Consider the following 144,179-nt stretch of genomic DNA (forward strand, 5'->3'; position numbering starts at 1 on the left):
GCAAGCGTGAGGGTTAATGGGATTTTGACAATGGATTTCTTAAGAGCTTTTTTTCCTAAATGCACAAAGGAAATGCAATAGCCTGAGCAATACCCTCCAGTGCCTTTTTTAAAAAAAAGAAAATGAATACCTTTGTTTATTGACATAATGTAAATAGTTTTATTTTTATATGACTGAATGTGTTCTGAATCAAAATATTATCTATAGCCACGTCTATAGATATCTTGAAGAAAGTATGGATACAAATTGTATTGTTTTCTAGAAATAATTTTTGTATAAATAAACATTTTTAAGAAATACCTGTGCAATTTCTCCTGCATTAGGAGACCCAGAGTCCCATCTGCACCCACGTCTCCCCACACACCCCAACACACACATGGACTCTGGTGCTGATTGTCAGTAGGAAAGCATGACAAGTGGTGGGTGGGATCTCTGTGTACAGGCTGGAGTCAGTGTTAACTAGGTCTGTAGGTCTTAATCTCTGTGGCTAAGGACTGATCAAAGAACAGTCTTCAAGACCCTGATAAAAATCCCATCTCTGAAGTTTAACAGAGTCACGCTAGTAACCAGTTGCACCTCTGGGTTTCCTGGAGAAAATGCAGTAAAATATGAAAATGCAGTAAACTATGTAAGTGTCATTCTTGAAATCCGTTCCTCATAATTGTAGCAAACTGATATGAAGTCCTTTGTTAGAAGCAACTAACCATTTTATCTTGATTACAAAACATATTGTGGCATAATTAAGGGTAAATAAAAGTATGCCATCTGACTGTACACTGGTCTCACTACACACCAAGCGGTCAAAGGATATATCAAGCCAATCTGATGGCTCCAAATGAACTGTGGATGTAAATGCACATCCAGAAGCACAATTGCATTGACTGATGTGCTCCTGCTTTCTACACTTGGGATTTCCCTTCCTATATCAAAGCTCACTGGCCCTGAAACTCATTTATTGCTGCAAATGCTTGATTTCACATTAATCAGCAACACCTCCAACCCTTTTTAAAAAGCTTATTTCAAAAATTTTAAGTGTTCTTTCCAAGCAATAAATGCGAAAATTTAAATCAAAATATGGTCGTTGTGAACATCGCTTTGTTAGGCACCTTCATGAAAGGGACAGTATTTTTATAGCCCAGTGTGCCTGAAATATGGCAAATAAGCCATTTAAGTGCAATGGATGCCCAGGAAGATGGAACTGCTCAGTTTCCCCACCAAATAATGCTGTTGTAGCAATGATGTAATCACATCTTTAGAGGTGATGACATCCCTCACATCTGCAGATATCTATAGGATCAGGGAGCATGATTACTTTGAATGCAGGTTCAGTCTGAAGATGATTGAAAGCACCCTCCTATAACTTGTACCTTCTATGCTTGAGACACTCCATGGCCATCAAAAGCATTCTGATTGTGACATGAACAATAATAACAATAATTCCCATTGTAGTGGCTGGCCTTCCAGATTAAATTATCAGAAAAAATGTAGTGTGGTTCAGCAAAAATAGAGGACCTTTTAAGTCTCGTTGATTTCAAGCCAAGAGATTTAAACATGTGTTTAATTCTCCCATTTTAACCATTAGGACTTTAACCTTAGACACTGTATTTCATTCCCTAGGTGCAAATACATGCATGTTTTCGGCAACCCTGAGATCCATATAACAACCCTGCATATCCCCATATTACATACAGAGAGCTGAGCCTGAAAGGTAACCAGATTGCCTGAGACCATGTAGATCTCAAAGTTGAACTGGGGACCATCCATCTCATACCTCATGCGCTTAGCAGCTCTGCTGTACCTCTGGTAGAGCTGCCATCATTTCCAGTCATTTCCAGGCCACAAGTTCCAGCAGGCACACAATACTAGCAGTGGCTCCTGCTACTTCAGCACAAGGAAGTGGGTGGCGGAACGTGCTCAAAGGTCCAAGGGGTTCCCAGGCTCAGTCTATGAGCTAGCATTTCATCAGAGAACTAGCCAGAGACACTAAACCACAAAGCAGTTGTAAACACTGGATTTTTTTATTAAAAAAAAATTAGTGGCTTGACTTATGTTTTCCAGGATTTGACTCTGTCATTGTGGCACGGTGAATGACACAAGCAAACCCTGTATCAGAAGTGTGAATAACGCTTTTACGTGCCCTGGATCAAATTACATAGGCATGAGTCAGGGCCGCAGCATCTGCTCTGCAGTCCTAAGAAGAGTTAAAAAGTAGGTCAGTAAAGAAAGCAGATGAGACTGAACACAAAGCATCTGGTTTCTTCCATGAGATGTCATTTCATTACCATTGCGTTTCAGATCGCATGGTCTTTGTAAGAGGACTCTGCAGCAGGCAATTGCAACACCCCCATCTGTTACTATGTACATTAGCAGGTAAGGACAGAAGCAGGATTTTAGTTTTGATCCACAACAAATAAGAATGCAGTACTTACCATTCCAAACAGTGCACCGTAGCTCCGAGAAATAGTGGTTGAAGCCCACAAGCCATTTTCATGGGTGTGTGAACCAATTTCATTCCACTGCTGTCGGTGAATCCATGACAGTTTAATATGGCTTCACTTGTCCCATAGCAATGCTTATTTTCATAAAAATTAATTTAAATATCCCACCAGCAGGAAAGTTGCAACTAGGGTATGGTCTGAGAGCACATGAATCCATTGCCTTGCTGAAGCTAAGCTGGTCTGGGCTGGTTAGTTACCTGGATGACAGACCACCTCTGAACCACATGTAAGTTGCCTTGGGTTTGATGATGAAAGAAAGGTAGGATATACAGTAAATGTAAGAAAATAAATAAAATCAATTAAATACTGTTTGGTATTTCTTGGAGAGCTTCGTCATATGATTTAAAATCCCACCCCACTACAAGAAGTAGTGTCCATGAGTGTTGTTGTTGTTGTTTAGTCGTTTAGTCATGTCTGACTCTTCGTGACCCCATGGACCAGAGCACGCCAGGCACTTCTGTCTTCCACTGCCTCCCGCAGTTTGGTCAAATGGATGCTGGTAGCTTCGAGAACACTGTCCAACCATCTCAACCTCTGTCATCCCCTTCTCCTTGTGCCCTCCATCTTTCCCAACATCAGGGTCTTTTCCAGGGAGTCTTCTCTTCTCATGAGGTGGCCAAAGTATTGGAGCCTCAACTTCACGATCTGTCCTTCCAGTGAGCACTCAGGGCTGATTTCCTTAAGAATGGATACATTTGATCTTCTTGCAGTCCATGGGACTCTCAAGAGTCTCCTCCAGCACCATAATTCAAAAGCATCAATTTTTGGCGATCAGCCTTCTTTATGGTCCAGCTCTCACTTCCATACATCACTACTGGGAAAACCATGGCTTTAACTATGGCTTTAACTATCCATGAGTGTAGAACGTCTATTTTCCTGAATTATTTTTAATATCATCTAAGTTTGCCTGGCACTTCGCAGCCAATCAATCATCCACATTAGTCGAGTCTTCCAATATTTAACATTGTTAAATGTGACGTGCAGTTAATAAATTACAAACTAAACAAACACTGGTGTTCTAGTTTTATTGTTTGTTAAATAAAATCCTCTCACTGGATTTTGGACAATGTTGTCATTCAGCCCAGCAAGGGTGGAATGAGGCAGCAGAATACTTACCATATTTTTCACTCTGTAAGACGCACCAGACCATAAGACGCACCTAGTTTTTGGAGGAGGAAAACAAGAAAAAAAATATTCTGAATCTCAGAAGCCAGAACAACAAGAGGGATCGCTGCGCAGCGAAAGCAGCGATCCCTCTTGCTGTTCTGGCTTCTGGGATAGCTGCGCAGCCTGCATTCGCTCCATAAGATGCACACACATTTCCCCTTACTTTTTAGGAGGGAAAAAGTGAGTCTTATACCCACGAGCAATATGAATTTAGAAGTGTTGCTAGCATTTGATCCCAAAGGTGAAGAACAGGGAATGCCTTTTATCAGGCCAGCTTCTGTTCTGAACTCTTCATTCATCAAGAAGAATGGAAAGCAATTAATTCTGAGCCATAAAGAGAACAAGTCTGCCTACAATTACCATTCTGTTAGGATTCTAATCAAAAAATACTGTTACCTCAAATGCACATAATATACATTGTTGGTTATTATTAAAATAAAAATCAGTGTGAAGCTACCCAAATTGCTTTAGAAATGTTAGATACTATGTTGAGCTGCTCTACATGTTGGAGCTAATCACTTTGAAGTTCTAAGGTTTCCAATCTTCTGTTTGTGTCAGCTTTTCCTTTCCATGACAGTTTCTAAACAGCAAACCTGTGTGAAAGTTACAGCATCGACAGATGCTCAATGTAGCATTGTTTCCTATCTGCTTTGGAGACATTTTGGTTTGCTTCAGTTCACCTGACTCTGCAAAGGCAATTTCCTGCTGCAGTTTGCGTGAACTTCCAATAAGTTTTTTCTGCCACAGAAAACAGGGGGAAAATGAATGGGCGTGAAGGGGTGGCAGAAAGGATGGTCCACTGTTTTAGCGACATTTCAGCTATGACAATAGAACCACATCCATTTAAAATTAGCCACTAACCTAAATTAGTTAACATACTCTTTAAAAAGTATGCCTACCAATTCCCATGTGGCCATTAGTTTCCTGTATTTTCAAAGGTGGGGTACATAACATTTTAAAAGAATACGTATGAATATAGCAGGTGTAGGGACTCCCCATGTCACACCCCATCTCTCTAGGCCACATTTATCCAGTCTGGCTTTCCACCCTCCTGAAGTACTTTTGCATCCATCTGGTGCTTTAGCACAGAACAGAGCCAAACTTGCTGCCACTTTGCCCCTCCCCACTTATCTTGTGGTAAGCATCAGCAATGCAACTGACCAGGGGTCAGGTGAGTGGCTGTGCCCCACCATGCCACCCGCTGCTGTGTTATGTGTCAAAACTGCCAGTACTAATCAGATGGAGTGTTATAGCAGGACAAGGTAGACAAGTGGTAGGCAGTTGTCCTTCTGCTCCTTGAAGCCCATGACCAAACTGAGAAAATGTTTGAATTGATCTTCAAGCCCCTTGAAAAAGCTTTCAGGAATAAGATGACATTAAGTTAATACAATGGCAGTGTTCTGTACACTTTGAAGAATATATTTCCCTGAATGTCAGTCAACTGGAGATCTTGTAAACCGAGTTCTGAGGCAAGAATCCTGGAAGATCAGCTCTGGCACAGAAGTTTCAGCAACCTGTTTAAAGTACTCATGACTTGAAGGATGCCAAGCTGCCCATATTCCTAAAAGCTGCAGTGCATGACAAGCTCTGCAGTAGCAAAAGACTATGATGCTGTCTGGATGCTTCCATAAAGTTGTGGCAAAAGAGGTCAGCAAGGTAGTTGCAGAAAGTGGCAGGAGCTGTTGAACAAATGTTTTCCTCCTCCACTCCAAGAACAATTACAGTGGTGCCTCGGGTTACAAACACCTCGGGTTACAGACTCCGCTAACCCAAGAAGTAGTACCTCAGGTTAAGAACTTTACCTCAGGATGAGAAAAGAAATTGCGGCACAGCTGTGCGGCGGCAGCGGTAGGCCCCATTAGCTAAAGTGGTACCTCAGGTTAAGAACAGTTTCGGCTTAAGAACAGACCTCCAGAACAAATTAAGTTCGTAACCAGAGGTACCACTGTACAGGGTCTTTCTGCTTAAGTTAGTCCCAAATAACAGAGATCAGCTGGAGCACAGGCTCCATGTGCGTTCATGTGTGCATGGGCTGGCCAGCACTGCTCTGGCTAATTCCTCTCAGACAGGGCTGGAGACATCAACATCTGAGACACGGCTTGGAATGAAGATCTAGTTTGGGCATGCTGAAAGTAAGACTTTGGTGAGTCATGCAGGCAAAAAATATTGAAGAGGCAGGTGGAAGCACGGATGTGGGTGAAAGGGGAAAGGTCATGAGGAAAAGAGATGAAGCTGTGTGTCACCACCAATGAACAGGTGGCAGTGAAGCATGCATGCAGCACAGGTCAATGTTGCAAATAAATTTGTGAGCAAATTGAACCATGCCTGTGAAAGCTTGCAGGGAAAGAGGCATGCTTAAGTGGAAGTGAGCTGTGGTGAAGAAAAAGACAAACGGCCAAAACGCCAAGGTTACCACCAACTGAACTTTATACGAAATGTTCATTTCATTGGTCAGAGTCTGAAAGAGTAAACCGTCTTCAAGAGAATTTGTCCCCTCTGCCACAATTACATCCCACCAATTTGTAGCTGTCTTGAATACATTCCCCTCAACTCCACTCAACAGACCTGGAGGGTGAAAGATGCCGTGCTATTACAGTAGTAACCATCTTCACTTTTCTCCATCTCATACAAAATATGAGAGATATTCTGGCCACAAAATGTTGTGCTTGCATTATTCTAGGAGTTCAGCAGGGAATCTGCTGTTGGCTTACCCTATGTCAGTACTACGCTTTAAAATATAAGTCAGTTCCTCCCCCAACCTCCACACCTTAAAAGAAAAAAATCTCTTTTTTGCACTGTAACAATTGCTCACAAATAGGAATGTGACATGATGGACGACAGCAGAGAAAGACAAATTTGTGGTGGAACACTAATGCACGAAATGACGAAAGAAGAAAATGTCTTTTTATCTGTCTGCAATTTTGTTTTCTTCATGACTGCTTTTAGTGAAGAGACCAACTATATGGCGTAACACCTCTGCAATAACTCATCATGACTGCTGTGACCTTTGCTGCTTCAGCCAGGCTGATTAGCTGCAGATTTCTCTTTCCTAACATCAGCTGACAAGTCAGCCCCTATGATTCTGCTTTGTTATTTTTTGTAAATATATCTGAATCATACAAGGATCTTTTGTGTTCCCCGTCCCCCTTTCGTGGAGAAAATAGTAAAGCGGGAATGGAAAATTAAAATAAAATATCTTTCACAATTAACCTTTCACATATTTCTTTCTTTTTTTTAAGCAAGAGATCTGTTGCAGCAGATCCTATTTCCTAGCTGTGATTTGTTTTTCTTAATAAAAAAAAATCTAATTTCTCAATAGTACTCTCTTTTTTGAAACTATACAAATACTTCTCTTGTAGGCTCTTTCACAGCATAAAGAACAAGCTATTCCTAAATACCAAGTTGTCAATAGGGTCACATTATCTGCCAGACAGTAAATAAAAAGTGGGGCCAGGTGGGGGGGGGGAGCTGCATTATGGCAGAGGCAGCAACATGGTGCCTGTGGACACAGTGGTGCACCTATGGTCTTTCCGTGGCACCTGTGAAGTCTCTGAGCCCCTCTCACTACCCTATTGTTCATGTGTGGTAGAGATGCCTACCTTTTTCTCCCTTGAAATGCACATACAGCTGAAAGAGGAAGTTGAAGCAGTAGCACTCTTCCCCATTTCCTCTTTCAACTATACAGTGGTACCTCAGTTTATGAACATAATCCGTTCTGGAAGCCCATTCTTAAACCAAAACCATTCTTAAACTGAGGTACGCTTTCCCTAATGAGGCCTCCCACCGCCGGTGCCCTTCCACTGTTCGGCTTCTGTTCGTAGACCAAGGTAAAGTTCTCAAACCAAGACACTATTTCCAGTTTTGCGGAGTTTGTAAACCAAATTGTTCTTAAACCGGACTGTTCTTAAACCACTGTATGTGCTTCTCAAGGCTCAGATTAATGCTACCTAATCCAGCTTTTACCCAGGTCACTTGGAAAAGTGAAGCGTATCGTATGTGTGCACTTTCTCTTTCTGTGTCCTAATGGGCAGAGGGCTGCTCCGGGAGAAAGGGGGGGGAATGGTGAGAGGGGGTGGAACCCACAGCACTCACTCAAAAATCTAAATGTGCTCACAGGCCTATAAAAGTTAGCAACCTCCTACAGTACTGAGTAAAGGGACGCGGGTGGCGCTGTGGGTAAAACCTCAGTGCCTAGGACTTGCCGATCACATGGTCGGCGGTTCGAATCCCCGCGGCGGGGTGAGCTCCCATCGTTCGGTCCCAGCTCCTGCCCACCTAGCAGTTCGAAAGCACTCTTAAGTGCAAGTAGATAAATAGGGACCGCTTTCTAGCAGGAAGGTAAACGGCGTTTCCGTGTGTGGCGCTGGTGCTGGCTCGCCAGAGCAGCTTCGTCACGCTGGCCACGTGACCCGGAAGTGTCTTTGGACGGCGCCGGCTCACGGCCTCTAGAGCGAGATGAGCAGGCAACCCTAGAGTCGGACACAACTGGCCCGTACGGGCAGGGGTACCTTTACCTTTACAGTACTGAGTGCTCCTGATCAGGGTTCCAGACACTCCACTCCATTGCCCCACCTTCAACCTGCCATTATTTCTTCACTGAGCATGCTCAGTCCTTTTTGGATTGTTTTGGGGATCGTCACCCCCTAAGGGTTTTTCTTAAAGTCTTTTAAACTTCTGCAACCTTGGGGCTCCCCTAATCATTGCAATATTTCTCTCTTGTGCTTGAGTGTTGCACTTATAAAGGTGACAAAAACACAAAGCAGAGGGGAACAGGCTCTGGTGATCACTGGTACAATGCTTTTTATTAGAGTTCTGTGCCTTTCAGAGCAGAAACTCCTCCTGCAAGAGATTGAAAAGCTTGCAAGTCCTCAGAATTTAGAGATGCCTCATTCTTAAAATCCAAACCACTCAAAAACTAGGGACTTGAAAAAGTGGTACAGCAAAGATTCTCTCTGAATTTTAAGAACTTGCACTAGTGAGCACTGGAGCCTGCTGTCTTTGTTGTTGTTTTTCCTTCATAGAATCATAGAATTGTCGAGTTGGAAGGTATCCTGAGGGTCATCTGGTCCAACCCCCTGCAAAGCAGCCATCTCAACACTCAGTCCACCATCCAGTTTGAAACCACACCAGACCCTGCTTAGCTTTGAAATGTGCTAACAGTTTTACTGCTACACCATATCCAGTATAAGGATTACAGTCAGAGCACTGAGATCACCATTAGTACAGTGGTACCTCGAGTTGCAAACACCTCAGGTTACAAATGCTTCAGGTTAAAAACTCCGCTAACCTGGAAGAGTTACAGGACATTCTAAGAGAAATCAAACTATATCAAACACAATATATGGAATTGATGAACCAAGAGATTGAATGGAAGATAAAGCAAATGAAGCAAAAGACCTTTGAATCAGCAAATAAATGTGGCAAACTTCTGGCATGGCAACTGAAGAAAAGGCAGAAACTAAATACAGTTACAAGCCTAGAGGTGGATGGAAAGAATATATCTAAACCTAATGAAATTAGAAACTGCTTTCTAAGTTACTTCAAAAAACTCTACACTCAAGGCCCGCAAAATGAAGAAGATATAGAAAATTCCTTGGAAAATATGGATTACAAAAATCTCTCATCAAAGCAAGATGGATTTGAACCAGAGAATCTCAGAACAAGAGATAGAGGCTGCCATTCAGAATATGCAATTGGGCAAATCTCCGGGACCAGATGGACTGACTTCTAGATACTACAAATCGCTGAAGGAATGGTTGACTCAACCATTAAGAGAAGTGTGTAATGAGATTCTTGAGGGAAAAAGGGCGCCTGAATCGTGGAAAGAGGCATATATTTCACTCATACCAAAGTCAGAGACTGAAAAGACCCAACTCTAGAACTACCGCCTAATATCACTCCTTAATGTGGATTACAAAATTTTTGCAGACATTTTGGCAAAATGATTTAAAAGAGTTTTGATGGAGAAGATTCATAAGGACCAAGCAGGCTTTCTCCCTAAAAGACACCTGGCAGACAATGTAAGGAATGTAATGGACATTCTGGAAAAGCTAGAGGTGAATATAAACACTAAAGCAGTATTGATTTTTGTGGATGCGGAGAAAGCCTTTGACAATATTTCTTGGAGTTTTATGAGAAAGAATCTTCATGGGATGGGGGTAGGCCAGGGTTTTGAGAATGGTATGGCTGCAATATATTCTGAACAAAAAGCTAAGCTGATTGTAAACAATGTTGTGACTGAGGAACTTAAGATAGAAAAAGGAACACGACAGGGGTGCCCGATTTCCCCATTACTTTTCATTTCAGTTCTGGAGGTGTTGCTGAACATGATAAGAAATGACCAGCAGGTCAAAGGTGTGCAGGTCGGAGCTAAACATTATAAGTTAAGAGCGTTTGCAGATGACTTAGTATTGACTTTGCAAGAGCCAAACACTAGTACGAAAAGGGTTTTAGAAATAATACAACAGTTTGGCCAGGTAGCTGGATTTAAGTTGAACAAGCAAAAAACTAAAGTTTTAGGGAAAAACTTAACAGATATGGAAAAGGAGAAATTTCAAGAGGAAACAGGTTTGACTGTGGTAAAGAAGGTGAAATACCTAGGGGTTTACTTAACATCTAAGAATGTGAATTTGTATAAGGATAACTATGAAAAATGTTGGTCAGAAATTAAAAAAGATCTAGAAATATGGTCAAATTTGAAATTGTCAATGTTAGGCCGAATTGCAGTAATTAAAATGAACGTATTGCCTAGAATGTTATTTTTGTTTCAGACCTTGCAGATTCTCGACAAGATGGAATGTTTTAAGAGGTGGCACAAAGACATTTCGAAATTTGTCTGGCAGGGCAAAAAGCCCCGAATTAAATTTAAGATATTGGCAGATGCTAAAGAAAGAGGGGGTTTTGCCCTGCCGGACCTAAAATTGTACTATGAGGCTGCAGCTTTTTGCTGGCTGAAAGAATGGATGCTCCTCGAGAACACGGACATTTTGGATCTGGAAGGTTTCAATAATGCCTTTGGTTGGCATGCATATCTTTGGTATGACAAAGTCAATAGTGCCTTTAAAAACCACATTGTCAGGAAAGCATTGATTAATGTTTGGATAAGATACAAAGATCTATTGGAAAATAAAACCCCTAGATGGGTGTCACCAGTGGAGGCTAAAGCAGTGAAGAAACTCAATATGGAGGTCGGATGGCCGAAGTATTGGGAAATCTTAGAACAGGATGGAGATAAGTTCAAACTACAAAGTCAGGAGAAATTGAAGCATAAAGTAGAAAATTGGTTCCAATATCGCCAAATAATGGAATTTTTTAAACAGGACAGGAAAATTGGCTTCCAGGGGGAAAAATCAAAATTAGAAACCGAACTGTTAGAACCCAATACTAAGAACTTATCTAGAATGTACAACTTGCTGTTGAAATGGAACACACAGGAAGAAACAGTTAAATCGGCTATGATTAAGTGGGCTCAGGATGTTGGACATAATGTCAACTGACTGGGAGTGGTTATGGAACACCGGTATTAAATTTACGGCATGCAATGCCTTAAAGGAAAACATTATGAAAATGGTATACAGGTGGTACATGACCCCAGTCAAGCTGGCAAAAATCTATCATTTGCCTGATAATAAATGTTGGAAGTGTAAAGAGACTGAAGGTACCTTTTATCACCTTTGGTGGACATGCCCGAAGATTAAGGCCTTCTGGGAAATGATCTATAATGAAATGAAAAAGGTACTTAAATGTACCTTCCCTAAAAAGCCAGAGGCCTTCCTTTTGGGCATTGTCGGCCAATTGGTGACAAAGAAGGATAGAACTTTCTATATGTATGCTACAACAGCAGCAAGAATACTGGAAGACACAAGATTTACCCACTCTGGAAGAATGGCAGATGAAAGTGATGGACTATATGACATTGGCCGAGATGACAGGCAGAATCCGTGATCAACGAAAAGAGACGGTGGAAGAAGACTGGAGAAAATTTAAAAGTTACCTTAAGGACCACTATAAACTTAATGAATGTTAAAAATGTTGTGGTTTTCAGAAACAAAGGGGTACAGGGATATAAGGTTAGAATATAAAAAAAAGGACTAAGATGATAGAGATTTGAAAGCAACAATTGGGAGTTGCTAGTTGAAGTATGGACATTGGGATGCAGAGAGGGGGGGTATGGGGAAGTCCAAGAAAAGAGGTTTACATGAAAATATGTTTGAAACTATGCGTGTTTGTTTGTCTCTTTTAGTGTTTGTTTGTCTTTTTAAAATTTTGTAAAACCAATAAAAATTTTATAAAAAAAAATAATAACCTGGAAGAGTTACCTCGAGTTGAGAACTTTGCCTCAGGATGAGAACGGAAATCGTGCGCCGGCGGCGCAGCAGTAGCAAGAGGCCCCCATTAGCAAAAGCACGCCTAGGGTTAAGTTTCAGGTTAAGAATGGGTTAAGAATGGACCTCCAGAACAAATTAAGTTCATAACTAGAGGTACCACTGTATGTACAAGTAGTGACCCACAACAAAATGTTGCAGGATATCCCTGTGTGATACCTAAGCCTGTGGCTAAGGGAGTTGAAAAATCAAGTTAGTATCAAAGACCAGAAAGTAAGAGGATTAGGTTGTGTGTGTGATACTACACATAGTGGAGGATTGTCTACACATAGATGCCACAGATGCACAGGACACCAATGGGCAGTTTTCACCCCAAAACAAATACTAATTTTAGAAAATGAATTTTCCTCAGGACCACAGCAAGGAAGCAGGGTTTGCCTTACCCCTCCCCATGCTACCAGTTTCGGAGCTTCATACTCCGGCACCAGGGGGCGGAGAGCAGGTGGCGGCACCCAGCGCAGGCAAGGGGACAGCCACGATGGCACTCACTGAGATCGCGCTGCCGCGGGCGGTGCACTCCCCCTGCACTCCTCTTCCTTAGCCAGTGAATGCTACTCTGTTCTGCATTTGGATCATTAGTTGGATCCACCATCTGGCTCATGGTGACAATGCTGTGCTTCCATGGGTGAAGGCAGCAGTCCTTCTGAATACCAGCTGCTGGAAATCACAGGAGGGGGGTGCACTCTTGTGCCTTGTGGGTTTCCCAGTCACCTGGTTGGCCCCTGGGAGAACAGGATGCTGGACCTAGGTGGGCTAGTAGCCTATTCCAGCAGGCTCTTCTTATGATGACATACTCCCCAACATTTATCCAATGGAAATAGGGAAATCCTATTCCTTAATGATAATTTTACTATTTATCCCACACACATCTTATTGGGTTGCCCCAGCACTCTGGGCAGCTTCCAACATATATAAAAACATAAGAAAACATTAAACATTTTTTAAAAAGTGCCCTATACAGGATTGCATTCAGACGGCTCAGGGGTTGGATAACTGTATACCCTCCAACATTTATCCGATGAAAATAGGGACATCCTAAGGAAAAGTGGGATATTCCAGGATCAAATCAGCAACTGGAACAGTTTCTCTAAATCAGAGAAGTCCCTGGAAAATAGGGACACTTGGAGGGTCGTGATTATTAAGTCCCACTCAAGATGCAATTTGGATTTAAAATAAATATAAAAATTAGATGCAAAGAGACATTTGACATCACATGCAGTTTCACATTAGTGCACCACTGAACTTACTCTTTAGGCATAAAATCCACCAGGAAGGCCTTGTGCGTAAGACCATCTGAACTGAATGGAAGCTGTGCAACAGCTGCTTCTTGCTCTTTGCAGCTCCCATTTGTTGCAATGAGTGTTTGTTTGTTTGTTTGTTTGTTTGTTTGTTTGTTGGCATTTAGAGCCTGCCATTCATCATCCCTGTTTTTTGTTTTGGTTTAGGTTGTGAGCTGGTATGGGACCCAGAGGGTGAAAAGAAAATTTAAGAAAATTTGATCCCAGGTAGGTTCTATACAACTCAATACCATTACACCATGTAATATATGCAAATTAAAGTTTTCTTCAGCACACCAATACAGATCCTCATTATCTGGGATAATCCAGCAATGGTGTAACACAAATGAGTATTCTAACATTCATCATCTTGTAAGCATCCCCACTAGGTTCATGTGGGGCCTGGCTTTGAAATGTTTCCATCTTGCAAGAGCACAGAATACTGCTTATCATTTCTTTGTTCCCAAGATTCTGTCTTGACTTAATGGCAGTGCTATTCATCTTCATAATCTATGTATATCCTGTTCCTAAAACTCTGTGAACATTATCCAGGAACCACAAACAGGCATAATATTGGTTAGAAACTTTATAACTCAGGCCTTGGCCTTCCTTCTCCTTTGCATATTCCAGATAATGAAACACTCTCACATTGCAGCTTTTGACAGGAAGTATGTGCTGTACATGCATTAGGGTTGGAATGTCACACACACAGTGAATTTTAAAAGATAGGCTGAGAACAACTTCCTCTGTTCCAAAATTACAACAGCAAGTAATTAAAACATCCCATTTCCTTTCCTGCCTGTGCCCTTTCCCAAGTCTGTGTATGAATTTCATCAGTGGGGAAACTCAAAGGAATAGTTTCAGCTATCTCCACATTACTTCTCAAAGTCTCTGGATGTTTGGATTTCGTATCTCCTCCTCTGCACAGTTGTCTCATGGGCAAGCCTGGAGCTAATGAAAATACGTGTGTGTGTGTGTGTGTGTGTGTGCCCATTCCTCTATATCTATACATAGATATAGGTAGAAACACACTTTATTTCAAGTTTGTTTGTTTTGTTTGTTTGGTTGGTTTTTTGCAATTACAAAAGAGCAATACATTTCATTCACCAACATTACACTAAGGACTTGTTTCAAACTTAACACCAATTTTCACTTACATATTCTCTTTTCAGAGATACCAGAGATTAAACCCAGTGTACCTGTGTTTGTGTGTGTTTATCTCAACATTTACCCCCCAAAAATGAAAACCATTTCCCCAAGAAATCATCCATGCAATTAGGGTGCAAAGCAAACCACACCTTAATAGGAGATACGTAGCTGGGGACGTTTTCATAGGCACTGTTAATAAAAGGCCTTTTAATTCACACTGTGTACTTGGGAAATTCACTTTCTCTAAGTAAATCAGCAGAATGGTAAGTGGTTTCAACTGATTGTGGAACCTGTAATGGACCATATAAAGTCCATTTATATAGTTGAGGATATGCAAACATGTCCCTCTGTTACCACACCTTTCCCGATGTTTATTAGGATATTTACTAGAGTGTGGTACTATCTTATTACTTCAACAGTGCAATCCTGTTCATTTCTACTTAGATGTACATCCTAATGAGTTCACTGGGGTTTTCTCCTAGTTAAGTGGGTATAGGATTGCGGTCTAAAAGTGATTTCATTAATACTGATTGATGGTGGGGAAAAGGAGTCATGAAAATTCCACATCCTTATCATTTGTATATAATTTTCTGCCCCCCAGAGACATTAACGAAGAAGTAACTATAGAATGCGTGCCCTTGTTAAAATAAATATGAGAATATTGCAAAAGTTCCAGCCACTTTCAAACCTCAGCATTTGCCTGGAATGATCCGAGTTTTCAATTAAACAAAACCAAGAGTTTACAAGATTTAATTTTCTTCGGGTGTCACTGTCTACCTCCTTCATTAACACTTTTGCCTTTATTTGCTGGTGGTGTTTCAACATTTGCCACACTTAAGCTGTCTGCATCCAAGAGATGTGCCTATTGTATTTCATATATGCCTTGGCTGCAGAGATCGCAGGAAGCCTCCAAGGGAGAAGATGCCTAGTGTCTCCTAGCTTGAACATTTTTCATTCTGGCCTAGCTACTTTGCCTGCAGTGTTGCAATCCACAGGGAGGCCTTAACCTCTGAAACCTGCTGACTTAAGAATAATTGGCTAGCATGATGCCACTGTGACCAACAAGTGGAACAAATAAAATTACCCACTATTTCAGTACTGTGATTGTTCTGTCTCACTGCATGACTCCATGAGTCTCTTAGAGGAACTGACCTGCTTATAATAAACAAATTGTTTTCTGGGCTCCATTTCCAGTGCCTGTAGGGTAACTACCAAAAGACAGTACCAGTCTGTGTTGACTATATTTAATGCTGTTTTCATTGGATGATTCCAGTGGTAGGTCAAATCTTAAGATGAAGCATAAAGTTGTTCAGTGTTCAGAGCTCAGATCTACAACATCTTATGAAAAACTGTAAGCAAAACCTTTACTAAACCACAGCTTCAATTATAGAAATTTGAACTAGCTAGTGAATAGTTGTTAAAAAGCCACTGGGGCTTGAACCAGATGCCTTTGGATCTGCAATCAGCTGGCCATGCAGTGGGCTAGAGGTTCATAAGCAGAAGCTTCCCTGGTTATACTGATACATATGTATAGCTATCCTCTGCTTATACCAGGAATGGGAAACATTTGGCCTACCATTTATTGCTGAACTACAACTCCCATCAGCCCCAGAAAGCAAAGCCAATGGCCCACCATTATGGTAGTTGTAGCTCAGCAACATCTGGAGGGCCAAAGGTTTCTCACACCTGGCTTATACCTACTTAACAAGCACAGTACTCTTTTCCCCCCCTCACTGTGTGCACAGGTTTTTAGTGTCTACCAAATTTGTTCCTAATATTGTAGTTCTCTTGCCATCCAAAACTATTGGACTGGCTTCATGCTGTCCATCTTAACAATTAGCATTATACTGTGTACTACTTTTGAAATGGTCCCTCATTAACAATGCCAAAAAAATTAAAACTTACAACTGTTAAAATCACAAATTGATGGCATATAAATACAAACACGTGCTTTCTGGATTGTAGATAAATGTATATTTTGAACTTTTCAAAATGTCTTTGGTGGCAGCATCTCAACAAAGATCCAAGGAAGCAGAACATTCATTTGAGTTGCTCACTGTCGGATTGTGAACTCTCTGTCCATTTAACATAAACAAGTGTACCTGTTTTCCTCTGCCAAATGTTGGAGGGCGTGATAAATTCAGAGTAACTTCAGTAGACCTGGTTTAAATACACATTAGGGTAACTCAAAGCAAAACATAAGTGTGCAGGCCAAGTATTCATTTATTGGGAGGGGACAGATACTTTCCATGTTTCGCACAACTTTTGACACACTATGTTACTAGGCAATAAATTAGGTGCTCCCCTAATGAATGCATTGCTTGTTGCAAAGCTCCATTAATTGAAACATGATTCAGCAAGGCATTTAATTGGGTGCTCTTTCTGAACACCAACACATGGGTGACTACAAGCTTCTCACACAGTGAAGTCTTAAAAGAGAGAGAAAAAGTATGTACAGTATATAAGAATATATGCTGATATGGGGAAAGGTATTCAGGTTTTACATACCGGTATGTCTGCAAGCTGCAGATATGAGACCAACAATTCATTTTCTGTGACTTTATTTAATTATTATGTGACAAAGCAATGCACAACTTATGCACATTTACCTTGAGTTTCAAACTGTTTTGCTGGTGTACACTCAGCTGAGACAAATAATGATTGCATTGGTTCCTTAATCGTAGAAACAGAGAATGATGTTTTTCCAGAAGTAAGCAGATGCAAAGCATTGATAGAGATGCCTTTACATTGAAAGGGAAAATAAATAGCTACTTTTAAACAGTTTAATTATGGTTATTCCAGAGGTGCGACCACATGGCAATTCCCACGAAGGATTCTGCTTTCAGAATATTTGTGCACAAATATTTCAAAAAAGAAATGGTGGGTGTTTCATTATGGGAAAGTCTTCCTATTGTATCTCATCTCTCCACTTCCTGTGCAAATGGCGTGGAATACACTTTGTGGTTGACACAAAGATATATACATCAGAGGTCTGTGTAAACACTGAAAAGCAACATAAGCACATTTTGAAGAGGCAAACAAACAATTTCTGTTTCTAAAATTCTAAATGTTGGCTGCTTACTCGTCAGTCAATGCTGCATAACAACCAATAAAATTTTGAAAGAATCAGCAATACTAAATAGCATAATTTTTGTCTGCTCCCTCTTCTTCCTCTGACCACTCATTGTCAACCCACCACCGATCCCCTGGCTCAGAGCCTTCTTGCCCTGGGGCTTCCTTTGGCGGTTCCCCAGCTGGTGCCTCCCACCACTCCTCTGTATCCTGCCAGTCTGTGGCAACTACTCTCTGAAATCCTGGAAGGCTGCTGCCAGTCAATGTAGATGATACTGAACAACAGATCTTCTGGATGATCCTGTTTGTTGAGCTTTCATTTGCTTGCACAAAGCTTATGCGGATGGTAAAGGTAAAGGGACCCCTGACCGTTAGGTCCAGTAGTGGACGACTCTGGGGCTGCAGCGCTCATCTCATTTTATTGGCCAAGGGAGCCGGCGTACAGCTTCCGGGTCATGTGGCCAGCATGACTAAGCCACTTCTGGCGAACCAGAGCAGCACACGGAAATGTAATTTACCTTCCCGCCGGAGCAATACCTATTTATCTACTTGTACTTCGTGCTTTCAAACTGCTAGTTTGGTAGGAGCAGGGACTGAGCAATGGGAGCTCACCCCGTCGCGGGGTTTTGAACCACCAACCTTCTGATCGGCAAGTCCTAGGCTCTGTGCTTTAACCCACAGTGCCACCCGCGTCCCTTATGCAGAGGGTAAGGCCCTCAAAAAAATTATTTTTCTTGCACAGTCATGGTTATTTTTGCTCATGACACTATCGGGATGGTAATAGGTGACCTTGCTTTCGGCACCATCTGTGCCTGCAAAGGTTTTGGGATGGCCATACTGCTTCCTTTCCAATCAATAACTTGCTGCTGAAATCCTGTAGCTTTCATATACCACAAACATTGTGCAAGTGTTTTGTCCCACTTCTGTTGCACTATAGCCCCTCCAGATAGCAATAACATGATAGCATTTGGGAAACATCACAGAACAATTAATAGAGCAGAATAAATCCACCACTAATGCACTATTGTGTCAAGAACATGTTACAGAATACACCTGCAATAAAACACCAATCCAGAGGGGCCCCTGTGTCTGCTTCAAGGCTTTACTGATCAATCCTTGTGGGGAGAGTGTATAACAATGAGCAATCATTCTGATTTGACTGCAGTCTTCCCATTAATATTTTGTTTGTCCTATACATTTCAGAGCATTTTTCTGTCACTTTCCAAATCACAAAAAGTCCACCTTTTGCTGCACTAGGACAACAGGTAGCATTTAATTGCCTCTTTAATTGCACAAACCTAAATTTCTGATATATGCTTCCACAAAATATTGAATGTCTGAAGGCAATTCTGGATGGACTAATTGTGTGACTTAGCATCCGGCAGTGCCCTATGTTCATGTATTTACTATCTTTCTTCAGTAGGGCTTCTTCTTGCAGCAAGTACCTGCTGCATCGTCTATAGAGGAAAGAAGTATTCTATCTGCCTTTGTAACTGGTGTCAGGGAGCTTTAACATGTCTGAGTATGTGGCTGGTGTTGTGTTTTGCTTGGCAAGGTGACCTGGAGCCTCAGATAGCATTTCATACAGAAACGGAGAGCTTAGTGCCCACTTTAAGACAGTTGGACAAACGGCCCACCCTCACCTAAGCTGCTTGACACCTGGCTCTCCAGCTAAGCTGAAAAGCATCTCATGACACTTACATGATTGGATGAGATCATAATCATATGCTAGAAGCCATTAGCCCAGAACTGGAAAGCAAAACAGAGTGCATTATGTTGCCTGCAGAATGTACCCATTTAATAGAACTAACACAGCAGACCAGGTTCAAACACCAGGGAACATCTGGCTAGTATTTACATCTCCTGTTTAATTTGGATGCTGGAGTTTAGTTTTCAAGATGGCAGTAGAGAAACAAATTGAGCCCATCACTCTGTTGCAGTTTAGAAAAGCAAGCTTTGTTTATACTTTCTCATATTAATACCTCATCCACTTAGCCAGGAGGCCCCCTGAAAAATATACCTCAATCACACAACTCCCCTTCAGTAACAAAGCTGTAATTCAGCGTAATGCTTTGTTGATGAGAAGAGAAAGGGATTCAAGTAAACTGCAAGTATTGGAATCATGGGACAAAGTCGGTCCATGGGAAACTGAACTGTAATGTTGCACAGTTTTATTGGCGCCTGTTGAGAAAGCCAGTGGAAGACGTCAGGGGTCCAGCCCTGCTTCCGTGTGTTACAAATGTCAAAGGCATCAATGGAATACATTTTCACTTTTTAAAAATGATGTCCAATTTGGGGAAGGTGAGGGCTTTGTACTGAAACTGCCGTTTTGAGACGCTTTTGAAGCTAGGAAAAGCATGTCTAGATAGAATTTCATTAAAATCTAGCATCTGAAAGCAAAGTTGGCCATGTGACAGTACAATGAGCTAAGATCCAGGATGCTCGTGTTTATAAACAAATGGCAGCAGACTCAAAACATTACACAAGATTTCCATTCCTGATGCTACAACCCATTACAAATTCAAGAACCTGGGCAGGGGGAGTGCAAAATTGGGGGAAGACGTAGAATACAGAGAAAAATAATAATTCTATGCAATCCCTGAAACTGCTTATGTCGAGGCAAAGGACCAAGCACAAAGACAGAGCACTTCTCTCACGTAAATAACTACAGAACATATGAAACTTATATTTGGCCAAAGGTCCTGGGTCAGTGGTCATGGCCGTCTAGGTCTGCCATCAGGTTTGCTTTAAATCAGGGATGTGGGGCATCAGACTGAGGGCTGATGCAGCCCTCTAGGTCTCTCCATCTGGCCTCCAGAACTCTCTCCGGTCACACCCCTCGCTATCCCTGCTTCAACCCCAAATAGGTTTGCCCTTCCTGGATGTGTCCCTGTGCTCTGACAATGCCTCCTGCTTACCTGGTGTGAGACTGTGTGCAGAAACCAGCCTATTACTGTATATACACAGCTGACATTTACTTTTGTTGCCCACCATATTGCCCTCGGAAGAAGGGAAGGTGTCTCTCAGGCTGGAAGGGATTCCCTGGCTCTGCTTTAAAATGTTCAAAACCCACGTCTGCCTGCCTTCATTCTGCTATCAGATATTATAGACGTGTCACTGCTAAAGCGTACATGCAATTTATGCAAAGCAGATAGTGATGTGGGGCATATATGCTCCAGCAGGGCAAAACTCCAGGCACTCAAGCTCCAGGTGACCTGGTGCGTGGAAACGGCTTGACTCATCATTGGCTGCCTTCTGGAATCCTGGGCTAGACTCCCACTGGGGCTGCCTTTGATACTGCTGCCTGTGCTGCTGCTGCTGTCACTAGCACAGCCCAAGGGATGGGGACTTGGAGAAGAAGAACTGCCTCTGGCCACGTTGCTCCCATTCTTCCATTTTATGTCCTGCCAGGCATTATTGGCATAATGGAGCTACTATGCAACCAGTGTGTTGGTTTATTTAAGATATTTACATATATCCTACCAATTAATGCTAGTTGTCAAGATGGCATACAAATATGTGTGTGCATGAGTGCATGCACAACAATGCACGTAGCTGCCATGTTCTGTGCATTAGTGACATTGTGTTCTTTCTGAAATGAGCTGGGAGGAACTCGTCCATCACTTTAGGGAACTTGGAGAGACACTGAAGTATAGCTCCGTACTAGAGTGGCTAATCTGTGATCCTTCAAAGGTTGTTGAACTCCCATTAACCCCAGTCTGCATCATCCATGGTGAGGACTGATGGAATTCAGCAAAATCTATAAGGCCAAAGCTTAGCCACTCTTAAGAACATAAGAATATAAGAAGAGCCTGCAGGATCAGGCAATGGTCCATCTAGTCCAGGGTCCTGTTCTCACAGTGGCCAAACAGATGCTTTTATGAAACCCAAAATTGGATCCGAGCACAAGAGCCTCGTCCCCTCCTGTGGTTTCCAGAAACTGGTATTCCAAAGCATTATTGCCTTCAAATGGGAAGGCAGAGCATAGCCATCATGATGAGTAGCTTTTGATAGCCATCTAGTCCATAAATCTGTCTAATCCTCTTTAATATGTCTCTATTGGTTAGCCTCACCACAAATCACACAAACCAGCATACATGACTTTTTCAATATCTTCTACACTGATTGAGTGCAGTTCTCATGGCAAAATGCTGGGATGCTAATGGGTCCCAAAAAAGCCCATCTTGGGATAAAAACAGATTTGGTCTTCACAAACTTTCTCTGCCATTGACCAGAATGCACGTGGAAAATCTATCTTTCCAGCAGTTGCCTAAAATAGTGTTGAGGTTACGCTTTTCTAGTATCCCCCCCACATGAATACAGATAATAGTGAAATGAGAAATTTGATGAGAAATGTTATTAAACATATTCTCCCCATCCCCAATAATTTGAAATAAATATTAGGACAAATAATATAGGCTATATTATAATATGCAAGCTGGCCTTTACAAATCAGCATGCCAACTCATGCTCTTTCTTGTGCATTCATGTTAATGTGGGCTCATGATGGTATTGAGATGGTTATATGTGGTCCCACATTCAACACAATTTGCACCAGGAAATTTTTTGGGCTGGACATACTGCTTCATTTCCAGTCAGTGCATGTCTCATACTGTAGTTTCCTGTTGAAATTCCAAAACGTTTTAAGCTGCAAATGTTCTCAAAGGTGGTGGTGTCTCACTTTTGTTGCACTATCATGTCCCCTCACAACTGCAAAAAGGTGATACCATGGAGGATGCATTGTAGAACAATGAATAAAGTAAAATGATGTGTGTGGACAGTCCAGTACAAACCCACCCCTAATGTCCCTTTAGTGTGCCAGTGACATGTTTCAAAAAACACCTGCAAAAAAACCTCCATCAGTCTGGTGTGGCCTTTAGGCTTCTGTATGTTCCTTTCAAGGCTGTACTGTGATTTTACTATAAAAGATAGAAGTGACAGTTTTAAAAAAGGTACTTAACCGGTACTTTCTTTTAATTTCTGGGCCTCATGAGCGCGAGAGGAGGAATATATCTTTACAGGCTCTTCCTTCTTAACTAAAATGGCACTGGGATTACCTAGACATCCTGCCTATAAGGTTTGACACTTACTGTGCTCAACTGATGGGAGGAAAATCATTAATGGCGAACCTGGTGGATGTATTTGTTTTGGACTGAGTCTTGGGGTTGATGCAGCCAGGCTCTAACTGTTTACCTGCTGCACACTCTTGACAAAGAGGCAAGGTGCTGCATGCTCTGTGTCGGAGTGACTAACAAGCCCTCTTGTCTAGGCTTGAGTCTTCATACCTGTTTGCAGCTCCTTACATACTTTTGGCTCCCCACCTCACCAGCCTTCCATTAGAGCCTTCTGACAGAGGTTCTCGGAGAAACAGGATGCCAATTGGATAATCAGCAGGAAACAAAGCCTCCTCAGAGAAGATAGCAGCCTCAGGGCCGTCTAATTACAAGTCCCTGCACTGCTTGAAGTTACTCAGCTGACATGCCTGAACTGTGCAAAGACCTTCAAGTGAACTGTTATACAAAGCTCAATGTATCACATGGTTGTGAAGCAGCTGCTAAGTCTCATTGTAAATGAGGCACAGAGATGATAAGTCACATACCCTCCTGCTCGAGGGGAGGGGAGGAGCCTTCCTTAGGCTGTGGTTCTGGAGACTGGGATGGAGCTTGGGAGGTGGAGAGGAAGTCAGAATTGGGACACGAGGAAAGAGCTAGGAAAGATGTTCTAGACTAGAAGCCTACTTTCATTATGTCCCCGTCTGTTTGTGCCAAGGGATTTATTTGATGCATTTAAGTTCTTTCAGTGACATCCCCAAAGCTTGGCCTTTAAATAAAAACAGAAAGAGGGCTTTGCATGCAAGCTAATGGAGAGCAAAATAATGAGTTAGGTATGTTCCCCCCCCCCCTTCTCTTTTTCACCAAGCTAGTTGATAAACAAATATTCTTAGAGAGAGCATGTTGGGAAATCGGCCTTAATGCAAACAACACTCGAAAGCAGGAAGCTTAGCCAGAAAATGCAGCATGATTAGAGAATGAACTCCTCTTATCATGGGGTAAACAGAGTGGCACAAAGGAACAATATGCTATTGAATATCATTTTCAAAACACACTGAAGTGATGCTTTTTACCCAACTCTGGCTGCTTTGTGGACTTTCGTACTTCTGTAAAGGATGCATGTGTGATGCACAATTCTCTTTGCATACTTCTGAGATGCCTTTAAAAAATGGAAGTCAGGTTCCTCCACTGCAGGATGTTGTAAGATCCCCATCATCACCATAGCAAGTATTATTAAAATAAATAAATAACATTAGAGTGCAATGGGTGCACATAGGGTCAGATATAATCAGAAACACCCCCATCTCAGCATGCCCGTTTCTCCAAAATAAACTTAAAAATAGTGGATCATCTCAAAATTTATAGCCTAATCTGATGTATGTTTTACTGGAATAAAGTTTAATAGGGCTTGCAGCATTCACCAAATATTTTCAAAGTGATTTAGCACTGCATGCATTCAGGGGGGACCACACTGCTTTTGAAAAATCTAGTTCCAGGACTCTTTAAACCTCTCCCTTTACAAGAGAGCAGCTACCAAGAAGCCATCAACTGGCTCACATTCCTAACAGGTGGATTGGGTGACTTCCCCTTTCATGAGTTTGGCTTTGGGAATATATTTTAGCAGGAGGTGGAGAGGAAACAGAAAAATGATCTATCCTGAAGACTCTGGAAATATAAGCTGTCCTTGCACATGTGCAGCATTGGGATATCTCACGCCAACATTGCAGCAATTTTATGGTAACAGTTAAACTGAATAAATCTTTAGGTTGAAAGAATATGGAAAATTGTTCAGAGAATATGAGATCTGTGCTAAGAAAATACAGCTATCCTCTCCTGTATTCCCTTGCAAGACCTAAGATTAGCCCACAACATTTCCTTACTAGTATCATCCATGTACCGTATTTCAGCATCAATTTATAGAGATCTTCGGAGTGGCTTCCCCGCAATTATGGTCAGACCACTTTTCCTTTGGAAGCTCATGAAAGCCAGAGCTTGAACATCTTTCTGAAGCCACATGAAGTCTTTTTTTAACTCCTGGAGTTGGCTTCAGGCAGGAGCAGCTCTACTATGAAACCAATGAAGCTTAAGCTTCAGGGCCCCAAATCCTGGAGGGATCCCAATAGTGATTTTAGTCCACTTAAAATTTTGGGGTCTATTAGACCCAACAGGATCCACAGAACTCAAAATGATTAATTATTTGTTGTATATATCAACAACCCCAAAGTTTGAGAGGCAGCAGCACAGATGTTGTAAAGGTGCGGTGATCTGCCATGGAATAACCTCACTGAAAAAGATAACAGTGGTCACCCAGACCTCATTGCTGGTTGCGAGGGGGGCCCCATGACAGTTCAAGCTTCAGGGGCCCCAAAATGTAGGTTTGCCACTGGCTTCAGAAGATTGGTATTAGGATCACCAAGACTCAGCAGTATATATATGTATGTGTATATATATATATATATATATATATATATATATATATATATATATGGCCAACTAAAGCTTTCTTTATTTGCCCGGGCCTTCGTAGGATGCTGTGCTGCTTTCCAGCTGTACTACTTTACTTCTACTGGTCATAAATCTAGATAAACTCCCATCAGCCACAGCCAGCATAGCTAATGGTAAGGGACTTGTAGGTCAACAGCATCTGGAAGGCTGTCAGTTAGCGACTCCTGGTTTAAGATGTTGTATTGCTAATACAGCCATGCAAATCTATGCTTTTGCTTATATTCAAGAAGATCACACCTAAACCAGACTTGACTCTATTCATTGTGGTTAAAAACCAGAGTAAGTCAAAGTGGATTTAATTCTTTGTTCCATAGGGTTCTTGACCTGCTACAATACCTCAGAATATCACGCAAACGAGTGTTAGCCAACACTAGAACACTCTGTCTGGGTCACGTAGCCTCATCACATCCTTATGCAAAATAAATTTTGTCTTCCACTGGAGAAGATCCCTGTGTTTAATTATCTCACTCTTGCCTTGTGTTTATTTTACAGTGCTTGTTTTAATCTTAAGGATGCCATGGAACAAAGCTTTGGTTCTGATAGTAGCACCATATGGGAGCAGCTGCTTGGGGTTAGATGGTGTGCTGATCACGAAATGAGTTACATCTTCCTTTAAATGGAACAGCTTTTATGCTTTGCTCTTAAACCTGAAGTCAAGTCAGTACAAAATGATAATAAACATGTCTGGAGAGATGTCTCCAGCTCAAAGCTGTCCGTGAACTCTGCTCCTATTCCGTTTCCATTTCCTAAGACAGAATGTTGGCATCTTCCAAAGAATGGCTTTAATGCAAAAGAACTACTGTTAGTTTTCAACAGTCTTTTCCTTTTGCAAATGTTGAGGAGTTTCAAATACATCCAAAAAATTGTTAAATTAACTGGAAAATTACATGTATCTGCCCATGTATTTCACTAAAAACCTAAATATGAAACAAAAGTGAATGTCAAGGCCATGATCTGTCCTCATTGCAAGCATAGCACAGACTGGGTTCCCTTCAGTCTGAATAATGCATATAATGCTCAGTGGGGCATTATGGAGAATGAGATGTCTGTGTGCTCTTCCAGCAACCTCCTTCAGCTCTGGAAGAAAATGGAACAGGGTTTTACTGTATGGAACAACATGCACATCCTGCACCTACAGAGGGGTTGGATCAGGTTCCAGTTCTTTGTAGAGTTGGTGTCATTCTACTTGTCACATAAATTCTTGTTTTAAGAAATTGAATATGTATTTTATTTTTTGCTATGGCAGCCACTGGTGCTGATTTTGGACATACTCTGTGAGATCAGGTTGTTTCACATGATAAGAAGTAGACAAATGCTACTACAACTAACTCCCATGAAGAGCAACTCCATAAACATGCAGCAGTCAGCACCCTACATGTTAGCATGGTAACACAAAAAGAAGCCAGGAAAGTGTGTTGAGTAAAGTTACAATAATAGCCCAAGGGTTACGCAGTAAAACAAAATGGAAAATCAGCAGACACACAAGCTCTTCACCACATCTTCAGAAAGGGGGGGGGGTCAAAAGCACACCCTAATATCTCAAAATTTTCATGTGAATTGGACCTCACTTGCACCAGTGCAGATAAAGGATGGCTACAGGAAACAGCTTTCAAAAATCAGGCACCAAAGGAGGATTAGGTACATTTTCACAACATTATTTTAAGCCTGTCAGTGGCATAAACAGGAAACTGGATGTTAGTCGCAAATTCATTTCTCCTTTGTGGAATCATACAGTGTGCCAGATGGTAAAAGCAAGGGAAAGTTTACATACGCTACATTACCATAACCATGTTGCTTCGTATCATTCAAATAGAAATAAACTTTAGATGGAATGCAAACTAACCTACTGCATCAAGAAGTTACCACTGTTCTTTGTAACACAGTAACATAATTTGCTAATGCACCAAACTAGCATTTTTAAAAGTGATTTAGTAGTTAGGAACAAATGAAAGTAGCTGGAAGTCATCCAAGCTGGCGAGGGTCTGGAAAACCAAGCACGACAAGGAAAGCTGAAAAGAGTTGGGCTTCTTTAGCCCAGATTAAAGTGGGGACATTATGATGGTCTATCTGAAGGGTTGCTATACAGGTGATGGAGTGGACTTTGCTGTCTGTTGCTCCCTGGTTGGAGGCAGATATGCTTCTGAGTACCAGTTGCTGGAAAGAGCAGGAGGGGAGAGGACTCTTGTGCTCAGGTCCCTGCTTGAGGATTTCCCATAAGCATCTGGTTGGCCACGGTGAGAACAGGACACTGGACTAGATGGGCCATTGGCCCAATCCAGCAGGCTCTTATGTTCTTAGATGAACTCCGATGGGTGGGAAATTACAAGGCAGGAGACCTGCTAAGTTTAAGGAGAAACTTGCTAATAGTAACTTGCTACCTGGGGAAATGGTTCATTTGCTAGAAATATTTAGGCATATCCTGGGAAATAGTATGTCAGAGTTGCTCCTCTAGAGATGCATCCTGCTTTGCAGATCTGTATTAAATAATAAGTTCGAAAGCACGTCAAAGTGCAAGTAGATAAATAGGCAGGAAGGTAAATGGCATTTCCGTGTGCTGCTCTGGTTCGCCAGAAGCGGCTTAGTCATGCTGGCCACATGATCCGGAAGCTGTACGCCAGCTCCCTCAGCCAATAAAGCGAGATGAGCACCGCAACCCCAGAGTCAGCCACAACTGGACCTAATGGTCAGGGGTCCCTTTACCTTTACCTTTTACCCCGCCCATCTGGCTTGGCTTCCCCAGCCACTCTGGGCGGCTTTCAATAGAACATTAAAAACACAATAAAACTTAAAACATTAAAAACTTCCCTAAACAGGGCTGCCTTCAGATGTCTTTTAAAAGTAAGATGGTTATTTCCTTGAAATCTGATGGAAGGGCATTCCACAGGGTGGGCACCACTACCAAGATAGCCCTCTGCCTGGTTCCCTGTAACCTCACTTCTCACAGAGAGGGAACCACCAGAAGGCCCTCTGTACTGGACCTCAGTGTCCAGGCTGAACGATGGGGGTGGAGACGCTCCTTCAGGTATACAGGACCGAGGCTGTTTAGGGCTTTAAAGGCCAGCACCAACACCTGAATCTATTGCACAGTAGATTCAGATTAGATAAAATGCAAAGACCCTTCCAACTCCAAAATTCTGAATTATGTGGTTGCTCTTCTTGTTGTTTGAATTTCCATCCCACCCTTCCCCCCAAATAAATCCAGGTCCAGAGCAGTAAAAATCAAAAACTTAAAATAACCTTTAAAATAAAATAAAGCCATATTGAAAGCATTTAAAAATCAACTAAGAACATTTCAAAACATTTGGAATATTGAAAAGCAACCACATAGCCTCGCAGGTGCTAATTTCAACATTGCAATGGTCAGTATCTTGCAGCCATCAAATGCCTGGGTAAACTGGAATGGTTTTTTTTTTTAATTCCTGAAAGTCAATAACGATTGAGACAGACACACCAAATGTGAAATTCCTATTTCAGCAAAAGATTTGTGCATTTCCACCTAGCAGATAGAAAATCGAACATTTTTCCAGCCCAGGTCAGTGAGTACAGGATTGCATTCTAACAGTTTTGCATCGTGTTGCTTAATATTCTCATTGGGTCCTTTTTGAATACTATTTGCTATAAAGCATGAAGATGCTTGTGGTGCCTTGCAGTCCTATGGCTTGCAAAGAACCACCACTATGATTCTGGATTGCTGAAGTAGCGCAATACTGAAATGTGTGGAGAATCTTCAACTGATCCTAAATTAGGATGCAATGCTAACAAAACAAAACAAAAAGCAACAAAAGCCACCATTTCCTCCTAACAAGTCACAAAATAACAATTCCTGGGTCCTTTGGAAGGACAGGCAAAACTGATAGCGTCTTGGAACCTCTTTCCAGCTTTTTTGTTCCTTCCTCCCTGAGGATTATTCTCAGAGGAAGGACACTTTTCCTGTAAAGTGGCTTGGCATCTTAATGTTAAACATCAGAAAGAGTCTCTAGAAAAGCAATTGTTATGACCCAAGCTGTTAGTTCACGGGGGAAAATAGGTATAAAAAGGAGAATTTCTGAATGCCAAGATTCAAGTTTGGGGCAAGTAGTCTTTGGTGAGAGAACTCCAGCAGAGACTTAAAATCACAAAATATGCAGCAAAGTATGGAAATGAATTATTATTATTTATTTAATCTGTGCTCTTTCAAGTTCCTTCCAAAGTTCCTCTCTTCCCCCAGCATGGGGGGGGGGGGGCACACCTTTAGTATGTTTAAAAAAATGATTTACTTACAAACTCTCCAAAGGTCAGATTCATGTGCTTCTGAAAACGTTGCACAAGCAACTTGGCCTAGTTATAAAGTTCTTTATAACTTTATAAAATTCTTTAACTATTGGTATAGGAAATCAAGAGAGGCTTGTTAGATCCATGTGGGTGGGGGAATTATCTCAGGATTTAAAATTACAAATCACTTTATAGGAAAAATTCTGCTATCTAATGCTATCCTTCTTAGTTGCTGCCTGCCCAGCATTCAAAAGCTCTTCCCTTGTTTCATCTCTTCTGCCCTGATAATAATATATGATTCCCACAAATTCAAGCAGTTTACTACAATGAGCCTAGAACTGCTTGAATGTCCAAGAACTCTCTGCTAACTTAGACAATTCACTCATGTTACCTAATACATTGCACAATGTGATATAATGTAGGATTGCATTGCATAATTACAAACAAAAATGCATTCGTTACAATAAGCTGTCACAGGTGTTCCTTTTTGCAGGAAAAGTGTCCCTTCCTCTGAGAATAATCCTCAGGGAGGGAGGAACAAAAAAGCTGAAGGCAGCCCTGTTTAGGGAAGCTTTTAATATTTGATTAATTATTGTCTTTTAAAAATTTGTTGGAAGCTGCCCAGAGTGGCTGGGGAAACCCAGCCAGATGGACGGGGTATAAATAATAAATTATTGTTGTTGTTGTTATTATTATTATTATTAAATATTTTGCCAGAAGGAAGATATGTGCTATTGAACTTCTTCTAATTCTCAATAGGGAGAAAAATGTTTGCACATTTGCATCAAAAATTCCTTCTCAGTCAGAGACCACCAATATTTCAAAACATCCCTTGCAAGTATATTGCTTTGTAGCAGTTATTTTCTTGATCTGTTTCAGCATTTCTTGTTTTATGTTGCATTTCTGGTATGGGTGAATAGTTGAATCTTTTTCCAGACAAAATTCTGCATTTAAACAAACATTCCTAAACATATTTTCTCTTGAAATACACATTTTTAAATATTTTATGAGCCGAGAATTGTGCCAGAACATTATTGAAGTGTGAAATGCAGTGTACAATTTAATTCTGATCCACACACTTGTCTGGGAGTCCCTTCATGTTGGAAATCACAAATATCACGCTTACATAATTTCAAGTATTCTTTTGGAATCTCTGGAAGCCAGGCCAATATTTTTAATGCGCAGAAGTTTCAGTTTTCTTCTTATGTAAAATGGGCTCTGAAAGAATAATGCATGGAAGTTTAGAAGCTCCAAACATCACCATTTCATTAGTTTGCCTGGACATTTTCTAGATTCCCCCCCCCCCAAATGCATTATTTCCTTGGCAAATCTCTCATTTCAGTGATGGATTTTAGTTGCCAGTTTTTAAAAGTGGAGACACAATTATCTATCAAAAAACCATGATGAAAGGAACAATAAGGGTCAATTCACATGACTCTTTTTGCACATGGACAACTGTGATTTCACTAATCAGTGTGCAAAGCGAATACAAAGAATTAAGCTGTGATCCCACACTGAGTTGTTAATGCATAACTTCAGCAGAAGGAAGTGAACATATTGCTGGAAGAGAGCATTTGGGGAACTTCTGGAGTAGTTTAACATTAGCATATATGCATGGCCAAAGGCAGCCATTGTTCCGTCTCCCCAGTTTGGTTCAGTGGGTAGAAAATTAAACCTGGATCTGGGAAACCTGGATTCCAAAGTTCCACGTGTGCCTTATGTAGCCTTTGGGCTAGTAAGCAAACTGGCTTTAATTTTTCAGCACGAACAAAATTAAACAACGCTATATATGTGATGAAGGGATGCGGGTGGCGCTCCACAGAGCCTAGGACTTGCCAATCAGAAGGTCGGCGGTTCGAATCCCCGAGACGGGGTGAGCTCCCGTTGCTCGGTCCCTGCTCCTGCCAACCTAGCAGTTCAAAAGCACGTCAAAGTGCAAGTAGATAAATAGGTACCGCTCCGGTGGGAAGGTAAACGGCATTTCCGTGCGCTGCTCTGGTTCACCAGAAGCGGCTTAGTCATGCTGGCCACATGACCTGGAAGCTGTACGCCGGCTCCCTCAGCCAATAAAGTGAGATGAGCGCCGCAACCCCAGAGTCGGCCACGACTGGACCTAATGGTCAGGGGTCCCTTTACCTTTACCTTTATATATGTGATAAAGAATCAAAGTTGGTGTATTTTACATTCCTGTAAGCAATTTTGCTGTAATTCTTGCTTTTCCTTCTTCAACTATTAATAAGTGGAAGCAAACATTGTTCTCTGCAATTGAATGTAGTGCAAAAGAGAAGGAAGAGCTTTCCAAGGCTTAGGGCAAAATTAGACATGGCATTGCTCATGCCCTTGGTGCTTTTTTTCTTTAAAAAAATGTTTAGGGGTACTGTCATTTTGACTCAAGAAAATCACAATTTTATAGTTCAAATCAGGAAAAATAAATACAGTAAATGAACAAAAATCCAAAGATTCACAAAATGTTTAGGGGTATGTGTACCCCTGAGTACCCCCAGAAAAAAACACTGCCCTTAGTCCTTGCATGGCTGATTTTACTTTCACTAAGTAGCCAATGTTGGGAGGCACAACTTCAATCAGGACCATGGTGTACAGAGAGGAGGAATTTTAACCATTTGCACCCAACAGAGTTCTGATCCATATCAGTACACACTATTTGCAGTGGGAGGGAAATGTCATTTGGAAAGCCAATCTTCCATGTCTTCCCCCTAAAATTGCTATACCAAGTCTGCCCCACTACAAGTTGCTCTGATGCAATAGAAGGCCAAAAATTAGCCTGGAGGATACAGTAGCAAATATCAGATAATCAGTTGTTTGTTGAAACATCATCAGTAATGAAGCGCATCATGCTTTCCGGGTGCGGTCATCTACTAGCCTGAATACCATTTGCTAAGAACAAACCTCTATTATTCAGTTTTGCATCCCGTGGTTCTCATAAATAGCCATTTTGGGCAGGGTTTCTAACTGCCAAACCTACACGGAGTCAGATTGTTTGTTTAAAGTAGTTGGTCCAAAAAGCTTCCTTTTTGATAGAAAAGTGCCATTGCAACTCATAAAGGAATGACGTGATGGCCTTCTGTCTAAATACCAGAGATTATCTAGATTTCTTTATCTTCATTCTGTTTCTGTAAGCTGGTTAACAGATCACCTGCCTGTCTCAGAGTGTAAACTTGAACAAGTAAATGCAACATGTGACTTGGGTGCTGGCGGTCATTGACTGGCAGCACTTTCTGTGGTCTTGGAGATTGGGGAAAGTATATTCAAGACTACAGAAGTTGCTACTAAAACTAACCAATAATTGTGGCCTCCCAACTTACAATGCAGTTCTTGCTTTGACAGAATGAGTGACTTTGTTAGATTCTGCCCACAAGCAGTAATAGTGGTGCTGGCAATAATAGTAGTAAATATATAATAATTTCATTTTTGCATCGCTTCCCATGAGGAAACTGTTTATGTGTAGTTGGTGTAGTGCTCATTTGGGACATCCAGGGCTACTCACATTAGCAAGGTATTGCATAAACATCACTGGGTCCAGTTGCAGGTCAGCCCACAAGAAGCAAAGTCAGTGCAGTGCTGTCAAGAAAACAGCATACAGTTCAACAACATTTCCTAGCAGGTCTTGCCTTTATAGAGCAGTTGCCAGGACTGAGTCTCCCTTCCTTCTACCTCCACTATGGTAGATGTCTCCCAAGTAGCCTCAAACTGCATCTGGGCACCTGTGTTCTCTGTTCTGTTCTACACATCAGCCTGCATGTCCTTGGAGACAAGTGGGGAGGAAAGCGTGTTGCAGTAGGAGAAGCAAACTCCTGAGATTCTTCTGCAGCCTCTTGCCCCTTCCTCCTCTTCTTCAGTATCTGAGTATAAACTCCTCCATTTCACAGGCTCTCCTTGCTCACTAAATTCTGTTGCCTCTTCAGCATCCAACAACTCCCCCTACTCTTCTTCCTCTGACCTCTCCTCACTGTCCCACCACCAATCTCCTGGCTCTGAGCCTTTCTCCTTTGGGGTTTGCTTGGCTGGTGCCTCCCACCATTCCTGGTCATCCAGCCAGTCCCTTACACTTGGGGCAAAGACTATGTTCAAGTGATGACCATTTGAGACAACCTCGTGGTTTTCATAGAAGCCATGAAGTTGGCCCAATAGCAGCCACCACATGAACATTAAAGCGACACAGGACTACTGTTCTGGGGTTCCAACACCCAGGAAGGCACTGGGCACCAGGGTGGTCAGTGCACCAGCAGCATCCCCATTCTGGCCCAACACCAGATACAAATCCTCTAAGCCTGTCTCAAGATCAAGAAGTTTTCCAGTAGATGCAACTCCTATGGACAATGGTGACACTCCATCTGACCTTCTGGTGTGGGCTGGTGTTTCAGCAAGTACCTGGGTGGGCCAAGTACCTAAGTTAGGTCAGGTCTCAGCAGCGCATGCCAGGCTTGTCCCTACATCAGTGTTCAAGTTGTTGATTAAAGGTCCATTAGGACCATTAGGTCCAGTTGCGGCGCTCATCTCGCTTTGCTGGCCGAGGGAGCCGACGTACAGCTTCCGGGTCATGTGGCCAGCATGACTAAGCCACTTCTGGAGAACCAGAGCAGTGCACGGAAACACCGTTTACCTTCCCGCTGGAGCGGTACCTATTTATCTACTTGCACTTTGACATGCTTTCAAACTGCTAGGTTGGCAGGAGCAGGGACTGAGCAACGGGAGCTCACCCAGTCGCAGGGATTCAAACCACCGACCTTCTGATCGGCAAGTCCTAGGCTCTGTGGTTTAACCCACAGCGCCACCCACTTCCCAGTTGTTGATTAGCATGGTGTTATTGCAGACCAATCTGGCATTAGCACTGCCAGACCAGAGGGCTCAGCTGATAAACAACCAGATACTTCTGGAGGAGTGGATTAAGATGGTGGCTGTTTCACTGGTGTCGTGTCTATCTCTCACCCACCAAACAGAACTACTGTAGTGTGTAAGATCATTCAGTAAACCGTTTTAGCCATCTGTAAAACACAACACTCTAAAGAGAGCAGGAAACTTCCTCAATACTCTGTGGAACCTGGTCCTCCTTACAGTGACTGACTTAGCTGCCAAGGTTTTGCATGGGAAACTAATTACAGCCTCCTATCATAGGAGGAAGCAGCTGAGTATAATAAGTGAAGTTTTTTTTTCTTCTATCTAAAGAAAAGTGATTGTCTAGTTTAACAGCCTTTTTCAGGCTGGGTCAAACATTTAAATTCTTCTTTCACTAGCAAATGTTTTGTGATACATTATGCTAATTAAGACTTCCTCCTCTACAGAAGCTTGCTCCTTGGCTGCCAATCAATTATGCAGATAGGGTGGTACATCCACTCTTGCAAATCAATGCAATATTTTGAACCTTGTCAAAGTCTTCTACCAACAGCAGTGAAAGCCTGAATGTTCAAGATGTGGGGTGGAGTCTGAAACAGGTGGAGGGTACCAGTTTGGTGCACAATTGTATAAAATATGTGAGCCGCAATCCAACAGAGAGGTAAGCTTCCCAAGGCCACTGAAATCAAGGCTCTTGCACATGTGAGGACCAACTAAGGAGAAATGGCTTCAAAAGTTAATGGACTATGTGAAACTGAGAGCAAAAAAAAGAGACAAAGTGTTTAAGGAAGAGTGGAGACCCTTTTTTGAACTATTTGAAGAACTGTTATAGTCAAATGAGAAGGCAGCAGGGATCAAATTATGAGCAGCAGAATGAAAACAATGATAAGTGAAACAGAATATAAGTGTATTAGATTAAAGTATGTCATATAAAGCCGGAGGTATAAGGTGGGAATATAAAGATCATGGAAGTAAGGGTGGGAAGTCAATTTTTTAAGAAAAACGTTTATTGAAATATAAGTAAAACTTGTGAAAATCCATAAATTATGTCTTAAAAAAGACTCTTACACATGTGAATGTATTGTGTTAGATTTTGCCCATGCAGGAGCAATCCATGCACTTACCCCAGCTCCAGTCAACATGCATATTAGAAGCCAGTGCAACGCAGCCCCCAAATTAAGTGGAGATTTTCTTTCTAAATGGGTGGCTCTTTGGAGAGGCTGATTCCAGGAAGTCATCTCTGTTGATCCTACTCTTCTAAGGTGGCTTTTCCTCTATCTGGGTTATAAAAACAAAAGGTAGATGAGATAGAGCCTTTCCATATGGGCCAATAAATGCCAGCTAAGGTGAGCTAGCAGCAGGTTAAGACTCCCGTTTGGATTTTGCAACTCAGCAGAGCATTTTTATATCTCCCTTGGCGTTTTGGTTCATTTCTAATTTACTCATTCATGCCCTTCTGTTGAAAATTATATGAATTAAAACTACTACGGAGGATATTAAAAAAACAGCTTGGCAAGGCTTCCACTCTGCAAACCCCATGGCAGCAGTGCATCATCATTACAAATGTTCCTGCAAAACTTGCCACAAGATACATGCCTAGCAGTTGAATTCAGGCTCTTTCATGTTGTGACTTAACAGTTTAATTACACTGAAGAGTTCCATACATGAAAGAAAATGCCACGTGAAGTGTACCAGGTAGGCTAGTAAAAAGAAAGAGAAAAATAATTTTGATCATAGGAATATTCACTGGCTTTGCAATGTATCTGACAGATTGAGAAAACTGAGGAGTAGAAGTAACTCTCAAGGATTGTTCCACATTCAAGTAACAACAACAAAAAGAAAATCTTGCTGTAATTTATCTCTCCAGAACTAGAGGTTGAATTCGCATATAGCTTCTTCTTCCTCCGCTTTCATTTTATATTTGTAAGATTTATGAAATCCACAGTGATTTCACCTCCGTACAGAATTCAGCACAGGTCCTGAATAATTTATGATGGATCACGGAGGAAGAATTGTGGCCCTGACCTACGATGAGCCACCAACCAGAACCAAAACAAGTGACAAGATGCCGGTGCTTGCTCTTCAGACGATAATGCATATTATTGTGTATCAAAATCTGTCAAATCAGTCATGCTTCATTTGGGAGCCCTCCTGCTCATTCTGTTGAGTGGGGTCTAGACTTCAGCCCTCAGAGTCATCCTCCCCCAATGGCACAGAAGAAAGAGAAATCTGCACTGTTTCTATGCAATTGCTGGCACTGAACATTATTCTCAACAACGGTGCAAGAGTCAACCATTAAAATAGTGTTTCCCCAATCACATTGCAGGAGCTAATTCTGCTTAGTGCAAGACACAGGGTGCATGGTTTAAAAAAGGCAGGACCATCACTGACATTGTGTGCAGAGATGAGCAACATTCCTACACCTACACACACACACACACAGAGAGAGAGAGAGAGAGAGAGAGAGAGAGAGAGAGAGAGAGAGAGCTCAATTCATGTTAGAAATTTGCTAAGTTATTTCTGATCCTAATGGTGAACATGTTTAGATTCCACTGTGGTCCAGTGATGATGCCAACAAGTATGTAATGGGGTCTGCATCCTTTGCTCAAACACACCTGCATCCCTCCTTCAATCTACCTGCAAGTACCCATCTCTTTCCCCAATCCCCTCAAATATGGACTATTGTTATAGAGTGACCCATGTGCAACCCTGGTATGTGCAACTTTCTCAAGCTGCCTAATGTGCACATCAAAGGAGGGAGCAGCCAGATAAATGGAAAGTGGGAGTAAAGTGGCTGGCTGGCTGAGTGAGTCAGGGCAGAAGAGAGTTAAGAATCCTTGCCTGAGTTAGCTCACTGTAATAGCCACCTTCATACTGAAGGTGAGCATTATGGGATACATACTCCAAGTAATCTAATACTAATCCAAGTAGTTCAGCATCTCCAGTGTGGTTGTTAAAGATGTACCCAGAATTATTAGCCACAGTTCGCCTCTAACTGTAACTAGTCGCTTACCACTAGTCACTATGGCTAGTAATGTGTAAATCCATAAAGATCATAGAATCAAAGAATTGTAGAGTTGGAAGGGACCTCCAAGTGTCATCTAGTGCAGGAGCCATGGCTAAAGAATCCCTGACAGGTGGCCACCTAACCTCTCCAATGAAGGAGAGTCTGCCACCTTCTGAGATCATCCATTCTGCCGTCAAAAGGCTCTTTCCCCTTAGAAAGTTCTTCCTAATGTTCAGTTCAAATCTCTTTTCAAGAAAGCTTCCAATATATTGAGTCAGTCCATTTTTTGCAACCTAGATGAGCTCCTGTTTGCACAGGAGTTGACTTCTGGGCACAAATCTGCTTCACTGAATTGGGGCAACAGCCACTAAACAAAAGTCAACACTATTAAACAGAAACTGGAGCAGGAATAGACTGCTGGTTGGGGACCAACCGATTCTTCTACTACAAAAGGACACATTATATAAACACTAGAAAAGTCTTCAATGCTACCCATGTGCACATATAAAACAAATTTACCTCTCTCTTTAACACATCACAATCACGCCTAGAACCTCTACCCATTGCTTTGGACTGGACAGTTCAAGAAGAATGGGCTTAGGTTGTTTTGCTGTTTTTAAATCATTCATTGTACATTGCTTCTCAAAATACAATGCAGCACAGTATTTTAGAAGTTATGATCCATGTGCAGCCCTTGATCTGGAAGAAGAACTGCTCTTGATCTCAGTGAGAAATATGAGCACCAGCAGGAAACTGACTAGAGGGCTGAACAGGCCTTTTCCATCTCTAATTTCCATGATTAAAGTGTAGGATCAAAGGCACTATAAGGCTCTAAGTATAACCACATTCATAGAATGAACCAGGTTCAAGGACTAACACATTTTAGGAAGTGAGAGGGAAATGCCATTATAAATTTATTCAGATACTAGCTGCTTTCCCCAGGATTTTTTCAGTCTTTTTGTTCTTCTGACCAGGTCGCCTATGAGCTGCTGAGCTGGCAAAACAGTTTATAGGATCTGGTGAAAATACTTCTGTGATTGTGATTCATAATTCTGTAGCACAGGGAATGTGAGCTGACCAAGGCCAAAGTACCAGAACAGAAATGTGTGTTGATTCTGCATTACAACCATTTCCAGATAAAGTGTAGGAGACCAATTTCAGGTTTGAAACTGAGAGAAAGGTTCATATATACACATGCTTTTAGAGGTGTTAAAAATTAGACATGGCTTTCTGAAATATTTCTTTAAAAAAATGATTTAACTACTTCATGCTGTTGAAGATAGAAGTAACAAAACGCAGGTTTGAAAAGTATCTTGTGGTCATGATCACAAAGAATGGCCTTCTGGAAACACATTGTAAATGCTATCAAAGATATACCAGAAGAAACAATATATTTCAAAACTGAAGCTTTGTTGCTGGGACTGTTTGAACAACCTATTAAAAACGGAATACCAACTTTGGTTATTACAGCAGGGATAATTGCAAAAATAAAATAAAATAAAATAAAATTAAGATGGAAAAAACAGAACTTAATAAAAACAGGCTTTGAAATGCTTGACAGACTTTGGTAATGATAAAAAAATTCCTCACTTCAAGAGCATTGGTCCACACTAATGGGGCAGTTGGAAGCTTCTTTTGACATATTGGAATAGAACTCTAATTTATGAAGGACAACATCAGGAAATATTGAATGTTGGCATGTCAAGACAGATGTATATTGTAGGATTGGTGCTCCAACTCATGCACACTTTTCACAGCATCCACATAACATCATGAACAATAGAAATGCCAACCCATCTCCCCCCCCACACACACTAATTTAATCCAGATTTACCCGTTCTATAGAAAATCTGATTAAAAAACTGCTCCGAATGACCCGTTTGTGATAGCTGAGTGACATGTTTGTGGTATTAAGCCCCCATCTGGAAGCACCCCAACTATTTTTATTCATATAAAATGTAACATATTTTCTGGCAAAAGTAACCACAGATGTCCTTCCTTTTTGTTTATTATTTCTTCTGTTATTTGTTGTATTTTACCAAACTAAAAATTGTTAAGGGAAAATAACTGAAATAAGTAGAGTGTTTCTAGCACACTTGTTGAATAATTTTGAGGAATAATCATGTGTGGCTCCCCTGAAGAACATTGTGAGGTTCAAGCCTATTATGTAGCACTGAAGTGGGGGGAAGGGAGCATAGGCCTTACACCAAATCAGATCATTAGTTCATGTAGTTCACTGCACTACTGGCAGTGGCTCTCCAGGACTTCCCAAGCCCTACCTGGAGACAGCAGAAATTGAACCTGGGACCTTCTGCAAGCAAAGCCGTGGCCCTTCCCCAAGATGGCAACAGACAGCAGAAAAGGGAAGCGATACTTAGCTCCTTTTGTATGTGCCACCGCTATCCTACATACCTCTTCCCATTTCTGACCCCTGACACATCAAGCAGCTGCTTTCTCCTATTTTATCCTCACAATAATCATGTGAGGTAGGTTAGGCGGGAGGCGGGGGGAGAGAGATTTATGACTGCATTGAAATTTGAAGCCAGATTTCTCCCGTCAGTCAATCACTGAAGGCACACTGGTTCTGATAACTGCAATTTCCCCTCTGCTTTCTATACTCCCTTAGGCTATGTACACACCACACATTTAAAGCACAAGGCATCCCCTAAATAAACCTGGGAACTGTAGTTCGTTAAGGCTTCTGGGAACTGCACCTCTGAGCAGGGTAAACTATAGTTCCCCTGATTCTTTGGGGAAGATATGTGCTTTATTTGTGCTTCAAATGTATGGTGTGTATTCAGCCTTAGTATAAATGCAAGAGAATATGAAGTGGCATCCAGTCACATTAGCTGAAAAGGTTCCTGCTCTCTCATATAACTGTTGTGCAGAAGGAAGAATTGCAGCAGGTGCAGCTTTCCTTGTCTCTTTCACAAGCTGCTCTTGCCCTGCAAATCTGTGCCACCTTTGCATCCGGGTTGCTCTGCTGTCCAACTCCATGTTAAATAGTGGACCTGTGTACAGTGCAACAAGCATAGTACTTCATTGCTGGAGATAACACAGTTGCAAACTACTGCTGCAGGCAATATGAATGCACATCTACATATAGGCGTAATTATCTACAGCCTTCTGGATTATGAAATGCTATAATTAGTCTCCCTATTAGTCTGAGCTGCTGTAATGCTGTGATTAAATCTATGAGCTGGAAATCTAGAGCTCAAACCTCGCCCTTTCTTCAGTTCACTTGTAGCTTTAGAAAGCCCCTATGATTCAACCTCATAAGAATGTTAGATGAGCCCTGCAGGATCAGGCCAACGACCCACCTTGTCCTGCATCCTGTTGTCACAGTGGCCAGCCAGAAGCCTATGGGAAGCCTATATAGCAAGACATGATTGCAACAGGACCCTCCTCACTTGGGTTTTCCAGTGTTTGGTATTCTGAGGCATCCCACCTCTGGTACTGCATGCAGTATATACAGGCATCATTGTCAGTAGCCTTTTGTACTCTTATGGGCACAATAATATTGGTCTGTGTTGTACAGGTGTTGAAAGAATTGCTAAAATAATATTGGAGAGACACTGTGGGATGGTGTATAAGACTTCTGCACTACATCTGGAATGAAGACCCAAGACAGGGATCATGGTAAGAGCTTATAGTCATTAAATGCTTACACCAAACCAAACCACACCAAATAGAAATGTGGGCAGGCATAGCCTGTGCTAGCAGAAAGTCTCAACCCTACCGCTAAGGGCCAAACCACCCTAGAACAACTTCCTCACCCCAGCTGTCATGAAGGGAGGCAAAAACAATATTCCCTTAAAGATAAGCCATAGGTGTGTGGCCCGGCAGGTCCCAGGTGTCTCTCACTGCTCAGCATTCAGCAGGTGGCACTTGCCAGGCCCTGAGAGCCCCAAGCTGGTTGACAATAGGAGGTGGTTCATGGCATGCCCTCCACCCAGCTATCAAAGGCAAACTCCCACCACTCTACCCTGTTGTTCCAAATAGACCACATGCAGAAGAGTGGTTTCAAACCCTTGTTTATCACTGAAGCTCATTGGGTGATCCAAGAGAAGCCAACCTCATTGAGTTGTTGTGAAGATAAAATGGGCAAACTGTGTGTACCTTGGATGAATGGCAGGGTATTCATTTGATACATAAACCAGATAGTGAGAAGTGTTGAGCACTTTTTAGATGGACTATATCAATGCTAACTTTTTTATGACGCTCTCGGTGCCAAAATACAAGCAAATATATGCATAAACCTTATGTATTTAGATGCTCATTAACGTCCCACAAAACTTGTCCACAAGCTGTACTGCATACACTCTTGGAGTTTTAGATACAAGGTGCTGATTCATATTATATTTGCATTGGATCAAAGTGCTAATTTAAGGTTTCTGTGAAATACTGTCTTGTTTTAGTGATACATTCCCTGGACTTTTGGGGTAAACCCTAGGCACACTGGCATAAACAAAATGTAAAAAGATAAATTAAATTATGAAAAAGGCAACTAAACTTCAGCTGCAACCACACCATAAAACATATAAACAGAGAACCTGAACTCTTTTTTCTCTTTTTTTTTTTTGCTTTCTTCAGCAATGCATATTAATTTGACTTGCAATCTTCCATAATTTTTCATTACTTTCAGTTAAAGTATTGCTTGAGAGACAAGACATTATTGAGACTTTCTGCCACTTGACGAATTGCAGATGAATACAGATGCTAAAAAGTCAGATAACTAATTTTAAAACATAGAATCTTGAAACCAAATAGATCAGCCTGACAGAATATATGGGGGAGCTTTGACACTAAATATCAGCAGAATCAGGAAAAATATGGGAGCTTTAGTAGACTTTTGAATAAAGCCTACTAAAAATTATACATGAGAGTTTGTGCAGCTTTTAAAAACCATTAGAAAACAATTCTTGGGACCAATGGAGAAAACACTGGGTGTTTATTGCTATTTACAATCTTTGAGGTTTTCTACAATCAAATGGTAATAAACTTTTAGGAAATAAAAATAAATTAGACCTGCCAGCTTTTTCACTATATTCCTGATGTAGATATTCACTCATCCCTTCTTCTCTGGCAGGGGGGGGTGGGGGGATTGCCATTTTGCGGTTTGCCTCAGGTGTCAAAATGTATTGGGCTGGCCTTGCTTATTGTCCTAGTATTTTTCCAATCTCTTCCCCCCACCCCTCACCCCCAGTCTCCACAAGTATTTTATTTCCCTTGCAGTACTATGTAAATTGCCTGGACCCTCTGCTTAAAGCAATGGAAATACACTGCTCTAAAAATGTAAAGGGGAAGAGAAGAATCAACCCCTTAGTCTGTTTAACTAGGTCAATGAAACCATTTGTAAATACCGAGATCTGCAGTCCATGCCAGGACTTGTGCAGCCAAAAAAACACAACCAGTCAGTGATACCACAAAGCAGCATGGAACCACTCTGGAAAAGAAACAATAAGGAATCAACTAGACCCACATGGAGGAAATAAACATTTAGATCTCAGGACATGACTCACAACAATTTTTTGGCCATTAGGATACTATACTATACTATACTATACTATACTATACTATACTATACTATACTATACTATACTATACTATACTCCTCACTCTCTTAAATTTCCATTACCCTATGTTCCCTGCAGGTTGCAAAAGAAAACAGAAACCCAACATCTTGGCACATCAGGTGAAGAAACAGAGAATATTCAGCCCAGAGGGGCTGGAATTTTGGATTTTGGTTTCCTTCTGTAGCACTAGTGTACAAGAAAAATAAAATAATGGTAATCTAACTCCATTGAGTGAATAAATGAGTTTGGAAAGCATAATCTAATTTGCTTTTGGAGTGCCTAAAGTTATGAATGGTTATTAACTAGTTTTTGAAAAGGAATGAGATGAGAATCCCTAGGGCAGCCTGACTCAAACAGATTTATCAGTGAAAAAACAAACTAAGTATAAATAGTAGCAAACTTTAAGTGCTGTTGTTAATTCAAGAAAGACAGGACTTATTCTGCAAATCCTCAGTCCTATAAATAATGGCTACTCTAGATTCTTTCACAAAGAAGAGAAAGGCAGGTAGTCAGACTCCAGCAGGCTCAGAACAAGAATCAGTTAAGCTTGATGAATCATGGATAGTTGAACAGAGGACAGCAAAGGATTGCAGCAGATCACTGCCTAAGAACTACACAGGCATGCACAGAGAGCACTTTGGAGAAATGGGCTTGTGTAGGGTCTGAGCACAGTTTGCAATGCACGCAACAATTACTATGGTATAAAATATAGCAAATCCATTGGCCAACTTTGCCACCTAAGATTTTAGTACCAGGGTCTGGGTTCACCATACAAGTTCAGAACCTGAAGCATAAATGTTTGAAATATGAAAAATGAGCAACAAAAGAATTAGGTAATACAGTATTGATGTGTTGATATAAGAAATAGAAATTATTGTGGAGGGAGGAAATTAAAACACCATGGAAAATGGGGCAGGAAGGCAGGAAAAGACAAATTTATCATGTGTTGAAGTATATATGTAAAACTTTTGAAAATTCAATAAAATTTTATTCTAAAACAAACAAACAATGCACTGAAATGAAATCATGGAGGGGGAGGACAGGAATGCGGAGACCTCACACAGACCAAAGATCTCCAGAAATTCACAAGGGCCCTGAAAAAGAGGGAGAGAAAGAATGGAAGCCTGTTTTGCAGAAGAAGAAAATGCTCATTGTACTAGGGGATAGATTTTGGCACAGTACTGGAATAAATGGCCAATGAGAGGACCTTTATTGTCATGAAAGAAGCGACCAGTGACCTTTCACAGGCTAAATATGATTGATGGGTCTGCCTGAATAATATTGTAAGAGCCACTGATTTAAATCGTAGAAGTAGCCATATAATTTCCATAAGACTTTTCCCCCCTCTACTCACTTTTTACTGGATAGGAGCCCATGAAGAGAAGAGAATCAAAAGATTTCCAGTGACTCTTGATGTCTTCAGGACTATCCGACCTGGCAGGTTAAGACACTCACATTTTCCTAAAGGGTGGATTCATGATCTGTTCTATTGTTTTAAGATTATATCATGGAAAATGCTTTGCCTTCACATTTGCAATAAAACTGTGCAATAAAACAAATTTAAGAATAAAGGCTTTTTGACACACAGATGGACAAATAAAAATATATTTCTTTCTGGGCTGACATCATAATGTATATAATAATAGAATATGGTAGGGCAAAATTTGGGAGGAAATAAACTAGCTGCAGAGATAGTAGTCTGTGTGTGTGTGTGTGTGTGTGTGTGTGTGTGTGTGTGTGTGTAACTTGAATATAATAATACACTGATGGTTGGATGGTCATCTGTCATGGTTGCTTTAACTGAGATTTCTGCATTGCAGGGGGTTGGACTAGATCAGGGGTCTGCAACCCGTGGCTCCGGAGCTGCATGTGGCTCTTTTACACCTTTGCCGTGGCTCCGGGGCGGATACTAGCGAGGGGAGGAGGCGCATTGTGTGCCCCGACACTCCCCACTGTGGCGGGCGCTGTACTGGCTGTGACGTCGCATGGGGGTGGTGCGTGCGTTAGTCACGCACCGTCCCGACGTCACCTTCCCGCCCATCCGCCTGCCCGCTACATTGTAACGGGCATGTACGCTGGTCACTGTTTTGAAGGGGAGTGAAGAACACACACACACACAAAAAGGTAACTTGTTAATTTAATGTTTATTTCTATGAGGAGGAGTAATTCTGAGGGGTCAAACAAAGAAATAATAAGAAAAAGTGACAAAAAGGTTATTTTTATAATGACGAGTTTTGCGGCTCCCAGTTTTTTTTTCTTCAGAAATGGGTCCAAGTGGCTCTTTTTGTCTTAAAGGTTGCAGACCCCTGGGCTAGATGATCCTTGGGATCCCTTCCAACTCTACAGTTCTATGATTCTGTGAAACCTTCATGACTATATGAAGGTATATGTATAACCTAGCTTTTCCTAGCCTGTTGTTCTCCCAGATGTTTTGGACTACAACGTCTATCATCCCTGACCACTGACCTGGCAGGCTGAGGGCACCTCATTGGGGAGGCAGACTAAGCCTCGGTCATACATGTCTTACATTGTAATCCTATATAGGTCTACTCAGAAAAGAGACCCACTGAGTTCAATGAAACTTACTGCTATATAGATATAGATATAGATATAGATATAGATATAGATATAGATATAGATATAGATATAGATATAGATATAGATATAGATATAGATACCTGGGGTGATGGAACTGAAGCCCTCCAGATGTTACTGGACTACAACTCCCATCATCCTCCACCATTGTCCATGCTAGCTGGGGGTTAGAGTCCAACAATGTCTGAGGGTACACAGGTTCCCCATTCCTGATGTATGAGTTTGCAGCCTGCATCACTTCCACATTGGATTTGCTCTGTGTGTGGTTGCCTTGGAAGATATTGTGAAAGCTTCAGTTGGTTCAAAAGCCAGCTGCCAATATTTTACCTGCAATTTGCAAATTATATCACATCAGTACATTTCCGAGCACAATTCAAAGTGTTGGTGCTGACCTTTAAAGCTCTAAACAGCCTTGGCCCAGTATACCTGAAGGAGCGTCTCCACCCCCATCGTTCAGCCTAGACACTGAGATCCAGCACCGAGGGCCTTCTGGTGGTTCCCTCTCTGCAAGAAGTGAGATTACAGGGAACCAGGCAGAGGGCCTTCTTGGTAGTGGCGCCCACCCTGTGGAATGCCCTCCCATCAGATGTCAAGGAAATAAACAATTACCTGACTTCTGACATCTGAAGGCAGCCCTGTTTAGGGAAGTTTTTAATGTTTGATGTATTTATTGAGTTTTTAATATTCTACTGGGAGCCTCCCAGAGTGGTTGGGGAATCCCAGCCAGATGGGCAGGGTATAAATAATAAACGATAATATTATTATTATTATATTATTATTATTCCATTCTCTATGCTGGCTGCCAATTCATTCCTGGGTTCAATTCAAAGTGCTGATTTTTACCTTTTCAGCACAATCCTATACATGTCTAAGCAAGTTCTCACTGAGCTCAGTGGTGTTTACTGTTCGGGAAGTGAGTAAAACCTTACTGGCCAGAGTGTCTCAAGAATTCCCTCCTGATTCCACCTCTAAGGAGCTTTAGCCCCCTGCCGTCAAACACTTAGTAGTTAGGTCCAACAGAAAGGTTTCAGGTGGAGTAACCAGAGCTATACGCAGCATTCCAAGTCTGGTTGCACTATATATGGCATTATCATATTGGGAGTTTTATGTTCCATTTCCTAATGATCCCAAGCATAGACTTTGCATTTTTCACAGTTGATGCACACTGACCCCATAGATTCATGTCTCCATTTAATAGTAGCCCTAACTCAGATCTTTCCAGTTTGGCAACAGCCGCCCTCCTTGCTTTATGAAATAAGAGCTTGTCCTCTGTCTCTTTTTTAGTCTCTTCCCTTTTAGTCACTTCATGTATACCACATGGTCCACCCAATCTCCCCCAATAGCACAATCCTGAATTGATATCCATTTTGATAAATATGGTCTTACTGTCAAGAAATACCTATCTAGGGACATTATGGAGATACAGTTGCATATATCTTCAGATGCCAACATTGAATTATATCTGATATATTATACAACTTCATTTCTTGAATAAAGTCACAAGCATATACTCTCTGCATTCTAAAAAGCAAATGTCTGGCAGCCAAAGCTTATTCTTTATATTTCTGGATGCAACAGAGCAAACATAAATTTCATGTCCCATGACTCTTGTTTTGCTCCAGAAACATGATGAGTCCTCTTAGCTAAAGATGAAGCATAATCTGGCAAAATCCCAGTTTCAGAGCTAGCAGACAGCAAGGATGTATCCTCCTCCCGTTGCTATTAAATTTTGGCTCCTAGGGATTAGTAAGTGATGTGGACTTTCCTAGGGAGTACAAAATCAGAATGCTTTTCCTTTTTTTAAAAAAAGTCTTACTTAAGGATACTAAAAAACAAACATGTTTGGTCCACATTTGAATTGTCCTGATCTGCACTTCCTGAACTAATATGCAGATCCGAATACATTTATCCTTTGGTTCTTGTACTTCTCTAAATTGAGTGAAACAATTCTCAACTAAGCATATAAAATAGGCATTTTAGGTTACAAAGTGTTCAAAAATTGCATATTTTAAAGGAAAATGTTAACCAGAACTGTGAATGTTCATGGGTTTTTTTTTAAATCACAGAATGATGCAGAAATGGAATGGAGGGGGTTCTATGAATAAACCAAGGTTAAGCAAACATTGACCACCCCTACACCCAATAGGAATGTCTATGTCAACCTGGACTGATAACACGCAAGTGAACAGAATTCTATGAAGACTGAGCTAACCAGGGCTTACATTTAGACAATTATGGCTAGGAATGGGCTGCAAAGCTGCTAATGATTTCAATTAAAACAGATTTATAGCCACAGTATCCAAGAAAGTCTGTAGTTCCTGGCACTGGAAAGAGCAAAAGACAACCCTCCATTTTGACAATTAACAAAATATGCTAGCATTCCTATCCTCTGTCTTCTGCTGGAAAAGGAAAAACAATGTGAAGGATTTATTCCTTAGTTATCACTTTCCATGAGAAGGATAATTCCAACAAGCAGATCTACTCAACCAAGTGACCTCAGCATTGCCATAAGTTATTGAAACCCCCTGGCTTCAGGTTTGGATCACTTGGTTAAATGTAACTGTTACGAGCGAATTTGGTTGTGTGGAACAGTTACTGTTTCCTTTCACGCAAATATAGTATGTCTTAATAGGAAGCACATTTTTCATCTGATGACTCTATCACTATAAAACTATGATCCCAGCTGGTCAAGGATGTGCTAGAATCAAATTTTCTGCATATTAATGATTTTTTCATTAAAACGAACTGGCTGTGCAATCAACACAATCAGGTCTCCTGCAGAAATCTATTCCTTTCCATAGAGAACCCCATTTTAATAAGTGTAGGCAAAACACAAAGACTGCTTGGTGCGTTTGTGCCTAGTATACATAAAAAAAAAATGTTAAGAGGTCAAACCTTAGCAAATTTACTCTGATCAAGTTTCTCCAAAGTAAATGTGCATGGAATTGTAGAGTTGGAAGGGACCCCAGGGGTCATCAAGTTCTACCCCCTACAATACAGGGATATTTTTTGCAACATGGAGCTTGAACCCATGCCCTGACATTAAGAGCTGCATGCTCTACTGACTGAGCTATTCTACGACTGCAGCCATACAGCACAGCTGTATGCATCTTAACTCAGAGTTAAGCCTTATTGTGATCCATTCCCAGGCAAATGAGTTTAGGATTGCAGCCTTAGGTATTGTCACTTGTTAAAAACAGTGGGTATGAAGAACATGCCCAATGATCATCTAATACCAGTGGACCCTAAAGCATCATTATGGCTAGGTTAAAACTGTGGTACCTTAAAGAAAGCAATTTAAAAATGTCAAGTTGCTCTCACTGAGGGTGGGGGAGGATCAAAAGTCAAACTAAAGTAACAAAGCTAAAATGCTGAAATTGCTAAGATCTGTCCGTCTATCTGGGATTTAACCTAGAGATGTAATGGGTTTGCATTAACACCTTCCATGTGAGCATTGGAAGATTTTGTGAAATTCAAGATTTAAAAGCCTGCAATCCTCTCTAGATAAGAATGGACTGCAGTTCATAATGTATAATATTTCAAGAGCACTAAAACCAGAAGAATTTGAAATAAATAAGAGTTTTTTCTGTGATTTAATGATAATGTGTGGCTGTGACACCTTTTTTAAAATATATAGATAGATAGGTTTATAGAAAGCTTCTGAGAACTTTCCCAGGACTCTAACCTTTATTTTCTTGTGTCACTTCTCTTGATGCTTTTCCTGGCAAGCTGTGACATGACATCATGGGACCTGATCATCTGAGACCTTGTTGTGATGGGTTCAGTCCTTTTGTCTGAGAAATGCCTGTGTGAACCTATGCAGTTCTCACAGCAAAAGACATCTGAACTGGGCCACTGAACAAGCCAAATTACAATGAATCTGAGTTCTGTGGATTTTTCAGTCTAGCTCTACAATAATTGAGAAATGTCATTGTGTAGGCATGTATGTGTGGTGCCCACAAGCTTAAAAAGGTTGGTGACCCCTGGTGCAGTGGCTAGAGTAATGGATTAAGGGCAGAATTCCTGGCTTAAAATTTCCAATCAGCTACAAGGCTCACCCCACCTTGGCAGTTAAAGGTGCAAAAAGGGCTCCATTCACATACAATGTTATGCATGTAAGCTCTTTCCCACCATCCTATTTGGGGTCCCTGGTTGTGTGCACCAGGCCTATGTACATAAAATACATTTAATGCACAGAGCCCCTTTTGCATCTTCCTCTGCAACCGTTGAGGTCCAGGTCTGGGGATGTGGTCCCACTTCCCAAGTGTACATGGAGAGAAGCTGAAAACAAGACTTGGATGACCATGGGCCAATCATTACCTCTCCCCCCCCCCCGCCTTCCTCCATCTCTTTGCAAAGATAATGTTGTGGGTCGAGGGAGAATCCTCCTGAGCACCTTAGAGGGAGGCTGGGATAAATGAAAAAATAAAATAAAGTCCACAAGATCCATATTAAGGCTTCAATCTAAGAAGCTCAGGGGCACCCAAGGGCTTTGGACATTTGGTATGTGGGGGTGGGGGGAGGCAAGCATTCAAGAAAAAATAACCTCAAAGGGCTCCATGGGTGCAGAGTGCTACCCGCATAGTTCTTTCAATCAGTCCCATCCAAGAATAATCAACGCCAGTTTTGCCACTGCCCATCAGATGCAGACAGCAGGGTTGCGACACCTTCCACAGGCACTTAGGCAGACAGAACACTGCTTTTCCTAAAAGGCATCCTGCATCTATATCCACACTGAATCAGCATCTGCTGCTATCATACGATACAGGCACAGACCCCCTCAGAAAAAGACTGATCTCCATCACATCATCTGGCCTCACATTTGTCTGCCATGCTGTGGCAGGGAATGTGATACTGAGCTGACAAAAAGCAGCACACATTATGCCTGCAGAGACCTTTTGTTCTTCTGCATCTCCCCTGCTGGTTTTCAAATTCCAAATGGATTCCCCCTTTTCTCTGAGTCTCTCTCTGTCTCTCATTCATACAGACATATTCTCTCTCTCTCTCTCTCTCTCTCTCTCTCTCTCTCTCTCAGCCTTTCAAGCCAAATGGCCTGGTCAGATCACAAGCCAGCAGGTGCTCTTCTGCTCCACATTTGCATCTCCCAATCCAAACACACACCTCTCTCTCTCAGCCTTAAAAATAAATCAAGGGAGACTTATCAGTTTGTTTAAGGCTTTGAAGTTTAGCTGGGCTCTGTTTATATATTAGCCTGTTTCTGGGAGGATATACTTGACATGTTCAGGTTGGTAGTAATTAGAGGCAAGAAGAAATTGCTTGAATAAGGTGCAAAAAGGAGAAGTGGAAAGTGGATGGCCTGTGCCTGGGAGAACCAAGTTTTTTGCTCATTGCAGTATTGTTGCTTGGGTGGAAAAGATAACCGCAAAGAGGAATTGCAATAGCTTTAAAGCCAAAAGTACATATTGTGGGGGGTGCAATTTACTCCTAGACTTTTGGATGCACCTTTTTGCAATTATGTGAACTTATTTTTCCACAGAGAATTCAGCTCTGCAACGTTTCAGCAATCCCTGCAAGGTGGCCAGTTTCCTCATCAGTCAAATGCTCAATAGCATATAAAAACACATCTATAACCTGGAGACACATTAGGCCTGGCCCAGCAGTAAGGGCAAATTTCCAATATGGTGATTTCAATAGGACTGGGGATGCGTTAGAGAATCACACATAGGACTGAGTCCAAAGAGCATAATAACAAGATGAAGTAATGCTTTGCCGAATTGACTGCGAAAGCTTCATTGTCCATTCATTCCTCTCTTGACTATCATTGACCTTGCATCTCCAAAATACCTACTAAAGATCTTCCACCTACCTGAGAGTTTGACACATTTAAAAACATCATATTTGAGGAAACTCTGTTTCTGACAAATGTTGTATCCCTGACTCCCGTCTAATGTATTCAGTCTACACTTCCTTTTTCTGTAGGGCAGGAGAGCAGAACCCCCATTAGCACCAGCCAGCACACCCAGATGGTTAGGGGTGATGGGAGCTGAAGTCCAACAACATCTGGAGGGCTGCACAGATTCCCCATTGCAGATGTAGGATGCCAAGTCGTTAAGCTAGGCCTGCCTACTTTTTCAGGCCTTGCTTCTGTGCCTGTAACAGCAGCATGAAATGCAGAAATGAACTTTCCTCACTTTATTTCCCTGCTGGGAAAAACTTCTTCTGCAAAATGTCAGTGCATTGCTATTGTTAAAAACACAGGAGCAAGGTCAGAGAAAAATGATAGTTAATTCTAAACAATTAATACATCTCTATTTCTCATATGTAAACCTATATACTTCTATTTAGAAGATAGCTGAAGGAGACATTGGCCAGTGAACTAAGGCAGTTCTTTAGCTATCGAGACCAGCGCTATTTAGAGCTTTAAAGAGATTACAAAAACAGCACACTAGTTAGTCAGTGAAGCTCCTTGAGTACTGGGGCGATGTGCTCTTTGTTCAACCCCCGTTAATAATTTGGCCACCACGTCCTGAACCAGTTGAAGTTCTGAATATAATGCAGTGAAGTAATCTAGCCTTTGCCCTAAGGAAAAATAGAATTACCACCACCACGCTAACATTTTCATGTGCTTCCATACATTACAGCTCCATGAGAAAGAGGTACAGATGATACAAGAACCCTCCACCTTCCAAAAGCATCTTCTGAGTTCATCTTCACATTCCTTAAAACACACAGAGAAAGTTTGCCAAAAAGGATTTGTATCCTGTTGTTCTAAACTTCCTTACACATTAAACACCAAGTCACTTAAGAAGTAACTGAGCTCCAAGACTATATAATGAGCTCTGTGCCTACATAATACCTCTCCCACAACCTACACATACAGTTGGAATCCTTCCCTTCCTTCCACTTTAGTGACAACCCAGTTTGACCACAAATCTGGATTACAACCTGCTTCAACACTGGGTTGCAATCTTGGTCTGTGGACAAGGTAACCCCCAAAATTATTCATATAGCAGCTAGCACTGACATTATATTGGAACCAACGTACTGCACACTTCACACTTTCACACTTTGGCTATAAACATCTCTGGATTCTAGCTCAGGAGTAGCCAAGGTGCCCTCCAGAGGTTGTTGAACTCCAACTTCTGTCAGACCCACCCAGCAAGGTCAATGATGAGGAATGATGGAACATCTGGAGGGCATCCCATTGGTTGCCATTGTTCTACCTGATAGCAATAGGTCTCAGAATTATTGTAATTCTTCAAAACATGCCATCATTTTTCATGTCCCTTTTTTAAGGATGGCAAGTTGCTGTGCTGGTTCAACTCAAAGAGAAACACAGGATATGTTTTTAAAAATATCACTTCATTAGAATACAGTAAGCCCACAAACAATGCACATTTAACTTCTGCGCGTTCAGCTGTACACACTTGACAAAATTGTTTAATTTGTTATTTTTAAGGGAGTGGGAAGGGGCCGGGCATCGGGGGAAAAGACCTTTGCAATGCCACCTGCCATTGAACCCTGTGTATTTTGACTATACAAAATTTTGGCTTTAGGCACAATCTCTGGAACATAATCCCCACATAAGTTGCAGCCTATTTTCAGCAACTATTGTTGGCCCATTAAGGCTGCAATCCTGTGCACAGTTCCTAGGAAGTAAGACACATTGAACTCAGTAGGACCTACTTCCATGTAAACATACACAGGGTGGAGCCAAGTAGGATATCTTCCTTACCTTTTCTCTTCTTCTAACTTTAATTATTCAATACCTACGTAGCAAAAGGATTAAAGCTCTGAAACAGGATGTTGTGAGTCACCCAGTTGGAGAAATGAATCAAGGAGGAAATTGCCTGATTTCTGATGACATTGTTTAGTAGTACCTGTTGTGACCATGTCTGCTTGTCATACCATACTCTGCCTTTTCTTGGAAATTAGACAAGTAAACATGCCAGGCACACTTCAGCTATAAACCACTACAAAGGGACTTAGCACTGTTTGTTCTTTTGCTCTGCCTTTCACTGCTGACAGCTCCCAAACTAGATGTGTGATGCCAACTATGCCAAGATACTTGAAATAAATTGATTGAGAAGAATTCTGCAGGAGAAAAAAATATGAAGACAGAAAAGAAACAATTGCCTGGAATGATTGATCTCTTCTCCAGATATTTATTCCTTTACGCATTCATGAGTCATCTACTACAAATGAAGTTTGCTTTCTTTGACAGAAGGATGTGCCTATTGGGGCAACCAGACCTGTTGTAACTCTAACCTCAATCAGGAAAAGGAGTGGGCCTGTAGGAATTCATGCAACCCTGATTCTCATTCCAGATGTGCCGCTTCCTTCCTGTGTGTCCTTGTGCCAGTTTCTTTAGTTCTCTGCCTCAATATCCTCTCATGGGGATTCTGCTAATAGCATCACTGAGACTTTGTGGGATAAACGAGCTTCACTAAAACTACTTAAACCTTTTATACCAACAGCAGTGGTGCAAAAAAAAAACCCTCCTCCCCCTTTCAACAATTTTTGGCAATCATGGGGGATGGACTGTCTACTTCTTCATCTACATTGCCTCCATACTTCTTTACCAGCAATTGCAGCTGTGATGTCACAAGTGTCAGAATCTGATTGGATGTGTAGCACTGTGGCATCATCCCATTCACTCCTTGATTTGGTGGAATCGGGTATATGACTATTCTGGGAAAGAAAAAACAATATGGGGGGGGTGGATAATGGTGCCAAAACAGCAACAACTAAGGAATGCCTCGTTGCCAAACAGGCAGTAGTGGATGGTGTGGTGGGAAAGAGGTGTTTACCTGATCTCCCAGCAAGTAAGTCCCTTCTGCTTACCAGGACGGGAGATGAAGGGGTGAGGCCTGCACAGTGCAGATGTACCAGCAGAACCAATCCAGTGCTCCTGCAGGTGTCTTTACACTGTGACATCTCCTGCCACTTCACCCCTCCACCTCTCCTTCCTGTTAAGCAGGAGCAACAACTGATGGGAGGTCAGCTAAGTGCCTCCCCACTGCCTGCTATTGAAAAAAGGATTGAGGAAAGCCAATAATTATATAATCTATGTGTTTTTTGATGGGGGATTTTTATCATCCTCAAATGCCACATTTCTACCCTGCCCCCAAATCAAAATGGTAGAATATTTGGGGAAGCTCTAGAGCATGTACAGTGGTACCTCGGGTTAAGAACTTAATTCGTTCTGGAGGTCCGTTCTTAACCTGAAACTGTTCTTAACCTGAGGTATCACGTTAGCTAATGGGGCCTCCCGCTGCCACTGTGCTGCCACCGCACGATTTCTGTTCTTATCCTGAAGCAAAGTTCTTAACCCGAGGTACTATTTCTGGGTTAGCGGAGTCTGTAACCTGAAGCGTCTGTAACCCGAGGTACCACTGTATATTTAAAGATGTTTAACGTAACTTTGATGCCCATTTGCTTCAATAACCAGCTTGTTCATTTGATGTAGCTAATGCTGAAAAGTTGACTTGCGTGGCAAGGTCCTGAACCCTCCCCCATTGTAGAATAAAGATACAGTGGTACCTCGCAAGACGAAAAACGCGCAAGACGAAAAACGCGCAAGACAAAAGAGTTTTCCGTTTTTTGAGTCGTTCCGCAAGACGAATTTCCCTATGGGCTTCCTTCGCAAGACGAAACATCTTGCGAGTTCTTGCGAGTTTGTTTCCTTTTTCTTAAAGCCGCTAAGCCGTTAATAGCCGCTAAGCCACTAAGCCATTAAGCCGTTAATAGCCGCTAAGCCGCTAAGCTGCTAATAGCCATGCTTCGCAAGACGAAAAAACCGCAAGACGAAGAGACTCGCGGAGCGGATTAATTTCGTCTTGCGAGGCACCACTGTATCTGACACCAGAATTAAGGTTAATGGGCTGAAAAAAGGCCACTACTTTATTGATTACAGAATGTGAGTGGTATTGGCTTAGATATTGGAACCAATGACTATATCTGACTCCTGCCTGCCTGCTGGGAGTCTAATAAGGGTTAACCACCGATAGGGGGAGCCCTGTTGATGCACATCAACTAGGAATTCCCCCAGGGTCACCGATAGGGGTCGTTTTATGGCCCTGGCCCTTGTCTGGGCTTTGGACAGAGGACCCCCCCCCCCGTATTCCTTTAACAGAATACCCTTGAAATAGGAGGGGTAGGTGCTGGCTGCCACCTCCCCTCCCCGCCAACCAAATACTCCATTGCCTAACTGCCACCCGAGCCAAACAAGTGGGGCTGCAACTTGTATTTCTTATTCTTTTATTGGGGGGGGTCAAAATTTGCCCACTTCCACAAACAGTGATGGAGCTGCTATTGGTGGCTCGGTAAGCCACCACACACACACACCATGGTTGGCATGGAGTGATACAACATCTCAGCATGGTATCATTTCAGAAGAAAAGACAGTGGGAAAACAGAGGTGGAAGTCGATCCAACTGGCCCCCAACAGCGGGCAGGGACCTTACGGTAAGCACTAGATGCTAAGCTCAGTCCACAGCAATGGGGTAACATCAAGCTCTAAGTGACAATAGTTTAGTGAAGGATGCAGTCTTCAGCATACTAGGGCTGCATGCCCAATTTGAATTTAGTAGTGCTTTTGAGTAAACATACATAGATTTGTGCTGTGGAAGTTTCACTGAGCTCCATGGGAGTTGCTAGCAAGTGTCTGGGCACAGGATCCAGATTCAAATGCTGAAAACAGGAAAACATCTTCATGATGTTTGATATAGAATTGGTGCTTTGTTACATTTTGGGACATGTAGTCCCAGTTAGAACTGGAACAAACTGTTTAAAAACTGGCTGTCCACTCAAAAGAAAGCATCAGAAACCAACAGAAACCAGAAATGTGTCCTGTTGCTAACAGATTTCTTGCCTAGAGAGAGTCTGCCACTCCAAGGGCCCGTGTGATGCTATGCATGCCTTACGAGACGTTTACAAAATCTTTGAAGAAATATGCCTTGTCAATGGAAGAGAAGATCATCATGAGCATGAAAATCTTGCCAATCCCATGATTTGGAGTTCTTTACACAGTGTTTGCTGCATTCCAACATTTAAAGGGCTGATGTAATGTGACATTTGGCCTCCTCGTGGGATTTCAGTTCTCAAATGGTGAAAATACCACAAGAGGACCAGATGAGATTTTATTTGACATTATAAAGTGTTCCTTGGGGCTTTAAAGGAACCAGTAACAAAAGTCATAATACAAAGTACTAAAATGCTGCACATCATTCTACTCTCCCTCTCTCCCTCTCTCATAACTTTGATCTAATTCTATTGGACTTCTTCTCATGGCCTTTATTAATTCCTGTTTCATTTCAATGATGCTGGATTTCCCCTTCTGCCATACACAACCAAATGCGTACCATCCATTAGTTCTTTTAATGGTCCAGTTTTTGCTAAATGTAAACAAACACCTTTACATCTGGTAATTCTCAGATGATCCCATCAGCTCTCTTTGGGTTTATGAGTGTGCTGTGTCTGCCAGCAAGTCAATGGGCACAATCAAATATCACTTATACTGTTATATTACTCTGGGACCTTAGGGAATACATTCATCATCATCATGAAGTTAACCAACTATATTAATCCTAGAATGCAGTTATGGCAGGACTTCATTCTACAAGCATATTCCCATAGTGCAGCCTCAAGTCCATGAACACAACCTCTTGGGGGGTAAAATCAGATTACCAGTTGCTGTGTGGTTACTAAGGATGAGGGAGGAAATTTATTTGCATTTAAAGGCAAACCTATCTAATTCACACTTTCTGAAACAATATGCAAACTGAATCACAGTTATTCTGTGAAATTTGCACTTCTCCAACTCTTACAATGCCGTTTTCCAACCAGTGATGTGTACAATATACTACTGTGCATGAAAAACACAAAAATTACATACAGAAATGTGTTATGTTATGGGAAATCGCTTTGCAAAAATCTGTGTATTAATATGATGCATATGAAAAGCGCAAAATGCACTTACTAGGAGAAACTAACATGCAGGTGAATTCTCATGGAGTTAAGCATAGTGAAATGGTTATGGCACAATGTATCCCAAACAAGTTAGTTAGTAGAAGTTTGCTTCACGTAGTTACAATCTAGGGGAATCAGATAATAACCTCCCCCTGCAGTTACAGATACCATGTGGCAAGACTGTAACGTAGCTGCTGATCATCTGCTGCTCCTGTGAGTGTGGAGGAAAGACCATGCACTGCTGCAAGGCCTTTTTCCATCTGACGTAGAAAGCAGGGTCCACACGTGCCTAAACAGCCAAAAGGCTCCGGGAGGCAATCGGGACACTGCTGCTGCCATTGTGGGTGTGGAGGGAGGACCACTCCCTGCTCCAAGGCCCAGCCCCTGAGAGGCAGCAGCAATCAAAAATGTTTTAAAATAGTCTTAAATGTTGGTTGTTATTTTTTGTTTGGTTTTGTTTTTTGCTATGTTGAGGGTAGGTTAAATGTTTAGTTGGGGCTGCAAATTAGTTTCATTTTAGGGTTTTTTGTTTGTTTGTTTAGTTTCTACTGTTTTATTGGTGTAGTACATAATTTATATTTTGTTCTTAAGGGGAGAGAGTTAGGGCTGCCTGGGAGTGGGCCGCAACAACAGAATGGCTGGGGCAGGTTCCACGGGGGGCGAGGTGCACTGGGATGCCCGATCTCAGTGATCATGGGTAGGAGGAGGAGTTAGGCTAAGGTCAGACCATGTCATTACCGAGGAGGCAGGTTTAGTCATTGTTTGAAGACCATCTCTGCCTCCAGGTCTGGTCTTGACCGGAGGGATACCAGAATCAGCAAGGGAGACCCATATGACCTTAAGGTGCTGCTGTGCAATGCCAGGTCAATGATTAATAAGACCACTGCCATCCATGACTTAATTGTGGATAGAGGACTCGACCTGGCATGTGTGACAGAGACTTGGTTGGATGAAGCAGAAGGGCCTGTTCTTGCTGTTGCTTGTCCACCAGGTTTCTCTTACGCACAGCAACCCAGGTCATATGGGTGGGGAGGAGGGGTTGCAGTGATTTTTAGGAAGTCATTAGTTTACACCAGGCGTACTATTGGGAAGACCCAGTTCTCTGAACGCATGTTCTGGAAGCTGGGCAATAGGGGCAGTACAGGATTCCTTTTGGTGTACCGACCTCCCTGCTGCACCAAGGATTCCCTGGCTGAGCTGCTTCAGGTCATGGCGGATGTGCTCCTGGAGACACCTAGTTTGGTTGTCCTAGGGGATATTAACATCCATGCTAACACAACCTTACAAGGGGCCACTCGGGACTTCATGGAAAGCATGGCCTCCATGGGGCTGTCCCTGAATAAGTTTGGTCCAACTCAGTCGTGGACATGCCTTAGACCTGGTGTTTACCTCTATGGATGTGGGTGATCTGACACTAAGTAAAAGCGAAATAAATCCCTGGGCTCTCAATTGTGGGGTGCCTCAGGGTTCCGTCCTCTCCCCCATGCTTTTTAACATCTATATGAAGCCGCTAGGAGAGATCATCAGGGAATTTGGGCTGGGTGTTCATCAATATGCAGACACCCAGCTCTACCTCTCTTTCAAATCAGTACCAGTGAAAGCAGTGAAGGTACTGTGTGGGTGCCTGGAAGTGGTTGGAGGATAGATGGTGGCTAACAGATTGACGCTGAATCCTGACAAGACAGAAGTACTGTTTCTGGGGGACAGGGGGCAAACAGGTGGGGGCCCACTGGTCTTGAATGGGGTAACTGTGCCCCTGAAAAACAGGTGTGCAGCCTGGGAGTCATTTTGGACTCACAGCTGTCCATAGAGGTGCAGGTCAATTCTGTGTCCAGGGCAGCTGTCTATCAGCTCCATCTGGTACACAGGCTGAGACCCTACCTGCCCACAGATTGTCTCGCCAGAGTGGTGCATGCTCTAGTTATCTCCCGCTTGGATTACTGCAATGAGCTCTATGTGGGGCTACCTTTGAAGGTGACCCGGAAACTACAACCAATCCAGAATGTGGCAGCCAGACTGGTGACTGGGAGTGGCCACTGAGACCACATAACACCAGTCTTGAGAGACCTGCATTGGCTCCCAGTATGTTTCTGAGCACAATTCAAAGTGTTGGTGCTGGCCTTTAAAGCCCTAAACAGCCTTGGCCCAGTATACCTGAAGGAGCATCTCCACCCACATCGTTCAGCCCAGACACTGAGGTCCAGCACTAAGAGCCTTCTGGCAGTTCCCTCCCTGCGAGAAGTGAGGTTACAGGAAACGAGGCAGAGCGCCTTCTTGGTAGTGGTGCCCTCCCTGTGGAATGCTCTACCATCAGATGTCAAGGAAATAAAAAACTATCTGACTTTTAGAAGACATCTGAAAGCAGCTCTGTTTTAGGTAAGGCTTAATTTTGGCCATTTCTTTTGCTGGTGACTCATTGTACTGCTTAACCATGAAAATGTCAGCCAGGTCCAGGCTGCAATTTTATGTGTTGGCCTCTGCTTTGGGCAAATGCAAGAACAGTGCCTTAATAATAAATCTTTGAGATTCTGAATATTTTTTCCCCTCCGAAGCAACACAAACCTGGAAGGGGGCCTTTTGCTTCCTAAGCAGATTTTCTCTGGCTCTCAAGCAAAATCCCAGGACAAGAAATGCTTTGTGGGTACATTGTTTTCTGCATACACATCCAAGGGCTAAGCAAAAATTGGTTTTCAGCAACTGCCCTTTGTCCATCCCCCCCCCCCCCCGCCCACCAGGCTACACACACCTCCAAAGTGAGGATATTATGCACTCGCCTGTTTTGGATATATGGCTGTAATCATACAAAATATGAAGCAAGGATTGTTTGGAGATCAGACCAAATTCTAAGCCAAGTGTTATTCCATACCAACCAAAATATTCCTGAAACTGTACACTGTAATTGTGATGCAATCTTCTTCATGCCATGCCACAGTAAATTAATAGCGAGGAAGAAATGTACTTAACACAGCATAATGCGTTCTAGAAAGAAGGAGTTCTTGGTTTAACCTCAGGGTTTCCTAGGACTGAGTGAAACAGTCTTGTAGCCTTGTTTATGGAAATGAGAAAGTGAATGCTGAAAAGCCTGAGGAGACCATAGGATATGCTGATTACATTATGGAGGAACAAGGTTTCTTTGTCTGTTAATGTGTCACATGTTGAATACAGAGTCCTTTAAGCAAAATATCTTCTTGTGTATGCTTGATTTATACTCCTCCATCCTAATCTTAAGCATAGTAGGGGGAGATTTCAATGCTTTCATTGGAACCAATTTCCAAACAATTTTCCAAATAAGTGTCCTTAGGAGTTTAAGCTTAAATGTTCACTTTGCAACCTTCATATGGGTTTACACTGTCTGTGTGTGTGTGTGTGTGTGTGTGTGTGTGTGTGTGTGAGAGAGAGAGAGAGAGAGAGAGAGAGAGAGAGATTTTTTATGTCAACAAACAATTAATTTGGCATCTCTGGACAAATGATGATAAAACAGGCACAAAACTGCATTCATGATAAAAATCTGCACACCCACACTCATAAAGCAACAGGAAACTAAAATATTAAGTGGAGCAATCTAATAGTCCCACTTCACTGGCAAGCAACATACACTGGTGTAATTTCAGCATCGCTTTCTTGGGATGCTAAGGCTTTCCAGTAAATGTAAAAAGAGTGAAGGATTGAGCTCTTGTACTAACTAATTGCATAATATCACAGAAGATATATTATAGTATTTTGTTCGAGCACTTGGTCCTGTCTTCAGTCAAGTACCCAGCTCACAACCATTCTTGATATTCCACCTACTTTTAACATATAGCTTCCTGTAAGCTGCTCATTTTATCAGTTCAGTTGTTTCCCATACTTTTAACTGCTCTTTCAGATTCTGTTTGATCTTGCTAGTATCTGGCATATGTTATTCTAGCCACTATTAATAGATTTAATACCAACCAAAGCTCATGGCTTGGTGATCCGGGTTTCCTTTTTAGAGGAGGGGGAATTTAAAAAATACACCAGCCTATCACAATGTAAATGTTCATTTATCATTTCTTTAATTACTTTCAGAAATCTTTCCCAGTATTTCTGGGCCTCAGCAGTTGCTGTTGCCAATTAGGGCTCATAAGACAAAAAAAAAGAGGAGGTCATCAGTGGGCAATGCCAGAGCCAGTGACAAGAACAGCCACAGCCAATGACAGGCAACTAATTCCTGTTTGTCCCCATCCTCCTCTCTGCTGAGCAGGGGTGCCAACTTGAATAAAATATTGTGGGTGCCCAGGTAAGCTCCCCCCCACATGACATAGTGCACACACACACCATTTGAATGGGAATGCCCATCAACTTTGTGGGGGCCCAGCCCCCTCAAATATTTTATTGTGGGGCTGAAGCCCCCACAGCCCCCAGGAGTTGGCTCCTACAAGGGCAATGCTGAAACGAAGCAGAGAAGTACTGCCACCCCCTGGACTGGTCCTAAGGAAAAAGGCAGGTGAGCTTGGAGGAATCAAGACTTGGGTGGGTGGGCAGTGCCCCGTTTCCCATTGGTTTAATTTGTTGACCAATATTTTCAAGAATACTTTCAAGATCTAACTTCTGTCATCCTCATAAAAGCTTTGGCTGCACTTTGTTCCCAAAGAATGCCTTCAGACTATTTGGAGGGAAAGCATAAAGGGATTCCCTGTGCCCAGCAAACATGTGTTTGTGGTACTGCCGAGGTGAAAGATAATAGTGCATTACTTTTTGCTTTGTCCCTTTGCCAACATATCAGAAGCAATATCAGTCCGGCCACCTCTTGCTGTCAGAAGGTCTCTCAAAGCACAAGCTCTGAAATCTCTGTACAGGGGACAATGCACAAAGTAATGCACTTTATCTTCCACCTCCCCATCGCTTCTATGATCAGCTTAGCTTGCTTAACAAAAAGTTTGGTGGTTTCCTAAAATAGCCATTAAAAGTGGTATGGTTCACAGGCTTGATACAGGGGGTATATTGTATATTCACAAAGTGAAGAGAAATCCTTCTGGACAGAATATAAAACCTGCTAAAAGATAAACCTAGGAGTTCCATCAGAAATTCACATCAGACAAAAATAAAAAAATGAATTCCCTGCCTAACCGTAGAGCAGCTGTGTGCTGCATTTGTTATTACCCTTGATAATGTAAGTATCCAATAATACTTGCTTAGTCTGAAGGAATAAAAATCACTTGAACCTGATGTCATTACCAAAGGATCCTGAAGGAGTTAGCTAGGCCACCTGTTAGCATATCAGAGAAATAGTGGGAAACCTGTGTGGGCCCAGGCAAGTGGAAAATACCTAATATAGACTCATTAGTTTGACTTACGGACATGGAAATATACTAGAGCAAGATGAGTAAATTTCAAGCTTTTAGAAGAAAGCAGAGTGATTGCTAGCTGTCAACATAATTCCATAATGAGATTATGTCAGACCCACCAAGTCCCACTCTGATAAAGATACATTCATAGCGGCCAATTTTTTATGATGACAACTGCTGTTTAGCTTACTTTTAAAAATGTATGTCCTGCCTTTCTTCCAAAAGGAAATTAAGAGTTAGCAAATAAAACCACCAAATAGGACCTGGAATATGTATTTTTTTTTCAATGTGAGTACTCCGAAGTTCTAGCTAGTCCACCATGCTCTCTCCCAGGATACTCTGTTCCTGTCAAAAATGGGATATATTGGCTGTTACTCAGCTAAAGTATAGTCAGAGTAGAGCCAATGAAATGGAGGAGCATGAATTTCAGTAGGTCTACCTTGAGTAAAGCTTAGTTGAACACCACCCTATGTATTCATGACTATTTTATTTTATTTTTTACATCATGAAAGTGTTGCTGTGCAGGTGAAAACTACTCATTACCGATGACAAAAATGGCTGATAATTTTACCAGGTTCAAAGGCTTTATTTTTTTTAAAAAAAAAGGCCATCATGTTTATTTCCATCCAGAAGGAAGTGACCACCACTTCTGGCCCACAGACTTTTATCTACTGATTGTCAACTGGTTCTAACTGTTCAAATATTTGCAGGGATGTTTTCAATTAATTTAGCTATCATTTCCCCCCACATATTTTCACATTTGCATCCAATGAATTTGTCACTGAAAAATTAATTATATGGCAGCTAGTTTATTCAATTATACATTGCAGAACTAGTTCACTATGTCCTATTTAAAATTTGTAGTCAGGATCTAATTTTTGACACTATAGCAATGTCTCTGAGTACCACACTGATCCCTGAGGAGATAACTATGAAACTCCAAAAGTGTTTTCAAGATAGCCACACAAACTCCCTCTCACAGCCATAAGTATCATCAAGAATTCAAGACACTTTCCATTAAGGCAAGTATGTTTGTGAAACAAACATTTTCTCGTCCCAGTATTTGGCAAAAGGGAATAAAAGGGTCTGTGGGTACCAGGTAAGCAAATTGTGGTGTTTATTTGAGCAAATGTTTATGAACATATTCCCCCCCCCCCCGTGTTTGCTCAGCTCTAGATGAGAACGAGCAGTGGAGATAGTGGGTCATATAAGACATTTGGCCAGAGAATTTAGGATGACTTCCAGAAGGCAGACGAGGAATAGAAAAGGTGGGTACAGCCAACTCTAATCAACCTAGCCAAAACATCAACCAATACTCTGAATTGTACCCCAAGATAGTCAGCCTCTCATTATTATATGCATGTTAACAGGAAAACCCAGCCAGATAGGTGGGGTATAAATAAATTATAATTATAATTATAATTATAATTATAATTATAATTATAATTATAATTATAATTATAATTATAATTATAATTATAATTATAATTATAATTATTATTATTATTATTATTATTATTATTAACTGTAGTTATTGTTATTGTTGTTGTTGTTGTTTAGTCGTTTAGTCGTGTCTGACTCTTCATGACCCCATGGACCAGAGCACGCCAGGCACTTCTGTCTTCCACTGCCTCCTGCAGTTTGGTCAAACTCATGCTGGTAGCTTCAAGAACACTGTCCAACCATCTCGTCCTCTGTCGTCCCCTTCTCCTTGTGCCCTCCATCTTTCCCAACATCAGGGTCTTTTCCAGGGAGTCTTCTCTTCTCATGAGGTGGCCAAAGTATTGGGGCCTCAGCTTCAGGATCTGTCCTTCCAGTGAGCACTCAGGGCTAATTTCCTTCAGAATGGATAAGTTTGATCTTCTTGCAGTCCATGGGACTCTCAAGAGTCTATAACTGTAGTTATAGGAGAAAGCAACTTTGGAAGATGGTAAATTTGGGCAGGTGCTGAGTCCCTCAAACAGCAAAAGGCCCACTGCCCCAACTTCATCACAGTGCCCACATTGTACTGAATTCTCAGGGCTAGGGTGATGGGGCCCATTGAGAGTACATTGCCAGTCTACAAACACACACATGCAAAAAGAAATCCAGATATCCAGATTGTGAGCAACACAGACTAATCTTGAATTCTGTTAAGCCTGGGGAAAAGACATTGAAAATACAGAAGGGATTGTTTTTATTTAACTGGAAGGGGGAGTATTCTGTCTGAATACTTGTGTTGAATATTTGTGTCTGAATTTTTCTAGTCAACACACAAAGAGTTCATTTAGCTATGTACCTTCCAGCCAGGATATTAGTTATTCTGTACAAAATGTATAAAGATAATTAATTAACCAAAATAGTAAAAGGCCTGTACATATCTCACAGTTTGGGGTGGAGGGGGAAGAGAAGAGTGAGCTGAACTGGAAGCGGGGTGGGGGTGGGGACACAAAAACTCTAACCTGTCACCTTAGGTCTTTTGGTGAGAGCCTACCCCATCCATCAAAGCTTCAATAATAATGCTAGTCAAGGAGCCTACAAATAATATACATATCATGGAGATTACACCATTTATTTGGAAATGTTTTCTTATGGTAAAGTAAACTTCAGAAAACTACAGTGGAGCCTTCTTATAAATTAGCTCTAATGCTGAAAATCCCATGAGCTATGAAATGTTATATAAAAAAAAAGTTAAACACATCAGTTGCTGAGCAACACGGCTTCAACTCAAACAACATCTCCTTATATAAAGTCTTTTCAGAAAGAGGCTACTGTGGAGCTAGTGTGAGTCCTCAGCTTATGGGTAGTGTTATTTCATTACAATCCTTTGAGAAATAATTTACATATATAAAGTTGCCAGCATTTGATCTTTGGGAGCTTACAGAATCATGACACTGCTGATTTCTTTTCATAGGGTAACGTCAACTCCACTCCCAGAACCATTCCGCATATGCTTAACGTCTAAATCTCTCTTTGGACCTTGTGTTCCCCACATAGGGCTAACCATATGGAGCAGGTTGGTGCTTCTTGACCTGTCCCTTAACATCACACATGACATCAACCCCCACCATGTGGGCATCGGTGCATTGAAGTGTATACTTGGAGAAGCCTACATATGCATAGACTTCCACACAACTGGATGCCCTGAAAGGTTATAGGCATGCACATGCTTAAGCTTTCCCTCTGCAGACATCATGCTCAATGTGTTGTGTTCTAAGGAGTGCAGCTAAGGGGATTTTCAGCATTAGGCGTAGCCGGCTCCCTTGGCCAATAAAGCGAGATGAGCGCCACAACCCCAGAGTCGGCCACGACTGGACCTAATGTTCAGGGGTCCCTTTACCTTTTAAGGAGGCACAGCTTCCTTCCACATGATTAGCCAACATGTGGTAGGCAGCTTCTGAGGAAGGCTTAACTTTGTTGTTATCTGGAAAATGCTCACATACAACACAGTTGTAATATAAAATTATTATAAAAATGTACATAAAAGGGCCATAGTTCAGTGACAGAGCATCTGCTTTGCATGCGGAAGGTCTCAGGTGTGGACCCTTAGGTGCTGAAGATGCATTTAGATTTGTGGCATACCCAATCCCACAATTTGAAAGTAGGCACCAAAAGTAACAAAATATTTTAAAACAATATGCAAAAGGAATTCAAAATAAACTTAATAAAGCCTAACAAATATTAAACATAAAGATGTTCCTTATTCGGTTTTCCAAGCCCCAGGCAACAGATTCCCACAGTGTCAAAACCAAACTGTAGCTGATTCTCACACAACGATTTCAATCAAGAATGCACTGCATCATGGGGATTGTAGTCTTAAAGATGCACAAAGTTCCAGAATCTTCTTCATCTACAATTATGCCACCAAATATGCATGCAATCAGCTGATAATGCCTCCAACTTGCTGCAGTGGCAAGTTATACATTAGAATCATAGAATTGTAGAGTTGGAAGGGACCCTGAGGGTTCATTTGTATCCTTACTCTTGACTACAACAAGAAAAGCTGGTAAATGACAAACACAACAATAAAGTTCTGACATATGCAAAATCACCATTGTTCACCATGTGAAAGGGTCTTATGTATGAAGGGGACCAATATAGACACCTAGGGCTCTTCACTATGTGAGTGAATCCTGGAAAGAACTTAACACACACCCCTTTGAAGATGTAACTGAAGGTCATGTGAACTACCTCACAGTTGACACCTTTTCTACAGAGACAGACTCTGTGGTTAAGACAACCCCTCCAGATTAAGGCTGGATGGTTACTGTGCCCTGCCTTGTTCATTCCTTCACTCAGTAGATAATGCTGTGTGAAGAAGGGAGAGGCATGGTAATTTCCTATTATAAAATTACAACCCTTTCTGGAACAATGAAAAGATAGGTGAGGAAATGTGACTCTCTAGAGGTGTGCCTCTGACTCACAATGACTCCTGACTCAACTCATACTAGTGGGCTGCATTCATTTGTAGACATCACTGAGCATCACTGATCCCTTGAAACCACATTTCAGATATTAAGTCCCTATGTTTAGGTTCAACAATGATAGTTTCTAAAGAAAAGAAAAAAAGCTTGGTGAAGCAGAATACCTGTTCTGGGCAATGTGTCTGGTGCACTTCAGGGAATGGCTATGAACATCAATAGAATGACTAAGCTTAGGATATAAGCTACTTTTTGAGGTTCAAGGCCAAACAGAGAAGTCTTGGCAAAATGAAATACTGACAAAGCAACAGGCATTAGAGGTTGTCTTGACCTCAAGGTCAGGTGATGCAGAGGTCAACTCCTCCAAAATATTCTGGAGCATTCAGAAGACTCAATGCTTGCAGAAAGCAATGCACATATTCTAGAAAACTGGTTAAGATCCAAGTTCTTCTAAGGAGATGGATGAGTCAAGAATGGAAATGGGATCAGCAAGCAGCTTAGACATAGCACAGAGAAAAGTAACAGGATGTGAGGACTTAGGTGCAGTTCCAGATTGTAGCAGAAGCTTTATAAATGCAATTTATTGCAGTGTCTACACTAGCAATCCCAAACACAATATTCTGAATTTTCATTAAGAAATGTTTTTATTAGACGTTAGAGAGACTGAGGAACCACCATAATTACAATTAGAAGGACCAGTGGGAGCAATGATTAAAACTGTTTAATACAATATGGCGCTTTACTATACTAAAGAGTGGGAAAGAAATTAAGAGAATGTCCAGTAGCTTCGCTAGCATAGTTCTGGTTTAGCCCTACCATTAGGCCAGAGCAAGATGATTGCCTCAGGAAGCAGACGCTAGGGGTAGCAAAGGCAGCTCCCTGGCTGCTCCTCCTGAACCTCCAGCCATTCCCTTATGGTGAAGGACAGATTTGTGTATGCCACATACTCTGGCACCCCAAACAAGCATTGGAGGACACTATCCTCTTGCCCGTCAAATTGAACTGCCAGTCCAGTTGGCTTCTACAGTGGGACCTCGGGTTAATAACTTATTTCGTTCTGGAGGTCCGTTCGTAACCTGAAAATGTTCTTAACCTGAGGTACCACTTTAGCTAATGGGGCCTCTCGCTGCCTCTGCCGCCGCACGATTTCTGTTCTCATCCTGAAGCAAAGTTCTTAACCCGAGGTACCACTGTATATATGGAATGGTAAGAGGTGCCATCTTGTCCTTCACTTCTGGCAGTAAGCTATATTGGGACAGCCCTGCTGATCCATGCATGGAACCATGTACCCCAGCAGAAGTTACCTGTCATATAACCAGTTAAAAGGATCTCAGGGAGATGATTTTGGAAGAACCCTTGTCTAAGACTCCTCCCAGGAGCTACAATAAGGCAGAGTAGATAGATCAATGGTCCAACTCAGTGGAAGGCGGCTTCATACTGTATGTTCATCATCTGATATCACTCATAGAAGCAGAGGGGTTATCTCATAGAATCATAGAGTTGGAAGGGATCCTGAGGATCATCTAGTCCAACCTCCTGCAGTGCAGGAATATGCAGCTGTCCTTTAAGGGAATCGAACCTGCAACATGGGCGTTGTCAGCAGCATGCTCCTGTTTAGCACATGCCTTGCCAATTACAGAATTCTCTGCCTTCAGTTGGACTTACAGCCAGTCATTGCTGCTGTAGGTCCGGGTCTTTGCAGTATTGTTCTGAGTGGGCCAAACAGCTTTCTGAGCTTCTGCAACAGACCAATCAAACTAAATCCTTCTCTGGTTGCTCATATTGCACCAAATATGCAGCTCTTCTTCCAGTGAGCTCAGTAGCAAAGCCCCCTTTGATTTTAACAGGGGCAGATTGCAATCCACAACCCCTTCCCCACCAAAACACCCCCCCCCCAATTTCTTCACTCTAATTCGTCACTCACTACTCCTACTTGCAGCTTTTGCAGATTGTGTTATCAGGAAGAAGCATATAGCATGAGTGCTTGGGGTGCACACAGATACATTACTACGTGCAGAGTGCTAAAGAGCCAAGTACAGGAAATTACCACCCTGAATATGCATTCACACAGAATGACGCATGTGTGCACACACACAAACATGCAGAGCCAAGGCCTTCGGCAAGCCATCTGATTACAATCAGCATTTTGTGGAGTGATAGCTCATCAGACAGCCGGCTTCATGTTCTGTTATAGCAGAAGATATTTCTAACTAGCAACATTAGCAAAACAAACACAAAAGGACAGAGCAACTCCTCCTGCTGCAAAAGGGCTAGAATGTTTCTGGCACCTTAAGCTGATGATGAGGAGCGAGAATCAAAAGGGCCTGATTTATAAATATGAAATAATTCAGTTCCGCCACTACTCTTCCAGGTTAGCAAATCTTGGCAGCACAGTTGCAGTACTGGACCTGTCTGCTGTTTGAATGTTTCAGCTCAGAAACAGAGGAGATTGCTCAGAACAAGAACGTTATGGGAGAAAAGTAAAAACACTTTCAACCTGCTGCAGTGGAATAGGGCAGAGGTTCACATCAAATCTTCAAGAGCAGTAAGACCTGGCCCTACAATTAGACAAAGTGAAGAGACTGCCTCAGGCGGCAGATACTGAGAGGCAAGGGCAAAAGCGGCAGCCTTTGGTCATTCTGCTCTGGTGGAAAGATACGTGTGCCATTATCTTACTTTACATGTAAAGTAAGTCACCACCAATGAGATTAAATACAATAAGCCAATTTCACACTTTGTGTGTGTCTTTCGGCATTCTTTATAAAGCAAAAGGTTCAAAAAATGTTGAAGGCTTATTTGACTTTCTACCAGCCAAGCTTGAACATAGTGTGTCATTGAGATGCAGGGACTAACAACAACTGTACACAGCTCTCAAATTATTTACAGCCTTATGGTCAGGCAGAAAGGTTTAGATGGGGACATGTGAGACCGAGGTTCATGTCCTTGGTCAGCCATGCTGCTTGCTGGGTGGCCTTGGACAAGTTAAAATCCCTCAAAGGAGAACTGCACATTACACAAGGCAAATGTGGACAGAGAAGAGAAACAGCAGTTGGGAAGGCAAACTTATTTCTGCCTTACCCACTGATTCCCCCCAGGGGAAATGCCCCCATTTTAAAATCCTTTCCAATCTCTGAAACCAGAAGTATGACTGGCAAGAGAGAAAATGGCCATAGGAGTCATTTCTGGGAAGAATTGATGGGCATGGAATGAACGAAGCAACCCTGACCACCAGCTCTTCACTTCTTTCTGATTGCAATGGTATTAATTGTGGGTTGGGAGCACACATTTGCTCAGCAGGAATGGAAGAAAATTTTATTTGGTCTGTATTTTTAAGTGACGTGATCTAATTCAAACCTTCTGCACTAATATATGAATCGGAACATAATTATCCTTCAGATTTTGCACATTTCCAAATTTTGTGAAACACTTCTTGGTTCAAAAAATGTACCAAAGTGGATTTTAAAATGTGGATTTTGGGATCAAATGTATGTAGAATTGTTATTGATTGATTGATTAAATTTGTATACTCTTAATCCATAGATCCCAGGGCGGTTCACAATATAAAAATACAACATAAAAACACAAAACACATTGAGATAAGGTACTTATTTAAATACTTATTCTGTGATAAAATGCATACCTAAGTATGTTTGTAAATATATATTTCAATATAATCATGGTGGAGAGGGGAGAGTAGGGCGTCCTGGTATGCAAATGAAAGTCATATTAGTGCAGTTATTTAGCTGAAAACTAACCATGATTTTTAATTATTTTTCAGCACTTGTGAATAGTAACAATGAGCTGAAGAGAAACTCAAAAGAAATGGTTTTGACATTATATCCTATCATGCTTCATGTACTGGATTCTTTGATACTATTCCATTAATTGTGAAGATAAATCATTGGCTTTAGATTTGGGCATCCAATGCAAGAAAAATGTGATTGTGGCTCTCCCTAAAGCTACGCCAAAACTCTAAAAACCTGCGGATATTTCCTGAACTACTGACTAACTGGGGTGCATTTAAGGATACAATTGATTTTTATGAAAGCACCTGCATTCCTCTGACAACATAAAACAAATAACTCTAAAATACAGTGCTTGAGTGTTTTGACTGAAGTATACATAAGCCACGCTCTCTGCCAGCATCGTCTTCTTTCAGTAAGGAATTATAAAACAAAGTACAGAGAAAGGTCTGAAATCAGTTTTGGAATCCAACTGCTTCTATCAGAAGCAGTAAAATGATGCAAGGTTTCGACACATGATTTGGCTCAATAGAAATGTAGCTATCACAATTTGGCATGCATTTTTATTGAATAAAGAGAGTTTAGTTTAAAAAGCAACTCCACCTTCCATTCAAGGAGGCAATGGCTCTGTTTGTATGTGTGTGCATTTTTGCACGTGCGTGCACACACTTGTTATGTGTATGTTTCATTACCATATGTCTCAGGAGCACAGATCGGCTATCAGCAGCAGGAGAAGAGTGTATGTGTGAGATGCCTGACCTCGTCCTTCAGTGCCGAGGGCCTGTGGGTTTGGTCGAGGAACAGGAATTCCCTGTACAGACACTGAGTCTGCTGAAGGAGACAGGAGAGGAGCCGCCACAGAAGAGGACTTTGTTCATTGCCACCAAGGAAAATGTACACAACAGACACACACACCATGGAGAAATGAAAATTTTCTAAAGTACCCTCCCCTGGCATAAAACATAAGGACTTTATTTCCTTAAAAGGGAGAAGCGGATGTGTGTGCAATACAAATTAGCTGAGACTAAGGGTATTTTGTGAAACAAAATGTATCTGAGAGCCAGATCGGATATTAGTCTCTACAAACTTGATATCCATAGCCAGGTCACTGAAACAAGATCAGAGTGGATTGACAATGTATAATGAACCCTTAAAAAAATATCAGAACATGTATTAGCCATCACATCTGGGAATGGGAATTTGGATTTTTCTTTCATCTCATCAAGGAAGGTAGCTGCTATCTCACAGCTTTACGGAGCATAAAGTTAGTTGCAAAAGAAAATGCATGTTGTTCATCTGAGGTTGTATTTACCTAGTTTTAAAAAGTAGAGACATCACCTTGCCAACAAAGGTCCGTATAGTAAAAGCTATGGTTTTCCCAGTAGTGATGTATGGAAGTGAGAGCTGGACCATAAAGAAGGCAGATCGCCAAAGAATTGATGCTTTTGAATTATGGTGCTGGAGGAGACTCTTGAGAGGCCCATGGACTGCAAGAAGATCAAACCTATCCATTCTTAAGGAAATCAGCCCTGAGTGCTCACTGGAAGGACAGATCGTGAAGCTGAGGCTCCAATACTTTGGCCACCTCATGAGAAGAGAAGACTCCCTGGAAAAGACCCTGATGTTGGGAAAGATGGAGGGCACAAGGAGAAGGGGACGACAGAGGACGAGATGGTTGGATAGTGTCTTCGAAGCTACCAGCATGAGTTTGACCAAACTGCAGGAGGCAGTGGAAGACAGAAGTGCCTGGCGTGCTCTGGTCCATGGGGTCACGAAGAGTCGAACACGACTAAACGACTAAACAACAACAACAACAACAACAACAACAACAACAACAACAACAACAACAACAACAAAGACCTGCTAAGGAACAGATGATTGTTATTATGTGCTCAAATGTAGAACTATGTGCTCAAAGAGGGTGTACTTCCACTCTTACTTTTCAAAATCCCAGCATCTCTCATTGAGTATTAAGGGTGGTGGATAAATTTATTTCAGTTCTTATTTAAAGGAGAACCTACAAAATTTGCATTTCCTAAAACAAACAAAAATGCAGCCAATCTTCAGAATTCACAGTACTCTGAAATTTGCAATGCAGTTCCACAGCCAAGTAATGTGTACAAAAATGCACACATTGGGGGTAAAGTGTGACTAAAAATGTATTTATGTTTACAAAAATAGCATAAAAATGCATTGTTTTAGTGAAAAATGCTTACAATAATAATGTATATATTAAACAAAATCTGCTGATGAATTTTCATGAGAACTTCTGTAAAAAAACAAAAATCACAAGCTGATGTAGAAATGTGCACAACTTGTTTTTCAGATTGGGAAAATGAGAAATTGAGTGAAACCGCAAATGACAGATCTGAGTTATTCAACATTTCTTAAGGTACAGAAAGCACAACCCAGGAAATGCTAATTGGCTGCAAGTCCCATTGAATCAATGGGATTTAGGTTACATGTTATTTACAGCCTGATACTATGAATATTTACTTAAAAGTAAATCCCACTTAGATTAATCAGGCACAAGGATACAACCCCATGAATTCTCTCAAGGGGGCTTACTCCTGAGTGAGGTTAGAACAGCAGCAACAGTGAGTTTTTCGTGCACAAGAAAATTTATTGGAAGAATCAGGCAGAGCATAGTCTGTACAATAATAAGATTGTGCTCATACCAAAATAAAACAATTCTTCTTCTGCAAAAAAAGAAATGGATGCAGCAACTAGCACTGACAATTGTTGGCTCTCTGACATGCAAACACTGTAATGATATTTGCAGCCTTTTTGTAATGGCAGTACCCACAGAAAATCCAACTGGCCTGGAACAGATATATCCTTTATGGAAAAAACTGTGGCTTATATTTCCCTTTGGAGACTTTCCTTATTAAATAACAATTTTCAAGAGATGTTAAGAGAGTATGGTCAAGTGACAAATCCTTTACTATGTATTTCCATTTAGCGTGAAGTGTGTTCCTATTCAGGATCACCAGAGCAGACGTCTTTTTTTGATCTAGTGCCTATGGTAACCCCTGAAAGAATTGGTGCTGTTATAATGGCTAGGAGTTGATTTTTTTGATTTTTTTTTTAGGCAGCTAAGCCTTAAAAAAAGAAAATAAAACTTGCTTCCCTTCCATGCTGAGCTTGTCAGTTCTCCAGAGCAATGCTGTGAAGTGTATTATTCCACCTCCTCCAAAAGCAAAACACATGAACTAGTTCCATTGCATGAAGAGTAGTTTTGATTCAAACAAGTGAATCTTTATCTGGTTACAATTATACATATATAAGGAAGGTTATAAATCTAAGACGGCAGTCCAGTGCCATTAAAATCAATGTAAAATTTGATCTGACTTGTGTCCTATGTTCCTAAACTATTCATAACAATGATGTAGAAAAGGCTGCCTTAGGCAGTAATCCCATACACACCTATCTAGAAGGAAGCCCCATTGATCTCAGTGAGACTCATTTCTGAGCACAACTTTGCTATGGGACTGTGCCCAGGCTGCATGGAACATCACCCAAGCAAATCATTTTGGGTTGCCTATCACCACATGAAAATATAGACCCAGTAATCCGTTGTCACATAAAGCTAAGAAACATACTGTTGTACAGATAAGATGTTCTTCATCTCACTCTGCATTTGCCTTGCCCAAAGGGCAGCTATGATTTCTTCAGCAACCAAATATACCCTCAAGTATTCTTCAGGGCAAACTAACCATGATAGGCTCTATGACAATTACCATAGATTTTGTGTAACTCACATATAACTGATTGCCCAATAACTAACCAGTGTAAGCTTTTATGTAATACTGATGTCATAATTCTGGGGTTCCACAGAGAGCTCCCCCTCTGACCAATAAGAGTAAATGTCTATACAAGTCACCTCACTGGCTTTTAGGGATGCTTCAAACTTGATCCACTTCCTACATGCATAAGAAGCAACAAGCATGCCATGTGTAGATTATCACGCATAGTCATATTTCACTGAAAACCTAGGCTGGAAACTGCTATTGGTGGCAGCTACTGGAGGTGGCTACCACATTTACAACAACTAATTACAGTACATAGCAAAATTGACCCTCCTGATGTTGTGGAATGTAACCGCCTGTATGCCTGTATGCTTTTTCCAACACAGAAGTGTAGGCAATCCAGCATGTTTGATACATGCATTCATTTATTTATAGTATTTGCACCCTGCTTTTCATCTGGCAAAGCTGTGCATTTTTATGAATGGTCGTAACTGATTCACAGTTGAATCACAGAATCCTTTAACAAGAACAATGACAAAGAGTTATGAAATGTGTAAAAGGAAAATTGTCCACAGATTCAGACAAATGTCAGACTTGTCCGATGACAAAGGCTGACAAAATTTTATAGATTCATCTTATGACAGTTCTTTTGTGTAAGGCATGGTATCTAAGAACAGCACTGGAGGTGATGAAATTTAAGAAGGGGCGAGAGAGGAAACAGTAAAATGTTGAGTGTGTCTGATGGAGGTTCGATAGGTAGCTCTGAACAAGAATGTATCTGATTTCTACTGCCATTTAAGCTCCGCTGAGCCCTCGCTGCCTGTCTCTTAACAACAAATATTAGGCATTACTATTTACAGACATCTCTCAAGGAGCCTCAGATAACACATTGATGGTGCGAGGACAGTGTGTACTTTCAGCAGCTGAGAATTATTCATTTTAATGAAAGACTAGGTTATACATCTGCAGTATTTTATGGCTGATGCTTTAATGGCTATGCAAAATATTTCCTCAGGAAACTACGTTAGGAAATGGCATAGCCTGGCAGAGTTGCAGTAGATGCCTTGGTTTTGAAACGTAGCAAAGCAGAACAAGGGAAACAAGGAAAAAAGACCATGTCCACTTCTAGACAACCTGTTCATTGAGCACTGATCCTGAGTGGCTTGCATAGCGGTTATGGGTAGATTAGACAACACCAGTTATTTATTGAGCCTTCATTCTGATTTATGGGGCAGTTATAGGAAGCGGCACCAAGCACTATTTAACACTTTGCAGTATATTATTGCCCCATTGCTTTCCGTATCGCAAAGAGTCCATTTTGAATGGAGGGCGGGGGTGGAAGAAGTGAGCTTGATGCACAAGAGCTTTTTAATTGTGCAAGCTGAATTTGCTGATATGTGATTGGATCCTACCCAAAAATAGTGACAATCTCGAAGCACACAATAGATCTACAGGTAAAACTCGCCCATCTGCCCTCTATGCTGTGGTTATTTGTATGCTGACCTTTTTTCTTCCTTGCACCACTAATTGTCCTTGCTGTGGTTCATTAATGTTTGCCGTATTCAGAGCCGGAAAGGAATTTTCCTGCAAACAGATTGGCCCCATTTGGATGTTTTGCCTTCCTCATATCAAATATTCACAACTTTTGGTAGATAAGGCATTGGGTGCAATCCTTAGTCTAATATCGGGTTGGGGTGAAGTGGTGCATCACCCCTATGCAACCAGCTGCGATGACACGGTACCCCATTAAAGGGGCCTAGTGGGAAGACTCTGTCCAGAAGCCAAGCATGGGGGCGGACAGGCCATAGAGCTTCTGGCAGTGGCCTCAGGGGGCCAACTAGGTAGACCCACATTTTGAGGAGGTCCCCTAATCACAAGCACAACCTGGCTTATGCATCAGCCATTCAACTAGAGGCTGACAATGGATATACACCCAATGCCTGAGCCAAAGCTTACCTACAACTGTAATCAATAAAACTTGTGTCCAATTTTAAATCCCAGAATGTTGTATTGTGCAGTTTGTTACCCTATCATTGTCTAGGCCTTTGTGGGGGTCATTGCAAGTTGGTCCGCAACAGAATAAATATCTACTGTGCTTGCTTCTGTTCTTGCATGAGCATTGTAGAGGTTGATACATGAATGTCCATGGTCCAATGCGCCTCTTGTACAAAGCTAAAGTCCATCTCAACTTTCCTCCTCTTCCATTTTATTTTGCTGAACTAATTGGACCCACCTGCTAACGTGATTCAGGAATAATTACACTGTCTCTTAATTGAGGGGGTTTAGTACCTGAATCAAGGGTGACTCAACAGAAAACCTCTGTCATTACTGCCATGTAATTCTACACCAAAGCCAAACTTTCCTTTGCCCTGTAGAGCAATGTTTTAAAATATTTAAATAGTGTGCTCACTTAGGCTGCTAATTGCCTTTCTGTAGATTCATCCCAAACAATTCCATATCAAGAGAGTAAAATTAATCCAATGTCACTCTCATAGATACACAGAATAAAGAGAAAGGGGAACTCTGGATTTCTAAACAAAATTAATTCTCTTCATATGGAAAAAAAATTAGCAGCTTGATTTCTCTTGCTATTTAGCTGCTGTTACTTGATGAAAACATTTTGATTCTTCTTTTTCTTTCTTTGGGTACCTTAATAAGAACTAGCTTATACTGAGTCAGGCCATTGGTCCCTTTAGTTCAGTAGTGTCTACACCAGAGTTAGCCAATGTGGTGCTCTCCAGATGTTTTGAACTCCAACTCCCATTATCCCTGATCATTGGCCATGCTGGCTGGAGCTGATGGGTCTTGGAGTTCACAACATCTGGAGGGCACTGAGTTGGCTACCTCTGGTCTGCGCTGACTAGTAGCAGCTCTACTCTATCTGGAGACCTTGAACCTCAGACCTTCTGAATTCAAAGTAGATTGTTTACCACTGAGCTGTGGCAGAAAGATGCAGCTTTGTTTCTACATCACACCCTGAACTATGGCGTCTTTCACCAGGGAACAATGGACCAGCCTGGGTTTCCTATTATGTTAATTAAGTAACATGAATAAGTGGGCCATTTTTGTAGGCGCACCCGGTGCAGCTGTACTAATTGAAAATAATGAAATATATGGGTTAATGCATGAATAGACTTATATGCCCCAATCTGGCATATACCTAAATGCTCAGAGTCTGCACAACTTTTCCATTCATTTACTTGGGAATTGCTGGAGGTTGATGTTGTTGAGAGGATGCACAATTGTGGATTGAGGCCTGGAGAAAATGCTATACATAGATACATTAATTTTAACAAAAATAACAGGAGGTAGAAAATTGAAAGAGTTAAAATGTGTGTTTTCGTGTAATAGAATATTGGGGTGTTAATTAGCAAAGCTTATCCAGAATTCCAATAACTTGATTAAAACCCTTTTTTATTATTTATTGCATTTATAATCCCACCTTTTTCTCCAAGTGGCCCAAGGTAGCATCCATGCATCTTCCCCTCTCAATTAATCCCAACAACAATCCTGCGAGATAGGTTAGACTGAGAGGCAATGACTGGCCCAAGGTCACCCAGTGAGTTTCATGGCTGAGTCAGGATTCAAACTCTGGCCTCCCAGGTCCAACACTCTAACAACTACAGCACAATCCCTCTTTTTTCAAGTAAGAGTAATAAACATTAATTTGGAAGAAGGAAAACAAAGCTATGAGTTCACTGGTAGGATAATATAGCCATGAACACTGCTATAATGAAGGAAAGTAAATGATTGCAAAATGCTATTTTTGCTCTATAACTGCAGCAAAAGGTAGTGAAGAACATGATTCCCTCCCACATTCATTTTCTGAAGAAATATTATTCTGAGCTTGCTTTACCTCTGTTATCTCAGATGAGTGAATTTATCCAGATCTGTGTGTAGCTGTCTAGTATATCCTTTCTGTATCGTAGTTTCTATTTCTTGGAGGTGCATCTGATTGGCCCTCCATTTTCAGCTTGTAAAATGAGAACACATTACATCATATGATGCGTATGTGCCTGAGCAAACTTACAGAAAGATGCCTATGGACCATCCTTGCTCAGAGCTGTTGACTCTTCTTATAAACTTGCTGCTAACTGCTAGTGCAGGCTTGCATGCTCCTTCTCCTAATACTAGGGCTTGACAGTAATATATACTCAGCATGCTGGAAAAGGTGGTACTTAAATAAATTGGCACGAACAAAGCATGTAAAGCCTGGAAGGGGTTTCCATCTGCACCAACAGCTGCCCATATTTTTACATACAGTCGTTACAAGATTTCCCACTCCCCACCCTGGTGAAATGATTTAAGTTGCATTCAAGATTCCAGTGAGTTTGTGTTTCATCCCATTCTCCTCCTCCTTTAAAAAAAGAACTGGTCATTTGCAGTTCAGAGGCTAATCTATTTCTATTGTTGTATGCATATTCAAATGCCCCATTCAACCAAAATAAACTATCAATTTGAATTGGGGTGTTAGTGTGAAAAACTAACATGAACCATCCAGGTTTATTTATGACATTCTCTGCCAGAATGTGGGACATCACACCTAGTAACTTCTGTGACTTGTTTGTTCATTTCAACAGAACTAGCACAGGAGTAGATTATTTATCTATTATTTTTATTTGTTCTCCTTCCTTTCAGCCAAAAATGACTCCCAAAGAAGCTTGTAAGGTTACATATCCATTAAAAAAAAAAAGTAGTTCCTACCCAGAGACATATAATCTAAAATGGGAAGGAGGAGGAAATAAGCAAGCTTAGGTTCAAATTCTGAGTTACAAGTTGTTTTCTTGACCAGCTGAGACGGGAAAGTTCAAGGAGATGAGGCACCAAAAGTTTCTGGTCTGTTGGCTGCATCAGCAGAGTAGTCCCGCATCCCTTTTCCCTTTTCCTGTGCTGCAGCTTTGTGCAATGAATGCTTCCAAGTGACACTTGGAGGCGGATCCTGGCTTCTTAGTGGAGAGGAAAGTGGCCCTGCATCACTTCTCTCCCCTCCTCTATTACAGCCTGATACAGTGACAGTGGCTTTCCAGGGGGTACTTGATGCACAGAGCAGCCTGGTTTATGTCATGGATGATTCTGGCACTGGGGCTGTATTTCTGGCACTGGTGCCGAGTTTACTTATGCAACTGCCTTATAACTGAATCAGACCAATGGAACCATGGAGCCACTGAACTGTGAAGTCTCTGCTACACATTAACAGAAATCTGTCCCATTCATCCTTTTCATGTTAATCAGGAGCACTTTTCTAACCACGCTTTGAGGATATATTTTTTGTAGCTAACATGTAATTTGGCTACCGCAAACATGGCTTCTGATACTGAAATAATACTACTGCTTTGGGGCACTTTTCTCGCAAGGAAAACAATTTAAGTGATCTAATAACCCGTCTGCTGATCCTGTTTGCACATTAAAGGAAAGCGCTCACACTGTACTCAGAGAGCAATGGCTTTTTTTTAAAAAAAGAAAAACTTCAGAAACCCAACAATGCAGGACCATAAATTGTGTAAAAGTAGTGATACACGCCACCTCAATCTCCATGAGCAAGGTTTGCAGGCGTGCTTACCATGGTCTGTTTTCCCTTTGGGGACAATGTGGCACAAAGGAGACTGTGGTGTCTTAATGAAATATGGTTTTATTTACACATATATACAGCCTGCACCTAGACGGAGGGATTGCAGAGCATTCACACCTTACAAGGGTCTGGCTTCGCTCTTAAGGGCAGCACTGGATTCAGAGGACAGCAAAAAACCATCCTCTGTGTCTCTCAGTTCCAGCCTGGCACCCTCAGCTCACATGGAGTTCTGTCCCTCTCGCTCAATCTCGCTGCTGACTCCAAGGACCTTCCCCTAGCCTACGCCTAAACCTGGCCTTTGGCTCTGCCTGCTAGCACCCAGCAAAGAAGGGGCCCTGCTCCCCCTTGCCTAGCAGTCTTGCCCTCTGATGGTTTCCTTGATGGTCCATCATTGGCCTTTGTCCCGTGCTAATGACCCATCCAGCTAGCTCTGCTGAGCTGCTTTTAGTATAACTAAATCCAGGGGGTTTAATCAAACCTTGGTTAATTTTAACTTTTACTAAATCCAGGAATTATGGGGAATCTGCCCTGCCTTCATAAAAGCAGATTGTTGCCCTGATTATGACATATCAAATTGCTCTGCTAAATTGCCCATTTCTGCTGCTGTTTGTCTCTCCTTCTATAATCATGCCTCATTTTTTAAATCAGGGTCCCCTTTCTTTTGGGGGTAAAATTACTGCTACTCTGTGCTCTGACAACCATTTGAATCTTTCTTTCTACCTTTTTTTCCTTCTTCTGTTCTTACATATTTATATTTATTTACATTTTACTTCTGAATTAGCTGCATCTACATTATCAGGAGAGAGAAAAAGCATGCTCTGCTAAATTTTAATGCTAGATAGTTGGGTACCATTAAGATATACTTCCTTTGTACAAATTGTGTGTGTGTGTGTGTGTGTGCGCGCGCGCGCACGCACGCGCGCATGTACTCATGAAGATATTGAGAATGTAGGGATATGAATGTTGTACAGTTTCTTATTTTATAGAACCTAAAGTTTGTCAACAGTTGTGAAGGACAATACAATGGATTCACAAGGAGGATGTCTAGACAAGGAGATATGATCAACCTTAAAACAGAATCACCTGGAGCCAAATTGTACCAGACACAGATGGAGCACAATAATATGGGACGTTCTCCCAGGCAAGCTGCATCCAAATGAATGGGAAATATGCAACCATTTCAAAAAGCCCATTCACAAGTTCCCAAGGGTATGGTGTAGTGGTTAGAGTGTTGAACTAGGACCTGGGAAATCAGGGTCCGAATCCCCACTAAGCCATGAAGCTCACTGGGTGACTGTGGGTCAGCCACCATCTCTTAGCCTAACCTACAGTACTTCACAGGGTAGCTGGGAGGATAAAATGGGGAGGGAGAGAATTATGTATGCCACCCTCAGAGGAAAGGGCAGGGTATAAATGTCATAATGAAATAAATAATAAAGGTAGCCCAAGTAATTTTCCAGTGCATTATCTTTTGGCAGCCACGAAATCTATGACACACCCCAAATTCTTTTTTCCCCACCCCAAGTCTTCTCCTGCTTTTATCCTGCATGCACCTCTTGCCTTCCTCCGTGTTTTTGTACGAGAGAGCAGTGCAGCAGCAGACCAATCCCATCTAATGCCACAAAACGTTCCCTTCTGCCCTAAATCACTGCAGCAGTTGGAAATGGTTATCATGAGCTTACCTGGCTCCATGAGTCACAGGCCCCTCCCTGTCTCCAGAGACGCAGCCTAGGAGCAGGCTGCCACGCGCCTGCTGCACCTGATTGTCTCATCGGCACATTCCAGCTAACAAAGGCGGACGAGCTGAGGCAGAGCCCGGGACACTGATACACTTGTTCTATCCCCACAGGTGTAGCAGCCTCCTGTTTTGAAAGCTCCTGGGTGTAGGCGTTGGGAGCCACATTCTTTCTTTCATTTGTACTGGAACAGCCGCCAACAGCAACACTTAGAGCAGAAACACAGACTTTATGTATGAAAGGAGACAGTGGCATAAAATCACTGCCCCCCCCGCCAATCCCATTTGATTTTGTTGTTCATCTGTAACCCCCCACCTGACATCTTCCTGGCATCAGGAAGTCCAGCTAGAATACCTTAAACATTAACTGAAATCAGCAGCATGGATCTTCTTACAAAAGGAGGGTGCCGTGGTGTGTATCCCCTCATGTGCACACTGATGGCCTATGAATTCCTTCATCCAGCAATTTTTGGGGGAACTTAAGGTCACCAAAGCACTACAGAAATAGGCAGTAGCAGCCACCTGTATCTTATTCCATGGGCTAAAGTAAAAAATTATAATAAATCCACCCCCATTTTTGTCTGGTGCTCGATGCCTAAGCTTTTGCAGAATCAGGCTTCGGAGATGGTGAAGAGCTTCTGGAGCAGAAGAGACAGGCTGATGCAAAATATGTAGGATAGACAGTGGAGACTGGTTGGGCCCACTGGGACTGGTAGGGCAGAAGGTAGGGATAGTAACAGAACGTGGATCCAGAGCCAATGACTGGCTATAGGTTAGAAGGTAGCAGAAGTGGATTAAGTGGGTGTGAGTGGTGCACACGTATGGGGTGCTGAGCCAAGGGGGTGCCATCTCAAAGCCTAGTAAGCAAGACACTGGACTTTGGGAAGGAGTCATGACGCTCTGTCAGGATCCTAGAGCCCTTGTGCCTCCTTCCCAAGGCTGGGCACCTCCTTATCCACCTTCTACAGGTGAAGGTAGCAGCCAATGTGTTGGAGGATACAGCATAGCAGTGGAGAGTCCAGTAAGACAAGACAAGGAGCAGGAGGTAGGCAGCAATGCAGTCAAGTAACTTGTCATGGAGAAGCCATAGTACCTTCTTCAGGGTCACATGAGTATGAATGGTTCCTCACAGACACCCAATTTCAAGGCCCAAGAGGGTTCTGACTGGTGTTGAAATTCATAACTACTTGATTTGATGGCTGAAGTTGCCAAGCTCACAAGGTCTGGCTGTATTACAAATCAAGGGATCATTTTTTAGATATTTCCTTCTCTGACTCTGAAGTTTGAACACTGAGCCATGCTCAAATCAAGCTCAGCTTTCCCATAATTATAGCTGGGTCTTTTGGAAGAATCAATAAAAACAGAATTCAGCAGATTAGTATGCTCTTTAAAAATACTACAGTAACCCATGTGAAGCCCTCCAGATATCTGGGACTGCAGCTCCATCATCCCTGATCATTGAGCATGCTGGCTGGGGCTGATAGAAGTACAACCTCTGTACAGAGCTACATGCAGTCTGCAGCATGCTTTTTAAATGTCAGTTAGGTTTAAGCACGGGCTGAGAGACATATATCAGAATACTTCATCTTGTATTGGTTTTGAAGATCTTTGTAACAGAGCAACAGTTACACCTGCCTTTAAGGTAGATCTTTGCCAATTTGGGAAAGTAGATCGTAAATATCTGCTAATTTTACACAGGCATGCTTCTGTTATCTTGAACTTCCTTTGATAGGTAACCTTCAGCTCTTTTTTTGCCTGCTCTTGCAAAGAAACAAATCCAGCCCCATTTCCAATACAAGTTTAGACAACATCATTAAATTAACAGCTTGAACATTAGAAGAAGGAGAAGGAAAAGATTAGGATAATTAATGCCAAGATTATAGAACTGGGAGTGTTTTATACTGTTGGTAGGGCCACTCTTTGGGAGGCCAAATGAAAACTTTTACCACCAACTTAAAACAGGTTCTGACAGTGAACTGTGAAAAAGAATTGCTCCATGCCCTTGAAAGCCTTGGGCCAAGTTTTTAAAAGGGAAGCCTAAAGGCAGCGACTTAAAGCTGCAATCAAATGCACACTTGCCTGGGAATGAGTTCCACTGAACACAGAGGGTCTAATGTGAGGGTAGACATCCATAAGACTGCACTGCAAGGGTGTAATCCTATTAACCTGTACTTAATAGTAAGCCCAAATTAATGCATTGAGATTTATTCAATGGACTGGAGTCTAGATAATTTTCACCACCACCCCTGCCTTCTGATCTTGGGGAAATTTGATGTGAGTAGGTTCTTTGCACAGCATAGCACAAGCTTCTCTTTGGTGACAGAACCCTTCTTATCCAAGTATATCTTCCAACCCTGAAATTGCAGTGATTTTGTTCTCCATAACCCAATTCCAAACATATTGATAGCTCTCTGTATGGTGGTTGGTTTCAAAGCACATGTATAAAAGCCTTAATCTTGTGGCAGTATTCATTAAACAGCTTCCTCCATGCCCGATAAACAACATGGACAGTGCCGTCATCTGGGTCAGGTTAGTTAGGCTGCGATTCGAATAACCTTAGTAAGGAAAGGATTTTGAATATCATGTCCGGGAGAGAAACAAGTGGAATCATGCCAACTGGCATTCAAGAATGGGGGGCTGAGTGCTTTCTTTTCTGTTTGTCCTAATAGGATTGCCAGATATCGAATGGCAGATATCCGAGTGACAGCTTTTCTTTTCAAAGGCTATTGAGAAGTAAAGAAGATATAATCATTTGCGTAAAGCAGGATATGGAGCAGGCCAGGGCCTGCACTGAAATGCATTCACCCAGTTATTTCACTGAAAGACAGAGACACTTGCCTATGGCAGGTGCAAAATTCAGGCAGTGCTCTGATTGCCTCAAGAAAAGGGGGGGGGAATCTGCAGAAACTGTTGGGACACGTTCTAAATCTTCTCAACAATTATTCATTGCCTTCTCTTCCCCAGCACCAGCACCAGCGCCACCATCTTGCCTGCTCACTCCCTTCCACCCAAATGCTTAAGGTTCCGCCTTTTCTTTGCCTGTAAACAAGGCTGTGGTTTGCAAGGATTTGAGTGGCGGTGGTAAAGAACAAAGAGACTGTATAAAACTAGAAGCCTTATAAAAGCTTCAAAATCAGTGATATTATGGCAAAGGAGCTTTAAAAAAAAACAAAGTCTGGGAAACGTATTCATCTACCTAACTTGGCACACCGAGTTAACAGGGGAAGACAGTTGGCCACAACTCTGAATTTTAAATAGGTTGCCTGCACAGTTTTAAGAAGCATCTGTATTCCCCTCTAAAGGGTGGTCTCGTATCATCACAGCATAACTTAAAGGCAGGAAGAAGAAAAGATTCTGCTTGATCTTCACACAGATGCAAGCTCCAAGTGTTATTTACTTATTTATTTATTTTACACAAATGTTACTGCTTTTCTTAATATGTAACTACCACACAGATGGTTCGCGGGTGGCGCGGTGGGTTAAACCACAGAGCCTAGGACGTGCCGATCAGAAGGTCGGCGGATCGAATCCCCGTGACAGGATGAGCTCCTGCAAACCTAGCAGTTCAAAAGCACGCCAAAGTGCAAGTAGATAAATAGGTACTGCTCCGGCGGAAAGGTAAATGGCATTTCCGTGCGCTGCTCTGGTTCGTCAGAAGCGGCTTAGTCATGCTGGCCACATGACCCGGAAGCTGTACGCCGGCTCCCTCGGCCAATAAAGCGAGATGAGTGCCGCAACCCCAGAGTCGGCCACGACTGGACCTAATGGTCAGGGGTCCCTTTACCTTTACCACACAGATAATCCCATACAATGGGCTGCTTCCAATGCCGTGTGCACAGAGACCCACTCAGGCAATGGGACTTCCCTTTCCTCTCTTCTGACCATGTACCACCCAAGTGTGCTCTGGAGGTCCTATTCCATACCCTCCAACATTTCTCTAATGAAAATAGAGACATCCTAAGGAAAAGCGGGACATTCCGGAATCAAATCAGAAACTGGGACAGCTTCTGTAAATCCAGGACTGTCCCTGGAAAATAGGGACACTTGGAGTGTAGCAGGTGAAGAACTGATTTATGAATGCGCACATGTGAAATTGTCACAGACAAGACCAGGACTGATCCATCCATCCGTAGCTGAACTGACATTACAGATTTGGTATGAAAATAAAATGTGACCAGTAGGTTTGCCCCACAACAGGTGGAGGAAGAAAGGGGAAGCAAACAGTTAAAAAATGCACCTGCTGTACACCCCATATCGGTGCCTCAGAGCATGTTAGAAGCTTAGTTATCCCCACCCCACCCCAGCTTTAGCAGGAAGGAAGTTCTGCTGAAATTTTATAAATGACAGAAAACTGCCAAAGGGCATAAAAATATACAGAACGCATTGCTGTCTCAGAGCTATGGCCAAACTAGAGGCTTTTCACTCACTGAAAATGTATTTAAAAAAAAAAAAAGTACAAGCAGAATCAGCTGGGAGTGGCTGATTATCAGGTTTGCAGCAGGCATGAATGTGAGATTTATCTCGCCCTTTTCTCCCCCACTACAGTCCTTAGGAAAATTCCTCCTTGGAAGATGCTGCATACATTTGAGAGGAAATTCCATATTACCTTCAAGAGGAGATTTTCCACCCCACAGAACAAAGAGTGGCTTCAGGGCAGGGATTTTCCTCAAATGCAGCAGGGCAGAAAGGGGTTAAACAAATCCCTCCCCTTGCCTCCAAACGTTGTGGAACCCTGATCATTTATCCGTTCTCTCAGTTGGTGGGTTTTTGTGTTTTAAAAACTGCGTGGTTAAATGGGGCAGGGGTGGGGAAGTCATATCCAGTTTTGGCCTGCAGAGACTAACAAGTGCAGTTTTATTAATGACACCTATCAGCAAAGTAATAAACTATTCCCTGTTAGCTACCTGATTCAGAGTGGTGACAGATCTTGCAACGATGTCCAATGGGGTTCAAAAGCGGCAGCTATATAAATTACTGTAGCAGATACACACATATGCAAGCAAATATACATACACAAACATAGAAGACAGAGTGGATCAGGAGGAGAAATCCAGCTTGCAAGAGACTCGTTCATTTCTTTCTTTCTTTTATTTTTTTGCTCAGCACTGAGTGTACCCAGGAACAAGTTTGCCACCACCTACCAGAAAAAAAGACTGAAGTAGCCAAATTCGTCTTGCGTATTATTGCTCAAGCTCAGCAGCACCTTGAGACAGGCACTGACCTGCACACATTTTTTCAGTACCTGCCCTTGCTGGTATGAGTAACAGTCAGGCTTTTTATTTTATATTTTATTTCAATAAAAGGGTCAGATGATTTGAAATGCGGCTGAGGCGTTACTATCTGAAAGCTGCTGAATGTTTAGAATGCTATGTCCTGATAAAACGTCTTAGCAAGCTGGGAGGAGATTGAGGTCATGCATGTCACCCAACGCAACTTCTTCATGTGCTTTCCTGGAGTAAAAATCCCCTCGTGATGTTACAGTTTGTTCAGCCTTTTCCCCCACCCCTTCTTTTTGCACTTCCTATGAAGACACTTGTTCTTCTTTCACACACACTTTTGGAACCTGGAACCTGCTGCTGCAAATACTGGTGTGTGTGTGAGGGGGGGGGGGGCTTCTGTCATTGAAGCTATTCTTCAGTGTCCGTGTATTTAATCAATTCCAGGAATAAAATTTAGCTCCTTCCAACAGCTGGTATGAAGTGGTTAAGAATCTCACATCAAACATGCACAACCAGAAGTCAGGCAAAAACAGGGTGGGACAAAATTGAGCAATGTGGAGTAAGACACTTACACATTTTAAACCATCTTTACTTTTCCCCTCCTTGGCCACAAAACAGCCTCTCAGTAGCAAAGTAGTTAGGATGCTGCACTAAGGGGCCCCCTATACAGTGGCGGAGGAAGGGGCGGTTCACCCTGGGTGCCATCTCTGAGGGGGGTGACAAGTAGGCATCCCGCGGGGGCTTGCCCTGCCGACCCCAGGCGTGGCAGCACGAGCCACCACCACCGCGCTGCCGCAGATGCGTGCACAGGATCATAGCTGTCAACTTTTCCCTTTTCTTGCGAGGAATCCTATTTGGAATAAGGGAATTTCCCTTTAAAAAAGGGAAACATTGACTGCTATGCAGAGGATCCCTCTGCCGCCGCTGCAGCCATGAGCAGAAGATCCCAGCGCCGTCAGCAAACCACCCAGCGGCACATGCACGCCACTGCTACATACGACGTGTGAGCATGTGCCATACATGCGGCGCACACACACGCAGTGCCGGACGGTTTGACCCGCCCCCGACACCCCACACCAGGGGCCAGTTAGTCTTCCTTCACCCCTAGACATCCCTTGTATTGTGCATTCATGATCATTTGTGTGCATGATGGTATCGGGGCAGTTAGACGCTGTTGTGTTTTTAATACTGTTTACTCCTGCAAAAGTTTTGAGGCTGCTTTGTTTCCAGTTGGTGCATGTCCTGTAGCTTCCTGCTGAAATCCTGCAACTTTTTATCCCACCAATGTCCTGAGTCTTGTTGGTTTTGTCACACTTTTGTCGCGGTATTGCACAAAAGAGTCCCTCCAGATGGCAGTGATGGGGTAACGTTGGGAAAGCTTTGCAGAACTAATGAAGTGGAATGATGTGTGGACGGTGTAGTACAAAGCCGCTACTAACACACAATTATTGCATCAATCACCCAATAGCCCCTCCGCCACCGCCACCAAACCTGAGCCACCCATGTCAGAGCCAGGTCTCCTGTGCCAGACCCAGAGCCTGAACCAGAACCGTCCACGCGCAAACACACACACAAAAAAAATAAAACCAAAATCCAGGACATTTGCTTTAAAATGTAAAATTCCCCCTGGATGGGCATGTAGGACCCCCAAAAGAGGAAATGTCCAGGAATTACCAGACATATAGCAACCCTAGCAGAATACACTCACAGAAATCCGCCAGTCTGACGAAGCCTTTAGATGCCATTCCCAGCTTCAAAACCCTCCTTGACACTGAAGCTCACAGGTGAACCCTGAGCTCACTAGCACAAAGAGTGGGAAGGGGGCTGGGGGCACACATACCACTTCCAATGTTGTAATGGCACAGGGTTCCCTACAGCTGGAAGGCTTCAGCCCAATGTGTTTAGAAGCCTATTTCAGATATTTGTGCTAAACATAATAGGTTTTGGAGGGGGTGGTGTCAGCAGACATAGCCCTGGCACCCTACACACACACACACCCCGCTTGCCAGCTCTGGCTGATAGCAATTCAGACTGCTTTCTATAGCTCAGCTGAACCTATCTTTTGTGAGAATCAATTGCTGTAAGAATAAAATGCTATTTGATACTTAAACATGCTATAGTTATACCAATAAAAAGCACATTTTGTTCCCTACCAAATCAAAACACTTGTACTCTTATTCTTAATCTCCTTATTATATAAGCAGTTCACCTCCTCCATCCCATCTGCTTGCACCTGTTTCATATAAAGCTGCCAGCTGAAAAAATGTTTTGATTCTTACTTAGAAGCTGCACATACTGCGCAGACAGAAATTTTCACAATGGGTCTATGTCACAAGAGTTACTGGATTCTTCAATCACGTCTGAATTTGAACAATACCTTCCAGGGCCACTTCTGATGTTAACAAGGCTGGGCTGAAATGCCCCTGAATGGGCCAAAACAAAACAAATGCGTTTTGCAATTGCCTTGGCAGCACATTTGCTGCAATTATGAGGAAATTGCACTTAACCACATGTTTTATGAATTTTATTTTTCTCTCTCTCTCCTCAATTAACACAACTGTTTCGCATTTGGTTTTTTTTCAACAAAATAGGCAAAAAAAGTATTCATTTGGAAGAGACAAAAGGCACAAAGTAAGCAGGTTATTACACTGAGCATAATGAGAGATGCAAGTGTTTGAATGCTAAGAAATTCCCTGTTAAACTGTCTGTTTGGCTGATCATAATTGGATTCTGCATCACTGCAAGGCACCTGTACATTCTGATATGTTGTCATAGCCCTCCGAGCTATGTAAACAAGCAAGTCCTGTCGTGTTGCTGGCTGACTCCAGGAATCAGGGAGACAGACAAAGCGAGTCAAGAAGAAGTACTTGCGCTCACACACATAGACAAGTGAAATGACTAAGCAAACAAGATGACTTAAAGGAAAAGTAGACAAAATAGGAAACCACATTAGGACTCCACTGGCGTTTTTTTGAAAACGTCTTGTCTTCAGATGCACCATGATTCAGAGCTAATAGGAACAAGGGAAAACTACCTGATATGTCCATCCAGTTCAGTATTGCATTCACTGACTGGCAGCAGCTCTCTGAGGAGATGCCAGGGATTGAAGCTAGGACCTTCTGCATAGAAAGCAAATACTCTGCCCCTGAGCTGCAGGCCTTACCCACCACAGTAAAGTAAACCATCTTTTTCAAAACCATGCAAAGATCACATGATGTTGCCTGGTCATTTGAAGTCTTGATGGCACACTGGCATACTCTGAGATCACTCTTTTCTGCAAGTGCAAGCAATATGCTGCAAAGCCCTATCTTCATATATGTCAGCTAAAGATGTGATCCCAAGCTCTTTATAGTAGAGCGTTCTACACTTTTCATTTTTTCATATTCCCCACTTCAGAAATCCTGTGCGATTCCTAATTTCTTACAAATTTATGGAAAAGAAGCCCAGTTTCTGATACCCAGCAGTGAACTCTATCCATCTTAAGCAAGAGCGGCCACTGTATACTTTCAGCAAGGTTTGTGCTGATCAAGGATCTGAAAGCAACTGCATTATCCCAAACTATTCCATTTCTCAAACACACCCATAAGATCCTCATGCCTCCCTAGATGAACCAGGCAGAGATAATCCTTTTTATCAAAGCTCTGTGTAATATTGCGGGGGAGGGGGGATCCATTGCAACTTTTATCTCCTAAAATCAGCAATGAGTTTTAACTTGATCATAACATCTTTGTAGTGCAAGAGTGGAGATCTTTATATCTTCCACCCCAATGGGCCAATTTTGACAGGTAGTTGAGACATAATATATCTGCCAATCTTCTGATGACAACATGTGATTGACACCTGTCAGAGTCCCTAGTGCAGCACTTTCCAAACACCCAACAACCAGACTTTAGCAGCCATAGAGCTGGAAGGGAGGAAGGGATCTCAAGTCTAATCTAGTCCAACCCCCTGAAATGCAATGTAGGAGAAGGATCTGCCTGGACTTTAGGCTCTTGCTAGGAGATATGATAGCCATCATCATCATCATCATATTTATACCCCACCCATCTGATAGGGTTTCCCCAGCCACTCTGGGCAGCTTCCAACAGAATATTAAAACACATTTAAATATCTAAAGGGCTGTCACGTGGAAGATGGAGCAAGCTTGATTTCTCCTGCTCCAGAATGTAGGGCCTGAACCAATGGATTCAAGTAACAAGAAAGGAGATGTCAACTGAACATTAGGAAGGCTTTGAACCAGAGGTTAGATGGTCTCCTGTCATGCATTGCAGAGGATTGGACAAAATGACCCTCAGCATTCCTTCCAACTCTAGAATTCTATTATTCTACTTGGAGACAGTGCTCATTTTACGTGAACAACAGGGACTCCTCAGTGGTGGCGCTACCACTCTGGAGCAGCCTCCTGATTTAAATCCAGTTGGCTCCATCAATGCTCTCTTTTAAAATGAAGTTACAACATTTCTGAGTCCACCTGTTTCCACCTGCCTTGCTCCACTCTGAAGCCTTTGTAAGGGAGCTAGTTCCAGATGAGCTCAGAAGGAGCATTCTTGCCTTTGGGGTTGAAGATAAATGATAACAGTGTCTGTATGTGTGCTGGGAACTAATGACATTAGCTTTGGGGGTACTTTTGAATGTGAATATATCTATATATTACTTGATTTATTGGCAATCTTTATGCTCACTTAAATATGGATGTATGTTAAATGAACTGTTAATTGTTGCAGGGTTAATAGCAATGATATTACACTTTCTATTACATATTGTAACTGCAGTACTGCATTTAGACAGTTTTAATTTTTTGTGAACCACTTTGAGCACAGATATATTTGTACAAAATATGGTACATAAATACATTTATTGTGACCATTGTTGCATTGCCATTTTTACTAACATAAGCCAATCAGAGTGCTCTGAAAATAGAAAACAGGTATATAAATGTATTACATTAAAAATAGTGGAAACTTAGCTGGTCACTACTATTTTAATTTCAGCATCAAATATCTGCAAGCGCATTATAACATGGTGTTGAATAAAGGATTGGTTATTTTCAAATGTTACTCATCTTCGCAACTCTGATTTTGTGTGTGGATCATACAAGATGGATCCCTGAGAAACCTGCACTGGCAATCACAGACAGACATCACTTGCTGCTTGTATATATGGCCAATAGCTGTTCATTATAGAGTGCCAGACCTGCTTGAACAATTTGCACCAGTGCTTGAACAATTTGAACCAATAGTTCAAGAAGCCCACAGCCTGAGGACAATACATAGGAAACTGCTTTGAGCCATGGCAGACTACTTGTCCATTTAGCCCAGTGTTGTCTACTCTGACTCACAAAGTACCTGCTAACTCTTTTATGTGATGATGTCAAGGATTGAACCTGGGTCCCTCTACACGCAAAGCATGTCACTAGGCTATGCCCCCTCCCCAAATACATGTTGTTTTTAAGTAGTTCATGTGCTTAAGCAATGAAATGATGCCTCAGTACTTAGCTGCCTAGCCCTGCTGTGAGATCAGAGCTGATGAGCCAATGATTTCTCCCTGCCAAGCCCCACTATGACATCAGGGCAGGGCAGCCAATAGACTATGAACATGATTGTTCCTAATCATAAGGGAAGGGATTAAACTTTCTATCAGAGTGGCTCAAGCAAGTCAACCAACCTAGCTCTGCCCACTCTTCAGAAACAGAACTACATTTCAACAGCATTGGCACACACCTCTATTTTTCACCATTGCAGTTTAAGTGGGTCCATAAGTTCCTGTTAGACAAATGCTGTTTTCAAATCTGCACAATGCAAACACATAAAATCCATCTAATTAGAACCTGGCTGCAGATCCTGGTTTCTACTCTATTTCTTTCCTCCTTGATATATTACCTACCACATTTAATAATGCAAAGTGTGTTAAGGGGGTGGAAGGAAAAACTTCCAGCTAAAGCTTAGATTAGTAGTTTGGGGGGTGAGGGAAGAATTCCAAAACTCTGCCAAAAAACCATTTCCTGCAATTAGCCCTCAAGACTCAAGGATTATTTGGAATCACATGACAGATAAACTTTTGCAAAGCACTGACTGTTCAGCCTTGATGAGTTCTATCAAACCTCTGGGGCAGCCTCAGGCTCAGGGGACAGCTCAGGCATTGCCCTTTGGGATGAACAGCCGAAAGAGCTTTGCCTTTCCAATGACGCACTTTCTGCAGCTCTACCAGAGAGTCAAACCCTAATCTTTTTAATTTTCCTTAAAAAAAAAAAAGAAAGCCTATCCAAAATCCAATCACCGAATTAAGGCATATAGTACAGGCAGTACATCCCTTTTGCTACCTAAATGCATTGAAGTGCTATGTGATTGGTTCGCAGGTAAGGAGCACACCTGAAAGATGTCCTACATCTGTTCATAAGAGTGCCCCCCTGTGGCACTCTTCAATCTTCTTTCAGGGAGGAAAGGAGACACTTGTTGCACTCACGCAAATAACCTGTTTCTGCAAGAAGCATCAGGTTTTGTAGCAAGTAGCTTCACTGTGCCATACATTCAAAGCAATTACAGTAAGCTGTCAGGATCACTCTTGGTAAAGTAAAGCTGGAAATCCCCCTAGAAACATGGGAACGAAGCAACAAAGCTCTTCACAGTGTCTGAGACTGGAGCTTTAACAATGCTATTAAAAGCTGGGTTTAGCCACTCGGCAATGAATTCATTATGGTTTGTTTACTGTTAGTATTGTCTTGCGACGGCTTTGAGGTGTGTGAGCTTCGTATATAAAATGACAATACCTGAATTAATCTGGCTTCTCCCTGCTTAGTTCAAGTTCAGCTGAGGTTGCATCTCATCGCTAGTTCCACTTTCAAGGAATGCATTGATTCCAGTACAATATTCCCGCCTGTATAGAGTTGCCAACACCTGGCCTTTGAGAGCAATTGCCTGCTTTAAATAATTGCAGTGCCAGGAGAAGTTCAGCCAGATCCAAGGACTCTCTCTCTCTCTCTCTCTCTCTCTCTCTCTCTCTCTCTCTCTCTTTGTGTGTGTAGCCCTGTTCATTAAAATCCGTGGACCACTTTCCCAATTCCTGATATTGAAACAATGTCTGCCTTTTTATGCCTCACTGTAATGCAGCAGCAATGTGAATGGAGAAGGAACATCTGATGTACACCTTTCCTAGTAAGACTAGGATTTTGCAAGCATGTTGTCTATTAAATGTAATGAGATATGAATAATTCTTCAAGAAAACAGACCCTGGCTTCTAATGCCCATGTTTTACTAGCAGAAGATGGCTCTAAATGAGAAGCTGTGCTAAGCCTTGCAATTTCCAACTAGTTAGATATATATTGGCTACCTCCACTGATATGGGTGGAAAGCTGTTTTGGCCAGAGGATTTCCATGTACCCAGAATGGCGCAAATGTTGTTTTTTTTTAATTAAAAAAAATCAGCAACAGCAAAACAAAACTCACATTTTATCCAACAGTGTATAATCTTTGGTTGAGATTCAGCATAGGAAACATGATACTGCCCAGCAGGCTTTCGTTAAGGCTAGAGGTTCAGCTTTTCTTTGAATCTGAATTTGCTTCCTTAAATCCAGCTTCACTTTTCCTCTTGATGTTAAATTGCATTGAGAAAGATTTCTCATCTCGGAATTAGAATGATATCAATACCAAATGTATATTATCCATCGGAAGGGGGGGTGCCTGGAAGAGAACCACAGGCACAACTAAAAATCTGCTTTCTGGTTTTTCTGCAGCAGTTACCATTGCCAAAGCGACAAGCCACTTTTCCATTTGAGAAACCCCTTGCCTCTTCTGCAGTGGAAGCAGCTGCAGGAAAATGAGGAGGCAAACTTATAGCAGTGTACATGCACAGTTCTTAGGATCCCAGCCACAGAACCACATGGCATATCTAGCAGCAGAGGAGATTTTCCCATAATGCACTTTTAATGAATGCCAGATAGGGGCACATAAAGACTTACTAAAAAGCACAAAAGTTCTGTCTGATCTCTACTATCTATCTAGAAAAAAGAAACTGGTCATTTGGCAGATATACATTTATGTGGGGATTCTGCTAGCAACATTACTGTGGTCACTAATTCATTCAACTTACACCACTGGGCAGGGGACTTTTTAAAATGTACTGATTAACTTGATTTGCAGCTGAACTAGGACATTTGTGAACCGCTGACCTAGAAAGCTATCCCATCACCAGAGCACTGAGCCATCTAGTCCTCATACATACTGTTTCACTTAGCAAAATTATTCTTGACAAGTGCTTAATCCATGTTACAGCTTAATCCTTTTTGGTATTTTAGGAGGGGGGAGAAATCAAAATAACTAACCTCCGGCAGGTTAAAATTAGCTACCTACTGGACCCAAATTAGAATTCTGCAAATAAAATTGACTTGGCCATGCAGATTTCATGTGCCTTTTCTTTTTTCCATCACTAACTATATTTTTCTTGAAATTTGTTCATTACATTGATGTTACTGTTATTGCTTTTATTTATGTATATACCGCTCTTTGGCTCAAAAGTCACACCCTGGGTGCTGAGCTGAAGGGGCACCATCTCAAAGCCTGGTAAGGGAGGCACAGAAGCTTTTGTGGGACATAAATTTTCAAAGTGTGTTTGTGTTGAATCCAGATTTCCTGTAAATGGAATTCTATTCACAGAACACTCCTGTCAGAGAAGGGGGGTAAAATTACATTAATTCTCTCTTCTCCCTGAAGTATTGTGTACATATGGGAATTTCCAACACATTTTGTGATGTCGTAGTAACATAGGAACATCTGATATTGCCTTATAGTGAGACAGACCACTGGTCCATCTATCTCAATATTGTCTACAGGGTTTCAGCCAGGGAACATTCCCAGCCCTACATGAACATGGTAGTGGACCAGGGACCTTCTACATGCAAAGCAGATGTATGACCACTGAGCTATTATTGTGTATTAATGACAGCCATCTTCCTCAGGCACTCAGATAGAAGGTCTAAACATCAACCCATTGTCTTATGTTTCATTTACTTTCCTACAAGTGAGAGTAAAATCCTTTCTAAAGTCTCCTGAATCCTCAGAAATGAAAATCCAGTGAGTGGAGCATGAATTATTCTCTGGATTATCTTGGCAGAGGGTGGAGAGGTAGAGAAGGAAAGAAGAATCAGACCAGCACATTTCATGCAGAAGAAAAGATGTTTGTACCTATAAGACACTAGAGAAATTGTTCAAGGGCAGCTAATGTATCTGAAATATGACTCTTGCAACTGGGCCAAGGTCAACGAGAGCCAGAGTGACCTGCCACAAAACTGTTTTTCCCTGTTCATCTGAGCCAGAGTCTCCCCCCCCCCCCTATTTTCCTCACAATATTTCAGAGATGACTATAACTCCTCCACTTCCGGAATATTTGGCACTTCCTCAAAGATGTTCACAAATGTCTGGAAGGAAAATACAGGCGTTGCATAGAGGACAAGCTGTTCCTTAATTCCTAGACTTGAGGGATTGCTTTTGTCTGTTGGCATTTTGTGTTTTTGAAGAACAAATGCCACTTGATTTTGTTTGCCTGGTTCCTAGGACCAATATGTAAGCCTTATGCTAGATGTGGTTCTTATTTGATCTCTTCTCTCCTTGACTTGTTGGCTGAAACATTGCTAACTACTACTACGGAAACTGGTTTATGTTCCATATCCAGTTTGGTAATGGACCTTTTGAGAACCTGGAGCTAGGTTTCCAAGAGCAACTGTGCTCCTCTCAAGCATTTCTCGTCTATCAGTTATACAGCCTCTCCCAGTAGGCTCTTGTCTGAAACCTGGAAAGTCACTACCAGTCAATGTAGACAGTACTAAGTGAGATGTGCCAGTGGTCTGACTTAGTACAAGGCTACTTCCTATGTTCATGAAATCCTGTGGAAACTTGATTAGGAGTGGAATAAGATCCACTGAACTTAGAGGGCGATTTGATTGATGCTGTAGGTGACAGGTGGACAACACATTTTTTTTTTTAATTAAATTTTTATTGAAGTTTTAACAAGTCACCACAATACAATAACAACAACAATAACAACACCATAACAATAACATACTAACAAATACACACACATATACACAAAAAGAAAAACAGACATGTATACCTCCAGAGTTTACTTTCTTTTAGCTTACTTTCACGACTTCCTCGTACCTTCCCTTTCTGTATTCCAATTTCAAATTCAATTGTCAGCAAATCCTTACCCTGCTTTTAACTTAGTTTTTTTTTTAAAGAAAAAGAAAATTGTTTTCTTCTAATTATCCCTTGCCGCTTTTAACCCCTTAATAACCAATCCAGCATTTTCCTAACCTTCATTAATTTTACAATATTTCTTTAAATACTCTTTAAATTTCTTCCAGTCTTCCTGCGCTGTATCTCTTCCCTGGTCACGGATTCTGCTCGTCATTTCCGCCAGTCCCATATAGTCTATCACCTTCAGTTGCCATTCTTCCACGGTGGGTAATTCTTGCGTCTTCCAGTACTTTGCGATGAGTATTCTTGCTGCTGTTGTAGCATACATGAAAAATGTTCTGTCCTTCTTTAACACCAATTGGCCGACAATGCCCAGGAGGAAGGCCTCTGGCTTCTTAGGGAAAGTGTACCTAAGTACCTTTTTCAATTCATTATAGATCGTTTCCCAGAAAGCATTGATCTTTGGGCACGTCAGGTGGACAACACATAACCCTTATCACAGTTTTAGTGAGCCATAGGTCTGGCAAGGAGGAGGAGGAAGGGAAAAGTGGCTAGCAGAAAGAGAAAGAGTGGAAAACAAAGAAGTGGCAGAAATAAATAAAAGGAAATGGCACCACCCATATTTGGTTCAGGCCCCACCCACTTGGGGCTCCTGTTCTGCTCACTTCCAATATGCAGTCCCCAACAGAATGTCCCTGAGGAAATGCAGCTCCCATCAGAAAAAGGTGACCTCCTGTAAATCTGCAAGAAATCCCTGCACAATAAATAAGGCATTTATGGGACATGATGCTCTATGGTTGCGGATTCTAAAATTATACCATGTCTGAAGGTGTTGATTTAAAACAAAACTCTGTACTGAATCCTGTTTATCCACATGAAAATAGGTAGGCCTTGGCATGCATGTGCTATGGTTGTAGAGAGTGGCTTCATTTTGGTGCTATTTGTGTTAAACTGAGATTTAAATGGGGTGAGAAAAATCATGTGGTGTATGGTGCAGATTATGCCAAGTGTAAGAAGAAAAAAGGACAGAAAAAAGGTGCAAAATTAGAAGAACGCTATAAAGTGGTTGGCTTTTAGGGCCTCATGTTATAGCCATTTTTAAGAAGCATTGCTTGTCTAAATAGATTTTCCTCTTGTATGCTTGCCCAGAAAAGATCACTCATTTGCACAATGTTTTGACAACCATCTTAATTTCTTTTTGATTGCAATTGTTGGCCATCTGCTTCTACTTCTTCAGTATGTGTGCATTACATATTAAATGTAGTGCACCCCCCTCTTTTTATATTAGCTCTATTAAAACAGCATAAGATGCTACAGCAAGAAGTTCATTGAAAACATTAGAAAATGTCAACAAACCAATTCTCTTTTGGGGAATTATTGCTGAGTTTCATATTTTTATGAGTGCTCCACATTAGGAGGCGAGTCTGAGTTCATCCCAACCAATATGGAACATTTCGGCTTTGGTAGCATCTGCCTCACGGTCTAAGAAGCAACTGCCTGTATTGTCCAGGGAAGGCTAGATTGCCATTTCCCCTGAAGGCCCTGGATCCCTTGGTCTGACTCACCACCTCGACACAAGTTCCTCCTCTTTGACAATCTCCTCCCATGCAAATCAAGATGGATGGTCATTGTTCTCTAACTTCCCTGCGAGCAAACCCAAACGAATTCTCAGTAAAGAGCCAGTATTGTATAATAGCCACATAAGTTTTGTGCAAGCAAAATAAAGATGAATGTCCCATAATCAGATCATCTGGGGGAGTCCATACAGACTCAAAATATCATGGGGAGGGTCACACGAGTACTCCCAAAGATTATGAGCCAAGCACGGGTCACTTTCAGAAGCCTGCCACTGGCGACCATAAAGTAAGCACTCTCTTTTCTTCCCACCAACACCAGATATATAGCCATTCAGATTCCACAGCCCATGCTGGTTCCAATAGTTTGCCTTTGTGCCGTAAGAACTAGTTCTGTTGTTCTGTTCTGTTGGCCACTACTCACAAATTATTGCACTTTGTTTTTTAAAGTTAGGAGACATTCCAAAAGTTATCCTGTTAACACTTACTTGCCAGACTTTGCAAGAACATTTGTATGGGCACATGCAGATTTATTTTTGTACAAAACAATGCCCACGGAAGGAAGTGAGCTCATGATGAGATTTGCTTCCTTAGCCTATCAACAGGTAATTGGCTATAATGGCCATCTGGAATTTTGAAACTATTAGTAAAGGTACTGTATTAAAACACTTGGTCTTATTACCATATTCCTTTCTATTGAATTTTTTTCTGAGAAGAGATGGCATTGCAATTGTTATCTCACCTGTGCCTCCCCTGGGATGTCTATGTGGCCCCTTCACACCTGCCTTAATGTCATTATATTAAGACATTTTTGCTTGAAAAGGCTTTGCGGAGAGAGGGTTGGTGCTTTGCATCCCCCTATTGGGTTCTTCCATTTTGTAGTCTCCATGCTGTTTAGCTTGTGTATTTTAATATTGTTTATTGCATGTTATTGTTTTTAATGTTTTCTTTTAATTTGTGAGCCATTTCGGTTTTCTCTTTCTTAACAAAAACAAAATAGCAGGGTAGACATATGATAAAAACAGCTGCACAGCAATCCTGAAAGGGTGGGAAATATCCAAAGATTCACCCTATGCATTTCACAAAGGTGCTAGAATGATGAACCTTGGTATGCTCAGGCTCCACTGCTCCACTGGTTATCACGAGGTTGTGATTTGTTGGAAAGCAAATGCTGTTGTAGCTTTTTGGTGCAAATAATTAAAGGAAACTGACCGTGGCGGGGGGAAAAACCCTCCTTGTTTTCAATGCTAACTGTCAAAAAGCAAACATTTGGACATTATCCATTCATCTGGAAATGCTTTTGTGTCCTAAACATGCTAAGGTGCACACATGCACACACACTTTGTGTGCGCACAAAAACACAAAAGCAAGCCAAGAAATCAAGTTGTAGTGTGTCTCTAGAGGAGGAAGCTAACATCTCAAGTGCCTTCAGGTGACCACGGCACCATATAGGACTGGACCACTTGCTGCCAAATCCTTCACTCCCACATACTGTATTTGGCTTTAATGGGAAAACATACAATAGCAATCCAGAGATAATACAAATGTATAAAAGAGAGAACGACTGAGAGAAACTATAACCAATTTATAATGGCATGTCAGAAATTAAGGGCCAAATGTCAGAGCATTCTATATGCCAACATTTTCTGAAAAACCATTCTATATCATGATACAACTGATAACTGAGAGATTGATATTTATAACTAAACAGGTAGCTCAATATGCATCATCTTTACTAAATAAATGAGATTTCAGTTTAGTTTAGTTTAGTTTAGTGGAAACAGAAGATTTTTAAGTGCATGAATAATGAAATATCTTTGGGGACACCACTGGAGCGAGGTTAGTGTTTGTTTTGCATCTGCTATCATATCTGTCTGTGCCTATTTCTAGTTACTACTAATATTGACATTGGTTATTTGTCAGGGTTGTTCAATACTGTTTATGATAAGAATCTGTGATTGGGAGTTACTGAAGTAGTTTTATAACTCCACCCCACCCAGTGAAAGCATACAGTACCTTCAGTAACTGGAGCCTTCCAGGATTGAGAGGTGGAGGGGGTAGTATTTGATGGTGGATGAGGGACTTGGGCCCATTGCAGTGTCCCCACCCTCAGAAGCAAGGCCTGTGAAGGAGAACAAACTGGACAGGACAATGTTATGGGATTAAAATTAGCCGCAACTTTATTGATTCCAGATGTTGGTTGGACTTGGCTTAAGCATTGGGTATATATCTCTCACAGCCCTGCTGGTGGAGCACTATCACATGACAGGGTTAACCCCAGGATTAATGGCTCCTCTGCAAGACACAGGTCTACACAGATGACCCATCCAAGCCTCTGAAGGAAGCTTTATGGCCCATCTGCCGTACACCTTGGCTTTGGGACAGAGAATTCCAGTGAGACCCCTCTAATGGCATACCCTGTTAGCACACTGTTCAGAGGTGTGGGGGATGAACCACTTCACCCACACCCACCCCACCCCCTGCCGCCTGATGTTAAAGTAGAAGTATTCCACCCAATTCACCAGAGCTGTGACTATTGCTATGGGGAAAGCAAAACCTGCAAACAGGGCCAATCTGTTTTCAGGCAAATTCCTTCCCGACTCCGAAAACAGCAACCATTACCAAACCACAGTAAAGCCAATAAACACAGTGCCCTAGGAACACCCATTGAAAAACCCTGCAAACACGTGGTCATGCACATATCAGATGCTCCAAAAATGGCCACTGCCTATATGTATAAGTAAGTTCACAGTGCCAACCTGCCTTGAACTTTGAGGCTTCATTGCAAAGAAAAAGAAAAAGAAATCCTTCATAGTAAATATTTCAGACAATGAGGACATTATATGCCCAATCCATCATATCACATAAAAAAAACCCAGGTTTCACTCCATATGCCTTCAAGTGGCCTGCACAGGCTATTGACAATATCTGTCAAAATGATAAATGGTCCCAGGCATGTTTGAGACCATCTTGCATGAGTGTAAGCATGTTCTGCTAGTAGAGCCACCATGCTTTGAGACTTTAATGGAAGGCTAGGAAGTCCCTGTCAACCCCCATCACAATTATGCAATCACTTTCCTTGGGAACTTTCATCAGCAGGTTGACACAAGCTGTTGGTGTAGCAAGTGTTCTTAAATAAACACGTTTCTTCTTTTCCTCTGTTTATTTGGAGTGGACTAAATTGTCAAAACCTGTAAGGGCAGCTGCCACAAGCTGCCTTTAAGGCTTAAATTTGCTTTTTAAAGGGTTTACCCCCCCCTAAAAACAGTAATTACACAATGTTGCTAATTTCAAGAAGATGAAAAAAGAACGGTTTTTTGCATTGTAAAGAACTTGTACTGCATCAAATGCAGTGAGGGTTATTTTGGATGTGAGGGGGAGAGAAGGGTCAAGAGCTGTTTTAACAGAATGGTAACAGATTGATCAGATTTGGTAGCCAGAAGAAAACCCATCTTTTTGCAAATATCAAGGGCCCCATTAGAACAGAAACAGAAAAAGACAAGTAAGAAATATTCATATACACTTAGAAAGATCACAATATAAGTATAAATATTATCAATACATCATTGGAGTTGAGAATCCTGTGAAAACTTCATTATCAACCTTTATATTTAGGAGTTGATTGTAAAAAAAAAAAATCATTGCTGAAGCTTGGCATCTGAACACTGATTCCCTCAAAGCCACACACCCTCTCCACAGTACACCTTGGCAAACAGTAGTTGGTCCTTTGAGAAGTGTAAACATCTAGCCCCCTCCCCAAGCTGCATTTGCTAAAATCGTTGTTTATGATTTCTGTACAATTATTTCAGTATTGACTATATGACTGACTATATCAGTCTGGATCTAGGGATAGGCCTATTAATCTGTTATTTTGGCATGTGTGCTCACAAAATGACATTCTGTCTCATTTCTGCTTTGACCTACTTTTAAAAAGAAATATGAAAATTCACATTTAAATGTGTATGTCTATATACTGTATATTTAAATGGGCATGTCTATATATATTTTCTTCTCAAAATATTACTCACTTTTAAATGCACTTCACTGTGTATTTGTGTATACATTGAGCTGAGAACTGCATCAGAACATTTAGAAAGTACAAAAGTCCATGTTATTGGACTACAACTCCTATCAGCACTGAGTGTTGGCCATGTTGACCAGGGCTGATGGGCATTATAGTCCAATGAAATCTGGAAAGCACTACATTGGCTATCCAATCATATTATCCAAGAAAGACACAGAAAAGCTGTGTGTGTGTGTGCACACGTGCATGTTGACGAAAATAGAACAGTGGCTTGCATACAATGGTTGATCTAACTTTTACCAACCCTCTGCACTCTCTAACCCATTGCAACCCTCTATATCATATTCTATATTATTTCAGAGGGTCCCTCGGCTCTTATGGGCAGCTTGCAAGGGAGGGGAGCAAAAACTGGGTGCCTATTTTGTAAAAGCACATGTGCACTGACCTAGTACAAACCAATCACTTTTAAATTAAAGCTCTCATTAAAACAAAACAAAAAACAACTTGTATTTTGCTTTTCTTATGGTTACAGTGAACAACATCAAGCAAGGAAGGTGTTTATCAGTCTTCCTTGTGCAGCTTTGGCTTCTTTTGTATAATCTGACCTTATGAGCTCAGATGCATGAACTCTGGTCAATAAGCTCCCTTTAGGGTTGAATGAAACTGCCTCCTGCTTTGCTGTCTGTGGGTGGGTGTCTAATCATTGTGACACCTGCAGTCGGACAAAACTATTATTGCTTAGCCTAATATAGGCATCTTGTTTTGCTAGCCTGTCTCCACGTCTGGTTTGGGATAGCCTTTGAAAACAGGAAGCAACTGCTATAATTTTGAAGAATTCTGGCAATCAACAAGAATTCTAACTTTTTTAAAAAAGAAGAAGAAGAAGAAAGAGTTATATTTGGAAGCATCCAAACAATCTTTCCTTAGCTAATCACTGACAGTGATTTGAATAAGCACTGAAATGGGGAAGGGAACCTGATTTAAATTAGCCTGTTTGGAAAAGAATAGAGGAAACAATATATTATGTGAGGGGATACAGAAATGATGAATAACAATTTATTTTCAATTACAACTGTTTTCCAGTGAAAGAAAACAGAACAACACCATTATGTCTAAACAATTATTTTCACAAAGTAAATGCATTCGCTGTGGAGAACTGAGTTGCTAGAAAAGAAAGTGAAGAATCACTTTATATTCATTTCTAGAAGAATTGCTGCAGAATTACAAGGCGACTATTTGGGCAGGGGCAGCTTAACGCAACAAAATGTAGCTTAAGACTCTGTTACTAATCACAGTGATGGTGTGAGCCCTTGGTTAGTAGAAGCTTGGAAACCGATCTCCTCATGGCACAAAATAAGCCAGCCTCATTCTGACTTGGTCTCAGTCCACTTTGAGCTAGGCCCATCTCAAAAAGATACTCATACCCTACCTTCTATCACCATCCTATTTCTGCCCCACCACCACCGTTTACTACCCCTTCCTCAAGGTAAGGCCAATTTTGCTCAAGGAAGACAAAGGGGTGGGGCAGAAAGTGGGAGCATATTTCAACCAATTAAGCCTCAACCAACAAGAATGCTAAAAAAAAACCACACGTTTGAGCTTGATGGGAGCAGAGCAAGGTGAACCAGAGGTGGACCATTTATCAAATCATTCCCACTATTTCCAATTTTCAGAGGTGAGTACTGTGCAGCCAAAATGACAGTATCTGTTTCCAAGAAGGAGGTTTCATTGGGCTTGGGGCAGGGAAGCTCAAGGTTTGCAAAAGTAGAAAAGATCTTTAGGAAAAGAAGCCTAATGGGTGAAAAAACCCCAAATAGCACAATGAGGACCGTGCACATACAGTGGCCATGAAACACTGATTGGCCATTAGGAAGAAAGAAAGCAAAACTTAGTGGAAAGGGGAACAGATTAACATATCATGGCTGAGGGTATAACTGGATACTGAAACACTAACAAGGAGCACTTCACACTTCACACATTTTGTTGCCGTTCCCACTCATCACTACTTTAAGGTTCCCAAATATATTTCCTCAGTGTATGCTATATTACATTATTCTTAGAACTTGTGTTCTCTTGTTAGGGACGGGGAAGAAATTTGTTTCAGTTCACATTTAAAGGCGAATCTAATTAGCACATTGCAAAGAGTGTGACTTTTGAAGGAAATACCGTATTTTTTGCTCTATAAGACTCACTTTTTCCCTCCTAAAAAGTAAGGGGAAATGTGTGTGCGTCTTATGGAGTGAATGCAGGCTGCGCAGCTATCCCAGAAGCCAGAACAGCAAGAGGGATCACTGCTTTCGCTGTGGAGCGATCCCTCTTGTTGTTCTGGCTTCTGAGATTCAGAATATTTTTTTTCTTGTTTTCCTCCTCCAAAAACTGGGTGCGTCTTATGGTCTGGTGCGTCTTATAGAGCGAAAAATACGGTACGTATCAGAAAAAGGATGGAAAATATGCAGAACACGAAGAGCATCTTGGTCACTTTGCTAAACATTTTAAAAGCAGCAATCAAAGCAAATTCCTCTGGGGCTTCTCACCCATTGCTATCTAAATCTGGCTACAAAATTGTACACACCCCACCACCCTCCCCGCAGTCGGGACTATGAGCATGGTTTATCTAAATGTGGAATTACTTTTGAGAACATGAACCTTTTGATTAGTTGGCTCTGCAGTTTGTAAGCATTCTTTCCTGTCAAAACAATATTCATATAGGCCAGTGACTGTGCTGTAGTATTTCAGTCCAACCATGGGGCTGAATATATAGAAAAACACTTCAAAAACAACCTTCTTAAAGAAATAAGCATCCTTACTCTTGAACTTTACATTCATAGTAATCTTTGCCCTCATTAATCACTCTCAACATTGGACTTAAAAGCTTGAAGAAGGAAACACTGAAAAGGAGAAACAAAGAGTGTTTGAGGACAAGGGAGGGAAATTAACTCTTGATTAGAAGTATTCTGAAGTGCTGAAATCCACTTTTCCATCCAGCCCGAAGTCCTTTCACATTTTATTCATGTGTAGGGGGCTCCATCAGTAGGCTTGTGCTGTTGGCCCCACTCCTGGTGTTGTGCAGTTTCCTGACCCTTCTGTGGCATCCACACAGAGGGACCCACTGAAATAATATAGGATATGATATAGAGGGCTGCAATCAGTTTGAGGGTGCAGAGGGTTGGCAAAAGTTAAATCAACCATTGTATGCAAGCCACTGTTCTATTTTCCTCTGCATAAGGGAAACCTGCATACCTAAAGCTTATGCATAGAGCCTTTCTGGTGGAAACCTGCACAACTGGGGTTCCAGAACACATGAAAGCCTGCTCATGTATAGAGATATCATTACCCAGTGCACATCCATGCACTGGATGGGGTAGGAAGTTGTGCTACATCAGGATTGGGACCACGTGAAGAGAACTCAGATGAAGGGGCAATTTATATGCCCTCAAGCTAGCCAGGATATGTGAGGCCTTGGATGCAATCTTGATTCCTTCATTAAAATCCACGTGAGTTCCCCTATCAACTTAAAAGTGGTGATGAATGGATACCATTTTGCACGACAGAGATTATCTATATCCTTATTCTTATCCTTGCATGCATATGCACAGCTGTGTGTAGTCCATCTTAAGGCAGCATATTGTGCAACATTAAATGCAAAAGTTAGATGACTTTAAAAGAGAATTAGAGAAACGCATGGAAGAGGAGGCCATCAACAGGTACCAGCCATGATGGCTATGCTCTGCCTGTCTGGCCAGATGTAATAACGCTTCTAAATGCAAGTTGCTGGGAACTACAGGAGGGCCGAGTGCTCTTGGGCTTGGTCCTGCTTGTGGGTTTCCTTCAGGCTTCTGATTGGCCACTGTGAGAACAGGATGCAGGGCGAGATGGCCTCATCCAGCCGGGTCTTCTTGCATTCTTAAGAAAGTTTATCAGAAGTGCCGTCCTAAAACTAAATTCATATATTTTTCACACTGCCCCCTGTTTCTCCTAAATACAAATACAGAATGATGCCTCTTATTGCAAAGGAAATTAATGAGATTTGGAAATTTTCTCCAACTGTTTTGGTTTTTTTTTATGGCAGCTCAATAATTTATAATGCTTATTTTGCATCCAAAGTGCTGTCTTCCACTTTGGATTACATCACAAGCCATTGTTCAGACATTATGGAGGTATAACTCCTTTACGTAAAGGGAAGACTGATATTTCTATAAGTAAAGGGCAGGCTGACATTGTCAGTAAAAAATGTATTTTTTATACTCGGGTCTAATATCACTTTATTCTTATCTGGCCAATAATATTGAAATATATTACCAAAATTACCTTCCTTTCTCCTTAAAAGAAAAAATCAGCTGAAACCAAAAAAAAGGTTTGCCATTTTTGCCAGCAGGCAAATCTACTCACTCAACTAAGGTGGAGTTACTTTAACCACCCAAGAAGTATAATTATCACCCTGAAATTCTCTGTCTGGAATATATTATTTCTGTCATGAAATGGAATTTCTACATAATAATGAAAACAGGCCCGTGGATTTACCGGACTTCATTGGCATCCGTATGACACTAAGAATAACCAATCAGAACACTTAGCAGAGTTTAGTCTTTCTAACCATATCCCAATTCTGTAGAGTTATTAGCCAGAGAAAAGACAAAGAAGAAAATACATTTATTTAGACTGATGGTCTTGTGATCTATTTGGCCTTTGCAACCAATATCATCCACCATTATAAAATCACCAATGCTCTTCCTGGGTATCAGCCCATTCAATATTGTTTCTATCCCATTTTCACTGAATGGTGGTGAATAATGATGGATGGTCTTAGGATATGTTCACATTAGCAGCATACTACAGTATCTGAAATCTTAATATTATCTGCTCTTTTCTTTATTTTCTTCTCTAAGACATAGGAAATGGACCCAATGGCAGACAACTAATAAGCTGGTCTGATGCAATAGAGACATTTTTTGTATCCTACAGAAATACAAAAAAAAAGGTTTCTGAAAGCAATCCTATTATTTTTACATCTCCCTAGCTTCATTTCTTTGCTCAGGAAGTGTTCTACATCCCTGAAACATTTATTATGAATTCTAATTTCTATCAAAAGTCCCACATTAGCACTAGTGGAAAGGGGTGTTAAAACTTGCAGCCATCTGACTATAGTATTCGCCTTCTTCTTTTAAAACTGAGAATACCCTGAATACCTTGCAGCTATCAAGAATTTCTGGTCATTATTAGCACTAAATGATGTGGCATGTTTTTCCTCTTCATCTCTGGCTGGCAGCACTCTGGTTTCCTTTCTTTCGTTCTAAGGGGAAGGTGAGAAGCTGCTTTGCATTGTCTGGCAAGAAACACTTTCCCCATGGGATAGACAATGCCTTCCTACAGACAGGAAGAAGGCTTCAGCAGACAGGATGCACAGCGCTCCGAACTCAACAGTTTATTTTATTGTCATCAGTGAGACTAGAGAACCCGTAACCTAAGGCATTTCTGAACAATTCCCGCTGAGCAGTGAGATACAACCCAATACGGTAAGGATGGGAAATGGGAAGTCATCAAGTAAAAGACACAGGTCACATATAAAGACACTTGCACAAATATAAAATTCAAGATGCAAATAGCCTTCAGAGACACAACGTGTTCCAACAGCCTTCACCAGTTGATTCAGTTCCTCTGTTCCTCTAGAATTGGAAGTATCACTGATTTTATCATCTCCACCAAGGTACCAAGGTGGTGTAAATAATATGCCCTGAGTAACCATATAAACAAATAGCAGGATCTTAGTTTTAAATAGTGTCCAGGATCTTGTTTGTGACCTCAGCCTTACAAAATTCAATATCTGTGAGTAGGGAATTGCTCAGTTAAATTCAACATAATCATATTTAATCTCAAAAGGAGAAATTTCACTCAAAATGGAAGGGTAAGTTAAAGGAAAGCTAAAATGTATATTTATGAGGGCCAGGAAGTTTGTTAAACATTGGGTAACTATTTATAAATATTGATTTATAAATATTCGAACAATTCCGAAGTATGATATGGGCATGATTGTATGATATGAGGGTGAGTTGCCTTCCAGCAAATGTATTCATCTCATTCACTAATTCTTGAATTCATGGTGGCCAGATTTCCATGATTACACAGAGCTGTTGTAAAATACTCACTTGTGCACTCAGGTATTTCCATTATTGCGTGTTCAGACCCAGAAACCTTCCCCCCTAAATAAATTCACACTTGATTCAAAACTTTGGTTTGGTTTTTGGCAGAATTTAGGCCACAACTTTATTGATTACAGAAAGTGACTGGTTGCATAGGTTCTGGTTCAACTAGCTCCCTGCCATGCAGGTAGCACTGACATAGGGTTCCAGCACAGGTTAGCCAAGGGTGAACACCTGGATAAGCGGAAAGCCAGGCACAGGCTAACTCCACCACCCAAATGTCCCCCTGGACTCAGGCACGGGCACAACCCCCTCTCAGGGGTTGACCAAACCACCAAGTCCCTGGATTCCTTTAACGGAATACCCTTCACATAGGGATGGCGAGAGCGGGCGAAACCCAAATGGCAACAGCCAATCAGTCAAGGGGGGGAAATTCCTGCCATGCCCCTGTCCCAATGACAGACAAGACACGATGGCATAGCAAGGTCAAGCGCAACAAGCCCTAAAAGTAGGGAGAGGTGGGCAGGTGTTCTGAATGCACGTGCCGAAAGAGGAAGCTCTGGGTCACGTGCATGGGCATAAATAGGTCCCTCGAACCGTTTAGACTGCGTCCCATTGGCCAGATTGTACCCAGCTTCGAGGGACCTACCAATCGGGTGTTGTGGCTAACCAATTGTACCCACCCACAACACAGGGTGTCGGTTGTCCAGGTCTCACTGCAATATGTGCCCTCTTTAAGGGAGGACCTGATTAATCATTAGAAAAGTCTCAATTTGAGACAGTGAGGCGTATTCAAAGGAATAACTATGGAATAACTGTGGCTATCAGACTTCAGAACAGTCAGATTTTCTGACCTAGAAGAGGCCTTGAAAATAATCTATGTGAACCTGCTCAGGAATTGTATTGGTACTTCATCTGTTAGCTGCTAAGAAGCATGGTAATTTTGTACAGCAGAGATGAAAGCTAATGGCGTTCATATTGGGAACGATGGTCTTAATTTTGCCTTGTGTTTTCTGAGATTCAGTGGTAGAGTCAATGTAGAATTCAGAGCTAAAAAACAACAACAATAACATGGGCATATTGGAATGGAACCCAAGGTATGCCTAGCTGAACTTTCCAAATTGTCTGCATTTGTAGAAGTGGATACTAAATAATGATGTGGGAAATGTCTTTCTTGTGCTTCTCAGAACATAGTGTTCAAGGTTTTGACTGGTGTTATATGTCGGCACAACAAATTACCTTGATTTCCTTCCATCTAGAAAGATTTGGCCTAGTTTGGATCAATATTAGTCTTGCTTCTTGATCTATACACCGGCTTTATCAATACAAACACTGAGTCAGACTTCAATGCATTCTCTTTTGTGGTAGATGTCCAGAACAGAAGCCCAGTTTTAAATAACATAAAGGCAGAAAACACATGCAGATGAAAATAAAAATAATAATAACCAGGAAATCCACACTTAAAGCTGCAATAATGCTCCTGTGGAAAATAAAAGGCACAGTGGCTTGAGTTCAGAAGGGGATGCCAACCACAGCTCTGAATTTCCAGGCTGTGTGTCAGGTTCTGTCAGTGTTACATTAATTCAATGGAGTTTTATGTCTGTGATTTCAGGATGCTTGAATAGTGGGGCTATTTTAAGAGAAACAGTAACAAGAAAAAATTGATTTCAGGAAGGTTATTTATTTATAAAAATGTGTTTATGTAGACCTGAAATAATACAGTGGTGCCTTGGGTTACATACGCTTCAGGTTACAGACACTTCAGGTTACAGACTCCGCTAACCCAGAAATAGTACCTCGGGTTAAGAAATTTGCTTCAGGATGAGAACAGAAATTGTGCAGTGACGGCGCAGCGGCAGCAGGAGGCCCCATTAGCTAAAGTGGTGCTTCAGGTTAAGATCAATTTCAGGTTAAGAATGGACCTCCGGAACGAATTAAGTACTTAACCCGAGGTACCACTGTAGAATGGGAAACCATATAACAATATTTTTTAAAAATAAATTCATGTTTCCTCTTTGATCAATATATGCACATTACAAAGACTTAAAAGACATCTAGTTACCTGGTACACTGTGTTTCAGCATATATTAAGTAGGCATCTTTTTAATGTGATAATCTTGGTGAGGTCTGTGGGATAACCTTCTGGTGACCAAATGGAACCCCAGGTCTAGACCTGCAAACTTGCAGTCTACTCAACTTCACACGGCTATTCATTGACTCATTGGAAATGTTTAGGAGAAACTCTTCAGGAATCCAGTGAATTTATATATTCATAAGAATATATTTATGCACTCCTAAAAAGGACCAAGTAGGTCTTCCACATTCTAAAAGCAGAAAAATGTCTTGCTGTGCTGTTTCTATTCTCATTATCAGTACGTTTTAAATGTATTTTATATATGTATACAGTTCTTATTTTATCAATGGTTAATTGCATTTTAATTATTGCTCTTTCTATGTTTTCAGCATTTCTTGTTTTTATCTGTAAGTTACCTTGAATCCCGTCAGTGGGGAAAGCGGGGCATTATTATTATTATTATTATTATTATTATTATTATTATTATTATTAGGTTTGGCTCTTCATATTTACTAAGAAGAAGCAGGGATATCTGGTCCCATGTACCCATGGTGACACAACTTGTCAGCAGACCCTTTAGTTCAGGGATGGGGAACCAGTGGCCCTTCAGTTGTTGTTAAACTACAACTCCCATCAGCCCCAGCCAGTGGTCAGCCATGATGGATGTCCATCATCTGAAGGTTCTCATCCCTCCTTCAGGAGTAATGGGGTGAAACTTTACCTCACTGCCCTGTACCCCCAGGTCACTTCTCAAATCACCTTTCTCCAAGATCACTTTCTCTGGCAAAAGGAAAGTTGGCAGTAATTTGAATGATATTCACAGTGGTTTCTCAGGTTTTGCTTGTGTATATTATGCTAATAATAGCCAAAGAGCATGTTTAAACAAGCAAAGATGACCTCTGAATGTGTAAGTGTATGTACTACTTTAAAATCATTATTTAAATCTTTTACAGCAGCTTGGTGGTTTTCATCAAGATAGCATTGTCGTCTTTTCTGAAAGGAGTCAAACATTTTCCTCCCATACTTCTAGGTCTTGTATGAAAGGGAAAATTTCATTTCTTCCCTGAAGTTCAGTTCATGGGGTGCATTGTCCACAATACGAGACTTTACATGATAATCAGAAGAGAACAAGAACAGTGATCATCACATTCCCTGAACGTGCTTCTGCCCCCTCTATTTTTCCTCACAGCAACCCTGTGATGTAGCATAGGCTGAGAGATAATGATTGACCCAAGGATATTCACTGGGCTTCATCAGACTCGCAGATATTCATAGATGCCACCACACATTCAGCCATACTGACTACCTCATGAAAAGAAAGGAACATTATGGCAAACATATATGAGATTTACTTGAACTCTCGTTGACTGATATTTGGTGTAATCATGTCTCTGCTTTTTTATTATTCCCATGGAGATATTGTATTTCTGAGATTTATTACAATTTCTCATCATTTTCATTTTACATTTCCAGCAGCTCTAAAGAACTTTACACTGGAAAATAGTCCATCAGGGGAAGGTTTAAGATAATATCTTTATTTCTTTCAGACTTTTACAAACAAAATATGAGATAAAGGCAATTCTGAATTACTTACGCAATGCATATAGTCTGGAAGAGGAAATGCTGGACAGGGTTTAATTCATATAATCCTATTTGAGATGGAAAGTGTGACAAATCCTTTTCGCATTTTTAAAGAGTAAGATCACCATATATTACCACAGATTTTCAACTTGGCTGTGAAGCTGCAGCTCTCAATAGTAAACTGGATCAGAAATATATTACACAAGCAATATTAATAAAAGCAGTATTTATTAAGACTGCTCAGCTGTTCAATATATGTATGATATCATATGCATGATATAATGCTCAGTCTATGTATGATAGTGCTATCCCACTTCTTTCAGGTCTAGTTTGTAGGGGAAGTGTAATTCAAAGCAGCGGTACTGAGTGCTCTGCTTGGTAAAGAAAATGCAGAAGTTTTTGATAATGAATTGTTATGGGGATGCTGTCGAAAATGATAAACCCCTGGGCTGATCTCTCTCTCTCCTCTGTATAATGTGCAGTGGCGTAGCATGGGTTGTCAGCACCCGGGGCAAGGCAAGAAATTTGCGCCCCCTAACCCGTGGATTTGCGCCCCCTAACCCGTGGATTTGCGCCCCCTAACCCTAACCCCCAGATGTTGCGCCCGGTGCGGCCGGCCCCCCTTGCACCCCCCACGCTACGCCACTGATGATGTGTAATAACACTTACATACCCTCCAACATTCTTCAGCTGAAAATCAGGATGACGGTCTTTTGATGCTGTGCAAATCAGCTGGAAGCCTCCTCCGCCACAGTCTCTGCCTGGCAGCTGCCCACTCCCTTCCCTCCTCACTTGCTTCCTTCGCCCCCACACTGCACCTCATGCCACCATGACAGCGGTAGCAGCTTTGGCAGTGGCAGAGAGGGACTGGCAAGAACGCTGCACCCGTTCTCCACCTCCGCTTCAGTGGGGAACTGCCTCCCCCCACACAAGGGTTCCACTTCATGATGGTTCCACTGCAGGCGCAAACACTGGCTCATCCTCCTCTCTGAGCTCAGTAGCGGCGGTGGTAGAGAGGGGAAATGGGACATTCCAGGGTCAAAAAGAAGCTGAGATTACTTCTGTAATTCCAGGGATGTCCTGGGAAAATCGGAACACTTAAAAGGTATGCACTTACCCCACTTGTGACATCATCACCCTGAGCCTTTCACCCCATTCCACCAATAATGATCGCTCACCTATCCGTTGGTGGGCGCCCTTTGCGGGACCACGTGCAGCACCCCCAATCCGCTGGAGACTCACTGGATGGTCACGCCGGCCCGCCTTCCCGCATCACAACCATTGGGGTTCCCGCATACCCCAGTTCAAATGAGCCAACCCATGGTGATGGCGGAGGCAGGGCCAACCAAGCAGACCGAGAGTGAGCAGGCTTCACTCCAGTCCACTTTAGGGGTATAAAGAGAGGGGTAGAGCCAACCTGGGAGCGTGCAGTTGGCTTCAGAGCGTCACCCACCCAACCCTCTCTCTGTTTAATGCTTTGATTACAGGTTAACCTTTTTTCCTTCCAGGTCAGAGGGCATTGCTACAGTCTCATGATGGTTGCTGTTAAAGAACCAGGAAGGAATTTTCCCTGCCGTGCAGGTTTTGCCTTCCCCGTAGCAATTGTCACAACTATGGCAGTTTTAGGCCTTGGGCAGAATCCTTTAGTCTGTCTTCCCTAAAAGGGGGGAGAGGGGGAATGATACTGAGCAGGGATAGCAAAAGGCACAGTGTGGCAGTGCTTCAACATAGGTTGGCATTTCCAAACATTACATGGGAAAGAAGGCAGCTCAAAACAGAGATGCCATTTCATCAGCATCCCGGCATTGCTCATAAAACGTAGTTCTGCCCTAATTCTACGTGACCACACTTACCTCAGCCAAAACAACTGCCATATCTCCCTGGTAACTTGTAGAATAAAAGAAATGTGGCAGCCAATGAACCAGAGCAGGGGAATGGGCGGGTGAAAACTAACGCAATGACATCACGTTGTGCATTTTTTTCAACTCAACATTACCAAAGGGATGTGAGCCAGCAGCTCCCACACATAATCCCATAAAATGTAGTTTGGGCTACAGCAGTGCATTTAGTTGCTGCTGCCAAGGGCGTGAAAATGTCCTTATTATATAAATGGAAAACAAAAAATGAGCTGCATTCTGTACATCTTCCCATAAAGCATTGTACAGCTTTATAATTTATGGCCCCTCTTTCTTCAATCCCATTTTAATGAAGTTAAAATTAAAGGCAAAGCTATTTCTAGCCAGGGCTATTTTAACAACATTCTTTAATAGCAACCTCAAAAATATCACACAGATGCAAGCCTTCCATATGTGCTTGAATAGTGAACTCCAACTGATATGTGTTTGAACTCAAACTCACTTTTCAGTGCCAACTTTTGAACTATTGAGCAAGCGAGTGCAAGGAAGCCAAAACAAATCTAATTATCCCACAAGTACAATGTGAGCTGCTGAACTAGCATTTAAAAAAAAGAAACCAAAAACACCACAGTGTCATTACAACCATTATGAGCACCACGGTGGGAATAAGAATGTTGACAGTGACAGACACAAATTTGCTTAGCTTTGAAATGTTCCTTCCAGAATTTGAGCAAGAGGTAGAAAGCCAGCTATCCTTAACACAGGAACTAGCAACACCTGTCAGTGGAATTCAAACCACCTGCTTGGGCTTCCTTGGGGAATTTGGTCTGCAGCTGGCGGAATGCACTCCAGCATGGAGCCTGGATCTTCCCTGCAGTCAGAGAGAGGGGTGACCCAGGCTGCTTTCTTTAAATTTTTTTATTATTGTTCTATTTGTAAAATTTAAACCTTGCCCTTCCTCCCAAGAGACAGTTCAGAGTAGTTTACAGCATAAAAGCAACACAGAAATATCAACAAAACCTCAGAACCTTTCTCACTTAAAACACAATCCACTCATAACATAGCACAGTGCAACCTATCAGCAATCAATACAAATATCAAACAGGGAGGTCACAACATACAGCAAGAGATACAAACCAATCAAAAACCAGAACAGCTTCCTGCCATCTTTCCATACAAATTTTCCCCTTCAGCAGCAGACACTATTCATAGCTTCTCCTAATAAAGTGCAGAGTGCGGGGGAGCTAGTTTTAACTTTTGTACACTTGCAAGATCTTAACATACCCAGAGTCTATACATCTCAGGTATGTCGTATCAGGAAATCCCCCGTCCTTTCTGCAAACCTCCCAGCCTTAAACACTCACAATCACATTGGTCAGTTAGTCCATGCATAGCAAGGAAGATCCAAACAATCTGGGGAGAAAATGCTGGATGATACTTCCAGATTAAGCAGCTGTTCCTGTTATGTTATCTTGTTCCTTTCCTTGTAGATACTAAGGAAAACCTCCCTGTAGCTGACAAAAATAGCAAAATTAATAAATAAATATAATAAATAAAAGTCAGTTAGCATATGTAGCAACCACCAAAAGAGAGATATACTGTATAATTAGTTTCCTATTGGCTTTATGGTGATGCCTTAAAATACAACTACTAAATATTTACATTGCATTTCCTATAGATGTATAGCCCTGAGTGGTCACTGGAAGGACAGATCCTGAAGCTGAGGCTCCAATACTTTGGCCACCTCATGAGAAGAGAAGACTCCCTGGAAAAGACCCTGATGTTGGGAAAGATGGAGGGCACAAGGAGAAGGGGACGACAGAGGACGAGATGGTTAGATAGTGTTCTCGAAGCTACCAGCATGAGTTTGACCAAACTGCGGGAGGCAGTGGAAGACAGAAGTGCCTGGCGTGCTCTGGTCCATGGGGTCACGAAGAGTCGGACACGACTAAACAACTAAACAACAACAACATAGATGTATATGAATTTTATTTCAGGGAACAGGGGCATTTATATGAACTTGCACCAATTGCAAAGCTGCAAAAGGGCCAAGAAAGTTGCAGTTCTGCCCAGGCCATCATCACAAGGCTTACTTGTCTAGGGTCAACCCACTGAAGTGAAAGATACACTTCTGATGGCCCTTTAGGTATGCCAAGTAAGCAGACAGTTCCAGCAGGATGTAGATAAACGGTGGACTAGCTAGAATGTAGGAGGGAGACAGGCAAAGAAAAAGAGACAAAGCTCCATCCAGTGAGGTGCAGTGAGCATAGTGATGACCTTAGACTGCAGAAAGCTGGCTTCATATCCCTGCTTAGGTGACTGTGGTGATCCTGAGTCAGGTTCCACTTCTCAGCCTAATAACACACTGGGTTGTTATAAACGAAATATAGGATAATGGACACATGTACTGCCCTCAGAGAAAAGGAACCCCCCACTATCTATAGGCCGACACATCATATCCAAATCCAAAACCAGGTGCCCAGATATTTACAGCTGGCCATTACCTAATCCCCTCATCCATTGCAGGGAGTAGATCAGTTTGGGAAATGATTTTTTGATGCAAAGTGTCAGCACACATTAATGTATCCAGTACAAAATGAATCCTTGCCTTGGGAGTGGACAGGTGCAAGTGAGAACTGTGTCTGGCTTTTCTCCTTTAAAAAAAAAAAATTAACCAGAATACTTCCAAAACAGGTAGCTGTGCTGGTCTGTTGCAGCAAAAATTTAAAAAGAGTCTTGTGAAACTTCAAAATCATACAAATTCATTATGGCATCACCTTTTGGGGACTATAGTGCACTTCATCAGATGTGTTATTGGATGCCGGGGTGTTTCTGAACAGTAAGTTCAGAGGAAAATTAAAAGATGTTAGGCCCTAAACTCAGGGCCCATCCACCCCTAAGGCAAACGGAGGCAGCTGCCTCAGGCAGTGGAACCCCATGAATGACCCACCTGATGCTGTCGCCACCAGAAAAACAAGAAGTGGTGTGGTGCTTCCCTTCACTTCTCCTGCAACGGGGGGCACTTGGGGTGCCACTGGATAAGTTCCCTGGCGCCACTGTGGGCACCTCCCCCCCCCCAGCATCTCCAGAAAAGCAAGAAGTGGCGGCGGCTTCCGGGTTCTGGTGAGATGTTGCTGGAAACCAGAGGCCACTACTGCTTCTCCCATGAGGTAGAGGGCGCTGCCATCGCCAATACCTAGAAGCCAACACTGTAGCTGCACAACCCCCCACTTCGGCAGTGAAATGGGATGAGCCAAACTGACCTTTCTCTCCCCAACTGCCATGTACATGAAGACTGTACTCTCTCCCCATTGAAAATAGCCTTCTATTGACACCAGTAGGCTAACTCCAGCGTAATTTTAAGCCCCATTCCAGGACAGGTGGAGAGTCTTGGGGCAGGGGCAGAATGAGTTTGGGGGGGCAGTGAGGGAAGGAGTACCCCCTTCCCTTTTCAGCTGCACCACTCCCTCCACAATGGAATTAGGCTTGCAAATAGTTGTCTATTGGTGTTAACTGAATGCTGTTTCTAAACCTAAATAACACATATAAGGAAGATAAGGAGGTTGTGTGCTGATTAGGGAAGCCCAGTGTGCCATATCTGGCCAATGTTCCTGCAGCCCTTCACTCAGGGGCAAACTACTAGCTTGAGTTCCAGTACATAATTCATGCTCTTTTCTTCTTCTTTTTTAAGACTCCAAAAATAAAGAAAATCAAATATGCCAGAAACATTGACATCAGACTTATGCATAAGTGATTAAATGAAATGCCAAAAGTAACAGTTTCAATTGGATCTCATTACCTTTCTGTGAGGTGGCTCAATGTTATTTTTGGTTTAGCCTTTAATAAACTGCACAACCACACCAGCCTAATAAGCATTTGCTTTGCACTTTCTTTTGTTTAAAAACTGTGTTCTCTGTAGAAGTGGTTACAAAATACACGGGGGTATAAGGCAGAATGTTTCCCTGTGTGAGGCCTTTCTTTCTTTTTTCTTTTTCTTGACGGATAACAAAGGATAGCGGAAATTGCCTCCCCAGCCATTTTCTTTCTTTTGGATTTCTACAAAGCATGAACTTTTTATTTAATGGTCTGGAACCAAAGGTTCCAAAGTGTGGAGGTGAAGAAAATTTAAAATGAGGAAAATCAATCTCACAAGTCAAACATGTGCAGTGGGGAGTGATTTCATAGCATAAAACAGATTATTTATTCCTTGGGCATATAATTGTGCAAGGTACCTTAGATCTCCTTGAGGAGAGGCAGGCAGAATCCCCTACGTGAGATACGGTGGCTTACATCAAAAAGAATTTCAGAACAGAGGGTTAGGTCCAGACTAAGTTAGTAGAACTTAGTAGAATTAAGTTAAAGAATGACTAATTGCCCAACTGATTTCAGTGGGATCTAAATTACACGTAGTGTAAATAAGCAGAAATATATCATACCCTACTTGTCAATGAGACTGCTTCTATGACTATGTTAGATAGGGATCATTATAATGAACCAAGACAGCTTGACTATTTTATCCGCACAAGATGGCAACCAACAGTGGAACTTTTCCCCTTGGACTTCTGCCATGGTCAAACATTTTCCAAAAAGCAAGAGCTTCTTATCCAACTTGGCAAATATTTTAATGGCTGATGATAAGCTGGTACCGAGTGTGTTTAAAGCTGGACAGTAAACTTGTTAGTATCCTACCAGGGTGTTTTTTTTGAGGGGGGTCTTTTAGTTGAATGCTCTAAACCATCTTGTGGTTTTGTATGACAGAGGATAGGAAAAGAAAAGGAACAATGAGGCTGTTTGTTGACACTAAAAGAACTTTATGCAGCTGTGGGCTTGTTGGGGAGGAACAAAGTACTGCCATATCATGGTGCCATAGGGGTCCGTCATTGGTCATGAAAGAGCAATTGCACAAAGGAGGAGCCCTGGGGATTCATACTCCTGTTGGATCAATGAGCCACATGGATTATATATCTCTTATCTAAATAAGTGACATATGTCAGATCGTCTCTGTGACTTAGGCTGAAAAAAAATCACATATGGTGCAACAGTGTCAACAATAGGTACACCTGGGTACAGGTAACCCTATTTTCCAGAAGCTGATAGCAGTAGCGAATCTCTGCACTACATCATTCTGTAACCTTGATACACAGCAAAAAAGGTAATTAATGAGCAAAATAAGAAAATATATCTGCTAACAGTAAAGCTGACATCTATCTCCCAGGGACAGAGTATCAAGGCCAAGGAAGATGTGCAGAAAATATTTTACCTATTAAGAGACCAATGCAATTTTAAAGCCAAAATATTTGTAGTTTTTGCTTTGCATTATCTCTGGGTTTTCTGTACAATTTGGGAGGTCTGAGTGATAGAGAGGCTTCCAGATCTTCTAGACAGGCATATTTAATAATATCCTGATATATTGTTACATAGCAGCATCCCTAAGCCATAACCACAAGTGAGATACTTGTATTTTCTTTGACAAAGTTTGCTTTTATGGAATTATAGCTTGAAAGTAGACAAGCTTTTGGAATTTGTTTTATATGTTATTTATCCCGCTCCCTGTGCCTTTCCCCAGTATATCTAGAATGTCCACTATAAATGCCCTGAGTGCCATTTATAAGTAAAGATTAATACAGCATATGTGTTAAGGGGAAGCTAATAAAGTCCAGAACAAATTAAACCAGAAGTACAACAAAACTCTATTAACATTGGTGCACTGGAGACCTCTAAAAATGGCACACAAATCCAATGGTTTCATCCAGCAAAAATACCTGGGATAGATTGTTAGTTGAGAATATTTCACAATGCATTTGGTTCTCAGTAAACATGCTCCCAGTTGTTAATATGCTGCTTGGTTTTCAGTGAAAATGTCAAGTAATTATGATTCCCCAGGTTGAGTTCCTTCAGAATTCTGTTCTTTTTATTAGCTTTGGGGGCATGGTTTATCTTTTTTTCCCCTTTCTTTTTTCTCAACCTTAACTACCCCCAAAGATCACTTAATCATTGCAACTGTGCTAAAAATCTGACCTCACAGTTAGAGGAAAACATTTGCTTTTGTTACAACACTTGGTCAGATTCAGCCCACTGCCCTTAGCCAGTCTCAGCTCAATTCCCCCCCCCCCCCCGATGTTTCACAGGCGCTGTATTGGCAAATAGGAAATGGGTAAAGGGTGTCTTTCCCTCTTGGCCTCCTAGGTCAGGAGTGCACGATTCAAATCACTCTGAGGACCTCTTTTACATTTTTTCCTAAGCCAAGAAGGCTTTATCATTACAACAGTGCAAAAACATTTTTGTTACAGTTTTACCTCCGTCTGTTCTGTTTAAGCCGTTTGCTGCTACCCCTGTTCCCTCCATAGTATAGGCTTTCTTATCTGTATGAAACTATAGGTCTCAGTATTCTGCTGGTGGTGACATTTCAGAGATGCTCCGAAGGATTCTGATCATGACTTAAAGGCAGTACTCAAAGCATTTTTCTCTTTTTGCCTTACATCGCTTTCCATAATGGTGTGCAGCCGCTGAAATCTTCTAAGAGCTATGCAACATTTGAAAGAGCGCACAATGTCCTACTCAGGTTTAAATTACAGGAGTTTAGTTTCTTCCATTCCCAACCGCAAGTCAAATATAATAACGTAAGAAGCGCCATGCCAAATTGGCAGGTTTATTGTGTTGCTTCATGCAGAACACGTCTCATCTGTTCTTCTGTCTGTGGAGGAGAAGATGTGGTGGCAGGACATAGCTGGCAAGATGCCACCAAACTGAATTAGTGGACACACAATGCGACTCCCTCTTCAACTTTGTTCTGCCTGTAATGCTATATACAGCAACCTAAGTCCGTTGCTGTATTTTTATACTTTAAATAAACACAACACTTGGGGGGGCGTAATTGGGATTGGAGAAGCAGCTGGGAGAAGGGAACTTCTTTCTCCCAGCCTCTGTTTCCCCAGAAAGTGAGTTTTCCTTTGTTCTTTTAAAGAAGCCCATGTTTGGAACATCACAGAGGAAATGCCATTTGAGGAGACCATTTGAACTAGGGAAGTAGAAGGTGAAGAACAGGTAAGACACCTCATTCTTCCTTCGACTGAGGAAGCATACACAGTATACCTTTAAAGCACATTCAAAGCACATTATTTTCCTCAAAGAATTCTGGGGATTGTGGTTTACCCCTCACAGTGTTACAATTCCCAGCAACCCTTAACAAACTACAGCACCCAGAATTCTTTGAGGTGAAAATTGCATTTCAAATGTGCTTCATAGCATGTACACAGCATTGCTCCGTCCTGAAGTGGGTTTTTCCGCTACAATTACAGTGGTACCTCGGGTTAAGTACTTAATTCGTTCTGGAGGTCTGTTCTTAACCTGAAACTGTTCTTAACCTGAAGCACCACTTTAGCTAATGGGGCCTCCTGCTGCTGCCACGCTGCCGGAGCACGATTTCTGTTCTCATCCTGAAGCAAAGTTCTTAACCCGAGGTACTATTTCTGGGTTAGCAGAGTCTGTAACCTGAAGCGTATGTAACCTGAAGCGTATGTAACCCGAGGTACCACTGTATACATGTTTATGTGTAATGTGTAGTTTGGCCCTCACAGCTGAAAAATATGATGTGGTAGTCATTTCTATCAGCCATATGGATGAGTAGGGAATAAGTGGTGGATGAAATCTCCCCTATATGGGAACTTCAGGAATTGGCTGAACTGCAGACAAAGCGCTGTTCTGGCCTGCTCTTAAGACTGATCCTCAGAACTTATGGAGCAGCTTACAGAAGAAAACTGGGAAGAGAGAAGAGGTAACTGAAAGCAACTTCAACTCAGTGAAGTTATTTACGTCATTCAGTGAATAACGTAAAAAGCCTATTAGTATCTGTTTATTTCTGAATATTGCTCAGCAAAAATAATTCAAATCCATCAGCTTATGCTAGCTGAAGTTCTGGTGTTATTAGGGGCTTATTAAATATTTAGAGATGGTGCTGACACTCATAAATTTCAACTTTGGATACAAACAAGCAGTAGTGAGGATGGCTGGAAGGAAGGTTTCTCATCTTCCCTCCATCTCCCACTCTCTCATTTTCCCTGAAATGTGTTGTTACATCAGCATGCACAGGGAGGTCTGAGAAATGTATTATTTCCCAGTTAGTCACATTTGGCTTTTTTGGGGAGGGGATTAAAATATAGGATTATGTTTCAAACACCATTACTGATATCTAATCTCAAAATTAACTTCAACAGCGTTTTCAGAGCTCAGCAAAACATGCCTCTTTACCACTTGATTCTTTACAATTATTCAAAGCGTGTTATTTTAAAAAATGCCTCTTTATTGAACTACCATGTTTCATTTGAATTTGAACCTCCCTAGTCAGAATGCTGCAGTGGATGAAGTAGCTTATGTCATGATAGATATTTTGGTCTTTAAGGTGCTGCAAAACTCTATAATGTTCTCACTATGAAAAGCCATCTTGCAACCATTATTGTAGACTAACAGAAGTAGGGTTACAAGGTTTAGATTCTAAACTTGTTCTAAACTGATGTTCTAAACTTTAGAACATCAGTTCCATGTCATGTAAAAATGATGTGTGTCATACTTTTACATCTTATGTCTACTTCCATCTTAGATCTACTCAGACTTGTATTTTATCATCTAAATGTCTCTGGAATCAATTTTTACATATTCAATAAATCCAAATAAAGAATATCTTTTCTTCCGGATGTTGCTAAGCCATTCTTGTGATTCATCTTGTGAATTCTAACAGTGTTTCTTTTTCCAGCTATGGAAACCCAACACATGGCTAAAGCTTTTTCCATTATCACCAGCAACTGTGGAACTTGTACTTCTATATATTATTACTATGCCATGTTTTTCCCCAAGCATCAGGTTCAGCTGAAGGAAGGATGGGATCCAGAACACCAGTACTCTATAACCTAGATCATTTATCATCCTTCTTGACACATAAATACTTAAGTGGTTTCAAAGACATGCTGAGAAAACCTCAGCAAATTGGTGGTAATCAAGTAAGCATAAGAAATAAAATGTCTCCGAGTCTGAATCCCATGAAACACAATGACAGTTTCTTGAAATGAGATGCTTTTTTCCCTTTTAGCATCAAATCCTGACACTGATTTGAAAACCTGACAACGATTATTCAACCAGTGTGTGGAATGCCGTAACTCTTGACAAGCCAGCCAGGAGGGCTGTCTTAGTTCCATACTGCCAGAAAACAAGAATTGTGTGTTCCTTATCCATCTGATCTACATGTGTATTGTCACTTGTCAGCACAGATTGCAAAGGCTATCTTTTTACAATAGTCAATATCTATGCCTGTGGCGCTAGCAGGGTATTTCTTCTGTTAGCTTTTGTTTACCCTGGTGATCAGTGAGACTAGAATTATATACCATTGGTTCAAGTATAGGAAAACAGTAGAGTCGGACAACATTCCTAACCAGAAAAGTCTGCAGACCTGCCATCAGGTTCACTATGGAACACAAGATGTTTGTCACTCTTAATTGAAGCTTGATTTACACATGCAGCAAACTAAGAAGGAAATGAGTTAATTGAATGAACTGTGCCATTCCAGACTGCAGGTGTATCACTTTTGTATAGCTCCCCATGCAAAAGGAAAATGGCTAGCTGTAAATAGCTAACTAGCGTATCAGGGGAATTTGTGGTAACCCAATCCTTTGCCTCCTGTGCTGCTTTTCGACTTGCAGGACAGTTTTAACATATTCAAAACTGTGATTTCCTACAACTTGTTTAATAAACAAAAGATCCAGATCTGCTGGGGGAGTGCATTCCATAACCTGGCTTCCACAGACAAGAAGACTCAAGCTCATGTTCATGGTCTCTGTGCCTCACAAGTTAGAGGAGCATATAACTCCTGATGTCCACAGTATGCATGCAGGTCATGTGGAAGGTGAGGGCCCCAACTGGTTGGGGACTTTAAAACAAAGAAGCAGCACCTTCAATTAGACACAGCCTAAGAACTGTTCCAACTGCTATCGTAATGATAAAATATGGTCAAAGAAACAAGCTCAGGTCAGCAAACCTTGATGCTGCGTTTTGTACCAACTGAACATTTCAAGGGCAGCCTCATGTAAAGCGCATTACAGTAGTCCATCTGTGACCAGGGCACATGTAACTTAACTATCACAAAATCAGCCTTCCTCAGGAAAGGCCATAGCTAGTGGACCAGATAAAGCTGGGCAAAAGCACTTCTGATTATAACCTTCTCCAATCTGCCAAAGACAACACTGGATGGGGTTCAGGACCACCCCAAACTAAACCTGTGCCCACAACAGAGGTGGATTTGGGGCAGCACAAGTGGTTCTGCCACACTAGGTGCCAAGTCTAGGGTGTGTTGCAACTATGACACAGTGAATTGAGTACAACAGAGGGAAAGCGGCAAGGGCACTTAATTTTGGCCTTCTACAAGGCGCTGCTGAAATTTGAAAGACCAAAGTCTGCCCCTGCCCACAGAACATATTGAATACTTCTTCCCAGTTGAACCCTCCCTCCTACCATCAGTACTTCCACCTTGTTTTACTACACCTGTGCTAATAGTTGAGTGGGACTCTACCATACTTCTTTTTAGGTAGAATTAAAACCATCCCACTACTTTTCAACAGGCATAATTGAACCTGGTTTAATTTACAGTAAACCTAAACCAACATCCTTCTCTTTTTTTTAATCAATTCAAGCATTTGGGGTAAGGGATGAGATTTTATTTTTTTTAAATGATACATTTCTCAGAACCAAATAGCCAGCCATTAACTGGCCAATATCTTCTTTATGACTAGCATAAAGAGCAGGGGTGAGTAACATGTGGCCCTCTAGTTGTGTTTAGACCAATGGAAATGATGGGACTCAAACATCTGGAGGGCCACAGGTTCCCCATCCCAGTATACAGTTTCTGTAATAAGAGGTAGGGGTGTTATATGTGAAGTGAAAAAAGAACACTGTAGCTTAAGAAGCAGAGATAAAATTTACAATGCTAAAGTGCTATGGGGTCAGAAAATCAAAGTGACAAAGAAAAATAATTAATAGGGAATTGAAATCCCTAGCAAAAGAACCTAAGGCACAATATCAGCCTCAAAGCAATCCACAAGAATGTTATTAATTATTTTCCATATAGTCATTTTAGCAGACAATGTTCTTTGCAACTTTTATCTCAGAACACTCTTGTTAGGAAAGATATTATTTCTATTCCCACTGTGACAATATATGTAGCATCACTAAGAAAGATCAGAGGAATCATGTTCCACAATTGGGATGGGGTGTGATTTGCCTGTGATCGTTCATTTAATTCAAAAGTCAACTGACATTTCAAATCTGGTCTCCTCAATTCAAATCCAAAAGCAGACCCTCTGGGGGCATGCTAACTTCAGAAGAGATAAGAGAACAGAAAGTTCTGAAAGCAAATTAATCAAAAAATATTGAGAAGACAAATAAAGAAAGGTCCTAAGAGCCTTTAACAGTACAATCCAATACATGCCTACTTATAACTAAATCCCATTGTGCTCAGTGGGAACTACTCCCAAGTAAGTGCCTTTGAACTGCAGCCATAGGAGGCTAGACATATAAAGTCACCCATAGTAATTGCTATTCAACTGACTCTAAAAAAACAATTCAGGTCAATTTATTCTAGGAGACATAGATAGTTCACATGAATATGGCTAGCAGTCTCTGGACTAGTACATGAAGTCTCAGTAAATAGTCTGAGCCAGCACTCATCATAACAAATTACTAGGAATAGCGGAACAGCTTGGTCACCTATAGATGTTGATCACTTGTGCACAGCATGAAAAGTCTGATCATCAAGATCGAATCAAAGAATAAGAACCACTCACCAGGGTCATGTGCAGTACAGGCAACTCCCTGTTTCCATGGGGGTTGTGTTCTGGGTCGAAGCACGTGTTGGCGGAGCAGGCATAAGCTTGCCCTGCTCCGTTACACCCCATCCCACCCCATTCTTCCCTCTTCCAGGTTCAAAAGGACCCACATGTCAGTGGCCATGCACCAATTGGACACACCTAAACTCGTCGTCATCTGTACTCTAAAAAGAAAATGAATGACAGTAGGCTTCAGGGAGATGGGGAAATACTATTGATCTCCATTCAATCAATATGTAAGTAATTGAAACTTATAAAGAAAATTTCCAAAATGGCAGTATTTTTATAAAAAAATAAAGAAATTGTGCCACAGTTTCCTGCTTAATGGGATCCCATGACCACATTTCATTCATAAAGCTCAAAGGATGTTTCTCCTTTTTGAATCTTTCATAAGGTGTTTACTAAAGAAATAGTGGTGTCAATATTGCCTCAGTTACATATATGTTATCTTTTCTTTTCATCAGTTTTGGAAAGTATGAGTCAGATTCTTGGCATAGCTGCTTGGTCTACCATAGTGAAACAGGGGCTTGTGGGCAAATCACCCACCTCGTTATAGCATCCAGTGCTCATTTTGGTCAAAAGGAATTCCAAGCATTGTCCCTATATGAAGAGCAGGTGGAATAAAGTAAGGTCACAACTTTATTACATACAAAGGATATGCAGCATGCCTAACAGTTCCTATGTATTTTCCTGCAACCTTCAGCCTTTCAGGATTAACAGTTACACCTTCTTAATTCAAGGAGGAAAGCATGTGTTGGCCTTTTCCAATAACCTCTCTAGGTGACCCTCATCCAGACTTGATATCTCCACTTTTCCCAGTTTACATACATAGAAGGTATTCTGAGGGAGACCAGCATATATCATTATCCATAAGCTGGAATGCTGTGAGCCGCTGTGACAGTAACCTCATGAGGAATTACCAGCCCATCTTCCCACAAGCTCTTTGGAGGTGATGAGAAAGTTCCCTCACCAGCACAATGTCTTGAGCTGCTCGTCCTTGTAGCCTTTTAAACTGTGCCTTAACACAAACCTGTATTGGCAACTATTTATATTTGCAACTCTGCCAAATATCCCAAAGCCTTACCTCTACCTAAGTCCAGTCAACCATCTGGTTCTAGAACCTGTAGAAGCTGCAGAGGCAGTAGGCAGAAGACTATTATCTTCTGTTTAATATGGATCAAGGGGAAAAATGATCCCTGCTTGACCCCAGAACTGGCACTCAACTACTCTCACACTGCCTCACTTGTAGGGCTCTTGGGATGTCATGCTAAGTTCCTACAGCAGTGGAGAGGCAGAGCATCAGTCTTGAACAACGTAGTCTTTCAAAACAGTCTCATCACACAGCCTGGACAAACTCAGCCAACCTATCCTTGAATAGGCTATGAAAGAGATCACTGATCAGACTCTGACACATGAATAGGCAAAGCCATGGCTGCCACCCTTCTCTTCAATGGAAGCAGGCAAGGTGCTTGCCCTGATGTTGTGGTACATGGGAAAGCACAAATGCATTCATAAGATACATTCAGTGCCCCCTAAGAAAGGTGAAAAACATTTAAGGGCACAACCTGGTTTTTTATCAATAAGTGCCAAACATTCTGAAGTGCTGATTAGCCTGTCCACATTTTCAGGTCACAGCATTTTCAGACAAGAGATCGATGTAATGATGCACAGACTTTTTTTTAATAGGGAACAGATCTGCTTCTTCACATTTGGCCTGCAATTAATACCAGGGGAAGGCGAAAGGGTGATTAAAGAGCAAGTGCAATTTCTGAGGACCAGGGTAGATTGTGCTACAAAAGCCTAATACCTTGGTGTAGGATACAAAGCAGAGCCATTGCTTCATGATGCGTGTGATAGTCTGATTAAAGTGAACACCACAGCCAATAAAGTTCTTAAAACCATAAATATTATCAAAGCCATAATATATGGAGAAAGAAATGCAAAGAACAGATTTAATGAGCCCTTGAATCAGACTTCGGCTTCTTGTGCCACAGAATTGTTTTCTCATGTTGGAACTGCTATTTGCTCTAAAGTGATTCTTACGAAAGGGCAAGTTCAGTGTAACCTTTCCCACACGCCTACACTGTAGGGTGTGCGCAAAGCTCACAGAGAAACTTCCATTCTCAGAGAAGTCACCACCCTTAAACTCCCCAGTGTGTCCCTGATTTCAATTTCATTAGCGTTGTTAATTATTTGCATTATTTGTCATTAATATCAAACTTCTCAAACTGCTTTCAGACCTTCTCTTGTCTGAGGCATCTCTTAATGCCTAAAGGTTTCAATCTTAAAAACTGAATTGTTTTGGAAGTAAAACAAGTGACTGGGGGATTTTGGACAGGATAGTTAAAGAAGACCACCACAAAAAAGGAGGTATATGTATATTGAATTTAAGATGGTGCATTTGCTTTCAAGAGAGCTTACTATTTAGGCAGAAGTTCACTGTAGTTTCTATTTTAGTTAAAGTACTTTCCTCTGACCCCAGTGGATTTGTGATAACATATTTTTTTTTCTGGAAACATCTTCTGTGTCATAAATACTACATGACTTCACTATAAGTTCAAGCCAAGGAGAAGTTGGGTTATGAAAGAGCAAGTTCTTCTTCAGACACTAATATATTCCATGTTCGTAACCAGAATATAGGTAACTTGTGGCTTCATAAATTTGAATTTCTTCCCTTCTAGTCCTTCTCTTGGGACACAATTTTAACTTGTGGGGTGTTTTCCAAAAAGGAACAGGGAACCTGCAGCCCTCCAGATCATTAATTCCCATCATCCCTGACCACTAGGCATGCTGTCTGGGGCTGATGGGAGATGGAATCCAAGGACACCCGAAGGGCAACAGACTCCCCACATCTGCTCTATAACATGGAATGCCAGTGCAGGGGCTGCCATGGGAAATTAAAAAAATAATAATTAAGTGCCCAAGGCAATAAGTTGGGTAGCACTGAAAACAAAATCGTATGTAACTTGATGATGCATAGGTTATCTATACTCCAGAGTCCCTGTGAAGTACTAAAACTGATTTTTTTTCTTTCCTGAGGGGCTGATTTCAGTCTTTTTGGCATTGCACACACAGCTGAAGTGTTGACTTACATGAAGCGGAAAAGGTGCTTTAGTGGTCAGGAAACATGCTCTGTCTCCTGAACCAGGAATGCAACATTCATGCAAAAAAGAAAAAAGAGAAGCCCACCAGAAATTCTTCATGATTTATTTTTCTCATATGCCAGCCTGACATTTGTGCTTTTATTTTTTTTTCCCAAGCAGACAATCACTAATATATTAGCACAGGGGCTGGTAATACACAGGAGACTCTTAAGGCATGTGTGATAGAACATTAACTTTGGGAAAAATATTCTACTCTGAGGCTGAGCTACTAGAAGGGGGCACAGGCAGGCACCAACATTTAGAGAAGTAATATGGAGGGACAACGAAAACTGAGAAATGATTCTTTAAAATAAATACAAAATCAAATTCTACCACAGTTGCTAACCCCATATATATTATTTGCAGCTTAAATTTTCTAAGTAGGTGCTGTGATTCTCCAGTGGTTTGACTTTGCCCCTGGAAGAGCACTCCATTGTCTCTCGAGACAGATAGATGCCAACCAAAAAACGATTCTATTATTCTGGTGGTTGTTAACCAGACACTGAACAAGTGCTTCGTGAGCAATTGGAATTTGAAAGGGCAATGGAGCAAACTCTATACACATTCCACTTCTCTCCTTCCAAATACTTTTCAGAGTCAAGACTCTACTTTCTTTTAAACCCCAACCAATTTTGGTGGATATTCAAAAGTCATTAAAATGCTTTATTGGTGTAATGAAAGCTGAAACAATTGCATAGAGCCATTCCTGAAAGAAATTCCAAGAACACAAAACTGGGTATGGCAGGCAGAAGTTGTCCCTGTAATGCTAGGGTACACGTGACTTGATTATAGAAACACACTCCAGCAATGAAATTGAATAGGCTTTTTAAAACATTGATTATCATACAAGTTGTGTCTGTGCTGAATAAAATGGAACATAAACTATTAATAGAAGCCAGGGTAGCCCTGCTTTGAGAAATGCCAATTTGTTGCTGTCTCCCAGGGTATATAATATATTAGAAATATACTAGGTCCAAACTTCTGTTCTGCGGGAAGGAAAGGCTGTATGTAACTGCCATTTGCAGAGGGTTTTTTTTAGCCTGCTTCAACCCATTTTCTACAAATGCTAACTTCTGGTAGCCCATGAAGTGAAGGACAAGAGGTGTTGTCAGCCAAACATAGTGGTGGCAGCTATGGGATTGTTCTTAGTGTACTTCCTTGTTAGGACCAAAGCTCAGCCCACCATGCCAGCCAGCATAATCTCCAGGAGTTTAGCAGAAAATATTTGCTGTTATCTTCAACACCTGGCCTAACAAGAGTCTGCAACCCTGACTCATTCCATGGGTCATCAGTTTTGGAATAAAAAGTTGGGAACCCAATTGTAAAATCTGTATTACTTAATGCAACTCTAGTAAAGAAAAGAGAGCTAGTCTGGCATGGTAGATAAGGGAATAGGCTTTAAGCCAGGAAATCCTCACTTGAAATCTTGCCTCCGCCAGGAATTTACCCATGACCCATGCCACTTTTTCTTAGCCTCCCATCTATGACATAAGGGTAATACTGGATGACCTTGCAGAACTGAGATAAACGTGTACAAAGTGGGTATGACCACTTTGAAAATATACCATATAAATACAAAACAATATGCCAGCAACACCCGGTCTCTATACAAAAGAAACGATGGACACAAATCTGACATCAGAAAGGGCAATATTCATAAACTAGTAAGATAATTTTCCATCTTCTGGGACACTCTGCCAATGATCTGAAGGTGAGCATGAAGCTGAAAAATGGAAGTTCATCTGGAAGTTCAAATGTATCCATTTGGACCTGTATAAAGACAATGGCTTCCTTTTCGCCTGCAGATATCAGTTAACTCAGCCTTGCCAGTTTATCACCTGTTATTGTTGTTGTTGTTGCCATCATCGTCACAGTTATTCTGACTGCATTCCAGCTCCAATATAATTCTCTGTTATACATTATAGCAAACCCCCCCCCCCCAATAGTTAGGAGATTCGTATGACCCACACTTCATATAGTTGATCTGTGGCAGCGTGATGAAGGACCGGCCTAATCCTCTCCATTCCACAGTTCAGGTGATCTCTCGTGCAAACTGCGCCCTCTGAATAAGAACCCAATAGCACAGAAGCAGGAGTCAGATGATTTCCCCCTCTTGCCCCTTTGAAGCGGAGAAAGAGGCCTCCGTGCTATTGGGTGCTGATGTACAAGGATTAAGAATCCAACTTAATTAAGATAGTTCTTTCACCACAGGAGACTTATCAATGCCCTATCTGGACTGAATTATCAGTCTACATGCACAAAAACATCTAATATTAAAAACGTAGAAATTTTATGTGCAGTCCTAAACTGTGACATTTTTGTTCGTTTCAGTCAAGGTGTTGCCCAGCTGTGGATTTTGGAATCCTATACATGTTTACTTGGAAGCAAATCTCACCGAGTCCAATTAGTCTTACTCCCAAGTAAGGCTGTATACACTGCAGCCTTGATAACAATTTTCTGAATTTATACATACGAAGAAGAAGAAGAAGAAGAAGAAGAAGAAGAAGAAGAAGAAGAAGAAGAAGAATTGTAGTTTGGGTTTGATATCCCGCCTTTCACTCCCTTTAAGGAGTCTCAAAGCCGCTAACATTCTCCTTTCCCTTCCTCCCCCACAGCAAACACTCTGTGAGGTGAGTGGGGCTGAGAGACTTCAAAGAAGTGTGACTAGCCCAAGGTCGCCCAGCAGCTGCATGTGGAGGAGCGGAGACGCGAACCCGATTCCCCAGATTACGAGACTACCGCTCTTAACCTCTACACCACACTGGCTCTCAAATGTAGCCTATTGCTACCTTCATTCAATTTTCTCTCCCTCAGATTTTGAATCCCCCCTCCCCTGCATATGCTGTAGGCTTCTTTGCCTAGCAACCCTCCTTGCCATATATTGGGAATTACTGTATCTGGGTAAAAAATAGACCCATTTATTGGTGAATATTATAGAAATGCACACACAGGGAAACCCAATTGGTTCAGCTTTATTCCTTCCACAAAACAGTGATTAAAGAAACACCAACAACAGGCAAGCCTTGCCAAAAGGGAACGGGAATTTCAAAGTTTGGGAAGACTTCATGAAGGATATGATACATGTTTCTGGCAACAAGCCAGCAAAGGCAGTTGCCTCTGGATTTTTAACCACAGCGGGTATATCGAAGAAACCTTGCAGACGGTAATCTGGCCATGTTACACAACTATGTCTGCTGCAGCATTATTAAGCAGGTGTATTTCCAGCTGGAAATAACCATGTCATTCTCCAAATCTGAATCACTGGTAATTTCCATCACTGTTCACCCTTTCCTCTGCCACCTGTACACTCATGTGTTAGTCAGAGGGTAGAGACAGTGTGCCGGCGGAGAACACAGGCTCAGAAAACCAAAGCCAGGAGGCGGGTGATGGCATGAGAGACTGAGTCTGAATTGTAACAAGGCTTCTGACTAACATTCCATCAGGGAAGCGTACAGGAAGCCCGGCAGAGCCAGGAAGGACACTGCCCTGGTGCTTCCTTTCTGCCACTTCAAAAATATCAACTAACAGGCCGTTCAAGGAGTGCTTTGGACAGATCCTGACATAAACTCTTGGCCTTGGCCTCGTATTACATTGCTGAAAAATGGAAGGAAAGAACTGCTAAGAATAATTATTGCAAACTAGGACTCACCTAGACTGGTAAAGAAACAGCGATTTATATGTGTTGCATGTGCGATATAACATTGTGCCACCAAATGGTGATGTGGAGTCCCATTTTTATCTACCTGTTTTCCCTGTTTAAATTTACAGCGCTTTCAACTTAAATGCTTCTTTGAAGTGTCTAGATCCAGCCCTAATCTGTACATATTAAGCATTTTATCAACAAGAGCATTGTTAGGGAATTTTTTAAAAACCAAAGCATGGCATTTTATCTTCACATTGTGCTGCTTTCCTCTTTTGAAAACTTATTTTAGTTTATTGTAGATGGGTAAAGGTAAAGATAAAAGGACCCCTGACCGTTAGGTCCAGTCACAAAGGACTCTGGGGTTGCAACGCTCATCTCACTTTACTGGCTGAGGGAGCCGGCATTTATCCGCAGACAGGTCATGTGGTCAGCATGACTAAGCCGCTTCTGGAGAACCAGAGCAGTGCACAGAAATGCCGTTTACCTTCCCACCGGAGTGGTACCTATTTATCTACTGGCACTTTATGTGCTTTCGAACTGCTAGGTTGGTAGGAGCAGGGACCGAGCAACGGGAGCTCACCCCGTCACAGGGATTCAAACCGCCGACCCGACCTTCTGATCGGCAAGCCCTAGGCTCAGTGGTCCCCTGTAGGCCCTAGGCTCTGCGCATCCCCTGTAGATGGGTAGTTTCTGAATTTTCAACCAGTGTCACATTCCGTAAACGGGAAATCCTGTTATCTAGGGGTAATGGTACCTCACAACATAGAATCATAATAATTTCTTACTGTGCCTCCACAATAAACTGACATTACCCCTTTTCTGTCCCCTCGTCAGAGTACCAATTTTTGTAATGCATTCTCCAAGCAAATAGTGTTTAGAAAAATGCATATATTAGGGGAACATATGCATAAAAATGAAGGTATTTTTTAAAATAACATATAAAAATCCACTATATTGGGAGAAATTATTTGCAAAAATGTATACCTTAGTCAAAACTGCACACAAAAATGCAGAAATTCAAATTAAAACACAGAAAATTTTTCATGAAGATTAAAAAAAAATCACAGAAAATTGCTACAGAAAAGTGGGAAATTGGGTTTAAGGTTGGAAAAATAAACTGAGAAAACTGAAATTGACAGATCATTCCATCCAGCATCCCAAAGAGTAAGAGATTAATATGGGGGGAGAAATGTGACAGTGGCCAGGAAGGAATGGGTCCAATTCTTCTTGAATGCCCTCCTTGAATGTTTTAGCCAGCCTGAAATGTGTCCCTAACTATGGTAATGTCTCTTGCTTGCCTAGATGAAGCATCAGGAGGAGGTGAGTTGGAAACCTCTGACTTCTGTGTGGCTGGAATGCAGCTCAGTGTACAAAGGTACAGTGTTGTCCCACCCACTTTTTGCTTCTGTCCCCACCCACCACTGGCCTCTGGAAGGTTGTCCATGAGGAAATGTGTCCCTCAGGCTGGAAATGCTTCCCTAACCCTTAGAGCTAGGAGGTCAAAGGCTTGGACATTCCTCCCAACATATTTTACACCGAAAAGTAGTTTCTTCTTGTTTACTTTTACCACAAAGTGGCATGTCTTTTGCTTGGTAGGTAGGAGAGAATGGAATTCCTTGTCCCCATATAGTTTACAGCCGTGACGCTGTGAGAGATTACCAAGGGAGTGGTTTGGACTGTCTTATTATCAGTCATGAAAATGGCTCGCTTTGGAAACTCTTTGCAGTATAATTAGAAGCCAGTCAGTTCAGGCCCATATTATGCATTAGAAGATAATGTAAGCACACTATTAACCAGTTGAAATGCATGAACTTGATACTTGCTTGTTCTTAAATCAAAAGGTTTCTCAATAGTCTTTCAACTTTTTTAAAAATATGGGATTGATTAACCAAGTCTAATTAAATTTATGAATTCAGAGAAAAATATTAAATGTTATTAACTGTGGAAGGAATGTGTGTCCTTAATAGCCTAGCAAGTTCACAAAGACAAATGAAATCAGTTTACAGGGGTTAAGTAAGCACAATATTTTATATATTACAGTTCAATTTGATCTAATTTCAACAATGCTGCGTAAGAGTTTCAGAAATAATTTCCCAGACTGAACATTTTTTAACAAATGTTACTACTCATATCATTTCAAAATTGCAGCTACCAAACAACCAGAGCTTCATGAAGAAGATGTTTGCTTTAGCCTTGTGGATGAACTGCTTTTTGCCTCTTTGCCATTTCACGCATTAAAGAACCCCTCTCTGTTTTTGCACTACACTCTGTTCTATGTTCTTTTAGATTGCAGAGGCTCTGTAAGAGGAGGAAGAGAGGAGGAGGAGGAGGAGGAAGAGGAAGAAGGAGGTGATGCAGGCAGTCCCGAGTTGGCTGCCATAGTGAGATTTTAAAATAGCACCAGCAAACAACCCTGACATGATACTTTTTCAGGCAAAAACAAAACAAAACCAGTGAGTAACTGACGAAACATATTTCTACTAATGGAGGGAGACTCTATAGATATCAAACTGTTGGTAGAGATAGCAGATTAACAGCAATGGAGCCTTCTATTTTTTTATTTGCCCACAACAGAGGTCCCTGCAGTTGAAACCTTATTCTGTAAAGGAATCTGCGCCAACAGAACACATGATTAACTGGCACCTTGGAAGTCGTCCCACTGAGCACTACACACATTCCTTAAAATTATGGGCTTTCACGATTGAAATATTGTGCTCAGCACTTCACAGGATCCAGTTCTCAGTTATCAAGCTCCCTCATATCCTCTTTCTTATGGGCAAAATCCACCCCAATGCCAAGGCTCTGTGTAACTTGCATTCCCACAGAAACGTTTAGTCATAAAGCTACTTCAAAGAAGGCCAAATTAAACTCTTCTCCCATTTGCACTCCTTTCAAGCCCCTTCGTATTGAAGGGGGTGGGGTGCACATGTTTTTGAAATCCACACTTTCTCTCCCAAAGGGTTCAGTCAATAAGACAAGCCTCACTTAGTCTGCCTGTTGTGTTCTCTTGGACCAACACAGCAACAAATATCAGATAGGAATTCCGTAAGAATAATACCCATACGATGTGATAGAAACAGAAGAGTTGCAACCTAGCATATTTTCTAAACAGCAAAATGCATTTCAATCCATAGCAAAATGCTTTTGGGAGTCCACCCTATTTTGTACTCATACTTTATAAATAACAAGTTTTATGTAAGCAATGTGATACTGTGCATATTACCACAATTTCCATGTCAACAACCAGTAGCAAAACTAATTTAACGGTTAATCCCACATTAAAACAAAACTACATGTAACAACAACCTATTTACTACATTTCATATCAGTGTGAATCCAAGCAACAGTTTCTACAAACTACTTGTTTGCAACTGAGGGCAAAACTTCAAATTCAGAAAAAGCAAGTGGTATAGCCCCCCCCCCCCGAGACTATAGCAGAAAAAGAACTCTTAAGTCAGTCTTTCTCAACCTTGGGTCTTCAAATGTTGTTGGACTACAACTCCCATCATCCCAAACAACTGGTCCTGCTAGCTAAGGATGGTGGGAGCTGTAGCCCTACAACATCTGGGCACCCTAAGTTGAGAAAGACTGCCTTAAGTTCTGCTAGAGAAGCAAGAGCTCTGCCTAACTTCCCTTTACTCATACAGGAGTTACTGTAAGATCGTCTCATCTGGCAGCCTTTTTTTCCACTAAATGTACAAACTGTGAGAAATGAAGCAACATGCTGGCATCTGTACTTGCCATGGTAAAATTACTCAGACTTAGGAAGAACAAAGTTGCTTGTACAATTTATTCTAGAAAGGGAAGTGCCTGATTTGTTCTTTTTAAAGCTTCCTTCTCTCTGAGTCTCCACTTAATCAGATTCATGTTTGGCAAGCTACCTGCCTGGCTAATTCTTCATTAGGCAGAACCTGACCTGGGTGCCTGCATGAAGGCCTGGCTTTATTGGAGCAAACACAACCAACGTTTTCAAGGGAATCACTGCCAGGAGGGCTTGGGGATGAAGAGAACCCCCCAAAGTGTCCCATATTTTATTAGAAGGCAGGATGAGGAAGCCATCCCCCCCCCCCCATGGAAAGCGCACAAATATGAGCTCTCTGGGTGGCAGATTTTACTGCTGGTAAAAATGAGTAGGAACTGTATCATATGATCTGGTTTTGAGAAAGATTGCCTTGAGTTGCGGTTGCGGTTTGAACTTACTTCTCTCCGTTCCTTCGTTGTACGGGTGAAAATTTTGAAACTTAATAAATAGAAGAGGCAATTTGGAAAAGCCAGATTAAAGCAGCAGAAGAGCCATCATTATCCTTAAATCATGGGGTAACCTTTGGGCAGGAACGATAGGAATATATTTTTCGATCAGAAACATCCACAATCCCCTCTTAGTCGAAGAGCAAAGGAACTCTCTGTTCTTCTCTCCCCTGCAGTCTCCTCTCCGTCCTGCTCTCGCTCTCGCTCTCGCTCTCCTTGCCTGCCTATCATCTTGCTCTAATTGTTTCCAGATTTGTGTGGGAGGTCAGGGCCCGGGAGTGCTGCTTCATGCCAAGTTTATAAACAGAGCAGTGTTTCCAGATGGCCACTGGCTCCAGCCTGGCTAGCAGGTTGATTGGGACCAGAATAACAACAGGTGGAGGACAGACAATGAATTCCTTGACACTTATTTTACTCCCTTTGCTTCCCTGCTCCCCCCACCCCACCCCCATTCAGCAGCCACCACAGTTATTACCAGGCTCACCAGCAGACCCAAATATATTTCAGCCCAGGGAAGGGATGGAACGCACCAGAGGCAAACAAGTGACTTCCTCATCTCGAGAAAAGAGAAGGGCATGGGGTGAAGTCTGCCTTATTTTACTGCCACGGGCTACTTATTGCTGCTGTTCATTAGAGTTGCCTGCTCAGCTTTGCAAAAATGGTGGTGGGATGGCTCTTAAAGGTAAAGTAAATGAGAACTGGCATACACGTATATATATAAAAAACATTATTTTTACTGCATACCTCAGGTGCATTAGTTCTTTTTCTGTCCACCAAGGACCCCACAGTCCACTCTTTAGTTTCCCAGCTGTTGTTAGATAAGATGGATTTTAAAGCAATATATATTTTTAAAATGTTTTCTGTACCCCATTATTGTTTCAGACTGTGTAGGCACATAAAGATGTGCTTTTTTGTGCACCATATTGCAGCCCAACAAATGGTGCCACTCTCAGACCATAAAACGTAATGGGGTGGTGTCCCACACAAACAGAAAAATAAATCTCTTCAAGTAACTGAAGCAACTTCCTCCTTCACTGCTACCATGGCAAAAATCCTAATCCAGCATTGCTAGCTTTAAAGAAGTTCAGACAGGGAGAGAATGTTACGTCCATTTCCTAATTTCTAATTGCAGACATTTCCTATAGTCCTGTGTGTACCAGTGGTGCACTGCAATTCACTTTACTAAACTGGAGAAACACCTCCTCTGTACTGTTTTACTCAAACTGGGAGCATTTCACTTATTTTCTCTTGCTGAACAGGAGCAGTTTGAAACATATGCCACAAGGAGGAAGCTACTAATTAATGGTACAGTAGCTCTGAAAACTTTAAATAGTACTTTTACAATCCACACTGGGCAGCCTGGCGTTGCAATTGCATTGCAAGTGAACAATTATTTAAAAAAACTAGCCTGAAAAAAAAATATTCAAAAAAACCACTAGAATAGTGTCATCTGGATTCTTCATTTAAAAAGAATGAATAATAGATGACAATTCCAGACTAAAGAGCTATAATACGAAAGCATCAAGTCTTTGCCTGTCAAGCTATCATCTAAAAGCTAATAGAGAATTGCTAAATTTCACCCTAGTAACAATGAAGCACATCGACTATTCACTGTAATTCTGTATCTATGTTAGAAATGCATGAATGGCAACTTGATTTCTAACTAAATGTTAAAAGAAACCAAACCATTAAACATATAGATTCGTAATCCATCTGTCTGCTTGACATGTTTGTTTCTTTTCCATCCACTAAATATTTATTTAATATGCTGCATAGACACCTGGGAATGCTGCTGTTATTGTTAAATTCGGGGGGGGGGCAGTTCAAAATGTGTCCATTTTTGATAGCATCTCTTTCCCAGGGTTTGTACAAATTCATCCCAAAATGTGTTTAGAAATGAACTACATAGCTGACTTCTAATGTTCCTGCAAGTAGCCAGCTATGCTTCTCCTCAAATAACTTCTGAAACACCTCAAACCAAAATGAAGTTATTTTTCCCTTTCAAAATCTTGGCAGGAGGGTGAAAAGACTTGTGTGGAGGAGGTGAGAAATACCATTTCCAAATGCTGAAAAAGCCAAGTAAACTGTCTGTGGTAACAACCCAAAGTCAGCGACAGTACATTATTTATTGCACTCATTCAAAACCATTGCTGTACAAAGTTGATGATAAAGAAGTTGAAGCATAGATACTGCAAATATTCTTGCAAATATAAACCTTAACTTCACAATTGGATTGGTTGAGGCTTTGTTCCTAGGATATAGCAAAGGCTACACATCCCTGTGGTAAGAACACTAGGGTTTATTATACTACCTAGGAATTTCTCGATTTCACCACATTATTGTCATTTGATAACTTTTATTTCTTAATGCCATTTTAAAAATGTTACTATACATGATTCCTGCATTGCAGGAGGCTGAATTAAATGGCATTTTTGTTCCCTTCCAATTCTCTAATTCTATTATTATTACTCTCTGTGTTCCATGGGCATCATGCAGTGCAATAACCTATGGTTTTTTTTTCAGCCACAGACTACCAGATTGGAGCTACATGTTGCTTGGTTCTCATTGTTATCATGGTCTTTGAATACCGACTAGAAAGCAAAACTCATTCTATGTCAACGTTCTGTACTGCAAAGTCTTTCACTCAAAAAAGAGAAACATGCTTCTTTTTAATTATTTGCATTTGGTTGTGTTGTGCATTCTTGAATTGATTTCCCACAGTTATGGTATTTTAACATTCACAAAATGATAAGAGTACAGCATTGCTGCTGCTGAAATCCAAACTTTACTTTTGAAAAGAAGCAAAGGGATACCTAGAAAATGAAGAAATCAGCCATATATGCATGGGGCAAGGAGCTTCACTGCAAACTGAAGTCTAGACCTTTTCAGTTCCCTTGGGGGGTCTATTTGTTAGTATCCTGCCTGATTCTTTCTGGCTTCATGTGCTTCTGTGCAAGGCCACAACAAGCAAATGTGCCATATCAGGGATTCGAGTTTTCCAGGTGCAAATAAACTATTATGAGTGACAATCTTCATGCACCCTTGTATGCATCTTCTGCAGAGGGTTCCAGCAATATCGTCTCAACAGTATTGAAAGCCCCCCATGCTATGCCTCTGGTTACATCTCATCAGTGAAGCTCAGAGTTCTGCTCAGTGACGCAAGGGAGACAGTGAGTTGGCTATCCATCCCTGCTAGTCCTCCTAGGCAACTCTTCAGAAGGGGCCAGAACCATCTCCTCGTCTTAATTGATACATGCCTTTCATGTTCCCTCAATAAAGTTGTGGCCTGTTTAACCTATTATTCATATCCCTCTACAATATGTGTTCCTCAGAATAGCAGAGCTTGTGTTGATAGGTGTCTTGGTGCAGACCTGCAGAAGGCTGAGGCATCTTGAAATCAAAGAAACTCTCATTTAAAATCAGTCTCTGTATTAATAGAGTTCCATTAAAGCTATTTCTGCAAGCAAGATCAATGGGGAGATATTACAAGTATTTATAGAGTTCAGTAGCAGCCACTGCTAGGTTTTCTTTGTAGTAATGTGGTAGCAAGAGGCTGATATCTTAACTCTAAATGGTAAAAAAAGAGAGCCATATTAAGCTGAGGACTTGAAATGTATGGGTTTTGACCGCAACAACATAGAAAATGTCCACATTTCAGCCGCTGGTCAAATGTGTCTGAGGTTTTCATCCAGATGATCTTTCCTTATATAGCGATAAGAGTTCCAACCTCACCACCTCTAGTTACAGTATTTCCAGAAATCAAACTCCTGTTGCATCATAACACCACACTTTACAATTCCACATCTGAATCCACTGGAATAAGGAAACAGAATCTGCCTCAGCTAAAGGGATTTATTACTTTCTGATTCAACAGTAAACTTGTGGTATTTTTCTTCCGTTCTCCTCACCTAGTTGTACTTTACAGCATTCTTTGCTTACTCAGCATATTACTTAATGCCTGCAATTCCAATTCTCTCCCCCCCCCCATTTTTGTGGTTTCCTTTCCCTATGTTTTTGTTCTTCTTCTAGTGGTTCTCTCAATTTCTTTGTTTTAGTTCGTGCTTATTCTAAAATGTACCGTGGTTTATTTTAGGATATTTATATTTGGAACGGAATTATAGTCTGAAAATTTATGCAATAAGTACATATTTTGGTTGGAGAAATATTACCCTGTCTGTTTTGTTTTGTTTCGAAATACTGTTTACAGTTGACAAGTTGTAATTCAATTACGGTACTCTGCTGCTAAACAGGCAAAAACAAAAAAACCCAACAATGATAGTTATGGAGGATTACAGCTCAATTCTATGAATGTCTACTCAGAAGTAAGCACCATTCCTGATAGCTGCATCAAAAATCTCAGGTGGTCATAACTGGGCTAGTGAACATGTAGGTTTTTTTCTAAAGCAGAAATTATTTGTTTCAAGTTTTCATAGGATGCATTTGTCCTTCAAATATGCCCATCTTCACATTTTCTTAATCTTCTCAAGCACCTGAATTTGTATGCAGAGCAGTTATAATATATCTGCACACTTTCCCACAACTATTTCATCACAATTCTGGTGTGATTTATTGGTTGGTTGGTTGGTGGGTTGGTTGGTTGAATTTATATACCGCCCTATACCTGCAGGACTCAGGGCGGCTCACAGAATAAAATCAAAACGTAAAACTACAAAATACATAATCAAAATAAAAGCAACAACCCAATGACACCCCCTCCCTACAAAAAACACATTTTGAAAGGACACAGGATATCAATCAAATCAACCAAAGGCCTGGTTAAAAAGGAACGTGTACCTTTATGGTACAGAATCTCTTCCAAAGAATAACTATGTTTATAAAGTTTATAAACACCTGTACCATGCAACTAAATAAGGTTTTTCAATCCAAAATAAATTGGCTCATTTCAGTATTGGAGACTTACCTTCAGCAAAGTCAATTTGCATGGCTGTAAGCCACAAAATTTATGCAAATGCTTCCCGTTTTTGTACACTCTGAAACCCATGTTTAAACATTTAGCTGACTGGAGGTCTTAAACCAAATTCTGATAGTAGTTTCATATGTTTCCAAATCAATGGCTCCATGGTGTCTGCGATGTCATAGTACTTCCATATCATGTGTCTGGAAGAGGAATTATATATCTGTTCTTGAATGGCTGACACAACCTTTTCAGAAGTCCTGCTCTTCTATTAATATAAGTCTTTATGGAATAATCACTATTGCCTGTCTTCTCTACTATTCTTGTCTTACAGTTTTCCTGTTTGGTATTTTATGTTACATGCATTATATTTCGAGTTGCATACCTATTCAAGGAAAGGGGGCTGCAAATGGCTTTTTTCCAGATTTTCTGCAAGTATAATCCATTTGGAGAAGGGAAAATCAGGTAAGGCAAGTATTTGTGGCTAAAGCGTGGTTTTGCATAAACCTACTGTTTAAGTTTGGATATATGTTATTAATCTAACTGCACAGAAATAAATAGTCTGCAATTTATGAGGAAAATGCATTCTTACTCTAAATTCAGACCCCCAAGATTGTGTGGGCTAAAGTAGAAAACCTATCAAGAAAAAGAAAGGAAAAGAAAATTACATCTGTAAATCAATCCATACTATGTTGTTTCAGTTGTGTAAATCTTCAAGTAATCCCACGTGTAAATTAGGAGTCAAATAATTACTTTTTTTTTGTTGCTTCAGAGTTACCATTCTGCTTAGAAAAGCATATTGGCTGGAAAGTACTGGTGACAATTTTAAAGATACTTCCAGAGAGGAATGTGTTCTGATAAATCATTAGGCTTAGATGCTTATCTAATCCATTTTTTAAGCAAATACAGTATATCACTTTTGTCCTTTAAGGTAATTATCTCATCCTATGATCCATTCAAAGCATCTTGTCATATGAACAGCTGGTTTGAATGGTACATACACAGATTAGCTCTAAATAATCTTACAGAGTCTAACAGGAAATCTAACATATTTCCTAATTATCTGTGCTTTTATCTGTAGCATTTTTCTCATTCATCTTCTTGCTGCTCAGCTTTTCTTCTTTCTTTTTGGCTCTGTATGCAGTAGAAGGTAGATATCTGGCAGGGGTGAATATTTTACCGAAGCATTCTTTTTTTTTTTTTTTTCTTGGCATTGTCTGCTTTCACAGAACCAATCCCATTTGGGGTAGTTTAAATCCAGTGGGCGCACCGAAACTCAACACACAAAAAGGTGTTTGGTACTGTCAAAGCTGTCTGTGCTGCTGTGTACTGTTTATTCAGTGGGCATACAGGCACAGATCTGTATGCAGCCTTTTCAGGTTCATAAGAATATTTGTGTTAGTGCCCTATGTTTCGTATCTAGGGATAGTGAATTAACTGCATACAGCTCCTTTAAGAAAAACCTAGCCACCGTTCACCTCCATCCAACTAGGGGCCAGACTAGATGGGACACCATTATTTTCTTAGAGTAAATAACAGGTGCAGGGGACACTGGTAGCACCCATTAACCCTTTTGTCACAAGGCAAATAGGAAGCCCAGGGACCTAATGCAGGTCGTTACAGCTCCCTTCCTGGTCGGGTCCCAGCCTGGATTAAGCGGCCCCACAGGTGCTACTTCCTTTTAAAAAATCACACAATAGATGACTGTGTAAATGTTGCCACTTCTGGTTTGGCCCTTGGAGAAACGGGGCACCAGCAATGCTTTTCTAGTATGCTGCTAGGGTGCTGTATATTGTTCTGTTCAATAAAACGGTTACGTTGTGGAGCATCGAGCGAGATTCAACGAACAATACAAATGCAAAGACCAGAAGAGCTAGAACAAGTGCTCACAGACT

At 41.5% G+C, this 144,179-nt stretch overlaps 1 protein-coding gene and 2 long non-coding RNA genes across 4 annotated transcripts in view; 1 reads left to right on the forward strand and 2 right to left on the reverse strand.

Moving 5' to 3' along the window:
- Nucleotides 1-297, forward strand: part of SNAI2 (snail family transcriptional repressor 2) — a 4,385-nt gene extending 4,088 nt beyond the window's left edge. Inside the window, exon 4 of the mRNA XM_083517838.1 lies at nt 1-297. This exon is cut by the window's left edge and continues 752 nt beyond it. The gene's annotated coding sequence lies outside the window, so the exon portion shown is untranslated.
- Nucleotides 298-30,424: 30,127 nt separating this feature from the next.
- Nucleotides 30,425-81,887, reverse strand: LOC310713709. The gene is made up of 3 exons (XR_014529418.1): nt 81,764-81,887; nt 35,330-35,483; nt 30,425-30,572 (listed from the first exon to the last, which is right to left on the reverse strand). It is a non-coding gene; the product is annotated as an uncharacterized lncRNA (long non-coding RNA).
- A 16,717-nt stretch (nt 81,888-98,604) lies between these two features.
- LOC310713706 overlaps nt 98,605-144,179 on the reverse strand; it is a 47,976-nt gene continuing 2,401 nt past the window's right edge. Inside the window, exons 3-4 of one of the 2 annotated variants that reach the window (XR_014529415.1) lie at nt 142,877-142,920; nt 140,666-140,759 (exon numbers count right to left, since the gene is read on the reverse strand). This is a non-coding gene — a long non-coding RNA (uncharacterized lncRNA). Of the gene's footprint in view, nt 98,867-140,665; nt 140,760-142,876; nt 142,921-144,179 lie in introns of those variants that run through there. The other variant, XR_014529414.1, reaches the window with a different exon arrangement.

This window comes from Podarcis liolepis (genome assembly GCF_965112155.1).
Source record: "Podarcis liolepis genome assembly, chromosome: 8".
Taxonomy (NCBI): Eukaryota; Metazoa; Chordata; class Lepidosauria; order Squamata; family Lacertidae; genus Podarcis; species Podarcis liolepis.